Source organism: Platichthys flesus, chromosome 18, assembly GCF_949316205.1.
Source record: "Platichthys flesus chromosome 18, fPlaFle2.1, whole genome shotgun sequence".
Lineage (NCBI taxonomy): Eukaryota > Metazoa > Chordata > Actinopteri > Pleuronectiformes > Pleuronectidae > Platichthys > Platichthys flesus.
Window position 1 is genome coordinate 15,813,234 of NC_084962.1, and position 121,896 is coordinate 15,935,129.

General features: G+C 43.3%; 5 protein-coding genes across 11 annotated transcripts in view; 2 read left to right on the top strand and 3 right to left on the bottom strand.

Annotated features, from left to right (window-relative positions):
- The window catches only part of slc35f6 (solute carrier family 35 member F6), a 6,375-nt gene extending 5,652 nt beyond the window's left edge, over nt 1-723 (bottom strand). The window contains exon 1 of the mRNA XM_062411694.1: nt 482-723. Within this exon, the coding sequence (XP_062267678.1) occupies nt 482-558 (77 nt within the window). The 5' untranslated portion in view covers nt 559-723. The remainder of the gene's footprint in view (nt 1-481) is intronic.
- Nucleotides 724-14,849: 14,126 nt separating this feature from the next.
- Nucleotides 14,850-44,729, bottom strand: kcnk3a (potassium channel, subfamily K, member 3a). Its single transcript, XM_062411489.1, has 2 exons — nt 44,398-44,729; nt 14,850-17,225 (listed from the first exon to the last, which is right to left on the bottom strand). Exons 1-2 carry the CDS (start codon nt 44,678-44,680, stop codon nt 16,312-16,314), a joined length of 1,197 nt encoding a protein of 398 aa, XP_062267473.1. The 5' UTR covers nt 44,681-44,729; the 3' UTR covers nt 14,850-16,311.
- Nucleotides 44,730-55,766: 11,037 nt separating this feature from the next.
- enpp1 (ectonucleotide pyrophosphatase/phosphodiesterase 1) lies at nt 55,767-83,497 on the top strand. 3 transcript variants are annotated; one of them, XM_062412093.1, is made up of 23 exons: nt 55,767-56,082; nt 59,969-60,041; nt 64,089-64,152; nt 65,640-65,737; nt 65,822-65,901; nt 67,031-67,150; nt 67,997-68,106; nt 68,196-68,261; nt 68,354-68,426; nt 69,014-69,122; nt 71,172-71,303; nt 71,410-71,441; nt 71,582-71,709; nt 72,142-72,211; nt 76,441-76,528; nt 77,073-77,257; nt 78,313-78,352; nt 78,436-78,596; nt 79,512-79,647; nt 79,952-80,026; nt 80,971-81,103; nt 81,759-81,903; nt 82,037-83,497. In XM_062412093.1, the coding sequence occupies exons 1-23, from the start codon at nt 55,948-55,950 to the stop codon at nt 82,187-82,189; spliced, it is 2,406 nt and encodes an 801-aa protein (XP_062268077.1). In that variant the 5' UTR covers nt 55,767-55,947; the 3' UTR covers nt 82,190-83,497. The 3 variants fall into 3 exon arrangements, with proteins under 3 accessions (XP_062268077.1, XP_062268079.1, XP_062268078.1); XM_062412095.1 differs by having other exon boundaries at nt 78,445-78,596; XM_062412094.1 differs by having other exon boundaries at nt 64,092-64,152.
- Nucleotides 83,498-83,708: 211 nt separating this feature from the next.
- Nucleotides 83,709-92,588, top strand: sytl3 (synaptotagmin-like 3). 3 transcript variants are annotated; one of them, XM_062412097.1, is made up of 14 exons: nt 83,709-83,818; nt 86,599-86,837; nt 87,365-87,580; nt 88,227-88,294; nt 88,703-88,754; nt 88,834-88,900; nt 88,980-89,052; nt 89,365-89,492; nt 90,015-90,137; nt 90,315-90,484; nt 90,575-90,671; nt 90,761-90,931; nt 91,194-91,275; nt 91,834-92,588. In XM_062412097.1, exons 2-13 carry the CDS (start codon nt 86,740-86,742, stop codon nt 91,233-91,235), a joined length of 1,305 nt encoding a protein of 434 aa, XP_062268081.1. In that variant the 5' UTR covers nt 83,709-83,818; nt 86,599-86,739; the 3' UTR covers nt 91,236-91,275; nt 91,834-92,588. The 3 variants fall into 3 exon arrangements, with proteins under 3 accessions (XP_062268081.1, XP_062268082.1, XP_062268080.1); XM_062412098.1 differs by having other exon boundaries at nt 83,720-83,818; nt 86,602-86,837; XM_062412096.1 differs by lacking the exon at nt 83,709-83,818 and having other exon boundaries at nt 85,647-86,837; nt 91,834-92,587.
- Nucleotides 92,589-93,778: 1,190 nt separating this feature from the next.
- Nucleotides 93,779-120,634, bottom strand: ezrb (ezrin b). 3 transcript variants are annotated; one of them, XM_062411105.1, is made up of 14 exons: nt 120,545-120,634; nt 118,729-118,841; nt 112,153-112,236; nt 106,256-106,351; nt 104,434-104,708; nt 103,743-103,826; nt 103,320-103,466; nt 100,358-100,454; nt 99,773-99,936; nt 98,140-98,270; nt 97,366-97,526; nt 95,864-95,956; nt 95,469-95,708; nt 93,779-95,296 (listed from the first exon to the last, which is right to left on the bottom strand). In XM_062411105.1, exons 2-14 carry the CDS (start codon nt 118,738-118,740, stop codon nt 95,132-95,134), a joined length of 1,749 nt encoding a protein of 582 aa, XP_062267089.1. In that variant the 5' UTR covers nt 118,741-118,841; nt 120,545-120,634; the 3' UTR covers nt 93,779-95,131. The 3 variants fall into 3 exon arrangements, with proteins under 3 accessions (XP_062267089.1, XP_062267090.1, XP_062267088.1); XM_062411106.1 differs by having other exon boundaries at nt 118,729-118,837; nt 120,545-120,619; XM_062411104.1 differs by lacking the exon at nt 120,545-120,634 and having other exon boundaries at nt 118,729-118,922.
- Nucleotides 120,635-121,896: the final 1,262 nt, after the last annotated feature.

The window sequence follows — 121,896 nt, forward strand, 5'->3', positions numbered from 1 at the left end:
CAGGTTATAATGAAAGTGAAGCTGCAGCCCATTGTTATCTATGGTTACTCAACAGCACATGAAGATCTGAGTCACACCCCATTAAAAACCAGTTTGTTGATCACACAGCCACTGGACCAGGTTGACTCTGCTGGGACCTCACCAGTCTTTGAACAGCAGCTTCCTGGTCACAATCTCACGTAGCTTCCATTGATAGGATGTTGTTTACAGCAGCAGCAACTTCTTATTTACATGCTAATGTTGCATGCTAGCTGCTGTCGCTCAAATACACATGAATGAACAGCATGCGAACACAACAAAAGGCTAAAGAAACACACTCCTTGTGTTATTGAGCTAAAACAGGGAGCAGCCATTTAGCTTTTGTTTGCTAACATCCCCACCCACCCAAACTCTTCGTGTTGTTTAGCTCCCTGCTACAGTTGATTCACTTTAACTACAAACACATGACACCAGTTGGGATGATATGATTAAACACACTCACTTCGCAGATAATGTGTTGATCGATCCAGTTGTGAGCATCAGTCCCGCAAGGAGCAGCTGGTATTTAGTCCAGGCCATGGCGGGGACGAGTGAGAGTGGAGGGGGACAGACAGACAGACGACCACCGAGCTGTTCCTCTGCTTGTCCTGTTTGTTTGTCTCCTGGAGGTTGTTGTTGTCCTCTCTAGGTCTCTTCTCTCCGTGCGATCTGCGGTGTCTGTAAACGCCACATGACAAGACTCGCAGTCAGCTGACCGCGGCGCAGGAACCACGTGCTGCCTTCACGTTCCGTCGGAAATGACGCGACGCGACGCGGCCCAACCACAAACCAGGAACGAATAAGGAAATGAGATAAGAGCGCCAAGTGTTTGTTTAAAGATCTAAAAGATTCAGGTGAAAGGGATCTATGGCAGAAAATTGAAAAAAGCAAAAACCTGGTAATGTTTTTACTTGTGTGTTTCATCTAGATTGTATGATTTGTTGTTTTCTTTACCCTAGAATCAGCTCTTTATATATTTACATCGGGAGTGAATCCTCTCTACGGAGGCTGCCATGTTTTTTTACAGTAGCCCACAGTGGACAAACTAAACGCCTTTTGAGTTGTTATGACAACTGAAGGGGGCCACAGGTTCTTCTTCTTATTTGGAATGGGAAGTTGAGGTGAGGGGTATTCATCTGCTACATGCAAATTCACCACTAGATGTCACTAAAGTCTACATACCGAACCTTTAAAAGAAGACAATGGATGAATGCGGCTTTGATGAGAAAATGTATGTTAATATACGTAAATGTAATTCAATTCATTGAATCAACTCTTGCATCCCTGTTAATATACATGTAATTATATTACAAAGTAAAGGGTTAGGGTTAAGGGAAAGTTTATATGTGCAGCAAATTTCAACACCAAGGCAATTCAAAGTGCTTTACATAAAATGTAACAAGTCACCATGACACATTTTAAAAGCAACATAAGACAATACAAACAAGAAGCATTTAAAAACCCCATTGAAATGAGGGACATGACACAAGGCAGTGTCAAAGAGGAAAGTCTTCAGCATTGATTTAAAGTTCAAAGAGTTACATCACACCTGCAATTTTCTTATTGGAGTTTGTTCCACATAAAAATTGCTTCTCCATGTTTAGTTCCTTTAGTGTCAGCAATTTACGAGGGGCTGTGAGGGTAACACGGCAGGCCTCATGGATGAACAACAGGGGGCGACAAAGACCCGCTGTGAACCATCCTCATGTGAACGTGGGACCTCGGTGCATTTCCCTCCTCTGTGGCCTCACTTTGCTTAAAATGAGAACATGCTCCTCATCTCCCCTGAGGATGCTGCCCATTACATACTCTGCATGCTTGTGTGGCTTTAGAAGTAAGGAGGCAAGGAACCAATGTTTATGTTGCAAATTATTAGCTTTGGTACTGACTGGCCAAAGGTCAAGATCAAGGTCAAGAAAAACATGGTCAGAGAAACACATTCTAGGACATTTCCATAAACAAGGGTGCTACAGAGACCACCTCTGTATATTATATATTAACCAGAAATTGGTCCACATCACATGACGTCATTTGATAAGTGATGTCATGAAGTTGTCAGAAAATGAATTCATGCATTCAATGTAAAAATGCATTATTCCATGTATCTTGTGCATCAATAAACACGACCTGAAGCCAGATGGAAAACTATATAACGATCTGATTCGGATTTGGTTGGAATGACATCATCATGACGTCGCAATGGAGTAAGAAGAAAAGGCGACCTCATGATGACATCATCATGGAATAACATTATTAAGGTAAAAAGGAGTTAGCATTGTGTGATTGGAGAACATGCAGTGCACCTTACACCTGCAGGGTCTGTGTCGCCCCCTTTTGATGCTCTTCATTTTAATCAGGTTAATCTCTTTGGAAACGTAACTACATTATAAAAGTTGAATATCACATACAAATCACATTTCTAGCTAAATTGAGGATATTAGGTTATTCCAGGTTAAACCTTCTGTGCCATATAATCACAAGATATCTGTGATACCTGCGGTACAACCACCTTGATATCATATTATTTTTTTAACTCTCTGCAGTACTAAGCACATCAACATTAGGATACTACACACAGACTGTTTTTGCCGCAGTGTGAGCTATTCTCCTGCTTCCACTGGTGCTAAGTGGCATTTTGGTAACTTCCCAGACAGCTGATAGGAGCGAGGGGAAAGTCATCTGCTCGGCGACTCTTCTCGAAATGTCTCCTCTCCTCTGTCAGTGCAGACGGCAGTAAAAAAACCTTTTGGCTCCCACCACTTAACATTTAGCTACAGCTGCTCCAATGCTGTCATGAATGCAAGAGAAAAACCTTGGACTTGTTCTTGTGACGAGACTCATATGTGTCGGTCTTGTAGAATTAGGGCATATACCTGTGATGAATCTACATTGGAATTAGGCTGGTGTAATAATATCACTGCGGTGGGACAGAAGCCAGAGATGTTGAACTCTTTCATCAAACTTTTTTGAACTACTCTGGATGTTAGAGCAGAATCAAAGCATCTATCTTTCCATAAACATTAACAACACATTTCTGGCCAGTAATTGTCAAGATATCTGGATCCAGCATATAAACACATATATATTTCATACATGCATTGTGGGATATTTGAAAAAACATCATCTACAGTCAGCGTGGCCTTGATGAGTCATAACGTCTGTGGCAGCCGGGATGAAGAAGCTTCCAACACCCAGGGGCTTCATCACTTCACACTGACTGGCCTGGGAGCATATGATTAACAGCCAACCTCCACTGGTGTGAGGTTGAACCAGCTCGTCTGAGGCCGCTGACATGTCACAAGCACGGCAGCGTCCGAGGCTGAGGGGCTGATTGGAGAGCGCGATGTGTGAGGTGTCCACTGGGGGCAGAATAATACATGACCACCGTTGCACACTTAAGACAGATATCGCCTGTGATCCCGTGACTGAGCTGTTACATAACATCTGCACCGTGCAGCACGAGCACAGCACAGGTCGGATCAAAGATCACCTGCTGACAAATGTAATCAATAATACAACTGGCTCAGAGGCTTTAGATCGCCAATACAATCTGAGTACCTCTCATTAGATGGTTTGTTATGCCCAGATCTTTGCTCCGCCATGTTTTATCTTTATTTCATAAAATGTAATATTCCTAAAATGTAACAGAATAACTCTTTTATTGCTACAATATAAAAAATGCTTTGGATTTATATATATATATATGTTGAAAACAATTTAACTGTTAGTATAGCTAAATGAGATAAAAACTTTCAAAGAAAACTGGATTTACTTTAGATTACAAACTGAATTAAATCCAGTAATATATTAAGATTAAAGACTTTATTTTAATTTCCTCTAGCATGTAGAGTAGTAGTAGTGGTAGTAATAAACCCCTTAATCCATTGCTTGTAAGATACAACACTGTAGTTGTAAGGAGTTATGTTTGACATAAAATGTGTAAAATTTCACTTAAACACAGAAAATCATGGCCACACTCATATACGATGATATACATACAAACAAACCTTATCATCTTGATTGCCCCCTAGTGGCCCATTTCATTTACAATGGGAGGAGGAGGAGATGAATCAGCCATCTTTATTTTGAGTCTAGATCCATACATCACCTTTGTAATGGGTTGAAATCCATTTGTGTCCACAGAGTAACTGACCTAATCAGGTCATCACCCTCCTTATATTTACATACCTTACATGACAACCTGAATAACCACAGACATCCTGCTCCCCTGCTTCTTATGATCGACCTTCACAAAGAGTCTGTTGATGAATCTGCAGTGGCTCCGTGGGGAAGCACAGACCCGGTTGACTCTAATGGAGTTGACTGTGAGAGTGAAAGCATTTGAAAGAACAACATCTTAACCAGTTCTGTAAAATCATCTGTCCCACTGGTCGCCGGCCTGTGAGATGAACCATATTCAGTGGGTCTGCTGGGATCAGGGTTTTAAGGCAGGTGGCAGTTAGTGGCTTTAACCTAATCACCTCCGTTGCTTAGCTACTGTTCATCTTTCCAAGACCTGTTCGATGACTTTTTTTTTTTGACCTCCGCAATCAGTGTAATTGGTTTTCTGCTTCATATTTACTTTGAGCCCCGTGCCTTTGTGTTGACTGGTCGCCCGAACACACAAACACTTCCACGGCGATGACACGTGAATGTGACATCTGCTTTTCACCTCTCGTGAATCTGCACTAAATGTTTACGTGTCTGCTTTTGTGACCGCTCTTGCGTTTTATCCCACTCTGCTCCGTTAGCCGAGCAACAGCAGGCAAAACCCAGCAAAACCTATTGAATTCTATTTTTAAAAGACTCTGCTTGATAATGGCTGCATAGCTTCGGGGCTGGAGTTGAGGCAAAGCATTCAAATTTAAGACGTCTCTTCAGTTTTTATGAGATTTAGTGTAAACTGAATTATGACAATGACAGGGGCTGTGCGCAGTCGAGGATGCAGCAATAAACGTGGAATCCTGTGGGATGGAGAATCTCAACGACAGCGGCAATCAACTCCCGTAAAAAACAAAACAATTCAATGAATCATTTTCAATTATTTCCCGCCGACTCCCCTCCTGGCTATTTTGTGAATTTTAATAGACCATAACAGGAACAGTGAGAATTCTTTGTTATGCAGGGTCTGTTATCCGTTGTCACCAAACAATGGCACAAAAGCACATTGAGGCTTTGAGCAAATGCACACACTGTACATTCATCTGGCTCGAGTCTGCAGTGCTTATGTAATGTAAATGCTCATCTCACACGTGCCCCACGCTTTTCAAGAGATTACCCCTGAGGTCAGTGGAGATCTGCAGCCGTATTGATTAAGAGCAAATAAGTTAATTAGCCGTTAAGATCAGCAGGAGCAGTGGCTGTGCAACGAAGGCAAACAGGAGCAAAGCATTTTCATGTCAACAAAAACAGATATGAAATAGAATGATGACATAAAATTGCCTTATTTTTGACGATATTTAACTGATTAATTGTTGTTTTTATTTAGGGTTCTTAAACCAAAATGTACTTTGTTGCCAGATTTTCTCTCAATCTAAAGCCGTAACCCAGTGTCGAACAAATAGTTGAAATAGGTGATGATGATGAGGAGGGGGCAAAAGGGACCTGGGGGAGGAAGGCTAATGGCATTGAATTGTCTCGTGTAGTTGATTATAGAATTTAAGGGGATATTCATAAAAATATTCCTTGCTGTGGACCAGGTTGTTTCGGGGGCCCCTCTCAGCTTGGGACCCCAAACAAATGCCCTGCATGGTGATGATGATGGGTAGCAGTCACACTTGTACTTAGAGGAGTTATGGAAAAGTAAGACAACACAATGTATGCGATATTTATTTTCCAATTCCTGTCCCAGTAGATTAATGCTTCTGATCCTGGCATTCATTGTATAGCCTTTAAACAAAGCTGCAGCCACGAGAGTGAGATGTAAACACGAGCCGGCAAAAAAGTTCTTCGAGTGCAATAGTGACTGTCGGGCTGAGAATGTTCAGGATGTTATGACGTGGACAACTCTTAACCTTTAGAAAACACCTCAGCAGTCAATTTGAATTGAATCCTCGTAATAACTGTTATTTCCAATGCAATGACGCCTCTTCGCTGGGCGCAGGGTACGTTCACACGGAGCTGGAAAGAACACGAGTCGGAGAACGTCACAGCTAACGTGGGAGACACACAGTGAGGGGAGGAGGGAGTGCAGTGGGAGGAAACGTGTGGCGTAACTCATGGAAAGGTTACGGCACACTTCGTCTAAAGGTCAGACCTCTTCATCTCTGTAAATTAGGCACAATACTGTAGAGACTTAGCCACATACTGCTTTTATTACTAGCAGTGTTGGATGAAGGAGACGTCTTGAGTTGTTCGTTGTTGTTAGCTAATTATTAAAACCAATCGTCGATTATTAGTTAAGAAGAAAATGACCCTAAACGGGGAAAACAGTCCCGCTTTATTTTCAGGCGACCTCTAGTGGCCGTATTAATTGCGATTTAGGAATTTGTCATATGATATTGTTTCCATGATGAAAACTGCTCAGCTAGCGACTAATTACATGCAGGGTTGATAATCTATACTGCAGCCAGCCACCAGGGGGAGATTGAGCTGTTCTGGCTTCACTACTGGGATATGTCATCCATCTTTAAGTCGGGTAACAAGTTCATTCAGGTTGTTGCACTTCAACGAATACGAAATAACTCTTCTTTTATTCTTTTAACATTTTAACTGTTTATTCATGTAAAATATTTCAGCCGATTATCAAGTTAACAATTATCAACTTATCATCAATGTAAACACAGAATTTTAAAGTTTAAAGACAATTTCACGGTTAATATAAACATACTAAACATAAGCATCACAACAGTTTTTTTTTTTCTTTAAATCCTATTTGGCTGTTTATTTATCTCCTTAACACAAGTATGTGGCAGTTCTCCACATACCAGTCACTGAAGTATGTTGGGAATGTCTTCTCCCGGGTGTCGTTAGTTAAACATGTCATTTATATAAAAGTAACAACCCGAACAAGTCGGTTGTTTGGTTTGTGTGATCAGATGTTTACTGTCGTCCTGTGGCTGCAGCGAAACCTTCCCCCTTTAAAAGAGAACAGCTCAGAATTACTTGCACTGTTTGTATATATATAGATTTACTGCAGTGAAATGTATTGCACAAGCTTTTAATGCCAGAATATAACAAACAGAAGCTGAGAAGACACTGAGCAAGACTTCCAGTCGGAGCTGCTCCTTTGATTTTTGTTTTTCAAGTCTGTAAATCTCACGAGTCAGATTAAGACAGGAGTTGAGTTAAATCAGGATTTCACAATCTGACTCACTCACTGAGTCCGTTTTCAAAATCCAAATGATTATGATATTGTTCTACATTGTTCCATGACGGAGCAGGGGCTCGCTGCGGAACGACTGAGGCCAGTAACCCACGTCCATATTTGGCCACAGAGACATGCAGACACATCCTCTTTGTGTGAGGCTGAAACCAGTGCAGATTGTTGGACTGGAGATCTGCCTCAGCATGGAGCTGGAGGGTTCCACAGAAAATCAGAACTGGTTCTATCGTCTCATGGAATGGGAATCGGTTAAAAATGGAATTAAATGTAGAAATATCGAATGAAAATCTCTGCAGGAAAGTAAAAAGTCACAACATCTAAATTAACTGTGTGCTTGTTCATAGAACTGACAGCTGGGACCTTCTGTTTTGCAGAAACTTTATTGCTGACTTTGCAAAAATCGGAAAACAAAACGCTGCATTATGCTATGCATTAAAAAAAATATGACAAAACCTCTGACGCAGACGATGCTGACCTGTGACCCCCTGTCTCCCCCGTCCACTCGTCTCCTCTCTGACTATGGTCCACTGTATCAGCAACACACCAGGACAGTTTGTCGTGATTAGGCCTCGGCCGCTGAGGGCTGTCACCGCTTACGCAACCGCTCTCCAGTGGCGCTCAGTGTGCGAGCGGAGCAGGAAGCGGTGGTAAGTCCCCACGTGGCACAAAGAGGAGGCCGCCGAACACATGTGGCTTCGGGGGGGAATTAAGCATCTCGCCCCTCGGAGAGATTCCACAAGAGGAGGATTGAAATGTTAAGTACTCCCAAGACAGAAAAAGCGAATCCAGCTTCCAGATCAGCACCTGGGGCCGCACTCTCTTTGTTTGTCCTTCTCTCTCCTGAGTCCACGCAAGAATCCAGAAGAGTGGTATTAGTGAAGTTTGCATGAATTAAATAAAGACGTAAGAGCTTTTTAATGAGCCGCTTCTAAGAGACACCAGCAAATCACTGGAATCCTCCGCCTGCACGGAAATACAGCCTGATCCACTGTAGATCTTAAATGTTTGATTTACACATGTGCTTCTCCAGTTTAGACTTGTTCAAGTGCACTGTTTGCTCTCAATTGTTAGGAAGAAGTGCTGTGATAGACTTTCTACACTTAAAAAAAACTGTTAATAAGAACCACATTTTTGTGCTTTGTCTTTTTCTGAGGGGTTCAGGGTTTTTCGCAGAATTCAAATTGATTATCTTTGCAGTGTTGGGATGATGATCGTAGGTTTTGAGCGCAGGTACAACAACATCCCTCGACATCCGTCCTGAGCCCACGCCACCTCCTGAGCTGTTGATCTGGCACATGGGGCGTGGATGGATTTCATACCAATCCCTTCAGCTCATATATATCTGGGCAGATTATCTAACCATCGGAGGGCTTCACCGCATGGCTGGGGGTGTGCGGAGGGGGGACGGGTGGGGTGGGCCAGTACGGAGGGCCTGGCAATTTTTTTCCCGCGGATCTTCTTGGAGGACACCTAATCACAAGTGACACGGGAGCAGCACTGCCGACTTGACGCTAATCCATGCTGAAGTCAGAAACATTTCCAAGGGTCTCAGCAGTTCTTTCTGGATAAAAGGGCACAATTGAAATTATGCCACGGAGGCTGTGATGTGATACAGCACTTCTCTCAATTTACACTCACACACACACGTGCACACACACACACACACACACACACACACACACACAAGGAGTGAAGACGACTGTGGAGCTTTCAGACAGCAGCCAGCAGATTGTGTCTGAGGCCTCTCCCGGTTGTTCTGGCACGTGCTGCCCCACTTGGCTTTGTTGGGAATGTGTTTTCCCGTCCTTTTGCTCCACGAGTCCACACGCTGCTCTGATCAGAGTCTCCCGGACGCACATATCGTCCTTTTCCTCACCTCGGTCTATATTTAAAACATATAATAACAAGACCCGTGGTGAGGATGTTCAAAAAAAATATGATGATCTGATTTTTGGGGCTGTCAAAGCAGAGCTGAGGTTCCAAGGTTGACATGTGACTGAGCTCCCCCCCGAAGCTCTGTCTCCTCTTTTGAACGAGTGTGTTGCTGTCTCACGATTTGAACTCGACGCACAGTGACAAAGAAGAACGGAAAAAAAGTGTCTCAGATTGAAACGTTTAGACGGATGGGATTAAGATGGGAATGGAAATGGAGATATAATGGATCGTTTCCTTTAGGTGACAGTTGTGGGTTAAGCCCTGAGAGTCCGGACCAGGGTTCTTATGACAGTGTTTATAGGGATCTGGTTAGTTCTGGTGTCACATTGTAATACAAACAACACATTAGTCTTTTACGTTTGAGTGAAAGCCTCTATATTAACATTAAAGTGTTACAACCAGCAATATTAAGAAATCACTGGAGACGAAGAGTACGACTAATCCTGCAAGATTCTTCTGCTTCATGCTCTTCTTCTATTGTTCAATGCTGCTTGGGCTTCCTGCCATTATCCATAAAAAGGAGTTTTCACACTTCTAATGAACAAAACCATGCTTTAGTTTGATTCAGATTCAATTTGGGTCCATTTTAATTTGGTTCAGACTTAACTGAAAAGTCAGGAGGTTCGAGGAAAACAAGGAGAGAGAGTGACGTCAGGCCTCCTGCTGTTAACTCCTGCTCTGAGGCGGCTCTGCAGGAGCAGCTCGTGGCTTTTTGATGTCTGATGCCTGTAAATCTCTTTTGATTGCACCGCTGCAGAGCTGCTCTATCAAATCAACCTGGCAAAACCCCATTAGGCCTGTGTCCTGACCTCAGCCCCCAGACGCACCAGTGATCTAACACCAGATATGCCCCAACAGGTCTCACATGGGACTCCACATGAAGGCCTCTCCCTCTCTCTCTCTATCTATCTATATATATATATATATATATATATTATATACAGTATATAATTTTCCACTGTTTATTCAATTTTTCTTCGCCAGGTTCGGTGTTTAGACAAAGGACCTCTCACTTGGCCCAGACGGCAGCAGCACGTTCTCAGGGAGAGAAATAACACGGTTCAGTATAAATAAAAGATTATTGAACAAGGAGAAAAAAGAGAGCAGGGGATGGAGGGAGAGCGACAAGAGAGGAGCAGAGCACACACACACACACAGACACACGCACACACACATAGACAGACACACACGCACACCTGCACACACACACGCAGCTTCAACAGTTTATTTTCTTGGTCTCTGGAGTGTACACACATTTTCAGACTTTTGAGGGATTTAAATAATTTGCAGTTGCACAGATTTGCTGTTCTTCGGGAGTTTCCAGCACGACCACACTGACTCTGTGGGCTGATATGAAACCAGCCAGTGAGCTGCACAAACTCACATAACCCCAGAAGAACAACTTTGTCTCTATCAACATGTCTCGATGAGGCTGATTGGGACCAAGGTCTGTCATCGATTATTGTTGGAATTTATGGTGGTTGGCTTCATTGTGACAATTTTCCTAGTTCAGGTTGTGTATTAGTTGGATTTATTTGTGTTATTTCAGAGCTTTTATACAATTGGACAGTTTCTAGGCTAAGCTAACCTCTTCGATTTTCTAGTAGCTGAATTATATTCACATGTTTTAGCAAAAAGACAAGAGCGACTTACATAAAATGAACTTCTTATAGTCACAAAAAGATAAAATATAACTTGTGACATCTTGTGTGAACTTTGATTTATCAAACTCCTACAAAATAAATGTCACCTGTTCACCCTTGTTCATATTTTCACTGTAGCACATCAGTGTTTTGGCCCTGACAACCAGTAACACGGCTGTCGGCCTGATTCTGCATGTTTTCCATCTGGCTGGTGTTTCCGCTCGTTCTCTTCTCAGCCGATCAGAGGAACCTCTCGGCGAGTGCCCACAGCCTGTTTGGCCACAAAGCCGGGGCTTGTGTCTGAAGCCACGCATGTGGAATGATCACAGATGATACGGGAGATGGAGGGTGGTGGAGGAGGGGTACTGTACCAGAGTCAATGGCAGCAGAGCTGGAGGTCACAGTTATGCAACACCACTAATGTCAGACCGCCCCTGTTGCTAGATGACATTTTCCCTTTAGTTCAAATAATCACATTAGAGGCGCTCGGAACCGGATGTCCGCTTAATTCAGGTGTAAAACGGAGACGGAGAAAGGTCCATTTCCTCTGTATTCATGCAGGTCTTCTAAAATGATACGGACGCAAGAGACGAAAGAGGCAGTGCCGCCGGAAATCGAAATTTCAACAATGGCGGAACTTTCTGAGAACAGGGGCACGTGAACAAACTTTCTAAGAGCTACATTAGCCCGACATCCGCCACCGTCGCCATGTTGTCAGAAACCTACAGACTCTGCACTGCCCTCTAGTGGATGTTTGCTTAACAACAACAACAATGTGAAGAACACCTGCGTACGGAACGGCTACCTTGAAATCTCTTTCTTACATTAAGGCAACATAAATGAGACTTCACACCCTGTTTTATTTAATTACGTTTTTAAATCATATTTCGGTTACATAAATCCTCTTCTTGTTCTTCGTAATAAAACTTAAAATCGTATCACTGCCACCACCAGTCAAGTGGATGAGCAGGAAATGGAAATAAAAAAATGTCGGTGCTATTTGGACCAAGAAGAGATACATATGCACTTAAGGGGCCCGGAAGTGCTCTTGCGCTTGCGCCGGCCTTTACTCAGAGCTCAAGGCAACAAGGTATTCTGTAATCTGTATGTGGGCAGGAAGGATCATACTTGAAACTTGACAACAACGATGTGAAATAATGATCATAAACTGGTCCATTGCAATCTCTTGTAAATGTGTTTATGTGAGAAAAAAAACAACAAAAATAATAAAATATAAAAAACCACAACCCACCAGTCAAAGAGAAATTATGAAAACATAGAAAGACAAACAGAGAAAGTCCCATTTCAAAAGACGGGGATTGAGTCGTGCAGGTTTATTTGATGGCTGTCGTCTTGTTTATTTCTCTCCCTTGTGTGGGAACCATTAGTGTGTTTCTTTGCTGTCAATCCCACATGGAAGCAGAAGATAAAGTGGCTTAGTGCTCAAAAGATCAAATACCACACACTGACAGACGGCAAAGTGTGCAATATGTAATGCTTACGACACAATAATAGACAAAAATACACAACCTCCCGCTTCTTCCTTCAGGAGAGATGGTTTTCAGCGCCTAAAGAGACATTTCCCCTCTTATGTGATTAACAGCAGAGAGTCGAGCCGCCCGTTAATGGCGTAACCGCCTCGTGAGATAAAGGGCCGGACGTATTTTCAGTTTCCTGTTGCGCTGGGATCGAGATGTTAGTGGAACTGAATACTGGACGTTCAGAGGTGGAGGCTCTGAAAAGATTAGAAACCCATCAGCCGCTAAACAACCGGCGTCATCCTCTCCACTTATTCCCTGTGAATATGCTCCACTGCCTCTGAAAAGAAACTCATCCCAGAGATTATACTGGCATATAATGTGCGCGTGTTTGACAAGTCTCCATGTCTCAGGGGGAAAAAGAGCAACAGGAGAAAAGCGCACGAGGGAAACGCGGAGTTGTGTGTTTGTAAATGGTGATTGTGCATCATTTTCTCTAAGAGGGAAAAAACGATTCAAAGGAAAATACTGAGAAATCACACGTTTAAAAGCACAAACGCCTGAAAGGTTTTAAAAAAATGGCCTTTCGTTTATGAAGGGTGTCGTGTTTGTTTTGCTGCCAGATGCTTTTAGCCCTCTTGTTAACTCACAAACACTTACGTTGCCTCTTCCCCCCCCGAAATCGATGCCTTGATTTGACAGCTGATTCCTCAGTATCATATGGATTTTCCACTTTAATGAGACAAGGTGGGGATTAGTCTTTCCAGCTGGTTTCTACAGGAAAGTTTTTTGTTTTTTGTTTAATCTGTAATGACACTGTTACATCACCATATAATTGTTTCACTCATCTCTATACTCTAAGAATGTAGTTGCATGGGCCTTACTGGGACCTCATTTAAGAAAACGGCTAATATATATGTATGCTATATGTCTTTTTCTATTTTATCTGGTCATTAACATTTTCTGGTGGTGAAATAGGTTCAGAAAACCGAACGAATGTGTTAATACAAACATCCCTTCAAACTGTCCTCAGTTCAGTTTGTCCTGCTCGGCCGTTCAAGCATGAAGAACTGCAGCCTGTCAGATGTCGTTTGTGTCTCAAAACCCACGAGTCCTCACAGCTTTCACGTCATTTACTGTAGTTTGACCGGATTACACTCACAGTCCCAAAGAAGTGCTCGGCAGGAGTTTTTTATTTTTTTAATGACAGGGGCTGAGATTGACATTTCAGAAGCGTGTGAATGACATTCAGCTAAATGTAACCGAACTTATCACATCAGAGATTAAATTAACCGACAAAAACGTGTCTGATCGTGGCTGCAGCTGTCGAGGACTCAGAGGACAGGATGTTCTCAGCTACAGTTTCAGGGCATTCGGGGAGGGGTCAGTATTGGGAATGGAAAAACATCAAAAATACATAGAGTGAGTTTTCAGCCTGTTTCTGACATTTATGTTTGCACTAAAATATTTAGCCCGAGAACAAGTAGTCGTAGGATAACAAAAATTTAATGCAGAGGTTTGAGTAATCAAGCTGTTCAGTAGCTGTTCAGCAGTATTGATTATCAATCCTCCAATATGAGTAGTATCTATGCAGTGGCAATATACATTATTTGATTTTAATTGTAATTAACTGTTATAAAAAAAGTAATTTGTATGAAATAAGTTGATATGGGCTCAGATTTAGATCAGTGGCATCCTTGCTCATATGTTTACAATTAATCATATTTCCTCATTTTAAAATATTGCAATCAAGTAAAGTAGATAGTTAATAAATAAGGTTATTATTGACCATCTTGCCAACAGTTGTAAGTGAAAGTATGAGGTGTGAAATTGGTAATATGATGGAGAATGCACTTTATAAAGAAAAGAGCAAAGGGCCAAGAACGCCTCCATGAGGAACTCAATCATCAATATCATGCAATCGTAAAATAATGACCCAACCTAAAAATGTCTTTCTGTAAGACACAAACAAATCCACACAGCACTTCCCAGTCTCAGATCATTGATTAATATTTAATTTACACTCGTTCAGTAAACACCGCAGAGTACAAAGATGACATGTAACAAAGGACACCGAGATGTCGAGTGTTCGTCTGGGAACGTTTTTGTTCTTCTGAAGTGAAGCGGAAGACTTTGCAGTCTGCAGATTTAAGACTGTGACAGATTTTTTATAAATGTCATAACACTTAAAGTCAGACTCATCACAACTTTGGTTATGTAACGAGGCGTCGAGACCTGGCTGTGAAGTTCTCCCTGATGAAAGCAGTGCTGACAGTGTGATGTTATCTGAAAGAATTGATGTAAACAGGCCAGGTCACATTTTCAGTGGACGTTTTTACACTTAAAATTACTGTAATTAATTTACTGATTTATGCAGAACATTTTTTTTTATTATAGAGCAGGAGCTTGTGTTTCAGGGGAACATGAAACAAAAAGCGGGCACAAAAAAGAAAATTCATTAGTCAATACTTTTAAATCATACTTTATTATTGTCAAAGAAAAAAACAAAACATGCTTTGAATGTAGCCACACTGACTGAAGTCCCTCTGTTGATTAATGAGAGAGGCTGAACAATATTAACACGCGTATTGCAGTTAATCAGAATGTTCCAGTAGAAAAGAAAAGACGGAAATCCGATCTGAGACATCATCAAATAAAATAAACCAAAAAATGAAACAATGATTATGTAAGATTCGCAGTCAGAGGACTTAAACATGAAGAGAACACACACTGCATAAAGACCTCTGTTTGCTGAATCAAGTGTGTTATTTGGGGTTGGAGAAAACACACGCTCCCCCGTAAGTGCATGAGGTGCAAACTCTGTACTGCTACTCTGAAGCACTCACAGCAACACAGAGGAATATGTCGGGTATCAGAAGAATGAATTAATAAGGGCAGATCATTTCCATAACAAAACATAGAGTACTTACGTTAAAAAAATAGAATAAAATAGTGCACTGAGTTCCAGTGTCCTAAAGCCTTTACAACAGTCTTCTAAGGTGCCGCAGTGAGTGAGATATGATCTTCTACTATCTACAGAGTGAGCTTACACGCTCCAACAGATATAGTTCTATATGAAAATGTAAGACAAGCAACAGGTGAAGAAACTATGAAAAAGAAATTCATAGCGATTTGTACGAAATACAAAGAGGTGGGCTGTGACCCATTCTTGAGCTTTGAAACCATTCCTGCTCATTCTCAATCAAAACTGTCATTGGGATGCATGTAGTGTGAATCTTTTTCTAGTGGAAGGAAAATACATGAAGCGGATGAACAACATTTGGCTTGAATCTTTAGCTACAGACACACAGGAGAAGACACCGTGATTACTCTTGAAAAGTTTCACTGAAAAAATAGGCTTTCTACAAGTGAGGTGTCCAAATATATACACATTTTGAAGTGAGGATATTTCTTACAACCCTAAGATTCCCTCTAAGAAGACTTTTTTGAAAAAAGTGGACTTTGTGTGACTAAAGAAAATATTTCTTAGCGGGGCTTCACATACAGTTAACACCCAGTCCCTCTTAAAAACATTGTTTCACAGTGTATTTTGTCCCTTTGTCGAAATAGAGTATGTTAGAGTTCCGAGGTGGAGAAAGAACCCTTCTCCTTGTCCTCTAACAGAAAGAGTTCCAAAGTTTGAATGCTTCTCGATCGACCATTAGCATAATATCTCAGGAACAACGTTGTCCTAACTGGTTTGTGCTTTTGCTAATGGAAGTTGAAAACACGGCTGGAGCTTCAGTGCCAGAAAGAAGCAAACATGAGGAGCACTGCGTTTCCTCTGGGCCGGAGTTGTGCGCCCCGATGTCCACAGCTAATCTAATGCCACGTCAGGAGGGCCTCCCCCCCCCCCCTCTCCACATGGTAGACTCGAGTGGAGCTTGACCTTGGAGCATGAACTCCTCTGGGCTTAGATGGAGCTTCTACGTTTATTGAGTCTTCTGTAGGTATTGATGCTGTGCAGACCAGTGGAAACGGAGCTGATGCCCGAGTGACGCTGCAGGCTGCACACGCATCCATTCGAGTGGAGGGGGTTGGAAAAGTTCTCTCCCTGCTCCATGTAGGTGTCCGAGGTGGAGAGGTCCCGTGAGATGATCATGGGTATGGAGTATTGCAGTTTTTCCCTGCTCTTGTACCACAGGCAGGAGCACATGGACTGGAAGTGGAGCACCTCAGCGTACACGTTACGCAGGCCCCGGCTCGCTGGTCCGTTGCCCCCCGCCCCGCTCCCTCCACCGCATCCAGACGGCGTGGAGGAGGAGGAGGCCGGGTCGGCCGAGCAGTGGATGTGTCCGCCCGCCTGCCCGTTGTGAGCGAGGAGCGCCCTCTGCTCTGCGTCCCGCTTCTCGTCCTCGGCGTTCATGGTCATGAAGCGCAGCACTGCCAGGTTGAGGAAGGCTCCGATCACAGCCAGACCAGTCAGGATGTAGATGAAGCTGAAGGCCACGTACTCGGGCTTGTTCTGCAGAGCGTGCTCGTTCTGCAGCGCCACATAGTCCCCGAAGCCGATGGTGGTGAGCGTGATGAAGCAGTAGTAGAAGGCATGAAAGAAGCTCCAGCCCTCAAAGTGGGAGAAGGCCAGTGCCCCGGCGCACAATGTGCTCATGCAAGATATGAAACCGATGATCACCATGTTGACCATGGACACCTCCGTGTGCCTCATGCCCACGCACTTCTTCAGGCGGTGGAGCAGGTACCTGACAAAGGTGTTGATCCGCTCGCCCACGCTCTGGAACATGACCAGGGTGAGCGGGATGCCCAGGAGGGCGTAGAGCATGCAGAACACCTTCCCTCCATCTGTGCTGGGGGCTGCATGGCCGTATCCTGAGGGACAGAGGGAGAAAGGAGCAGGTTTACTAGGGCAGAACTAATTAAATCTACAGTGCAGGGGACAGGGGTCTGAGAGGAGGAGGCTGCAGGCTGGGGAGATTGTCAAACCTGGAGCAGACAGATATAAATGATTTGTATTCTTTGAGCAGCACTTCTGATAAATTCAAAGACTCTTCATTTCACGGCGCCAGAATGCAATTGGAATTGAGAATGCACAGTGGTGTGGCAGGAATAGCAAAGTACTGATGTCGTGTAAGGGAGAGGGAGTTTGAATTATTCATTGACAATTTGTCTCTGTGTGCAGTGGCTTCAGCTAATGAGTGCATTTGCACCTAATTAGCCCTCTACATTATTCCAGATCAAATAAACAGAGCACCATAGGGTGTCCTGCAGCCCTTTGGATCTTCAGATTATAAGACCCCCACAGCAGAATAGCACAAAGTCAGCGGGGCAGTTTGTGTGCGCTCCACTGAGTCTTTGGAAGAGTCCAAAAAAAACAAGAATAGAAAAAGATGAAACATTTTGCAGCAACAAATAAGTTCATTAAGAAACTTCACGTCAAAGGTTGGAGGATTAACTTTCCTTTTAATTAACTCTCCATTAAAAGATGTTGTGTGAGTGAAATTGGATAACACCAGCCGGTGTGAGATGAGGCATGACTCACAGAGGGATTCTGTATGCACGGTACACAGCTCATGAATTTCAGGACAGATTTGATTGTCCTTCCGGCACATTTCAGGGTACGCATCACCCTTTTTGTCTCATAATGTCCGTCTCTCGCTCCCATTGTCCCACAGGAGACGAGGCCGTCGCACGTGGCATCATTACTGCCTGACAGAAATTTAACCACAAGTGGACCTGTTGCACACGGGAGGGCGGGGAGATGATGTCCCCGCTAACAATGGGATCAGCAAATGGAAAAAGGTTGGACAATAGTGAGAATGTAATTACTCCCGGGGCTGATTTAATTCTTTGGGGTCGGGTTTTATTGTCACACTGATCTGTGCGGTTGAATCACATGTCGCTCAGCTGCCAAGTCTGTTTAAAGCTTAACCAGCTGTGCTGCTATTACTGTTTGTGTTGGTGGACGGAATAAATTGTGCTTTTGATTAGTACTTTGTTGTGATTAGGGGGCACAGTCAATACACAGTTAATCTTACCAGAGATCCTTGTTCCCTGGTCCAATGATGACCTTGAATTTGACCTTGGTATCGAGCATTCTTTTGTATAATATAATTTCCACAGTTTCCCAGTTAGGTTTCAAGTATTTTGTTATTTAAACAAATTCTAAACTGGATTATTTGAATATGTAATTTTTCAAGTCTGGGTTTAAGTTGGTTTTGTCGAATAAGCTTTTATACGATTAAAACCTGGAGCACATTAAACAATTAACTCCCTATATAAATAGTTGGGATAGCTACAACTATTTGCCTTCAGCTATTTCCACTACTGATCCATCATTTCAACATTAGCACAGTGTCCCTGCCTGTTTTGTTAATACTTGAGGTGAATGTAATGGCAAAAATAAACTGCTGACATATGGTTAAATGGTGGAATGTAAAATTGAAGCTATTAATTAGATCATTTAATTTCATAATTCAATTATTACTTTGATGATTTACTGTGTGTTTCTATCACATTTAGCTACTTTCAACTGTTTAACTAACAGTCATCCGTGTTTTCTTACTTTAGCTGATCTTTAGCGATGTGTCCGTTATGCTAGCTATTTCTTCGCACATTAAATATAATGCCTAATGTGATTTCATGCCTCTTGCAGCTTGTTGAAACTTTCTGCTGTGACAGTATGGTCAACTCTCACAACATGAGTCAGTTCCTGTTGACATTTATTATGACTGAACACCAGCTTGGTTTTTCCTCCAGTGGCTTCTGGTTATCAAAAATGCATAAGAGATGGCCAGTCTGTTGCAGCGCAGGTCTGTGAATAACAATGAGTTCTACTCAGCCACTGTGAGCATATTGAAATCAGAACTTTCTGAGGAAAAGTTCCATTATACGATCCATTTCCAGAGGTTGAGAATGAGAAGGTCAAATTTATTCTGCTTGCTATTGTTTAAATAATTTATTGGGTCTATGTTCCCCTCCAGCAGTGCTGCATTAGAAAAATACTGTGAGCATCTTGTTTTGTCACCTCTTAAAATATTCAGTGTCAATGAGAAAGTCAACGATATGTTCAGATTTACCCAAAGGTGCTTAGCTCTGCAGCTGTGGGTGCAAAAGAAAAGGTAGACGCTCTTATTAACCATTCAGTGCAGAGTGAGTGGGACAGTGTGTTCAGGTGAAAGCACAGGCCTGTCGGGAGCTGTCGGCACGGGGGGGGGGCAGCTTATCGGGACGCGGGGACGACCGGAGTGACAGCGGCGCTCGTCACCAGCAGACACGATGGCCCGAGGCGACAAGGCCGGCCGTCCTGCTGCTGTGCTAGGGAAGCGAAGTGGCCTACATGACATCACCCCCCCCCCCCCAAACGTCTCCCGCTCCTCCCCACCAACAGTGACAAAGTTATCATGAGAGACAGGACGACTCCGCGGCTCGTCCTGGCACGCGGTGGGGGGGAGACCACGAGGGCCACTTGCTCTGTTTACATGAATTACTGTCATTGTCACTGGCGGAGGGAAAGTGCAGCCTGAAAGGTGAAAGAACGATGGAGGTTTGATGGACATCTGAGGAGCCCCAGACTCTCCGGGGCTGAAGCTTCCGTATCGAACACATTTTGGTTTCAAAAGAGGGAATCTTATCATGAGGGAGTGGCTGCGACCATGTTGCACATATTTCATTGGGGAGACCGGGAAAATCTGAGAGGAGACATCTGGGAAATTACAGTCCTGGTTATTTTTTCTTCTCTCAGAGAAAACAGTAATTCCCTTAAAATTAGTGCAGATTGTCGACGCGTGTGAGGACGGTTGCAGCACATAAAAGCCAAATCAAAGACTTCTCCGCAGCCCGAGAATGATTGTCTCATAACCTAATTTCTGTAATTATCATGTAAAAGAAAATATGAAAATTGCATAACATTGAAAGGAGATAAGAGCCTTTAAAAGCCTAACAAGCAGGGGATGGCTTATAAATGTCAGCTGAACACAGGTGCACCGTTCTCCGAGCTCTCATTCCCTCCTCACTGCTGCCTCTCATTACCGAACCTTCATTTAGAGCCAATCATTTAGGCTAATGCCTCCAGCAACAGGCTGGTCCTAATTTAAATGCTTCAAAACAAATCATTTCATAGACAGGGCAAATATTCCTGTACGATATCTTCCCCATTCCTAAACATTTAGTCACTCAGAGAATTCATTTCCCTGGGTCTGTAACATGTTCTTCTTTTTTTTTTAACCCTCTAATTCATTTCTCATGTTTTAATCCTCCCATACTCATTTAAGCAGATGGGCTCGCCTGCAGCTTTATTCAGTGCCGTGCCATATGAACCCTCGCTCAGTTTGTCAAAGGAAACGTCAGATATCCTTTTACGCAGCTCGCCTGGAGCAACGCAAATCACCGGTGCTCGCTGTACCTTCTAGTCCTGAATGCTAGTTTATCTGAATGCAGGTCCTTGCCTTTGTGTGTGTGAGTGTGTGTGTGACTACAATATAACACCACCCGGCTAACAAAGTAGTCTTCATAAGCCTGATTAATTAGGTGCGGGTAAAAAAATAAATAAACACAGGCTTTGAAAGTACATCAAAGGAAGGCATAATGGGGTTAGCAGGGCTCCAGCTCCACGTCACTCAATTACATTTTCATTGATTACCGGGCACAATATGTTCTTGCCATCAAAATGAGAACCAGAACCCGTTCATCAAGCCCATCGCCTCACCTTAACGAGGAAAGGATTTTCTAGATTTTTATTTTTGTATCTTGAATTGTGTGTGTCATGTGCTGTCTGTCCATCTATCTATCTATCTATCTATCTATCTATCTATCTATCTATCTATCTATCTATCTATCTATCTATCTATCTATCTATCTATCTATCTATCTATCTATTTATCTATCTATCTATCTATCTATCTATCTATCTATCTTTCTATCTATCCATCTATCTATCAGGATTTTAGTTTGGAAAAAAAAGAAGAAGCTCCAAGCCAAACACGTGACACAAATGTCCACAATACATAGAACAAAACAAAACCACCAGAGGGGAAAATATATGTTTTCAGGAGCCGGGGATGAAATTAAATACAAATGACAGATGCGTACACAAGGGGGAATAAAATGGGGTTATGAAACCTGGCATGTTATGTACACATTACACGTCTGACAGGATGGAAAGTCGCCTCACGGTCTCTGGAGGAGACTTCAGGACGTGCAGGCTCAGTAACAGAGGTGCCGGTGACAGAGCTGCTCTCTCTCTCTATTTCTCTGGGCTTCACTGGAGACTGATGATGTCCTCAGACATCTGTGCTCCTGGAGACTAGTCAGTGCTGCGCTATTTAATACACTCGTCAGTGTGTGTGGTGCAGGGGTTTCACACACAATTTTGTATTATCTTTGCCAGCAGATGATGTATTTGTCTGCGTTTTTTAAGCAACATTACCCGAGAACTACTCAACCAATTTCCACAAAACTTGGCGGAAGGATACGCTGGGGGTCAGGGAGGGACCCATTAAATTTTGGTGCAGATCCCAACTTTTGCGAGATGGGACATATTCCAACATTTTTGAGAATTTCTAAAAATAATAATACTGAGATCTTGATGGAAAGCAAGGCACATTCAGAGGGCTGAAGTCTATGAGTGTGAAATTTGCTGCAGCTGGATTGAGTTTGAGGGACTGCTGGGCCTTGGCGGAGGTTCACACTCCCCTGAGAGCCGTTTGAGTTGAGATATTCTTTAACCCTCCTGTGTACATTCTTCTTCTTTGGCTTTCACTCCATTACAAACTGCTGCCCTCCACCAAAATGGCTTGATTTTAAACTTCAGTGGATTCTTAATCATGTCAAAAAGATCAGATACATCAGAACATTTTTAGTAAAGTGATTTACGTTCACATCAATCTAGCAAATGACAAATAAAAAAAGAAACCTAAACTGCATAAACTTGTTTTCTGTGCTCTTGGTTAAGTCGTCTGGATTACGGCCGTTATATAGTGTCTGGAGGTCAGAGAGATTTGAGTGAGTAAATCAAACTAAAAGCATGAAAGAAAGAGTAGGATTTTAAAAAGAGAGTGGGAACATCTTCCAAATCCCTAGAGTGAGCAACCCTGATGGTAAATAGATTAAAAATACCCACATAGATTAAACACCGGAGGATTTATGTAAAAGATAAGACACACGACTGAGAGGCTTAAGTTTCAATGTAAGTGGTATAGACACCAGAGTGTGATGGACGACGTGACGGCTTCCCGGAAGTGAAGTCAAAGTGTCTTGATTGTCCCCTAGTGGCTGGTTGCAGTATAAGTCATTCTGGGTTATTTAAAGTTTAAAAATGTTAAGATTGACAGCTTTCTCTGACTCGCGATTGGTCGAGTGCATGTCTCGTGGGTCTCTGGCTCGAAATGACGTCTTTGGCACAAGATGGCAGCATTCAAATCAGGGATTATTTGGCTTCATTTCTGAATAGTGGAAGGAATCAGAAGCACGTCATCCATTTTTTATACACAGTCTTTGAGTATACACTATACAGAAAACACAAACTTTTGAAAGTCCCCACATCAGCAGCAGAGAACTGGATGGGAGACTTGTGTGATGACTTACATCTCCCTGGTTGGACGTCACTGTCAGTGTGCATCACCGGAGTGGTCAGTAAACAAATTCCTTGAGCAGAGCCCCACTGAGCCCGGAGGTGTTGCCCTCCATCACAGCATCCAGCCCTATATGGCTGACCTAGTTCTTCAAAATACAGGTGGCCTGAGCAGCCAGCCCTCTGTGACATCACACACATCTCCGTTTACACCGTCAGTACCTCGGCCGCAGATTGGAGAATGTTCTGTTCAAATGTGCAAATAAACACTGGTCATGTCAACCGCTCGGTACAGACTGTCTTCGAACAAGCTGCTTCCCAGCATGCCTGCAGCTCGCTCTCCTCTCCAGCTGCGGCTGGCCAAGGATGTCATCACGCGACACGGATAACTGTGGATCTTATCTACACGTGAGCATCAAACGTTTCCACGAAGGACGCACAAAGATTTTGGAGTAGAAGTTAATCATTAAATCTGGTTTTCCCACGACTCGTGTCCTACCTCTGTGTTAAGCGGCCACCATCGACTCTCAATCACAGACACCTCAAACTCCAGACGACCCCGGGACTGTTTACTCAGGCTCTCAAACACAGCTCTGGCTCTCCCACCTCCCTCCATTACCCCGTCCAGCTTTTGACCCACAGGGCCTTGCTGACAGATGCTGGGTAATGTCCATGTAATGAGAGCGAAGGCAAAGAATTGGAGGAATACTTTTTATCAGGGGGGGGGGGGGGTAGAAATATCAATATTTAGAGTCAATGAGTTTAAAACTGAAGCAAAGCTATTTAATTTATTTTCAATGAGTGGGAGTTCAATGAGTTTTCATCGAGTTATGGATTAGAGAACGAGCTATTTCTGCTGTTTTAACGGCTTCCGTGCTTTATTATTCAGAAAGTCAGAGCTGATACAGAGGTGCACAGTGAGTAGTGAGACATTCTATATGTTAGTGCCACGGGTTAATTCAGTTCATCTGTCTCGAAATAATAAATACAACTCAACAAATCCCTTTTGTTGACCATTATCCCGCTAGACTGACTTCCCATAGTAAGGACAGAGAATATATAGTTTTTCAGAGTCTTCCAGAGTCATTAAAAAAGAATCATATATTATTGCCGCCTCTATGCTTAAGACTTTATTAAAGATGACAGTCATGGTTAAAAGAAACCGATGTTCCCTCCAGAGAGGATGCAAGTGTTGGTCAAATGTGTTTTGTTGACTTTACAATCCACCTCAATCATAAAAAACAACTATGCACTGCTCTGCGACTGGAGAGGCGTATGGCACGGATCTCTTTTGCTCATCCCTGACCATCAGGCCACCGCTGCTTCTGTATCTGACCCACATCAGATATTCAGTATTCAGCAGGACTCAGTCAATAGAACCCTGAAGCTGACCGGTTCACCTGTGTAGGCAAAGTTCAGTGAGGCTCCACCAAGCAGGCAGAACCCCTAGAATCGGAGGATCAGTTGTTGCTACTGCTACATTTATTATTCTCAGCTGCAGAGCGCTGGATCTCCATCTGTATATTCTATTCAATTATTGATATCGACCTATCGCATGTCCAAATGCACCAAGTTCAACTCTGCACCTGCAGCAACTGTCTTTTCACCAAGTACCAGATAAACTTATGATACTGATCATACTGATGAGTAATTGCGACACTACATATATGTCGTACTTTTAACTAAGATCCTTTATTTATCACATTATTGTATTTATACGTTGCATTCGATACCTGTAATAATGTCAGGTATGTCAGCGTCCACATTATACCGACCCTGCTGTCAGCAAAATGCAGCAGAGGAGAAAATATCTCTCTAATCAAACTTTCATTATATGCAGTGACAGTGAACACACAGCCTGCACAGCGGAGCGGGAAGGTGTCGGCGGGCACTGGATATATTCATCACAGGCAATCCCATGTAACGCTAGAGGAGACAGCGCATTGGCAAATCGTCTGTCTGGGTTCACTTTAACTTGGTTACCCCGGTGCGGGCTCCGAATTAGGGCCTGGGAGCATGTGCTCTCATCCAGCACACAGCTGAGGCCCAAACACTGAAGCATTACAAGCCTGAAGACCCGAAGAGACAAGAGGTTTCATCACGGGCTGTGACTTGGCTGCTGTGCACCCCGGCTTCACCTGTCTTGTAATAAAACCCCTCACCAGCATGCAACACAGTCACAACATTTACACACACACACTTAGCATCATGTGAAGCATTGAAACAACAACGTCTGCTTGCGTGTGTCCGACCGTCCTGGTTCTAATCTTTGGCTTTCACAGTGAGGAAAAAAAAATCCCTATCAGAGTTTTTTCCAAACGTACTCCGTAGGTTCCTTTTTAGGGGATATGAGCGGGAACCTTGGCAGGCCGCAATTTTCCATGAGGTCAGTACGCAAGGCATTCCATGTGGAGTGTGAGATCTGTGGGAGGGTTACCTAATTAAATAACTCACGTGATTTATGTACCTGATACACAGTTGATACGGGTTTCTTCTCAAATTCACTACACAGCTGGACCGCGGCACGAGTTTACATACACAGATAGTGCACACAAATGGGGGGGAGGAGGAGGAGGAAGAAGAGGAAATGAGAGATTAAATATAAAGGGGAAGAAAAGCAAAATACAGTTAAGAAAAGGGACAAACCGATTTTTAATATATAACAGAGAGAAAGTCTGTGCTGTGCCAAGTTTTCTTTTAAAAACATTGTACAGTTCTGAAACCAAGACACACATAGCTTTAAAACTTAATTTAGAACGTAGGAAGTCTTTAATTTGTAGTCACCGCTAATAGGAACAAGTTGGGATTTGGTTCCAGGCCTTTAAGAGGTCAACTCAAATAACAGAGGGATCTGTTTCCACTGCTCCATTTGGGTATCTGCTTTGAAAGTGGGCCTCTGTTGGCACAGGGAGATCATTTGATTTGAGACTGGAATTCATAATTGTTTGTGTTGGGGAGAGATGCTAATTCCCCGTGGTAAACAACTGGAAGGATTGCAATAACATACCTGGGGAACTGAGCAGAAAATGTTGCCTCAAAACATGAAGTCTGGAGAGAATCAAACAAACTAAACTTCAGTTCTGTTCCTGCACTACTGACCTCAGATCAGTGAACATGTAAAGAGAGCACAGGTCAGCGGGGGGGGTGAGGGGAGAGGACATAAATCAACGTGGTACAGGGTTCCCGGGCCAGCACTGCAAAATGAGAGAGGTGGAAACCCAACAGTTTGTAAATGCAAGCAGTGGGGAAAGAATATGTCCGTATGCATTTCACCGTAATTTAAATATCAGGAAGATCGGATATAAAAGCTATAACAAGTTGTTCCACTCCGGTCCAGCAGGTGGCACACGACTACACAACAATGTTGATACTATATAAATCGACAAAAATATAATCAAACAAAAAGTTGATGGTTAGCGAAAAGAATGACAACAGTTCCAATAGCTACTTGAAAATAATAGATTAACCGCTGAATGCCTTAGTTAAAAATAATGTAAAATGTCAATAAAACTAATGGAAAACCAGTTCATTTAAATATCTAAAGACAGTAATTGATATATGGTTCAATTAAATACCTTAAATTGTAGTCTGTTAAATTAAAAACTTAAATAGCTAACTGAAGTTGTAGTGGAGATAGCTACAAGTGGTGAACAAAGAGTCGGAAGTGTTAGCACTCAAGCTAACAGTGATGGTTAAACTATAACAGGGAGAGGCGGTGGTCTAGTGGCAGAACGTTGGACTATGGGCAGAGAAGGTCTCTGGTTCGACTCCACGGAGAGACAACAAGAAGACGAACCTGGATTGATCTGTCCAAAAATCCAAGAGGATTCTCCCTACCCTGTCTAGTGCCCCTGAGCAAGGCACCTTACCCCCCCAACATCTGCTCCCCGAGCGCCGTACATGGTCGCTCACTGCTCTGTGTGTCCTGCACCAGATGGGTTAAAAGCAGAGATTAAATTTCCCTACCTGCATGAGTGTGCCTTTGCATGTCTGTGCATGTGTTTGGGACTAATAAATGCATCTTAATCTTAATCGCATCTTAATAACAGTGGATAATTCAACCAAGCTAAAAGTTGAAAATGGCTAATGTGTTGCTAAAAGTAATGTTTTTTTTATGTAAGATTTGAATCGATAAATGGAGGATAAGTTTTTGGATATGACATGTGTGAAATCGTTAAATAAGTTAAATATTCAAATCATTTCAAGAGAATAATTGAGGAACAAAGCGGTCTGTCTTAAGAGGTTCATCTAATGAGGCCGCTCTGGTACATCAGACCAAAAAGTGTTGTGAAGCCCGGGCTAGACTTTAGGCTACAGTGCATAATTAGTCACAGATGCCACGGCTGATGATGGTGGTGAGGATGACGAGGGCCGTTTTCTGTGGAATACGTTCAGAGCCCAGACACACACTTACATCTCGACCAGGAACTGTGCCAAGAGTGAATCAGCGGATGACTGCTCATATTCACACACTATTAAACAGCTCTAGAGTCTAATGGTTTTGTCTCATGTGCTGGGCGGAGAGGCCGCGGATACTGTACCACATGAAACTACACGTATCGCTCGCTAGACCCGACTCACTGGAGGAGCCTCTCTGGTCCAGCATGTGAGAAACAGTCCAGCTCAGCGTCATTAAACGAAACATATGTGACAAGCCTGCTGTAATTTGACGTGGTCATTTCACGCCTGCCTTGTGATTTCTGCCGATTTGGACTGCGGCCGGGTGATGTTTTATTCAGCCGAATGCCTTTTTTAAAAATAGCTTGTCTTGCCTTCTTGTTCCTCTTCGCTCACTCAGCTCCTGACTCTCTCTCTGCCCTCCTCTCTCTGCCCTTCTCTCTCTGCCCTCCTCTCTGTGTTTCCCTGTCGTCCTCGCTCTCTAATTCAATGAGATGTGTTGCAGCCTGCGCAGCACAGTCACCTGCCTCCGTCACCTGATTCCACTGATATATTCGTACATGCTCTGGCCCCCGTTCCGCTCATTCAGCTGCTCTCAGGGAGCAGATGCTGTCCTGAACTGACGGGCTGGCAGAGGGGGGGGCACGCGTGTCTGGCACATAACACACATGCATCAGATTACACAGCAAAAAAGGACGACAACAAGGTAAAAAGCCAGGATTAAATGAGAGGACAAGGACACACAATGGCACAATGATAAGCTTACAGGCGGCACAGAGAATTTTGATGATATGCACAAGCCATCCTTATGTTTTTGAATTCTTCGAGGGCAGCATCAGCAAAACCAGGACACATCCGGCTGCGTTTCTATCCAGCTGCTTCATGAATTTTAAATTCATGCATCTCAGTGGCAAAGCTGGATAAACAATCAAAAGCAATGGTTTAACAGCTTCTTGCTGGATAATCAACACCACCAACGGTTTTTAATTCAATTAAAACTCCTGATATTTGCATATCGGTGGCTGGATCTGCATGTTGATTCACAGTAACTTAAAAAGTGTAGCCAACATTTTGTTAGAAGTCTCCATTGACAGAGGCTTGAGGCTTATATTTGGCTTTATACTGTTGTTCAACTTTTGTTTAGGTATTGTTTATGTTTTCCTATATAAATTATTATCTGCAGAAACGGCCAATATCAAATTGTCAATGAAATAGCCCAAACAACATTTCATCCTGTATCCAGAAGATTCAACGAAATGTTTTCTTTAAATGGGATTTGACCAAGATACAGTCAAACACACGGTGTGTGGTTCTGACAATGGCTTTCTAGAGACAGAAGTGCCCATCAACGTCCTGGCTGAGTTGCCCGACTGGGATTGTTTCCATTCCGAAAAACGATCATGTGTCATGTTATTTGATGCATGAGACTAATGCTGGTACCTGAATTAATGACCAGAGGCAATTAAATCAAGTAATGGATCTTATTAAGCTGTTACATGAACCCCGAACCACACGGCCTGATGCTCGTCAGCCTCTTCTGTACTGCAAAACTAGTCGTCATTTTATTTTTGGTGCTAAACTGAGAAATCTGAACAAATAAAAAGCAAAACACAGAACAAAAAACAAATGCTATTTGACTTAATGCTGTTTTTGTCCTGTCTGTCAGTCACAGAAGGCGCTACAATACAATGCCTTCATCTAAATGCGCTGGAAAAGCTACGTGGCTAAACATCACAAAATCGTGGAGACAAAAAGGTTTTTGACAGGAACAAATAGCTTTTCAAAAAAACATTCTTATTAGTTTTCCTGTGCTGCATTCTTTAGACTTGTACTTTTAAAGTGTTATCATGATAAGATAGAAAATCACTGGCAGTTGCAATTTTTGAGGTCAAACGTTAAAATAGTTATTCTGCTCATATTCAGATTTAAAATATGAGTTAAGGTTTTTACTTGAAAAGGTTTAAATGCTCTAATGTTCAGAAAAATCATCACTTTCCTCTGATGATTGCTGCAGCTCCTCTTTTCAGCTCCTGTCTGAAACACTTGCTTTTAGCTCCTGTCTCTTTAAGACCCCCCCCCCCATTCTGCTCTGATTGGCCAGCTTCCGACTTCTCTCGGAAACTTTACTGCGAACTTCGGGCTTTTTAGCTCTTACATAGGAAATAAAATTGGACAAAACATCATATGTCTCCACCACAACGAAGCTCTCGCTGCTTTTGCTTCTTTGTGACATGCTAACACGTCACGCTACATGTTGTGTGTGCGATGTCCGAATCAAATCACACAGTGTCGGAACTTTGTCCGAACTACGACTGAATGACCGTCCGCTTTTATCTGTGTGCCTGGTCTCCTTGACACCTTGGTGAGGTAGCCACCGCCTCGGGCCGCCCATATGGCGCGAGCCGACAGATCGGGAGCGGGACATCAGTTCCACCTCCACTCAGTCTGCGGGTTCACCTCAACAGACCTGAGTCACACGGTATCTGCAAAATCCCTCCGCAGCATTTGTTCTAACCTACTTGGAGGAGTAAACCTGCATCATGTCAGTTTAGACAAAACCGATTAGAATGAATCTTGTGGATACAGATGGTTTTGCGAGTTTTAAATCTGTTTTTGTTATTCAGCAATATTTCCTAAGTGGTGAATTCAGGGTAGACGTCCTGTCTGGTTTAACCATTTCACGTAAATTAACAGTGATTTATTTCCCCTCCTGCCACGTTTCCTGTCCTGTGTTTTTTTACACGTCTGTAAAACCAAACCTTCCCCTGAATCTAACAACAAAAGTGTCTTATTGTTAACGGCTGATGTTGAGCACAGTAACCGAAGACCATAAATGTCAGTGGCCATGATGCTTTTTATGTTGTAATGATAGCGAGTAGGTTTACTGGCAAGCGAGTGTAGATGTTTTTTTGGTGACGTCTTTTTGTTCCAGCACCAAAGAAGGAGTTCAAAAGCTTTCTGCTTTGTATTCGGACGATAAAAGTAGGAGGTACTGCCTCGTTAATGTAGTGTAGTAAAAAAAACAAAGGATTACTCACTAGCTTTACATGATCAATTTAATGTGTGCAAAATATCCTGTATCAGTTTTTCAATTTCCTAACTTTGTGTCCTTAAAATAAATCGTAATTTACAAGACAGGGTGACCCAACACCAGGCGGAGATGAGTCAACTGTTTATACACGAGAACACTTTCTGGAAATTACAACCAGTGTATCCATATTCACAGATAAGAGTGGTCTCGGATTGCTATGGCATCCGTCCTTTTACACAATTCTTGAGTGCACTCCAAAACAATCAACAGACAAGAACATTGCTACTGCACAATTCCACAAAACCACAGATTACATTCAAATGCAGCACTTATGTCAAATGCCATTTTCACCGCAATATCTAGCAAAGGCAACAACAGATGATCACTGAGCTGAGGGTCATGGTTATCTCAGTTTCACTTAACTAAATCACTTGGTTCATGTCAGGGAAAAGTCGTTGTGAACATCTTCACACAGTCTTGCACACTGGTGCCTGCAGTCCCCCGTGGGGGGGTCACAACAGGGAAGGCAAAACAGACGATTGCTTTGGGAACTGAGGTGAAAGGGGGGGGGGGGCCAGAGAGTGACTATTAATGTCAGAACACAGCAAAAAAATGTTTTAATTAAATGATCGGTTGTGTATGGGAGGCCACAACAACAACATGGTCAGGAATCACCAAATGAGGCTCAGTAATACAATTTGAGATTTTGGTTGTAGACTAGCTTGAGCAGTTCAATTCAAAACGTCCTTTTTGCAGGGGACCACTAAAAGTCAATTGAAACGCGCCTTGGCCCCTGATTGACTTTGAATTCAGATGTCCAGTAGGAGGCCTGAGCACAAACAAACCTGTCTCAAGTTAAGTTACTGCAGCACATGGGACAGCAACGGACCAGTAGGACACATGTCAGCAAACATAACTAATCGATTTATTTTTCAAAGTGAATGCAGTTGATAGTTTGCAATCATAGAAGTGAGCTTTTGGATCGGACTTTTGGCAAATTGATCCATTTCTCAAATCAACCTTTCTGGATTGTTTGCTATGATCAAACTGTTTCCTGAAGCAAAGCTACGGCAGTAACAACATTTTGAACATGGATCTGAGGTTCCCAATCATTTGAGATGAATATCAAAGCCAGGGAGGCTATGTTTTGACCCCTGTCAATTTGTATGATTACAAATTTCTACATATCTTGAGAGAATTATTTGGTACAGCTCAGGGAACAACCTATAACATCTTGGTGCGGATCAGGGGCCGGATCCAGGATTTTTTTCTACTGACTTCAACATTGCTCGAGAGAGAATTTTGCATAATTTCCCCAAGGAGTAAAACATGGATCATTTAGGAAAAATACCTCAATCAAGTGTGTGGAATGTGGTGCAGCTTGATAGATTCTAGGCGGCTGTCGGGCCCTGGTGGAGCTCTGCGCTCTTCTCTGTGCCACAGGATTTCTATATTGCTCTACATGTAAAACACAGAACAAAGAGCAACCCAGCCATCTCCCAGAGTCATCATGGAACCATCAGTTCAACTAAAAAAGCTTTAACTGCATCTTTGACACCTCAGATTGCTTTTGTTCCCATTTGTGCCAATTGCCATGAACAATAAACACCCTGGACCCGTTTCCCACCGCCACACATCAGCTTGTAGATCGGGAGCAGACGCTTCCTCTCTGACAGCAGTGGTATTGGGATTATTCCAAAGAAAAACAGGTTAGCAGACTGTTTCTTTAGCCCAAGGTTTTCACAGGGGACTTTTTTTCGTACAGATATTAAATGTGTACTCATAAGCTCGCGTTCAGATCGCGGCCCTCGGGGGTAAACACAACTCACCTATCACTGTTATTGTTATTATCATTACGCCCCAGTGTGTGACAGTCCACTTCATCCAGGTTGGCTTGTTGAGAGATTAAGCAGATGCTGGAAACAAATTGGAAAACAAATTCCCCGGGGAGACTCTGCATAAGCCGGGCGAGCAGCGGTCTCTTGGCGCTGTCGGACCGAATCATTCCAGCGCTCGGAGCCAGTTGGAGAAGCGTCCGGCTAATACAACACCGCGGTTACCAAAGCATTCAACACTGTCCCGCTCTCTGGACGGCTGGAGCCGTCAGGAGCCGGCGACTTGTGAGAGAAATCACTTCAGGTTGTTATGATGAGGCCGGCGATGAAAGCTCTCCCGTTTGTTCTGTGAGCAGTTATAGCTTCTCACCTCTCACCTCGGTGTTTGGATGCTTTCCACGCGGCTGAGGAGCCTCTACCCTGCCTGATGTGGAAAGATTTTCTTTATTGTGACACAGACTTATACCGAGGCAGAAAAGAGCTGAGGCTCCTAGAGCTCTCCAGGCACCGGGGAGACAGCTCAGTGCTTTGGGCAGATAATCAACACTCATCCAGCTGGTATAACACCCCCACCCGTCGGAGAGGAGTGTGTGCGAGAGCCACTTTTCGTGACATTGTGTGATCCTCGGGGAGAACTTCTCCGCCGTGGTCATGTGACAGGCTGCGTTTCGCCTTTTTATAGCAACAGAGTGTAATTTAGTTTTTTGGGCCTTGAGCTTCGAATGGTACTTTTTCAGATATCAGTTTTCTGACGCTGACTTTAGCACACCGAGCTCAGCTGTCTGGGTTTTGTGGGTTACGTATAAATCATCACACTTCTGGTTCTGTGCCGCTCCACTGCTTATTGAAAGGGTTAAATCCTAGTTCTGAATGCAAAACACGCACACACACATATACTAATGTACACATAATGAGCTCCAATAAACCAACGCAGACAATTTGCAGCTCAGTCTTGGCCATAATACTGTGTCTCTTAAGCATTATTGAGTAAAATGTATCTATGGCTTTGCATTAGTGTCTTTCCCCACAAATTTGCCGTAATTTCCGTTCAAGCATTTCCTGTATAGATTCTTTTTTTAGATTAATGCTCACATAGCCAATGAACTGCGGCAGACATTATCATTTTTTGTCTCTGAGCAGATTTAGTGTTTATTGGCACATGTGTGGGTTTATTTAGGAATCTGTTGAGTGTTGATGAAGAAGAGTTTGAAAATAACCCAGTTTGTGATGCATGAAGACCTCGGTAACATCACTGAATAATGTATTTCTGAAAAATGGCCATCATTGTGCTGGTCCTGTGAAACCGCGTGGTGGAAGTCGAGTGCAAGAAAAACAACTATGATCTTTAATTTATCAGCGAAAGCTCAAATCTGCACTTATTATAACATCACTTCTCAACCGAATGAGTTATATGATCAAAATCCTGTCAAGATATAAACTGTCATGGGAGCTGTGGATTCATCTGTTTAAAAAGCAATTGCTGGACGACAATTTGTCTTAAAATATGGAAAACAAAATGCAGGAACATGCTCAACAAGACTGAAGAAAGAAATACAGCAATGAGAGATTGTTATGAGTTACAGCAGCGAGAGGAATAGTAGCTTCCATGGATGTGACATCCTAACTGACTTTTAATTACAATCTTTTGAAAACAATTTCAACCAGATATGTCTAATTATAAATCACACAATCTGGCCACACTTTAACACCTTGTAAGAAATATTTCTACACATCCTCAATGTTCCTTGCAAAGCTTAATTTTCCATAACATCCTCCATGGCAAAACCCAAGAGGCACAATAGCCGTAAATCTTTTTTTTCCACTAGCATTGTTCCCCGACTCACATCTCAACTGTTCGCACCCCCGAACACATTTGCAATACCTTTCCTTTTCAGGTCACGAGGAGAGAACCAGTGTTGGAGCCTTATTTAAGAGGCAGCCTCATCTGTATACTCCGCACACATGGACACTTTACATATTTCATTTTCTTCTTTGCCTCGGTCACTTGCAACTTACGAACATGGTCTCTGATCGAGAGAAAAGGTTTTGATGACAGTTTGGATTTAGCTCACTGTTTACACAGATGTGGAAAATCTAAATATTCAATCTCATTTCAGCGTTCAGCATTTGCTCCCCTCATTGGTTTGTTTTCATTCATTTTCTCATCACCTTAGTTTGCCCACACAGGTTCGATTAATTTGCACTCAACCACCCTGGATATTTAGGTTTGAATCGAGTTGAATTTAACCTTTATCTTATCTTCTTCTTGTGTGTTATTTGCTTTAACCAAACCAGTATCTATGTTTAGGTATGTTGGTTCAGTTAGCACCTCACTGTTTGGTTGTTATATAGCAGGATTATGCAAAAACTACTGAAACAATATCCATTCAATTCTATGAGGGAGAGGGACAAGGTAGAACCCATTGAGTCCATAAGAACCCCAAAACTCATTAAGAACTTTGGCGATAGTTGGGGTGCACATGGTAAGAGTGAAAGAGAACTTGCTTGAGAGAGAGGTTATGTGCACAACTGCTGTAACTATGAGGTCTGACTGTCTGCATGGATGGTAACAACTTTATGGACGATGGTGCAAAACATCTAGTTAGAGATCTCTTATGCTGTCATGACAAATGTAAGAAAATTTGATTATTTATGAACCTGAGGAAGAAGAAATAAGAAGATGTTGTTAACTTATGGGTTTGTATTGTTGTTGTATTTTCTGGGCAATGAAAATGTGTTTTTTCTTCAACCAACCAACCTGTTTCCTCTTTGCCTCACTGACAGTCACAGCCGGATTTTCCATATTCATCAGTAGATTGTCATCCAAAGGTGGTGTCACCAGTGGAGTCCAAACATGACTCCACTGGTGACATATCATTTTGTTATGGTGAACACAAGGTTGAAATGTATTTTTAAGTCCCACCTACACCGTCATATAACCATAAATACTCATGAGAGCAGTATATGTGTATTAATGATCTGCAGAAAGTGGTCCTCAACAAATGCTTTATTTACTTCAGTTTTAGTGCCATGTTAAAAGCTACAATACGCAGTTGTTATAGTAAGTTATGTGCATCACACTGACATAAAGAATAATGTCACACTTGTCTTTTAAAATAAGCAATAACTTCAGCAATGTACTGCACCGCCAGGTGACATTTACAGCATTGATGGGGTTGTAACAGGTATTTATTGTCTGGAACACTATGACACATCTCAATTAATCTCAAATTTCCAGTGGAAGGATTATGACATTAACTCAGCGTCCGTATCCAGCCCGCACTAAAAGCTCTGGGTTGTAAAAGAGGCACATAATTCAATACAGAAGCAGGACATGAGATTATAGGAGTTTTTCCATTCAGAGGGGAAAAGATGGAGAAATGATTTCACACTTCTGATCAAATAAACCTCCCAGGAGTTGGTTCCGCTGAGTTTATCTGAAACTTTACACCCCAGCCTATATTTGTACTCTGGAACCCGAATCAGTAGGAAAGGATTCAGATCTCACTACTGTGTACTATTTTATTTGGTCTCACTCCAGCCCGCCCGCGCTGGACTAAGAAGTCTAACAAACACAAAGTCATGTTTTGTTTAGTGAGTCAGGCAGGCACTCAACTTTCCATCGAGGCTGCGGAGCATTAAGCAGACGCACGAAAAGGTAAACACTCGCTGGTCATGTGAACGGAGCAGGAGCAGCAGTGAGAGTCGCCTCTATCAACTTTCTCACATGTTGCTCCTTTAGATCCAGAGCAGCAACAAGCTTTCTCAACCAATAACAGCCGAGGTCTAATCTGCCTGTAGATTCAGTTTGTCCCAGTCACACCTTTAAAATAAATACAACCTCACGTTTACACACCGCCTTCGAAAGTGTCAATCATTAAAGTTTCTGGAACAGGTTTGATTTTTTAGTTGGTTGCGTTTTTCGCTTCCTTCAAAGTTGTTTTGAGCTTTTTCTCCAACTTCAAATTGTATAATAAAAGAAGCTGGTTTCAGTTTTCAGATTAAAAGAAAATGCATATGAAAGATAAAGACCTGACTGGGGATCTACAGAGGATTGATTCTGTGCAACTAATGCTAAAATGCTTCCAGGGCGGCACGGTGGTTCCCCGTTCGAATCCTGGTTGGAGTTTCCGTGTTCTCCCTGTGTTGCCTTCCTCCCTCTTCCCTACACAGTCTGTAGGTATGAATGTGAGTGTGAAGAGTCGCTTGTCTCTGTACCTTGGTTCTGTGATACACTTGCGTCCTGGAATAAGTGGTATAGATAACGTATGGATGAATGTTCCCAGTGCTGGAAGTGACTGATAAAACCCAGTGAACAACCTGAAGCACCATGTTTTTGTTTGTTTTGAGTCTATTGAGTTGTTGTTGGCGTTATGGAGGTGTATGTGCTTTGCTGTCCCTTCTGCCTCTATAATATTTAATCTATTCAATTCCTTTAATACAGTAACAATGATTACAAAACAAAGAATGTATTAAAATTCACTTTAGTGCAGCACTTTAGTGTTCATTAAAGTTTGCTGCTCATTTGGGTCCACTCCCTAAACCCAGAGACTTAAACAAATCAACAAAGTTTCCTTCATTAGAACCAAGGAGCTCCGTCTCGCCGACTCTCTTTCTCTCCTTCTTTTATAATTACGCTCTACATAACAACACGCGACAGCAGATAAGAGCCGCTCTCCTAATCGAGACCTCATTGCTTTTCGCCATTTGTGAGTAATTAAGTCAACGTTATCTCGGGGGAAGCCATCAAGAGCAGATTTACAAGGTGCTTCTTCTCAAGCACACACAGGATTTCCAGGGAACGTTCACTGGTACGAAAATACAATGAGAGAGCATCATCAATACAATACAAGCTTACTCCAGGCGGGTTCAGTCCAAAGGAAAGCTGATTTCAGTTCTAAATGTAGAAATGTAGAGAAAGTCTATGAGCTTAATAAATGCATGATGTGAGGGCAGTCATCACATTTATGTTTGTGTCAGTAACAGGTCACTTGCTGCACGAGGTAACTCCTCAGCAGGTACACTCGAATATAAGCTACAGACTCAGAGCTGCCCTTCTTTTGAAGTTTGCGGTCTTTCAACCACACCTCCCTCCTTGTGAGTGTTTTATCTTTATACGCAGAATGGGACACAACAATGTTTAAGATGAAGACGAGGGAGTTTTTGTCTTGAGGATGAGGTGAAACCATCACTTACATTAGTGATAGCACAGCTTTGCAGTCCCCGCTGGTATCGAGTCCCATCGGTAAGTCAGAGCAGAACGATTGAACCAAACCGAGCTCAGTCACTCTCGCAGCTCTGGACGTCTCCAGTGACAGCCCTGTGGCAGGACTGACTCAAAGACGCTGAGTCCACTGCTCTGTCTTAATTAACATTGTTAACATGGTTATACAGTATACGTCATCCAGTGTTTGTCCTCTCTGGACCCTCAGGACCTCAAACCTGTTAAGTTTGTTGTGTCATTTATATCTTAAAGAGAAAACTCATATTTCTTCTGTCAGCAAACAGCCCTAAGTCAAGTTCTATCTCTGTGATGAGTGAGGGGGACACTGCTTCGCTGCACCGCCCCACGCCGGCTTATATAAGGTTGTACACGCTGTGCTGGGGCCCTTTTATGCAGAGAGCAGGGAGAGTTACAGTTACTTTATCCCCCAATTCACTTGAAACTCAGAAGCAGCAGCTCCTCAGCAGAGCAGGGATCAGTTCACCCCCCAATTCGATTAGACTGTAAACTGAAACAAGCTCTTGTGGAATCTACACCTTCCACTGTCGACTGATTCATTGTAGATAGGCTCCATTTCTTTCAGTCAGTGAAAAAATAAAAATCGAGGTACAAAACTTCAAATTGGCCCCAACAGCTCATGTAGGAAAAGCAAGAAATAGAAATACACTCATGCTTTTGAATGTGTTCAAACAAGATGTCTTAGAGACGTCTCATCAAAGTCACTCAGATTCTTATGAAACCATCTTTGACGTGCACTTTTTACCTCCGTCCATGTCCCCTCCTTTAACATGGAGGAGGTGGGGTTTATGACTGATATTTCCACCAGGGGGGCGATTAAAAAGTGAAGCCACGTAATCCACGATGATTCATGCTATCCATCTTTATAAACAGTCATGTTATCATGTAAACATAGGTTGTAACTCCTTATATAACTTTAATGGTAAAGCAAAGTAGCAGTACATACTGTAAATACTAGATTGAGGCCCATTCGAGTTATATTATATGGTAAGTACATGTTGTAATAAAAGCTATTCTAGAGAAGCACTTACAGCACCCACACATCTCTATGCCCTTACTACCAGTGGGAATACATCACAGCCCGTTGTTGTTACGTCGCAACACATTCTAGTTTAGTTGTGTATTTATTTGTGTTCACTTGATTTATTGCCGACTGGGAAGTGACACGTCCTCCTCCGTCTGATGATGATCGGTGAGAGTTATATTCTCTGTGCACTCAACCACTTACCGCGCTCACCTCTTAAGCTGACTGAATAATAATGATGATACTAATGTAAGTAATTGCCATTAATAATTCAGGACGCGCCCTCTAATTGTGCAACTGCTGTAAATGGATTCAATCAAAGTCGGTGTCAGCGATGGAAACCCGCGAAAATGACGGGATAATTTATTCATTGTCAGGCCACATATAGAAACATCAGGTTCACTCACCCAGAGAGGATTTACTGAGCATGTCTGCTCTTTTTCAGCGGCGGCCTGCTTCGCATTAGAGCACTAATGTGCTTCCACACTTGGTAGCTGCCCAGTGCATCAACAACTAATGTGCTGGTGGTGACAGAGCAACTGAACCAGGCTTCAGCGCTCTGGTCCAAGCCTCCATTTTAATGGGTTGGAGGAGTTTTGCGAAGCATCCAGCAGGTTTCCCTCTCAAGTCCAAGGCTCTAGCCCTGACTGGATGCTATCTTTTGGGATTATAGTGACGCACACAGATGCATTTGTATTCATTTCTCCTCCTCTCCCTAAAAATCACACATTCAGAGGCTGCAGACGATGAAACGCTGAGCTCACGTCTGCGCCGACGAGAGGCAAACAGCCAAATGATCTCTGAGCAAAAACTGTTTAACAAGAGGTGATTCACAAGGATACAAAATCCAAGCAGAGGATGTGATTTTGAAGGAATGTTTTTCTAACTACAACCACATGGTGACCTTTATGAGTCCTATTCTGATGAAAAGTTGTGTTTATGAGTTTGAGAGAAGGTTAATGACTCTGGAGATTAGATATATGCGCAAGATTAATTAACTTGAAAGGTCAGATCACGCAGATTACGCAGATCTTTCTTTCTTTCTTTCCGTCTTTCCGTCTTTCCGTGGGGGGTCACAGAACTAAGGAGCATACTGGGAATGTCACTTCCGCCGAGGCTAACACCTCATCTTGTCATGTTAGAGAAGGTGAATTATACATCCATTTATAAAGCTCAGGTTTAAAGAAACTCCCCCAGCGCCTCCACAGAGTTTCATGAAAACCAGATCAGTAGTTTTGGACAATGATGACAGACAAACAAACGGAAAAGTGCCAATCAAAACATAACAAGAACTGGCCGAAGTAAAAATAATAACAAGTGTTCCCATTTGACATTAATCTGGATGACCCACATACACACAGAGCACTCGTAGTTCCAATAAAAACTTGATGGCGAGGTCTGTGGATTATCCAGACATGCTGCTGTTGTAATTTCCTTCTCATAACATAATTTGTTATTTTAAAGATGTTGGAGTGGATGTGTGGCCGCGTCAGAGACAGATTAAACCGAAACGCTTGCTGGAAATGAACGCTTGCTCAGGAACGTTATGTTTACGAAGCCTACAACCTACTGGAGGAGCTCGACTTCTGCCTGCACTGCAAATTCTCCTCCTCAAAATTTGACCTTGAACAAGTAAGTCAATGACATAATTGACTTTAATTCACATATATTGTGTAATACCACGTAACTATTCATAGAGTCAGTCTAACCTCATGATCACGTGCTCACGTATAGCTGACTCGTGTATGTAAACTTGCCACAGCAGGGACGGTGGTTACATAACCTCTGAAGTACATGTGTCACACGTGTCCTCTGGCACCAATAAAAAAAAAACCTGCATCGTTTTTTGAGTGGGTGAACCAGGTTCTTACAGAGCGACTGTGACAACAACCCTCATCAGACATTAGTGTCAATGCTGAACCTTCTGTAAAACCTGAGGTCGAGTTGCTATGGAAAAGGCAGGTATTGCTGTATGACATGGGTATGGTTAAAATTGTGGTTATAGTTTCTGACAGGATGCAAACTTGAATCTCCAGCATTAAACCAGATCCACAACCCCCCCCCCCCCCCCTCCTGGTTCTCAATCTGCCTCCTGCAGTGGACCTGAACCTCGACTGCGAGCTGGGGAATCCTCCAATATGAACATAACTCTCTGCATGACTGGGCTTCACTAAGAGGTCATTGTTCCTATCAATAATTTATAAATAATAATTATTTGGATTATGATATTTTACATAAATTGCTAAGAGAATATTATATCAGTGTATGTTAAAGAATAGTCTGATTATGACTCAATTCAATATTTTACGAGCTGCTACGGGTTGACCCTAAATATTAAACCCAGAGCCTGTATCATCAACAAGACAAGAAATATCAGGAAATAATTTCTCTAAATCTTACCAAATCAAATTGGATCTATTAGTGTTAAATGGCAAAGAACGTGTGTGAGCTACTCCTTTAATTCAGCTTGTGTAACCACAGTGCTGTATCAAAGATTACTGTACATATGTCAACATGTGTTAAAGATATACGCAAGCCCTCTGCTTCACACGTGCTATAGAATCACACAATGTGTCCTTATCGGACCACACACAGCACATCAGATAACACACAGAGGATGAGGGACATGTCTTAAGACGGCTCTTTCATGTCCAGTGGAGATGCTCAACATGTCGGGGATGAACTTGAACTGCAGCATGGACACTGGTCATTCACCCCTGGAGTGGGTGAGGGCAGATGAGGGAGGCCATGTTTGCACCCTGTGTGAAGGGTCTCCCCCAGTATCTCCCCCAGTATCCCCCCCCCCCCCCCTCTCTCTCTCTCTCCAGAGCCCTCTTTCTGCTCAAAGCTCTTTTTTCTCCTCTTCCCCTCGCGGTGTTTGTCACATCGCTTCAATCTCTCCCAGAGCAGTGGGTGAGTAAATGGACACCCTGCCCTCCTACGCCCCCCCACCCTTTCCTTTCCTGTGGAAAGTGATGACTGATTACTGATTGCGACTTCTCCTCCCTTCTTCACTTATGTTAAATTATTAGTAGAGCATGCCAGAGCCAGATCTTGTCGTGTGTTCGCTGCTCTCCCACTGGCAGCCGAGCAGTAGGGAGACGCGAATTGAAGTGTATATTTATTCATAGCTTTCCAGGATATTGTTTGTTTTCATGGAATCAACAGCCCATCTCTAGTATATAATCTGAATTTCAAAGTAGCCATGTTGAGATTGACTCGTTTGCTTTTTTACTCATTTTTCCAAATCAGACGAAATAACAGTTATCACCTCAACTCGGGCACCGTGGTCCCTGGGGGTGTCTCAGTTGGATGTGAATTTCCAGAGGCCTCATTTCTTGATTGAATTCAATTATAACTTTAAAAAAAAATATGACAGAAAAAAAAAGAGGTTCATGACTATTTTTATACATCCGTTAATGACAGAAATAGTTTCAATCTGTTTTATAGCAAAATAACAATCTGATTAAATCACAGGCCTCATCGAGGGTTTCTGCTGCTCAGCATGTGGACGATATACTGTAAGTCATGAGGTCGTGATATTGAGTGTACAGTACAGTATCTACAGTGTTAATGTTGAGTGCCAGAAGGCCAATGGAACAGCGAGGGTCTGGTGTTGTCATTAATACTTAATGGCAGGCTGGAGCGCCAATCACTGTGTTTGTAGCTGCCTCTGGGCTCACAATTACAGAATGCGGTTACAGACACCCGGGGTTGGGTTAGTGTGCAATTAGTCGGCTGCATCTGATAGGGTTACAAGTCACAGGTCACTATGCTGACAACAGGCCCCGTCACTAAATACAGTGAGGGAGGGAGGTTTGGATAGAGGCTGCGGATAAGGACGGCTTCTAAAGAGATGAAGAGCAGACATTAAAGTCAGCCCATGTGACATCTGTAACAGGAAATGTCACAATCTCCTACTAATACATCAAAAAATTGCAATAAAAAGCACAATTCCTCAATTCAATAGCTTCAGGTCAGGCTAATGTTAGCGAGGACCCATCGGTACACGTGCTTGACCAATCGTGAGTCAGTCTCGGCTGTCAATCACGACGTTTCACCCCCTTTTCATGAGTAACAAATTAAAACCAACAGAAGAAATGAAAACGACATCTCTGAGAAGAATGTACTGTGATCCATGTCCTATTGACTAACATGGAGGAGGCGGGTTTATGGCCCTGGCTGCAGCCAGTTTATAGTGAGCTGTCATGTCGTCCATCTCTAAATTCCAGCAGCAGCAGTTGTATGACAGAGGTAAATTATGCATCCTCCTCTTTTTCAATATTTAAAATGTCTGACTAAGTTCAACTTGAACTCGAACTTGTAGTCGTTATGCAAAGAGCTGAGTGAAGCCGAGCTGCTAAACCGATGAGGCTGATTTTTGAAGGTTGTGTAATAAAGCGAGTGCAGAGCTAGCAGCCATGTGGCGCTGAGGGGCCTCTAGGAGCAAGAGTAATGAGTAAGAGCACAAGAAGACGAAGAGAAAGAGGCAATCGACTGTCTCATAACTTAATTTTCCTGGAGCGTCTCCTCTAATGACAACCTTTAGTTATATGAGCAGCAGATTTTCATATTTGGACAGACGCTTGTCCTGAAGAGTCATCAGCTTGGCTGCTGAAAATATGACTTTCAGCCGACCCCTTTCAAGACGGCCATTAAATAAAAAGGCTGCAGGACAAATTTCTGCCAGTGTTCAGTTTATGATGGTAATGATGCATCTCAAAGAACTGAAGGACACCTTGCCAGACACAGAACACAATAACAACGCATTGACACAAAGCAGTGATACAGTAGAACACCAGACCAGAACACTCTGTCGCCCTTTCAGCACTAAGGCAGATATTTTTCAAAACAAACAATATTTTACGAAGAACTTCCAAATCACAGTGGACTTCACTCTTCCCCACTGTTGCTTTGTGCAATGCACCAGAAACATCAACGACTGTTTACCACATCTCTACGTCTGCTTGGCACTGCTAGGTCTGAGTTCTCCAGGTTACCTGTATTCAAACAGATCTGCCTCGACCCAGGATTACACAAACACCACTGCTGTCCTCTCTGGTATTTGACAGATAGTTGATCGTTGACTTTATCGCCACCTGCTGGCCTGGCATGCTCGTTTTTGAGTATTCGTAGTCATTTTTGTGTGTCTGTTCAGACAAATAGCAGTGGAAGTAAGTAGTGTAGACAAAGCCACAATGCTGCAATTGTTTATACCACCATTATCGAGTATCGACCACCTCTAGCTGCCATGTACAACACATGGGAATTTAGCTTTTCGGCGTCATTATAGTGCTGCGCTAGAAAATGTACGAATTTTAAGAATGCGTTAAAAAGCTATTTAAGTGAGTTCTTGAGTACTTCTGAGATACTTCCTCCACTACTGCATATTCCTCATGGTTATCTCCTGTTTGTGTATTCTGTCCCCAGGTCCCTGTCTGTTCTCATGTAAAAACTGAAGGAGGCTTTCTGCTGCTGCCACACATCTAAATCTTTAAATCTAGTTTTAAGTGCTTCATTTGAATCTGGCCCTGAACTCAGTTGGAGTCTCTGTTATGATTCTGTAATATTATTTTTACTTTACATATGTTCTGTTAACTTATATTCTATACATGTCACTGTGTTTTTCTTGTGTACATCTTACCTCAAACCCACTGTGCTTGTGTTGTTTTTCTCACTTGACTTGAACAATTTCGTGTGATATTCTGCTGCAGCTGTGTTATCACTGTATAGTTTCCATATTACAGGTCGGTTACGTGACTTTAAATTCTCTGAGTCATGCTCTCGTCTGTGTTGCCTCCTGCAGTATTGTGTTATATATACAGCAAAGCAAACACCGGCCACCCTTTTCATGGAAGTTCACTGGGTTCACGTGAAGCAGGAACACGATCCATCAGGTCAACTTTTTCAAAATAAAAGTTTCCAGGCACGATCTCTCTCTTACCTATGGTGGTGATGACAGTGATGGCGAAGTAAAAGGAGCCGGCGAATTTCCACTGCACGCCGGCTTTGTGCGGCTTCAGCTGCAGCACCACCTTCTCCAGCCCGTCGAAGTCCACCGAGGACAAGTTGAAGGTCCGGAGCAGCGCCGCTTTCCTCAGGTCCAGCTTCCGCCGCTGGCTCGTCTCCTTCTGGGACTCCAACGCGTCGAAAATCGCGGCGCCCACGATCAGGTAGGTGAAGGTGCAGATGATGAGGGCGAGGGTCCGCACGTTCTGCCTCTTCATGGTGGTGGGTGGTTTGTGTGTGTATGTGTGTATGTGTGTGTGTGTGTGTGTGTGTCAGGGGGCCGGGCGGAGTGTGAGCGAGGGTCTGGAGGACGGGGAGCTCGGCTGCCTCATGGCTGTGAGCGGCTCTGACGGAGCGGAGGAGCTCTGAGTACTTTATGAGGAGCGGAGGAGCTGTTCATTCAGCACCACCCCTCCCTCCTTCTCCTCCCTCACTCCCTCCCTCCGTCACCTCCCACCCTCCCCCTACAGGCTACCATCCATCCACCCCTCCCTCCTTCTCCTCCCTCACTCCCTCTCCCCTTCACCTCACTCACTCACTCCCTCCCTCAACAGGCTTCCTTCCATCCTCCATCCATCCATTCATCCATCCATCCATCCAAACATCCAACCATCCAACCATCCAACCATCCAACCATCTATCCATCTATCCATCTATCCATTTATCCATCTATCTATCCATCCATCCCTCTTTCTCCTTCTCCTTCTCCTCACTTCCTCCCTTATTCACCTCACTCATTCACCTCACTCACTCCCTCCCTCTACAGGCATCCATTTATCCGTTAATTCATCCATCCATCCATCTATCCATCCCTTCTTCTCCTTCTCCTTCTCATTCTCCTTCTTCTCCTTCTCCTCACTTCCTCCCTTATTCACCTCACTCATTCACCTCACTCACTCCCTCCCTCTACAGGCATCCATTCATCCGTTAATTCATCCATCCATCCATCTATCCATCCCTTCTTCTCCTTCTCCTTCTCTTTCTCCTCACTCCCTCCCCATTCACCTCTCTCACTCCCTCCCTCTACAGGCATCCATCCATCCATCGATCCATCTATCCATTCCTCCTTCTCCTTCTCCTTCTCCTTCTCCTTCTTCTTCTTCTTCTCCTTCTCCTCACTTCCTCCCTTGTTCACCTCCTCCATTCACCTCACTCACTCCCTCCCTCTACAGGCATCCACCTATTCTCCCCATCAACTCTTAGAGAACATTTTTGCAGATTAACTGTTTTGAGTGAGTCCTGTTTAACCCTAATTGCAAAACCTTGTGTGGATTCTACATTTGACTTCGTGGCATGTGACATGTTTTATCTGCAGAAGAGGAGAACATGTTCTCAGCTTTTGATGACACAGCAGTAAGTCATGCATGCAAAGCTGAGTTTATCTGCCGGGCTAAGGCTGGTATTCCCTTTTCCCTATTATGTCAAAATCATTGAGTCATTTCGTTTGTTTATTTCAACCAATAATATTAAATGTTTTGAATGTTTTGTTTGGTTTTATTACAAGTTACATATATCTAGTGTAAACAGATTCAAAAAGTAAAAAAAACGGGAGGTTAACTCAACAGTGCCAACTAGTGGACAGGTGAGGTTAAAAATAAATAATTAAAATCTACTTCTAATCATAGAGGAGGGTTTGTTGGGGCTTGAATTTAAACATTTTTATTTACAACATGTTGTATCCTTTACATTTCACATCATCACACTTTTCTTAAATATTGTAATTCACAAATAAAGAATAAAATGACTAAAACACAACCCTAACCCTATCCCTGCGAGACTTCATGTGGACGACAGGAGCCCGGGTTCTCTGACCACGGAGCAGCGGGGGGTAGAAATTCCCATCATCCATTACTCCATTACTTATTCTCTGAAAAGAAAACTTCTGCATTTGTGAGTCATCCACATTAAAAAAAAAAATCCAGTTGTTGTTTAGGCTGCGAGCGAGGAAAACCCCAGCGTCCAGTCTTTGACCTTCAAAGCAAAGAAATCAACAATTTGTTTCCCACATTTGAGAGAAAACAGACGTCACGTCGCAGCTTCCAACCTTGTTTACACAGATTCTTATAATTTAGCTGCAAGAACAGTGAGGAGAGTGTTTTTAAGCTGAAAGACAGAATAAAAATGATGATGATGATTTGACGCAAAGAGACTAAATGTCAAGTGAAAGTCGAACTGGGGCCAAATTTGTGGTGACCCTCGGTGTCACTGGTTTCCAGTGAGTGGTTCCCCGACGTGTTGTGCGTCAGCGGGAAATGTAGTTGCAGTCTGGGGAGGATACTGTGAAGAGGTCAAGGCGATCCCGAAAACATTTCACATCCATATTCTTTCTTTTCCACAAACACACACACATTTTATAGTTTGTTTGTGCTAGCTGTAGAATATAACACCTTTATTTTCTAGTTTTTCTGATTAAAAAGTATATTTGCATAAGCTCAGGTATAAATTCTCATATTTTGAGAAGAGGAGTTACACACAGCGTTTCTTCCACTGTTTCAATAACCGCTCTTCTGCAGACCTGTGACAGGCGACGACTTCGACACTGCACCTCGCTGCCTCTGCTATTGACTGATAGATCCCGGTCAATCCTGAGTTCCACACGGTGAGCCACGACATAAATAGCCCTGGCTTCGATAACCAGGTCAGTCAAGTCAACCGTGACTGAGCCTGCATAAATCCTACCCCCATGAACTGAAGTGCTGCCGGCCCCGGCCCGATCAATACGTCGAGGAATCCATCACACTTTGATCCAAAATGTGGCCTTTCAAGAAAAAAAGAAATATGGCTTTTGGAAGATAAGGAATAAAGACATGGTCCCTCTCACTGCTACAAAGACTCTATTGAAGATTTCTATTTATATAGCAGAGTTAAAATGTATAATTTATGACAGAGAATAACACAAAATTAAAAAACATTTACTTTCCCCATGCCAAAAGGGTATTTATTGTATTAATACTAAATCAAATAACTGTAAATAATGCAGATGAGTGATGTGTCTCCACTTCCTGTGAAGTCCCACTTATATTTGCTTAGCCAATCAGGAGTCGGTCAAATCAAATAACTATTAAAACCAAACTTACCAGAAACATGATGCACATGTTTTCACGATATATTTTGACACTAGTTGTATTTGTGGTAAATGTAGTATCATCTTATTTATTGTTTAAATTGTTAAAATTACAAAAGCTAACATCAGTAAAAAAAACAAACAGGGTATTAATGTTGGGAGAATCAAGCTTTCTGCACCAGATGTGCTGAATATTTCAATATGGTGATCTGTGTGTGTGTGTGTGTGTGTGTCTGTGCGATCTCATTTCTCAGGTTGGTCCCTGGCTCCGAGCGTCAGCTGCAGAGTCCTGCAGGGTTTCAGCTGCAGGTCCGTCGGCTCCGCTCTGAGCGTCCTCCACTGCGTAAGCAACGAACACATCCTCATGAGCCCGGCCACTTCCTGCAGCCTCTGATCCATCACACTGATTTTTTTCCGGTGGCAGGTTCTGACCCAGGGCTCTTTGAGCAGGCGATCCAGCCTGGATTCTCATTACTGAAATTTTTGGAGAGGCTGCACAGTCCACACTGAAGACAGGGCTGTGATTAAACCTCGTCCAGGGTGCTCGGGATGGAAACCTCCCCCAAAAAGAGTTCACTGCTGCATCACTAAAGGCCCCGACAGCAGAGTGCCTATTGAGGAAAAGTTATAAAAAGAGTAGAATTGATTTTATCGCTGTATTATTTATGTTCTGGTATTTCAAATTAGGCGTCTGAGTTTGAATGACTAAGCTGCAGAGGGAATCTCCACTCGAGCACCGGATGACGTCCTCGAAATGCACGTGGCCAGGAGAGATGCAGAGAATCCACAGAACCGTGATGTTTTTTATTTATGTTTATTTGTGTACATGCAAATCGTTCAGGGGGAACTCCCCCCCGGCTGCAGGCTGCGTTGCGTACACACATCATTGTCATGTTGTCATATCAATGGTAAGCATTGCATTAGCAATCCAAATTCAGTCAGTGAAGCAAACAGGTGTTGCCCACGTCAAGCACTGATGCTGCACGTCTCACCTTCTTGTGGCCCGAGCAAAATGGATGTGAGCCTAAAGTTGCACCACTTGTAACTTAGAAAATGTGGCTCAAATATCCCAAAACAAATACAAGGCTTTTTTTGGCTTATTGTCCAAATGTGATACTCTCTGCAACGTGTAACCTGGATGTGAACCTGAAGTGGCCCGTGTGGTAAATTGTGGATGTGGGCCAAAACCGGGCCAAAACAATTTAACTTACATGGGATGATTTGGGGGGGAGGGGGCCCTGGTGGCTGCAGGGCCCTAAAAGCTGCTTAGCTGTTTTTTTTTTGTGTGTAAATAAGACACATTGATTCAGGGTAAAAATATCTCCAACCTCTTTCCCCGACATATGTGCACATCCACACAGATGCACATGTAAACACGCTCGCTGGCAGGGCTCAGAGTGCACAAGGCTGACTAAACATTACTGGAGAGCACGTTACATAACGCCGTGATTTGAGCACATCATTAGGGCGATGCCAGGGAGACAGGAGCAACCACCCCGCCCGCCCCCATCCCTACCAGCAAAGCATCCTGGGAGGGGTGCCCTTCAGCTGCCCACATCTCATTACACGTGGTTCCACGTGGCCTGCAGCTTCCCGCTGACATTCAATTAAAGCCTTTCATTTCCCCATCATTTGCTCCGCCTCCGTGACTCCGCGGCCGCCGCTGCTCCCGCTGTCATTTGATAATTATTCCAAACATCTCTCCGGTTTAGAGGTGAAGCTGTTTTTTTGGCCTTCTCGCACCTGTGCGTGCGATACACCTGCCCCTCCACGGGATGACAGGAAGCCACGTGACCCAAAACAATGTGGAATTCTGGGTGGATTTTTAAACCTGGAGGAAAGTCAGGGAAGTGAGCTTGATTTTTTTATTGATTGATGACACAACACTGATAAAAAACTCCTCTGACAATCTCCCAGAGGTCCAGATCACATCTTCTGATTACTTACTTTGACATTTGAGCATTCTAAAACCAAAAGATTGTTAGTTTACGATCACAAATCCAAAACTATTGATCAATTATCCAAGTAGTTGCTGATTACTTTTCTGTAAACACCCAGAACTCCCCTGCAGCTCCGAGGATTAATTTCTTTCGCACAGAATCATACGAGTAAATCCACTTTTCCCTGAACACAGACCTGTCATCCCTCCGCCTGTCAACCCGCTGCCTGTGTGGCCACCATCCGCTCTAATGAACCCTGTCACTCGTCTGTTGTCGTCTGATTACACAACGCTTGTCTCCCTGTATATGAATATTTCAGCGGCGATTACCCACGCTGTCGCCAGCTTCTCTCCGCATAGATCCTCAATAAACATTGACAGCACGACTCTCATTAGACCTAAAGTGTGGAAAGGTCACGTGTCAAAGCGGAGTTATTGATTCGGGTCAAACCTGATCGATGGCTCGCAAAATACCAGGGATTATAAATAATGAGCGAGTGAGGAGTGGAGCAGGAGTGATGAGACCGAGGAAGAAAAAATTGACGTGGGTGATTGGAAAGTACTGTAGTAGCTGCTTATCATGCAATCAGATACAGTTGATGGCAGTCCTAATTACAGCGAGTGATAGTTTTATTTTCCAGTTCCACTTTGGATGTCATGGGAAGTATAAGATTTTAACAGGCCTTAAATAATATGAAAAATAAAACCAATAGCTGACATTTCATATATTGCCATTATTTAAAAATGTCCCCCCTTATTCAATCCTTTAATTCTTGACGTCTGGATCTCAAATATCCCAGAACCATAATATATTTAGTTCAGAATTGTTAGTTTTTTAAGTTCGTGCATATTGATCTGGGTAACAGGCCAAATGTATTACCTATATATATATATTTGTAAATACATAAGATTGGGAAAAAAAAAAGAACAGCGACGGAGGCCCTCCAGTGCAAAACACAACGGCAAATCACAAAGCACAATGTAAACAAACAAAACCCAATCAACGTAAAGAAATCTGAATTGGGATCTGACCTTCAGGGTCACACTGCCCCTCATATATTCCCCTTGAAGTCAATCAAGCTGACCAGATATCAGCGTCGTGTCCCTTCCCTCCGCCAAGTGTCCTGAAATCCACTCAGTAGTAATTGGGGGAATCTTGCTGACAAACAAAACCCCGATGGAGGTGATAAACCTTTCCACCACCTCGGAGCGTCACAGTGGTGGATCGACTGGCTCCTCCTGTAATATTGATGACACCAATGATTACCAGCTAAACTCTGACGGTTGCTGCTGCAGCTCGACGTCCTACAGGAGGACACATGGTAATGAGACACTTAACGGCTCCTTAGGTTTCCAGCTCGTCCTCCCATGGACCAGACAAAAGATCTGTCTCTCCTCCTAAGCGTTAACATTTGGATGAAGATAATCACACTTAATATTTCCCTTCCTATGTTGTTTTTACATAATTATAAATATAAATTCAGTTAAAGCGAATGAGGAAATCCGTGTTGTTATTACAGTGAATGTTCCGTTTGTCACTGCCTCCAACATTGTGCTGATTTACAGTGTTTAGTCAGCTCTGTCACATCCAGTTATCATTTCCCCATTTTATTAAGCTGATCTTTGCGTAATGGCGAAAACCTCCAGTCAGAAAATTCTGCGTCACAACCAGAGTCTCAGTGAAAAATGATTCATTCATTTTACCAGCAGCAGCAAAACCTGATTATCAATCTTTCTAAATAAAAGATGATCTGGTGATGTCTGCTAACAAAGTGCTTTTACTCTGAAGAGCTAAAGTGAAATCAAGCTAATTGACTCTGATTCCAACATCTGGTTTTCAGTTGCTGATAATGACCCAAGAGAAAAGTCCTTCTGATCTGGTTCTGAAGGTTTAGAAACATAATTTCTATTCTTCACAACACATTTTCTTATTCAACACATTACTGAATTTCTATTAAACTCATTTACACATATTTTAAAACGTATGAACATTAAATAAACAACTATATTCTTTATTCCAATGCCAAATCATCCACGATTCATAAATTATTCTTCGGAAACTTTTGCAATGTTGAAGCAATAAATAAGTAATATCAAATCTGGATCCTGCAGCTTTGGAGGTCAATGATGTGCCTGCAGAATCACGACTGAGAGAGGAGGAGAAAGAGAACCGACATCAGGACGGAGACGACCCAGTGAACAACCTTTTCACAAAGTTAAAAAAATAATCATGATCGTTCAATCCCCTGTAATGCACCTAATCACAAACTCCTCTGTGTGAGTCACAGTCAACAAATCCTGATGTTCGATGGCAGGCTGACCTGACCTGTGTTTTCTCAGTGTGGCTCAGTCACTGTGCATGTTCGGCATTTCATGAATTCTCACACACACGCACACACAAACACAAACACACATACACATAAATATATACATGTATATCTGCAGGGACTGTGAGAGTGAGTCAAACTTGTTGGTTTGATTGCAGTCTGAAATTGATTGCACCGATGTCCTGTTTTCCCTCGTGGCACAAAGTCCAACACATCACTTATTTTTCAATGGTACCACTAAATGTTCAGTGTTCATAGAAAAACAGCTCCCTCTCTCTCCCTCTCTCTCCCTCTCTCTCCTTCTCTCTCCCTCTCTCTCCCTCTCTCTCCCTCTTTCTCCCTCTCTCTCCTTCTCTCTCTCGCTCTCTCCCTCTCTCTTACATAAAACCAAAGGAATACTGTGGAGGCCACACTTCACTGATGATCACTGGTGGGATGGAAGAAATGGCCGTGAGGTTCAGAGGAGCTTTACGGAGAAACCGAACATCGAGGGTGACTGGTGTAAAAACAGAAGACACGCTCCTCCTGAGCAGGGCCGACCCACCGTGTGACAGAATCTCATCCTGAGCTGGAAAATGTTTACAGCTGCAGACACTGACCACAAGTCCTGCCTAGATACATGTGAGGGGAGGTCTGCACCACTCCCACACTGACCCTTTGCCCAGTGTGGGACTGGTGTCCTCCACTTTCCTCTGCACTGAGGCACAGTGGTTTTCAGAGATATATCTGGTGCAGTGTCAGAAAAAACCACACTCTTTTTTTCCAGCTCTGACAAAGAGCAGCTTTTGACAGCATTTCCACACTTTGTCTGTTTTTAGCATCGCGCCACGTCAGCATATTCACATCACCATTAGTGAGAAAGAATGACACCCCAGAGCTGTAAACTGTGAGCACCAGTCACTCCCCTACTAGAGGCTGTTGAACAGGCTGATGGAGGCGTGAGTAGAACATGTGTTTTTGGGGACTTTTTCCTCTTAGTTATTTTATAAATTTATGAATTATTAAGAGCTCATTTCATAGAGGTCCATGAATTATTCCCTTTGAATAAAAGTGAACATGTTGAAATATGTCCAGAAATGATCTACATCTGTGCAGTTGTGTCACATCTGGATGTTGCAGCTCCGGAGTCGAAGAAACACCTGCAGCGTGAAAACAGAGAGAGAAAGAGGCAAAGCCCAAACATGCAGGAGAGAAACGAACCAGAGTCAAGGACAAACCGAAAAGTCGGGACCTCTTCTCATCTCTCAACGTGAAAGAAAGGGAATCCTGGATCGGAACCAAAATCGAATGGTTCGCTTCTCTGATCCAAACCACATCCTTCCACCGAGTTTCATGGACATCTGTTGCTTGTGACGAAACCTTGCATGAAAAGGGTTAGTGAAAACACAACCTCTTTGGGAAAGGTAAATCAAATCGACTTGCATAAATACAAAGTCAGTGGGCTGCAGCGGCATTTACGTCCCAGTTGTGCAGGTGCTGTGAATGTCGTTCATTACTTCAGGGGACCAACAGACTCTGGGCTCCACACCGTGACTCTGACAGGTCGCCACTGACAGACACTGACTGTATGAGGAGACACGAGCTTTAAATATAATGTACTAAGGATAATTCATGGCAGCTTTACCAGCGCCTACAGTAAATCTCAAGGGAGGGGGGGGGACTTGCTCACAACTGTCAGCTGAATGAATTCTTCAAGCGCGCCTCACCGCTGCTCTCTCTCCCCCTGATGTTTTATACATAAGTCTGGGTTCAAGCCACTCCACTTCAAGTGTCGCCCGGGGGGGCTTTGAATTGTTCCAACGGTGGCGTCTAATTGATTTTTTAAAGCCCAAGATTCAGACCGAGAAACTGGAAATAACCGCAGCACTTGTTGCCCTTCACCACTTGTTGCAGTTGAGGTAGAAAACGTTAATTTGTTCGAGATAATAATATCATCAACAACGGTTTTATTCTTGATGGACGCAGGAACTAAATAATGCACGTCACTATAGGAGAGCAGCTACAAACACAATCTGTGAAAACATGCTTTCTGGAATATTCAACCTCAGCTTCGATGTGCTGAATTATTCCTACAAATGTTTCTCTTATCTTTTCAACCCAGAGAGATTCACCAGCAACTGTAAAAACTGCAGCTGTCAGTATTTTTTTGCATTATACATTATTTAAAGTGAAGCGTTAAGCAGAAGCTGAATGCACAGCATAATATAAGTGTGTGTGTGTGTGTGGGGGGGGGGGGATGAGGTAGAGGAAAGTGCACAGGGAGTTCTAGAGATTATTACTTTAAAAACAGAAGCTTGATTTGTTACGATTGGACTTTATTTTCCCATATTTAATTATAGAATCATTTTATTCCTGGATAATTTGATCAATTTTTTTTCAAATCACATTAAATAAATAAATAAATACATAAAATAAATCATTATTATGATAATTGTAATTTAGTTAGAATTATTATATATTATTTCAGAGCAAAAATTCCCCAAATATAAAATAAATACAATATATATTCAATACTCAATATGTATTGGGGATTGGGGATTACATTTTTTTTATTCAGATTATAGTGTCATATTTTTTGTCATTTTATGTAACAACAAGCTGCAGTTGGCAGATTTAGCTGTTGTGAGCGTTCGGAGAATCGTGTTCCTTAAAGGGACCAAAACCAAAGAGGCAGGAACATGAGGACAGTAAGTGCTACATGTGCAGGTCAACACGAAAGGTCATATTGTGATGTCCAGCTGGGACGGGGACAGCTGTAGGGGGACACTCTGCCGGGAGACATGCAATTCACTGAGGAGGCCACACACACACGTACACACACACACACACACACACACACACACTCACACACACACACATACACACATACACATTTTTCTGTCACTCCCTCACTGCAGCCACAAACACAAAAGACACACACAGACATGGAAGGACAACTTGCATCCTTATTATGAAAACACAAATCCAGGGTTATCTTCATTCTCTGGTGTGCACACATACACTTTATACAGTACACAGATCTGTACACGGAAACACACACTTTCTTTTTTACACAAGCAGCGAGAGGCGTAAACCCCGGGATGTTTGTTTTCTCAGGGCAGAGGTCAAAGGTCATGCGTTCCAGCCACATGTGATCTCCATTATCACACTGTGGGACGACCCCGGATCCTGAGGAGGCCTGGACCTCAGTCAGCTGAAATATGTCCGTGTTCAAACTGTCAGGGAAGAGAAACAACGTCGTTCTATTATATTTATATAGACACGAATAACTCTTCTTTTTGTGACATGAACACAGCTCGCAACGTGTCGCAACATTACCACCCTGTGGACGGTTTGATAACAGCACCTTGATGAACTGGAATCCTGCAGCATTTGAAAGAGGATGCAGCCACAATATGTATTGAAATAAACTTTACACAGTGTATAGAGAGAGAGAGAGAGAGAGAGAGAGAGAGAGAGAGAGAGAGAGAGAGAGAGAGAGAGAGAGACAGAGAGAGAGAGATAGACAGAGACAGAGACAGATAGATAGACAGATATAGAGAGAGAGAGACAGATGAATTAGTTGTTTTAAAATTATGTTGAATTGTGTTGAAAAAACAAAAGACAAAAAATAAATCTTTAATTGAACTCATTTTAAATTGTGATAAAATTGGCCCTTCTGCACTAACGCAGTCTGCCCACAGGGTGGCAGCAGTCTTCTCATTCTAAATGTATTGAAGTCTCTGAACAGCTGTTTGCTCTTATGTTACATGTGAGACTTTAAACAAAACTCGTCTGAGACTCAAACATAAACATCCAGAGTGACTTTGTGTCTTTTTAACTAAAAGAACACCTCGTCTCAGATCTGGCCTCACACTGAAACTCACTCACCCACTCTGCTCAACACATGGAAACCGGGGGGGGGGGTTTCCATGTTCAAAGTTGTGTTTCTTGTCTCCTCCTCCTTGTGTCCAGGATCAGCTTCATTCTGCAGCAGCTCAGTGAAGCTGCGGGACGAGAGGAGACCAGGCGGTGCTTCCCTTCTGCTCTGATCCACTCACACTGCACACACACACACACACACACACACACCCACACACACACACACAGACACACGCACACACACACATCCCTCATTTCCTCAAACTGTGGCTGGACTCGGTCCTGTCCAGCAGCATGGAAGTATCCAAAGGAGAAGAGAGTGGGAATGAAGCTCGATCCACTTTATTCGGGCCGACAGAGGTGGAGAGTCAGAGCAGGAGCCCTGGAGGATGCAGGGGCTTGAGCAAGCGGACTAAAATCCTCATCGGGGTACGTTCAATGGCTCTGGAAGTCTCATATCTTTGTCTCTGACCCTCTGTAAAACCCACATACTAACAAACCACGTGTTGTTTACTTTAATTCTCCTGTTCTACAACTGCTTGATGTGTGAATGTGGCTTTTTTTATCAATTAGAACTGAAAGAGAGTTGATTTCCCTGCACTTTTAAAAGCATTTAAAAGTCTCCACAGAAGTTGGTGTGTTCCTCATTTGACTTTCAAATCACTTTCACAACATTTGTGTCTACTGGATCTTAATGAGGCAACATAATGTTCATGCAGGACTTATTAAACATGAAATATGTCCTAACTGTGCCGTACATAACAATCTGCAATGTGTTTCATGAGGAATAGAATAGTTTCAGATAGTTTTCATGTAAAACCAGTGAAAAATTGCTACTTTTCTTTGTCACATATGACTGAAAATGCTAAATTTTGAGTTTTGGACTCTTACTCGAACTAAATAAGACATTTGAAAGTTTCATCTTGTTCTCTAGAAGGATTAGTTGACCACATTTTCACACTGATCCATGGAGTAATCTGGAGAACAATCAGAAGACGAATCAATAAGGAAAGTAATGATAATATTTAAATAGAATGATGATTGGGTGCAGGCCCAGTGAATGAGTCTGCACTTCACCAGCACAGCCTCAGGCCTGGATTTCTCCACTCAGCTGTCTGTCACTCAGCCCACACTGACTGTGTGAACCTGGAAACTTCATGTTTTCACTCCGGTGCAAAGACTCAGAGGCCAGATGAGTGTCTGCAGATGGAGGAGGTGAAGCTCAGATTGAACCTCCACCACCACCGTGCAAATCTAATCATATTCCACTGACTCAAATGTAAAAGTAAGAAAATCTGCAAATTGTTACTTTCGCGGAAACCTGAAACCCGGAAATCTTTGGCGTGTTTTTCTTGAAAATAACAAAAATTATAATCGACAAGAATAAACTATATAATTCCAGATTCATTTTCTTCCATTCAGTTTGTTTTTTTCTGTCCATCTTGGCACAGTGTTTATTGTTGACAGTTTTTCTGAAGTGAATTAAGACTAACCGCATATCTTCTGCATGCAGGCCTTTCCTGCAAAATCTGAATTTCCATTACTTGCATCAGACTACACCCCTCAAACTATCTACCCACAAGTTCCTGCTCAAACCCCAGGAAGTCACTTTTTGCACTTGCTGTGCTCTCTATGCTCTCTCCTGTCTCCTGTCCATCTCTCTGGCAGACGGCCCAGCATTACACTGTAGTGTCATGCAAAGGCCTCGCAGACGGATGAGTATAGGAGAACAGAGCGAAACTCAGGGGCTATTTTATTTTTACTCTCATACGAGGTCTACTCATTAGTTTGTGAGACATTTTATGACGTCTTTTTTATGTTCGTGTCTGTCTTGCTTCTCCCAAAACTCGAATCAGACATTTACTGTGCAGACAGTAGTAATCGAGTGTGTTTCAGACGAGTAGGTTTTCCACCAGACAGACTGTTTGCCTTCTCTGCCCACGAAGACCACGGCTAAAGGGTTTTCCCAACAAGGACTGGTCTCTTGCTCTCTTTCTGTCTTTCTCTCTCTCTCTCTCTCTCTCTCTCTCTCTCTGTCTCTCTCTCTCTCTCTCTCTCTTTCATTCTGTCTCCCTCCACCTATAACTGAAGAGAAATAAGTGCAAATATCCAGACACACACACAGCAGCATATTTTCATACCTGTCTAGGACTCCCCAGTCTTGTCTGTGTGAATCACACTAAATGGATTACTGGATGGTGGATGATTCCCACATTCCTCCATGTTTTTCTACACAAACGATACCACCACACTCTAGTTTGCAGTAATTAGAGGGCATGGATGACTGCAGCGTGAATAGGTCTGATCTAGTGTTGAGTCTGCAAACAAATATCACCCACAACTTAATTTGACACACGTGTGTGTGTTAACATACTATCATGAGTTTTTGTTGGATTTAAGTCTTGAAAACTAACACAGGAAAAAGTTGAGTCCCCACCGGAGAGAAAAGGTGGTTTCTTTTTCCACACAAACCAATTAAGTTCAACTGTGATAGAATCAAGATTCAAATCAATAGAAAGATTCATATCTTAGGACTTGTTTTAGTCTAATGAGATTTTCCGGCAGCAGCTACACATGGATAAAAGTTATTATAATGCAAAATCTTTAGTAGAGTGACTTTAGTCTTGTTTACCTAGACTGCTGCTTACGAATTATACAGTTTATTGCCTCGAAATGATCTGTGATCAAATGTGATAAGTGAAGGTGTCGCAGGCTACAAAACAGGATGTTTACACTTTAGCAGCCCACTTTAAATCAAGGTCTCAAACTCCATGATAATTAAACGACCATCAAAACCACTGCAGGCCGGCTGTGGGCTTTTGTGGAGGCTTCAAAATAAGCAGCAATGACAGGAGGCTGTGTAACCCCCCCCCATCTCTAACGCCCTGGTGATTACAAACCTTTAGCCTCCAGTCTGCAGCAGATAGCAGATTAGTGCTTCTGTCCTTGATTAACTCTTCACGCTGCCCATGGTGTATGAGCGAAGGTGGAAAGGATTGCAGGAGAGTTTAAAACTTATATATAAGTTTATGAATTAAGTTGTAAGAGAATATAAACGAAGCAAAGAGAATGACAAGACTAAGTTAGCAGCTCTGACATGTTTTACTAGCACAGCAGAGCTTTCAGCCAAACGCTGACGGGAATAGCATTTGTTTTTAATTCGGTCATAAACCCAAAGTGTTAGATGAGGCACAATTTTAACCTGATGGTTAAAAGTCGGGGCTTCGACAAAGTTACTGCAAAATCATCCTCAGGGAATGTGTGTACGAAAATGTCCTGATAATGAATTAAAGTTTTCAAGAGATTTTATCCGACGTGCCAATGTTTGAATGAGAAAACTCAGGGATCATCATCTGAGGACAATAACTTTCAAAAGAGAAGCAGTCGATATTGTAAATTAAAATCCTTTAAAAGGATCTTTTATTGTTGCGGATCAACTTCACTTTGCAAATTCCTCTCACAGTTGATGAGAGTTTTGACTTTGTTTGAGGAAAGCTCAGCGAACATCCTCTCGGGACAATGAATCTCAAAAAAGAGAAGATCTGTGTAAACCTCTGTAAAGGATTTTATTGCCACACTGGCATTTGTCATCGTACGGAAGAGCCCTCTGCTTAAAATGTCAAAATGTGAGTTTCATCCTTTAACGGGAGCTTCTCTTTTCAAACTTGATCCAGAATCCATTAAGTTTTCCTAAGTGCTTGTTATTCACGATTGTATGTTCAGCCGTGTGGAGCCAGTCCATCCAATAAACCAAATATCATGACACTCCATAGTTGATAGTTGTCAAGACATTTTACTAGAACACCAATAAGGTCAATGTCATGGTGTCGCAAGAGGGAAATCCCAGAGGAGTCACTGGTGTCATTTGGATTCTGGACCAAAGTGGTGGACCGACCAAACCACTCTGCCATCAAAATGGTTTGTGTTTACAGCTCACAATCGTTTGTGTTGGTGTCAGCAGGTCTGGGCACTTCTGCAGAATCTGTCTTGATTTATGCTTCTCTCTCTGGAGCCAGGAGTCTGGTGCAGTTCACATCTTGGTTTGAAAGGCATGTAGCTGACACCGCCAGAGTGTCGCTGTGGTGCCAGAAGAATACACATCAATTAGAGACTTTGTCACCACAATCGTGTTTGTGATGTTTTTTTTAACGTGATGATTATAGATTTGTGGAGGCTTGTGGAGTTTTCTCACTTCTTGCTGTGTTTACCTTCCACTCACCAGAGCCAGTTGTTTGTTGATAACTGGATGTGATTTTTCTTTACTAACCTAAAACCTTCTATATATATATCTTGACAATTGTTCTCTGGACTTCAGGTTCTGCTGCTCGGTCTCCTGGTGCTCATCCTGGCTTTGGCCCTTTCTCGGAAAGGCTCCAATAATGAGACAGGTGAGCGTCGCTGTTTCTTTACACACTTATTCACTATTTATTTTTTTTTGCAGGGCTTTTAGTTACTGGGATTCTATTTGAGTTGGGCTGCCATTTGGAGTTTCAAAGAAACTAGAATGAGAATCTCCTCATGAAACCACTTTTAAATTCACTAGATCCAGATTTTTACTTGAATCTAAACCACATTTCACACACTAGCATACATATTGTGATGGAAATTCATCTTGAGATTTGAAATAATGAAATTCTCAGACTGGAGTTGCTTTTGAGTCTTTATAATAATAAACTCTTCAGAGTTTATACAACAAGCACGGGTGCTCAGAATGGAACAACTGGCCGCAAGTTCACAAAAGCCAGAACTTATACAAGAGAGGTGACACAAAACACATAATATGAAAAGAATAAGACATGATAGACATGAGATCATCATCCGTGTCTTATCTGCTGTGTCCTTCTGTCCGCGGTACCAGTTAGAAGAAAAACATCACCAAATAAGGCAGCTCTGTGAGATAGTGCGTTAGGACTGTGGATCATGCCGACAGCTCGCTCCCGTGTCCTTGTTGACGTGCTCGAAATACTCAAACTACTCGGGGACCCGCTCCTCAGAACGCTGCTCCTCTGCACCCCTAGTTGTGGAAAACTGTACATCCAGCTTTTCTGCAGTAGATCTTAGAATCCTCACACATCCTTAGAGTCTTTTAAATCTCTTCCTAAAACTTTGTTTACAGCAAAGCATCACTGAATGTTTGACATGTGTGCTCTGACTATCTCCCTCTTTAATTGGTGCTCTTTTAATTTAACTGCTATTTAAATCAGTTTATTATTATATTTTGGTGCCTTCTTCAATAGAGATGTTGACGGAAAATGAAGGGACACTGCAGCCAACCAACAAATACCCTATAAGTAGGTTTTTTACTGCTATTTTTCTACACAAAAAAATGGTTAAAATTGAAAAACAAATAAAAATAAACATAAAAACATCACTTTAAGTTACAGAAGCTGTTACAGCAAAACAAACACCAGCTTTGCCCATACACAAAGATCACAATATCATATTTCATTTTTGCTTTATTGTGATAAAACAGCCAATACACAGATGTAAAAATAACTGCTCATCCATTCCCTCGTGTAAATATCAGAGATTCCACATTTGATTTATTGTCCAGTGAGATTTGGTTTTTGACTCCTCGACTCACTCATGTGTGAAAATACCTCGGCTGCAGCGGCGAGACAGACCGAAATAACCTCCCTCCGATTAGGGTTCAGGAGAGGCTCGTGAAAAGGCACACTCTACATGTTCAGCTGGTTTAAGGTACAAACAAGCCCCACGTGTTGCTGCTGTGAGGCCACAAACCTGCTGTCTGGGCAAATCCACCTCCGTGCAGCCTGTTGACGTCCCTCAGAAAACTCTGAACGTGGGAGTAAAGAGCAGCAGTGAGGGGGGATCTAAAGACCGAGAGGTCAATGTGAGAGTGAATAGGATTTGTTCACATGTTTCTCTCTCAGGGTGGTGGTTTCTCTTTTCCTCTTTTTTTTTTGCAAAATACGTCATGAGTGCAGATTTGGAGAGAGGCAGGAATGTTCACCCCGGGGTTGGCGTGTTCTCTGCAGCTATACATTCCCTCTGGTTAGATGTGGGCAGTGGCATCTCAGTGTGCTCTTTGTTGCAAACCGCGGTGCCATGACATCCCTCCGGAGCAGCCGTGGTGACTGTGGGCAGCTGTCCCCCCGACTGGGTGGGGCGCTCTCTCTCTCTGCTGCGGTGGCATATCCCCCCTTTAACTTATATTTCCTTGCAGGCTGACATGAAAGCCATATGGGGAGAAGACATTTTTAAAGCTCACGTAGGCTCGTCGTTTATCACATCTATGGAGCCTTGGAACCTCCCCATCTTTTATAATCTTTCTCTGTATCGTCTTTGGAGGCAGATTAAAGATATAAAAATAAACCCAGAAGAACTCGACTTCTCCCCGGAGGCTGAGAGCGAGTAGTGCAAAAATGCTGAGAGCGGGTTTTCCTCTGGATTACACACCACGACTTGTCTCCTGAGACGGAGCATCCCCCTGCCTGGTCCAAACCACACCGCTGGCCCGGAGGGGCGGCAAGGGGGGGGAGCTTTCTCAGCCACATGCTAAGACTCCCTCTGTCATGTGTCCAGTCAGCAGTGGACTAGACGGATGTGCTACTGGGAGTAGAAAGAGGAGGCCCGGAGCTGCCCTGGTGGAGTCACCTTGTCTGTGGGAAGAGTTTTTAAAAGAGCAATCCCATTTTTCAATGCCAAGAGCTTCACAAAAATAGAAGAACACCAGGAAGTAGTAATGCAGAATAAATATATGCACAATAAACAGGTTTTCAGTTGTTCTTGAATGACTTCAACAGATAATGCAGAACGTTAAAGAGCAGTCGATAATGTTGGGGCCAAAGCTTATACACTCCTAAAGCACAATCCCCTGTGTGTTTTAAACAGGCACATTGAAGTAAGCTCTGGTCAGAGGACCCATATAATCTGGGCTGTTGGACCGAGGGGCTAATTTCGTTTTTTTATTCAGTTAATCTCACCACTTTCATCACCATCATTTGCTGTAGCAGGGGGAGCGGTTTTCCGGGAGACTATCTGACCTGTTTTAACCCAGATAAGTAAATTAGTGGGGCAACATGTTTGTTTGTTTTGGCCTGATGGGACCTAGTGCACAGATTCTTGCTGAGATAATATTATTTACTGTACACGTGTCCCTCAGGAGTTGTTGAAGATGATATCGGAGCTAAATGCAAAGTAAATATTGATCTTGAATTTGTCAGGTTTTCAGAAACACGATTCCGATTATAACAAACCTGTAAATCAACTGAAAAACTAATTTTTGTGAAATACGTGGTCAATCACTCTCCTTTTCAGGGATAACAACTATAGTGTTTTTATCCCTGTTTTGTTTCCCTGACAACAAAGTCCAGATGTTTTCTATGGTGCGCCAACACATGTTGTCCAGCACCAAACCTTATTCAGTAATTTCTGTTTATCCGTTGAGGTTTTTTCTTTCTGAGCCGTATGAAGTGATATATTCATGTGGTCCACAGAGTTTTTGTGCTCGCGGAAACCCCTGGAAAACATTCATCCTCTCTCTTTAGTCATCTCATGAATATGCGGAAATACTTTCACATCCTGCTCCAGGCCACTCAAATATTTCAACAATCCCGTTTAATTCAACACCAGTCACCCAGATGTGGACCAAAGTCCTGGTGAAGAATGCTGAAGGTGTTTTCGGCATCTTATTGGTAGATTAAATGTTATAGAGGCCGAGTTGTCAAGAATTTTAAACCTGAAATACTGTTACTCAGTTGTTTGGCTGTGACCTTTGACCTTTTTAGTTGTTATACCTACTTAAACTAGTTTGTAGGCTTTGTAAAGGACAGATAACACATATCCTATTCATTGTGCAGAAATTAAGACTATCCCAGATATAGGCACTGTCATCTTGCACTTTCCAGGGCTCTGCTGATAGATCCAATTGTTTTTATGGCATCAAAATTAGCAGTTGGATGAAAATCAGTGGGGAAAAAAACTACCTAAAATGACAGAAATTAGAAAATCTATTTGATGCAAATTTTTTGGTTTAAACTAACATGAAGGAGGCTGGGCTCTTTTTTCTCTGTTTTGGTCTCAACCATCTCCTGAAGGAAATTGGTCTCTAAATGTTCAACTATGTTCACCAGCCGGTTGCTCACTGTGTCTTCCTGCCGTTTGTAGCTCAGTAGGTAGCGTCTGGTGGGATTTGGAGGCTTTTGTGCTGAAACTGAAAATCTACAAGCAGACATTAAAAGAATGAGCTGAAACTAACAATAAAACACTAAAAGGCGGCAGAGAGCTCTGAGTTCCAATCTATCATGTTTCATTGCAAGTGGTTTTCCTAACACAATCTTTACAAGTCATCGTCTACAACAAAGCTGGGTCGTTTCCTTTTCTTACGTCATTGTGTGTTTGTTGGCATCATGACTGTGCAGAGAAACATATTGTTCGTACTGAATGCCACTGACAACACTCTTCCTCTCCAGCAGACGGGACCATGTGGCTGCATGCATTCTCCGATGAAACTACGCAGCAACAGTGTCCACCTGGGTAATACAACACTCTTGTTTAAAAGTTGTAATCTGGGATCTGGTCCTTTTTTGGATCCCAGCAGCTCCCATCCTCCTCTTTGTGTGATGTCATGTTTTTCCACTCAAACTGAAACTATTCATCCCACGGTTATCCTCAATTGAGCCTTTGTTGCAGTTGTGGAAAATAAACTGTGACAACACCGGAAAATAAAAAATAGCTAGAAGTGCTTAAATAACTCTGGAATGGGTCTAACCAAGTTTTGAACCTGGGGCTTGGAGGGGTCGTGAGATGATTATCAACCGGGTAGGAAAGAAGAAAACTAAAGTTCTGTGAATTAATTTGTTATTCTAATAATATCCTTTACTTCTCCGATCTAACCTTAAAAGGGATAGTTACTAAATCTGTAAAGAAAAAGTACAAAGTACTGTAATTATAGGACTAGGGTTATGAAATATTGATTAAATACCTCAAATCTGATGTGGCTTTCAAAAGGACAACCCCCCCTTAAATCTCAGCAGGTTGTGTTTGGATCCCAGCAGCTCCCGTCTTCCTCTTTGTGTGATATCATGTTTTACTAGTCAAAATGAAACTAGTCATCCCACGGTTATTCTCAATTGAGCCTTTGTTGCAGTTGTGGAGAATTAACCTCGACCTTGATTAACACCGAAACAAAAAATAGCTAGAAGTGCTTAAATAACCCGAACACATGACTCTTGTTTTATTTGTTTTTTTTTAACAATGGTGTTGGTTCAGTGGAAAAAAGTAAGTGTCTCTATGGAAACTGAGCTAATGACTGTGAGTAATCAGACATGTGTTGCTGAATGTGGTCTTGTGTGTGTTTCTGCTTTTGGGAAGGGAGGAACCCAAACACACACATCACTCTATGGAAAAGAGAACCTGTGGCTCCAGATGAAGCTATTCTTACAAAAGTCTCTCATTTTCATTACCGGCTTCATTATTTAGTTTTTTTGTTGTGTTAATTCCTCTTTCTATAATGTAACTAAAGTAATTCTTTTTATGGCACTTGTTCTCCTTATTCCTCTTGATGAGAGTAATATTAATAAACTTTTCTATTTAAAAAAAGAACGATCGAGTATACAGTTAGTATTTAACTGCTAGAGTTTGATGTTATTCTCTGAAGAGGGTTGAAGCCCAAAAATAAACATTTGCTAGAGAGTTGAATAAAGTGAACATTTCTCTGTGTTGGCTGACTAGACTATTTGCTAACAACTTACTCTCACTGTATGTAAGTGCTGGTGTTTATTGCTTTTTCCTTTACTCTCTAAGGACTAAAACATTCTGTTATGCAAATGCAAATTGAACAAAATAAATATTAGCATCAGGGTTGATATGATACCGTTGTTTTGGCGTGGATAGCAAAAGCCGTTGAGCTGATGTTACAATCTTGTAACATCAGCTCAAGATTGTAACATCAGCAGCCCATGTTACAATCTCTCTCTCTCTCTCTCTCTCTCTCTCTCTCTCTCTCGTATCCTCCCTCACAGCTTCTCCAAGCCCCCCCTTATCCTCGTGTCCTTGGACGGTTTCCGAGCCGAGTATCTGACAAAGCAGAGCAGCCACCTCCCCGTTATCAACAAGTTACGTAAGTCGCAGGCACCATTGACTCCACAGCTCCGCTATGGTTTACCACTGCGTCCCAGTTTGACTCAATCTTATTGTGTTGCAGGAGAGCTTGGAGCCACAACACCGTACATGAGGCCCGTTTATCCCACTAAGACTTTTCCAAACCACTACAGCATTGTGACTGTAAGTCCTCTTGTTTCTGAGCCCGAGGTTTCACACAAATTGGAAACAAATGGCAAAACTGTTAAACCTGTTTTGTCAGTGGTGAAAGAACAACACTCATTGTAGAGGAACCACAGACCAAGATGTTCAGAATCTTACTAAGGTAAAAGTACAGGAGTGTTTTCAACAATATAGAGTAAAAAAAAGTATGACTTCTGCAGACACATGGCCCCCATGAATGATATACTGCACTACAGAGTATAGGTACTATAACTCTGTTGTTTGTCTCTATATGTGGATAGATAGATATTTGTACTTTGAGAATCAATGATTCTCCAGCCATGGCTGAGGTGATCTGATCTTTACTGAGTTGGAGCTGGTTATAGTGATTATTGACAGTGCCCTGGGGTCGGATCACAAGATGAATCTGAGTGGTCATGAGATGATTAGTGGGAGAAGAAAGAGAAGAATTCCTTTTCTGACCTGATATGTTGCTTGTGAAATATTGGATTATTTTAGCCGTTTGACTTTTAATAGAACGAAGTAGCCTGAAAACCTTGGATAGAAAAAACTGCTAAATATTAAAATACGTCTGGAACGAGTCTAACCAAGTTTTGAACCTGGGGCTGGGAGAGGTCGTGAGATGATTATTAACCGGGTTCTGTGGAACTAATTTTATTCTAATAATATCCTTTGCTTTTCCGATCTAACCTTAAAAGGGATAGTTACTAAAGCTCCAAAAGAAAAAGTCAAAAGTACTGTAATTATAGGACTAGAGTTATTAAATATTGTTTAAATACCTCAAATTGTACTTGAATAAACTCACTTCTTACTTCCCAAACTTGCTGTTTGTAGCCTACAGTTTCTATGTGGAGGCTTTTCCACGTGGTTGTAGTCTTTCCTCATGATGGCCCAGAAAGATGAGGCCTAATGGCTCACATGTGCTTGTGAAGTGAACCACAGCAAAACTAAAGGGCTTAGAGAGCGGAGTTCACCTCTGTCGGTGGAGCACGGAGCCTGCAATTAAAATAAACTGCTGCGGCTCCCAGTGATATTTAGTTGGATTCGGATCGGAGAGGAGGAGGTAATCACAGTATCAAAGCAGCTCGCCCTGACTGTGTGTTTGTTTTTCCCGACTCGATTCCTGCAGGGCCTTTATCCCGAGTCTCACGGGATCGTGGACAACAAGATGTACGACGTGACCCACAACGCTTTCTTCAGCTTGAAAAGTGAGGAGAAATCCGACCCTAAGTGGTACCAAGGGGAGCCGGTAAGTGAATCTGTGGAAATATGTAAAAAATTAATTCGTCGGCACGAGACTCTTGTTTTGTTTTGGCAATCGAGTTTCACAGCTTAGAATCATCTCTCCCCGTAACGAGCTGCTAGATGTAATGAGGGACGGCGCGGTGTTGAATGACGGCTTCTGAGGGCTGCGAGTGGTGCTTGTTGAGATGCTGCATGGTTTCCATTGGACCGGGAGGCTTATCTTAAATCTCATTCCTTCACAGTGTGACAGGCTTCTCCTCTTGAAAACCCACCGTGCGTTCGTTTAATCTCACTTTCCAGGAGGAAGGAGAAATAAATGATTCCAGCTGATTGATTTGATTCTGCAGGAATCTATTCTTTCATAATGACTGTTGATCCAATGCAACTAAGTGCATCTGCCACAATGTGCATTTAAACCTGCTGCATGAATAAGTCACATCTGATCAGTCGACTAGTTATTGATATTTGTTACTTATAATAGAATTATACAGTTGGATTTCCATTAGACGTGCCCGGGCTGTGAGGGATTACATATACCTAATGGACCAATCACTTAGACTTTGATGAATGAATGAGTACAGTTTATGTCTCTGAGTTAATCATGAGACTATATATTCTTTTATTTTCTTCCTCCTCTCCCTTCCTCTCCTTTACTTTCCTTTCCTTGTCTCTCCATTCCTTTCCTTTCCTTTCCTTTCCTTTCCTTTCCTTTCCTTTCCTTTCCTTTCCATCTCCTTTCCTCTCCTCTCCTCTCCTCTCCTCTCCTCTCCTCTCCTCTCCTCTCCTCTCCTCTCCTCTCCTGTTCCTGTTCCTGTTCCTCTCCTCTTCTTCTCCCTCTTTCTCCCCTCAGATCTGGATCACTGCCATGCATCAGAAACTGAAAACAGGAACTTTTTTCTGGCCGGGCTCAGATGTTAAAATCAACGGCAGCTATCCAAATTTCTACAAGCTGTATGACAGGTAAGTCACGTTCTGTTACATACATTTAAATGATGGTGTGTAATGTCATGGTATTGATTTGTTTATAAATCTCATGGTTTGCTGCACAGGACCATTTCTTTTGAGGACAGAGTGGGGACGCTGATTGAATGGCTCAGTTTACCTGAAGGAAAAAGGTATAACTTGATTACTGTTTCCATTACAAAGGGTCAATATTGAAAAACACTGTTCACTGCACTTAACTCTTAAATCCTTCTTTGATTTTTAGACCCGACCTCTACACTTTGTACCTGGAAGAACCTGACGCGTCAGGACATAGGTATGGGCCAGGAAGCAAAGAGGTCAGTCAGTCAACCTGCAACCATCAGCTGATTGTTCATTATCTGAAGGAATAGCAAACCCAGTCAGAAGCAAAATATGAGTCCAAGCGGAAACTTAATTCATTAGTGTCTGACCTTTAGCATTGTAGTTTGAGATAGTCGTCAAATTGCTTGTCGGTTCAACAACTCAAAAGATATTCCCTAAAGGCAAAGACGGGAAGCAAATCTTCACATCTGAGATTTTAATAAGGATTTGATTATTAAAAAGAATTCCCAATTACCTTTCTCTTGATCCACTAATAAATAAGTGGACCATTAGTTCCAGCTCTGAATATCTAATTAACAATGTAATGACACATCTATGAAAAGCTAACTGAATCATTTTCATCTCACCATTTCTGCATGTTGCGTCTCCAAGTTATAAACCAAACCCCATTTATTAACGGTCTGTATTATAATCAGTGCTGCCAGATCATAGTTAATAATAGTTTCCAAGTGTTTATTTGTTGAAACAAGATGTTCTTACATGGAAGACGAACAGCACGTCTGCACATTGTTCTGCTGCCACAGTGAAACATTAACTCTGTTAACGCTGTCCTGCTGTTCAGGTCACTTTGGCCTTGGAGCATGTGGACAGGATATTGGGAATAATGATGGACGCCCTGACGGAGAAGAACCTGCACCACTGTGTCAACCTGATGATCATGTCTGACCACGGTGAGATCAACACCTCAGCCTCCACACAGATATCACATACATCTTCAAAAGGAGAGAAAGACGAATCAATGAATGAGTGAATATAGTTTTTAAATAGTAGATTCAAAAAGAAAAGGAACACTTTTAAAGCAAGAATGATTAATAATTTCCTCTCCTTTGTTTGGATTCTGTTTATATTACAATCAGTGGAGATTTCAGTTGAGAAATGCATAATAAGAGGAAGTGGCGCTGAGGGCCCTTGTGATGTCATCAAGGTTGAAAGGGGGTGCGGCTGCACAGTAAAGGAATCTAGAGAGAGTTGAGGATCTGAATGAGATGAGATGATTAGACTCTAGATAAGGACATTGACAGTGTTACAGCATCAAAGAGGAAATAGTGAAATTCACACTCAGTATAAGTAATAAATAAGTAGAAATACAATGTGTAAACTTTGACAGCAACGACATTATTGGCAAAAATCTCATTTAATTACTGTTAACACCCGACAGTCACCTGATTAGATGAGAGGGAGAGAGAGTGATTGAAAGGGACCTAGAGAAAGTGTCCCTGGTTTAACTTAAAGGTTCAGTGTCTAGAATATAGTGACATCTAGTGGTAAAGTTGCATGTTGCAGCTGAATACCCCACACCCCACTGTCCCCCTTACAAGCATGAAAGAGAACCAGTGGCATCCTTAAGTTGTCATAAAAACTCAAAAGTAGTTTGTCCAGTCTGGGCTACTGTAAAAAAAACATGGCGGCCTCCGTAGAGAGGATCTACTCCTGATGTAAATATAAAGTATTTATATATAAAGGGCTCATTCGAGGCTAGAGGAAACAACAATAGATCCCTTTCACCTAAATCGTATACACATACATTGAACCTTTAAGCTAAGCCTAATTCTTTCAAACAACCTTCCTCAGTCTGTGGTTTCACAGTAGTTAGGCACGGGGGGGGGGGGGGGGGGGTAGAGGTTTACTGTCATCTTCAAATGTTTAACTTGGTGGAGTCAAACACCTGCAGCAGGGAGAACTTCAGGAGACAGAGCCAGTGAGAAATCTAGTGAAAAAAACATTTGTGATCCATTAGTAAACTGTTGTCAGTGCTGTGTTAGGGAGGATTTCTGTCAGGAGGCATCTGGAGACCAGATGTTTCAGCTTGTAATTTACTTTAATAAAGACCAGTGCTGGGGGAGAGAATGGGAGGAGCCAGTTTCTCCTCATCAAAGACCTGATTTCCAGGAGAAGATGTTGCTTTGGACGAGCTGTGGTTGTTATTGTCCTGAATGACAGAAGGATTCATCAGGGTTCACGTCACAAACCCAAAGAAAAATGCTGACAAATCTTAAACTAAATATAAATGCACTCGCTCTGTTGTGGGCGGCAGAAAAGACTAAATAACTGCTTACGTCTCCAAATTTCCGGGAAGAGAGACCTCAGCATAAAAGCATAAAATCATGAAAAATCATTAAAGCATAATCATGGATTTAAAAAAAGGATGCTAGAAGACAAATTGTTCATGCCACTACGACCACATTGGTAGAGTGGATACCCCAGAATCAAGCTGCACCCAGTTTCCCACACTCATAGATATCAGTCCCCAAAATTCCCTAGTTTTGTCTCATCAAGATCCATGAATTATTCTCAATCTCCAACCTCGCAATGTCACAGAAAGTGACCATGAGTTGAATGGGTCTTGCTAAAATACAAACAAACAAACAAATAGACAAACACACAAACACACAAACCAACTTAGAAATAGACAGAGATGTAAACATGGCCTATTATTCCCCTTGTAACTGTTTTTAATGTCTTTTTAAAATTGTTTCATGTTGCTTTTACAGCTCCTCCTGACGCCTCTAAAATTCAATGTAAAGCACTTTTAATGGCCTTGTTGTTGAAATGTGCTACACAAATAAACTTGGCTCATGAAACCACATTTTAAAGTTTCCTGTCGAGAAACAAAGATAAAAAAACCTCACTTCCTTTGGGCGGATGTGAAAATACGATTGCAAACGATCACGGCGTATCAAAAATCTGAAGAACACTCGATTGTTCTGTTTTCTGAACAGGCATGGAGGAGGCTTCCTGTGACAAGGCAGAGTTTGTATCAACCTACCAGGAAAACATAGACGACTTCAATGTCATCCAAGGCCCGGCAGCTCGCATCAGACCCGCTCGCCTCCCCGACGATTACTTCTCCTGTGAGTTCCTGTGGATAACATTGGTTTCCCAGCTCTGCAGCATCACTCAGTGTCGACTTGTTTGTGTGCAGCGTGTCTAACTGTGGCCTGTGTCTCTTTCCCCCAGTCGACTACGCCGGCCTGGTGAAGAACCTGTCGGTATGCAAACTATTTCCAAATGTCCCCTGTGTATTGATAGGGAGAATGAAGAATTATCTGCCTGCTTAGCTTCAGGTCCAAACAAAGGCCGACCCGGTGGTGCAGCGTGTTGATTCTCCCGCTCTGTGTGTGATCTGAAGTGCAGGGCCGCTAACCAGTCCATGAGGCCGTACCTCAAAGAGAACCTCCCGAAGAGGATGCACTTCGCCAACAACAAGCGCATAGAGAGAGGACATCTGTACATGAAGGAGGGCTGGCAGGCAGCTCGGTGAGTGACCGACTACTTTACCCTCTTTAAACAGTTGTGTGTGTTGCAGTATTGTTTTTCCATAGCTTTGCCTTCACTCCTGTCAGTGTTAATATATATTTTTCCCAGAATAAAGAAGAGATAGAAACTTGTTATAGCAGCAGAACACAGAATGAGGCAGTATTACAGTAAGTGGTCAGGATTTGGAAAGTCTGGAATGATTATATATGAAAGCGTCCCTGAAATGAATACAAATGTCAGGGTTTTAAAAAACTTTCTGCAGCCACACACAAGTAGAAACACCCATAGTGGGGAAAATAAATAACTTTATTCAGTGACTGACCCTGATATTGAGATGGAAACACACGTCAGTAACTATCACCATGTGTTTTATTGACCGTAATCTTTATGTCTGTGTTTTATTAAAAGATACATTTATTTTTTCCTCCTCAGTTATATGAAGGAACTCAAGTACTGCACCGGAGGATTCCACGGCTCAGATAATCTCTTCACCAACATGCAGGTCAGAGGGAGGAAGGATGCACGTGTTGCAATTAATAAATGTTTTTCACAATAATATATCTATAGTCTGACAGCTCAATAGACCTTAACGTTAGATGTCAAGGTTTGTCAGTCCCATTTTTCAAGTCTACTTTTACACAGAGCCCCTGAAGTCCTTTTTTATCTTAATGGCAAATTTAATTTTCTCGTGGGAACAGGAAATGTATCCTATCTTAACAAAATAATAACTTCTGTGCGCAAAAGAGGATAACTTGGGCCCACGAGATATTGATCTTGTACACACAGGATCATTTTCCTTTGCAAAAAAGTAATTCCATTCACCAGTGCTGCTGCTAAATTTAGCAAACTCACTAATTACACTTACCTCTCCTTGAACCGTCACCTTATCGTGGTGGAGAGGTTTGCGTGTCCCCGTGAACCTGAGGGCTGTGTTGTCTGGAGCCTTGTGCTCCTGGTAGGGTCTCCCATGGCAGAGTGGTCTCAGGTGAGGGGCCAGACTAAGAATGGTTCAAAACCCTCAATGAATATCGACGAAAGAGGAGATGGGACCCAGCCCGGAGGAAGCCCGGGGCCCCCGTCTGGAGCCAGGCCCAGACGGAGGGCTCGATGGCGAGCGTCTGGTGGCCGGGTTTGCCACGGAGCCCGGTCGGGCATAGCCCGAACAAACTACGTGGCACCCCCCCTCTTTTCATCTCATGGGCCCACCACCTGTGGGAAGACCCGTTGGGGTCGGGTGCGCAGCCACATGGGTGGCAGCGAAGGTAGGGGGTCTCGACGGACCAGACCCGGGCGGCAGAAGCTGGCTCTGGGGACGTGGAACGTCACCTCGCTGTGGGGAAAGGAACCGGAGCTTGTGAGGGAGGTGGAGCGCTATCAGTTAGATCTGGTGGGGCTTACCTCCACGCACAGTCTCAGCTCTGGTACCATACTCCTGGATAAGGGTTGGACTTTATTCTTCTCCGGAGTTGCCAAGGGCGTGAGGCGTCGGGCGGGTGTGGGGATACTCATAAATCCCCGGCTGAGCGCCGCGGTGTTGGAGTTTACCCCGGTAGACGAGAGGGTCGCCTCCCTGCGCCTAAGGGTTGTAGGGGGGAAAACTCTGACTGTTGTTTGTGCGTATGCACCAAACAGCAGTTCAGAGTACTCGGCCTTCTTGGAGACCCTGAATGGAGTCCTGTATGGGGCTCCAGTAGGGGACTCCGTAGTTCTGCTGGGTGACTTCAACGCCCACGTGGGCAACGATGGAGACACCTGGAGAGGCGTGGTGGGGAGGAACGGCCTCCCTGATCTGAACCCGAGCGGTCGTTTGTTATTGGACTTCTGTGCTAGCCATGGATTGTCCATAACAAACACCATGTTCGAACATAAGAGTGCTCATAAGTGTACCTGGTACCAGAGTACCCTAGGCCGAAGATCAATGATCGATTTTGTGATCGTGTCATCTGATCTGAGGCCGCATGTTTTGGACACTCGGGTAAAGAGAGGGGCGGAACTGTCAACCGACCACCATCTGGTTGTGAGTTGGATCAGGGAGTGGGGGAAATTTCCGGATAGACCTGGTAAGCCCAAACGAGTAGTGCGGGTGAACTGGGAACGTCTGGAGGAGGCCCCCGTCCTAGGTATCTTCAACTCACACCTCCGGCGGAGTTTTTCTGGCATTCCTGTGGAGGTTGGGGGCATTGAGCCGGAGTGGGCGGTGTTCAAAGCCTCCATTGCTGAAGCTGCGGCGGCTAGCTGTGGCCTCAGGGTCTTAGGCTCCTCAAGGGGCGGTAACCCTCGGACACCGTGGTGGACACCGGTGGTCAGGGAAGCCGTCCGATTGAAGAAGGAGGCCTTCCGGGATATGATATCCTGGAGGACTCCTGACTCGGTTGCAGGGTACCGACAGGCCCGAAGGGCTGCAGCTGCTGCCGTGTCGGAGGCTAAGCAGCGGGTGTGGGAGAAGTTCGGAGAGGTCATGGAGAAGGACTTTCGGTCGGCACCAAAGTGTTTCTGGAAGACTATCCGGCACCTCAGGAGGGGGAAACGGGGAACCATCCAAGCTGTGTACAGTAAGGATGGGACTCTGTTGACCTCAACTGAGGAGGTTGTCGGACGTTGGAAGGAACACTTTGAGGAACTCCTGAATCCGAATAACACGCCCTCTATGTTGGAGGCAGAGCTCGAGGTTGATGGTGTTTCATCGTCAATTTCCCTGGTGGAGGTCACTGAGGTGGTCAAACATCTCCGCAGTGGCAAGGCCCCAGGGATTGATGAGATCCGGCCAGAAATGCTAAAGGCTCTGGGTGTTGAGGGGCTGTCATGGTTGACACGCCTATTCAACATCGCGTGGGAGTCGGGTACAGTGCCAAAGGAGTGGCAAACTGGGGTGGTGGTTCCCCTGTTCAAAAAGGGGGACCAGAGAGTGTGTGCCAATTACCGGGGCATCACACTTCTCAGCCTCCCTGGTAAGGTCTACTCCAAGGTGCTGGAAAGGAGGGTTCGGCCGATCGTCGAACCTCAGATTGAAGAGGAACAATGCGGTTTTCGCCCCGGACGTGGAACTACAGACCAGCTCTTCACTCTCGCAAGGATCCTGGAGGGGGCCTGGGAGTATGCCCATCCGGTCTACATGTGTTTTGTGGATCTGGAGAAGGCGTATGACCGGGTCCCCCGGGAGAAACTGTGGGAGGTGCTGCGGGAGTATGGGGTAAGGGGGTCTATCCTCAGGGCCATCCAATCCCTGTACTCCCAAAGCGAGAGCTGTGTTCGCGTCCTCGGCAGCCAGTCAGTTTCGTTCTCAGTGGATGCTGGTCTCCGCCAGGGCTGCGCCTTGTCACCAATCCTGTTTGTGATATACATGGACAGGATATCGAGGCATAGTCGGGGTGGGGAGGGGTTGCAGTTCGGTGGTCTGAGGATCTCGTCACTGCTTTTTGCAGATGACGTGGTCCTCATTGGATCATCGGCCTGTGACCTTCAGCACTCACTGGATCGGCTGGTGGCCGAGTGTGAAGCGGCTGGGATGAGGATCAGCACCTCTAAATCTGAGGCCATGACTCTTAGCAGGAAACCGATGGATTGCTTACTCCGGGTAGGAAATGAGTCCTTAGCCCAAGTGAAGGAGTTCAAGTACCTTGGGGTCTTGTTCGCGAGTGAGGGTACTATGGAGCGTGAGATTGGCCGGAGAATCGGAGCAGCGGGGGCGGTATTGCGTTCGCTTTACCGCACCGTTGTAACGAAAAGAGAGCTGAGCCGCAAGGCAAAGCTCTCGATCTACCGGTCGATCTTCGTTCCTATCCTCACCTATGGTCATGAGGGCTGGGTGATGACCGAAAGGACGAGATCACGGGTACAAGCGGCCGAGATGAGTTTTCTCAGAAGGGTGGCTGGCGTCTCCCTTAGGGATAGGGTGAGAAGCTCAGCCATCCGTGAGGAACTCGGATTAGAGCCGCTGCTCCTTCACTTAGAAAGGAGTCAGCTGAGGTGGTTCGGGCATCTGGTAAGGATGCCCACTGGGCGCCTTCCTTGGGAGGTGTTTCAGGCACGTCCAGTGGGGAGGAGACCTCGGGGAAGACCCAGGACTAGGTGGAGAGATTATATCTCAACACTGGCCTGGGAACGCCTCGGGATCCCCCCGTCAGAGTTGGTCAATGTGGCCCGGGAAAGGGAAGTCTGGGGCCCCCTGCTTGAGCTGCTCCCCCCGCGACCCGACCCCGGATAAGCGGATGAAAATGAGATGAGAGACTAATTACACTTGTTGCTCTCCACCTACACTGTCTCAGCTTTGGATTCAGTTTCTCTGTGCCACCTTCATACCAGTCGTCACAAACACGTCTCTGTACATTTGTGGATGTGGTTCTTGTTGCATTTTGCTTGACTCTGTGTAATTATAGGCTGCGGCCATCTTTACAAAAATATATTTTTGAGTTTGGCAAAAGTCAGCCTGAGGAAGAAAAGGCAAAGTGTTCTTTAAATAGAGCATTTGCTCACCTCCAAATATCTCAGCAGCCAACCAACACGCGTCCTCGAATTTAAATCCGTAACTCACAAGGTCGTGTGAGGTCATTCTACTGCTGTAGCTCGTAAATATTTACCCTCGGTCTCATCGTGGCGCTGACTGTCTGACGTCTTGTTAATCACAGAAGGATTTTTTAACTTCACAAGCTGGAGCAGCGTTGTTTAGATACTTCACTCTGTTACGTGAATGTACGTCAGTGTGTTAAAATCTGCTTCATGGTGTTTTTCCAGGCGATCTTCATCGGCTTTGGTCCCGGATTCAACAGCAACACAGTCGTGCCACCTTTTGAAAACATCGAATTATACAACGTCATGTGTGGTAAGTTGTTGTGTTACAGCACAGACACAGTTTTTGTTGTTTATCTTGGCAACATAAACTGTGTTTAAAAAGAGGTGAAGTCCATGACTGGTGCACAAACATGTCTATTTATACGACCACCGTGTTTGACCACCCAAAGCTCATCATCCAATAAAGTTCACTCCCATTTAATCTGCTCATATATTCTGGTGAAATAGTGTAAGATCACATGGAGGGTGTCCCCACTGAGACGTGTGGAAGCAAACAGATTCACACAGACACGCACACTCTGAGCCGGGCCGACCCGGAAACATCTGTGTGTGCAGTGGACTGTTACCAATGATTTAATGACAGGTCAAACCCAGGGAGGAAATGAGTGAGTGCTGAATTCAATGGTTTCAAATGACCCCAAATGATTTTAGAGACCTGGTACAACGGCAGCCGGTGGAGCTTGTTCTTATCTTCTTGTTCTTGAATAGTTAAAACCCTTTGTCTAAAATTTTTTTTTAAATAATTTTCTTCACACATTTCTCCACCATGTTGATGTCTCTATTCTTTCCTCCAGATCTCCTCGGTATTCGTCCCTCTCCAAACAACGGGACTCACGGCAGTCTAAACCACCTCCTGTCACGTCCATCGCACCTTCCAGTTCACCCAGCGCAGCTCTCCCATGAAACCCCCTGCGAGGCCAGTGACCCCGTCCCCACTGACGACCTGCGGTGCACATGCACATCTCAAACAGAGACACAGGTAATGTGCTAACGAGACACTGTGGCTGTGCATGAAACGTAGGTCTGGGGATGAAAATACTGGTCGGTCAGTGTAGACCATATTGACTGAATGTAAAGATAAAGAAATGGCGGCTCCCAAAAGTGAAGCCAAAGTGTCTTTAACGACCTGTTGCCATGTTTTACAACGGGAGCCAAAGTCTACACAGTGGTATGGAGGTGCAGTGTCGGGGTCCTATATACAATCGACCAATCACAAGTCAATCAGGATGTTCCACCCCGTTTTAATAGCATCAAATTACGAATTGAAATCAAACTCAAGTAAACTACCTAAAATGACAGAAAACCTTTTACAGCTAAATTTCCTAGATGTGACTCTGACTTTTGATTTTGGTCCCATTTCCCATCCACTAACATGGAGGAGGCGGGTCTCTGAACTTTATACTATAGCCAGCCAGCAGGGGGCGATCAGGATGCTTTGACTTCAGTTTCGGCGAGCGGTCGAGATGTCGTCCATCTTTATTTACTGACTATGGAAAGAAGTCGTCACACACTGCTGAGGCGTGGGGCTGTTCGGCAGCTGATGGTGCAGAACGAATGGATTTCATTAGATATCAGGAAGTTCTGCAGTCGGTTAAGAATGTGAAACTGGTCAGAGGCTGGACCAGTAGACCTTCAAATCCACCATGAACCACTTCAAAGAAACACATTGGGAACGGACCTTGAACATTATTGAAAATCTGCGATTGGATCATGTTGTGCGTGTGTGTGTGTTTGTGCGTGAGATGAAAATATGTCAGAACTGGAAGTAATCTGCAAAGTTGTATTTCAAAATCAGGACTAGAAGACTCTTAACAGCTGAGACATCAGGAAGGAGAAGAGTTTCTGATGTACAACCCAATCACAGCTCAACTTTTTAAACTTTAAAAATCTTTTCTGTTCATAAAACAAGAAGAAACATTTTGTATATGTTGGTTACAGGAGTTGTGTACACTTTCTTTTCCCAAATCTACACAATAAGGACTTTTCGCAAACGTTTGCATTATGCTGCATTAACAAGAAGTGTTTCTTTTTAAGGAGACGGATATGAACAGGCTTCTCATGACAACTAATTCCAGTGAGTAGCATTTTATCTCTCGTTGTTTTACTTAGCGTTTATTTTGTGAAAATATGTGACGTTTCCCACATTTTGACTTTCAGGCACTAAAGTCCTGCTGCGTCGCCTCCACCATCCTTTCGGGACGCCCCGGGTCGTCCAACCAGACGCCGCCTTCTGCCTCCTGCACCAATCGGACTACCTCAGCGGATACAGCAGGGACCGCCTCATGCCCCTCTGGGTGTCCTACACCCTCCAGCCTCTGGTGAGTCCCGCTGCTCTGAGCTTTTAAACACGGCCTGAGAAGTTGAGTCTTCCCAACCGGCTCCATCTCTTCTCTGCTTTGGGTTTGGCAGCAGATCAGATGAGGTTTCTCTCGCTCTCGGCAGCTGTTACTTTCCTTCTGAGCTCATCTCGGCTCAGACGGCTCTTGTCTTGTGTCATTACGCGGTTGACCTTTTAGTGTAAATCATTACCTCAGGCGGAGAGTCAACGCTGTTTACTTTACTGTCTGAATGATGGAGCACGTGAGGATGAAGATCTGCTCTCGCTCCAGCTTTGTTTAAATACTCTCCACGCTGAACTAGGCCTTCGACTGTATATGTTCTAATCTGTGTCATGGTATAACTTACAGTATCACACTCGACCCGCTCGTACACCCGGAGAAAAGTTCAATTTCACAGTTTGTCAAATTCAAAAAGCCCCACATAGAGTCCGCTTCGAACTACTTTGCTTTCTACAAACTCAGTTAATCATTGAACAGCGTGAGGGCGTGCAGAGGAAGCTTCTCTTCTCGTGCATACAGGCTGTTTGAGGTTTGCATAAGGCGTTAAATGCCACATTTTATTCCATGACACATTTTAATGCCGAGGGCCGACGTCTGTTCCTAGAGCTTCTGTAACTTTTTCTCACTCCGCTCCTCTTTCCTCTGCCTTTCTAAAGACATGAACAGGTCCTACTTTTAGAAACTGAAACCTTCACGGCTTTAATCTGTAATCTGGAAAGAATACACATTTCACCATAAGTAGTGCCGTACTACATTATCCCAGGAGTGCCCTCACTGACCCACACACACACATGGCGAGGCTAAAATCAAGCCAAGTGATCTCAAACCACACCCAGAGCGCTGGCCCTGAATCCTGCTCCTCACTGACCACCACTGACTGCTCCTCTCTCTCAGACCACAGTGCGACCGCTGAGCCCGGAGCTGGAGGCGTGTGTCCGAGCTGACGTGCGAGTCCCAGCGGCCGACAGCCAGCTGTGTTTCCCCGACAGAGAAGACCCGAGTCTGTCCTACGGCCTGCTGCATCCCCCCAGTGAGTGTGTGTGTGTGTGTGTTAGTGTGTGTGTGTGGAGTCACAGTTCTGTGTCCCCCGCTGGGTGTTGAATTGAAGTTGACGTGTTCCAGAGCCACATTCTCATGTAAAAATCCCACCGTGCTCTGGGGTTGCCCCCCCCCCCCCCTCCTCTAATGAGACGCTGTAGATTTATGGGGCTGAAAATGGAATTCTGGTTTCAGGTAGCTCCACAAAGGGAAGTGATGCAGGATGATTGAGTTTAAGGGATTGAGTTGTTGGGCCTGGTTCCATTTAACCCCCCCCCCCATCTCTCCCTCTGTAGATCTGAGCTCCCGTGGACCTGAGTCGGACTCTCTCCTCACGACCAACATGGCTCCGATGTTCCCCGCGTTTAAAGGTGAGTCACACATTTGTCGGCTTCTGCACCTTAAGAAGGAAAAGTGATTCACGTTGATGCACGAGTTAAACATTTAATTAGAGGGGAGAGAGAGGCGAGTTCGCCACATGAGTGCCAGAGCTTCTGAGCTGAACAATTTAATTAAGCAGCAGACTGAAGAGCTACTCCCGACCACAACTACACATGCTGTGCTGGGTGACGTGGTTGAGAGAGAGCAGGTATTCAGGTTTCACCAGCCAGCTGAACCCAGATTGTTCTATAATACATAACAGGAGTTCAAACGCTGTGATTACATGGGACTACTGTGCTCGGGTTTGCTTTCTGTAAAGTGCAAAGGCTTAGTCTTGTTTTATAATCCTGACATCCTGCTTTATGTTTTTAAAGTAGCAAGTTAACACACATGAATCTGAATGTTGCTTCACTCCCTTCATTTTTGTTCTTTTGCTCATACATCCACGTTGCTTAATTATGGCCTATCCCACGAGGATTGAGTCCATACCTGCTCTATTAAAACAACATCATCACGGTGTCATATGTGAAAGGTTTGTGAAATGGCTGATCATGCTTTTTGTTGGGACTTGTTGCTTTTGTTGGAGGATTGGTTCACGGAGAATTCTCTGCAAAGCTCTCGTCACTTTTCTGCTGCTGCCACAAACGCTCTTCATGGAAACTCTTTCTCACTCGAAGAAAAAAAACCACCTCCTCCTCGTTCTGTAGTTTGTGTCTGATGCCAAGTTGCATCTGCTAAATGCTGCTGCCCCCTGCTGGCAAACACTGTGCATGACCCCAGCTGGAGGGAATGTGTTTTCCTCATATTTCTAATCATAAACCCCTCAAGCTTCTCTCTTGCACACAGACCACATCATCCTCTTCATCGGTTGTGGTGGATTGTTGCAGTAATAAAAGGTTATGTGGGTGTTTGTGTGTTTTCTCTTTTACCGCAGATGTTTGGAGACATTTCCACGACGTCCTGCTTCCAGTGTTTTCACAGCAGCTGAACGGAGTGAACGTTGTGAGCGGGCCCATATTTGATGATGACTTTGACGGAAACGTTGACGCGTTCATAAGACGCTCGAGGTGAGGCAGTGGCGCACGCTTCAGGCAATTCATTTCATTTATTAGTAGAACTGAGAGATATTTTCTCAATTGAATAATAATTATTGTTCAAGAACTGAAGGAAAAAGTAAGAAATTACATTAATATCCTTCCAAGACTTAACTTAACTAAAAAGTTAGTTTCCTCTATGAAAAAGAAAAGTTTCTAACATTTATATACTTTAGTTTTAAATGAGTTTTTACTTAGTTTCGAGACTTGAGTGCAGTAAAATTGATGATTATAAAGATTGAAGTTAATCTGCTCCATGGTATTTGTATTTACGCGACATCAACACACCTTTTTTCAGTCAGTGTCATCATTGGAAAAGTGAGTTCCCCACATGAACACACACATTTCTGCCAAAGCTGAAATGTTTTTTGTTACTTCACTTGAGAACAAGGTTGTAATTTTCATTTTGTCTGAACTGAAGTTTTGATTGTTGCTCAATACTTCCTGTTCAAATACCTCGGAATTGAAACCACAATTTCCAGCGAGTTCACACAAGCAGTGGATGATCGTGTGAGTCCTGACCAATTCTCCATCAGCTGAGATTTCATAATTGCTACAAGTTTCTGCAGGAATTAAACATCAAAGATACCAGAGCAGTGTGTTAATCCCTGTGATCCCATCTCTCCAGGAATGAGACTCTCACCCCGACCCATTTCTTCGTGATCCTGACGAGCTGCGTGAACTCGGCCCTCAGCCCTTCTCAGTGCGAGGGCCCTCTGCAGACCCAGTCCTTCATCCTGCCCCACCGACCCGACCACACCGAGAGCTGCGCGGTGAGTAACACCTTCACCACCGCGTCACCTCTGCGGAAAAACCTGCTGCTGACAAGTCCCACAGTGGAAACGCATCATCGCTTCTTCTTTTAATACACGGCGCATTCATAGGTTTTTCTCTGCTCTTCCTCAGAATGGGTCGGACATGTCGTGGGTGGAGGAGTGGCTACGCTTCCACACCGCGCGGGTCCGAGACATCGAGCTCCTGACGGGGCTGAGCTTCTACCACGACAGGCTTTCAGTGGAGGAGACGCTACAGCTCAAGACGTTTCTACATAGCGCTTAAAACCAGAGACGTTTTTTTTTATTGAAATAAAGTTTTAATCTCAGAGGGAAGCACAACAGGCCTCTGTCCACGGGGTCTCGCAGTAAACCTGCTCTCAGGGGCCATGAATCCCAACAATGAGTTCCATCCGTCTATTTTTTATTGTAATGTCTGATTCCAAAACAAATTTTACAGTTATTCAATGTGTGAGAGTCACGTGTTTCATTTTTTAGAGATGATTGTACAGAGAGTTTAAATGAGCTTTGAACCAAAGACGCCATCTGCCGCACTTCTTCAGTTGGGACTGAAACAAAAAAAAAAAAGGGAAACGTTTATCCACGGAAGACGTATTCATACCACAGATGATTTCAGAGTCAGGTCTTTTTTTCTTTTTTTAGAAACACCGTGACGCTCTGGAGACTTTCCGGAATCCTGCCACACATCTGGAGAAGTGGAAAAACACCCAAATGCTCTCGTAATTGTTTTTGTATTTTCTTTATACTGTGCCAATGTCGTTTTTTTGGTTTTGTAAATTGTTTTTCTTGGTCGGTGACATCCTTGAAGAGATAATTGTTCAGTCCAGTGTGTGAATGTGTGCGTCCACATGTGCAGTTTGTGTGTTTATGGACGGATAACGAGGCACAGACGTGTGAAAGGCTTCTGACGTCAGGACACCCAGACTGAAACAGACACAAAACGGCTTCATACAACGTGGCTTCTCTGTGTCGGCTGTTGTGCGTCTCTTTGTGAGTTTGTGTGTCGTTTAAAACCTTTTTTTATTGATGTTAAACGCCGCCAAGGATGATGTGTTTTCACTCCTGTGCTTTTGTGTTTTTGTTCTCAGCTGATTTCCTTGAAATTTGTGGAATTTCCCTTTTCTTTCTCTTATTTCTTTCTTACTTTTCCTTTATTCCTCTTTTTTTTCTTTTCAACATTTTCACAGATCTCCTAGGGGAATCATTCATCGACTGATATGAACCCTTCTGATGTTTGCATCTCTTTCTCAAGGTTTTGTGTCTCTTTGTCGTCTTTTGTCTCTGTGGCTGTTTGCATCTCTTTGTGGTCCTTCGTTCATTCAGCATCTCTTCTTTGGTCGTTATACATCTGTCAGTGGTCCCTTTGCATGTCTGTGGTTGTGTCTTCATACACCAACCTTATTGTGTTCTGTGCCTCTGTGCAGTTTCTCTTGTGAGCACTGTGCAGGAGAAGCAAAGCTCTCAGGTGCTGCAGCTGAACTCCAGCATCTGTACATGACTATGTGTTGTGTGCAAACGTGTATTATTTTTTATTTGGAGTCGGAACATAATAAAGTTCATATGATTTAGCGTTTTCCTTTATGTGTTTTTTCAATATTGTCAGAATTGCCTTTGGACAAAAACCCAATTTTATATAAAAACCCTTCTATTCCAACCTTTGTGGCTTGAATCCTTTGTCTCCAGCTGCAGAGAAACACTTTCCTCACACATTATTGCACATCGAGGGGAAATCTTCAACACAGCAAAGCAGCCGTTGCTCTGCTGGCCTCCACCAGATTGCAGCAGTGCCTGTGTGTGAACGTGACGAGGAAGGAAGCTCTGCGTCTTTCCTTCAGTCTATATAAATCTGCCACTTCCTCACGCTGACCAAAGCAGCCGTGCACTGAGCCCGGAGGTAAGATCTTTTGCAGCTTTCTCTCTCTCTCTGCGTCTCCTCACTTTACTGTGACCTGATTCTCGTGCCTCAAACCCTGAGCTCACTTTGTTTCTGTTGCTGCTCTCCGGGCTCGATCCCTCGTTATTCTCAGGTCGAGCCGGTTGAGATGGAGCAACAGAGGAAGGTGTTGAGTAAAGGTTTGGTAATCAGAGATAGTTTTTTTGGTCGTGGTGAAGGAAAGGAAGAGTTTTTGTTAAAGTGAAAATCTCCTTTTGTCTTTGCACTTTGGCATTGTTTACATCCTGGCAGACATTGTGCTTTAGCTGCAGAGGGTGAATTGATATCTGCTTTAATGTCTCACATGTTGACAAGTATATTTATCAAGAGAAAAGCAGAAATGTTGATAATTTAAATCATAGTTTATTGAGTTGATTTTCATTTGTTTTAAGATGTCCATGCAGAGAAAAACCTAAAGTGATTGATTTCTGATTTATTTGTTTTTAATTGAATATTGTATATAAGTGTATGTGTCCTTCTCCCTTTGCGGCGTCATTTACATTGTGCAGGCTGCAGAATGTAAATTCACAGTCCGCATCATTTATCAGATTTGGAAAAGCATATTTATAAAGAAGAACATTTAGATTTATTTTTTCACAGAGACAAAAAGGAGAGAAAAAGGTTAGATTCATAACTTCAATGTTCGTCCATTCATTTCATGTAAAACACTTGAGTCATTACATCCTTCTGCACTTCTGTGTGTATGGAGATTGCGTGTGTGGGTTTGGTGAGTGAGTTGTGGTCGAGAGTTTTTATTTTGAACTTGCCTGTGGTGACCAGACTTGGCCGCGAGCTGACAGGTGGAATGCAGCCGCTCACACGGGTCTTTTCCAGGAAACCCTGTCCTGAGTGGGAAACCCGTAAAAGGCCCTTTGACCATCGTTGGTCTTTTGCACGAGGCTCAGACTCCGTGTTCTCGACAGCCCTTTACTGTCACTGCTGCTGATGATGGGCTTGTCTTCTCGGATGTGACCTCCCACGTCAGCGTTCAACCACACACAGCCTGAATCATTCTGGTCCCATGCGTAGTACAGGCGGAGTGTGAAATGACTGTGTCTGCATTGAGGAAAATGAGCATCACCAGCTTCTTCCTGCTGCATTTTTCATCTCTCGCCTCATTTGATATTTGCAACTTGAGAGAATCCCCGTCAGGCATGTGGCACGTCAGCAGAGGACAGATAACAGCCGTGGCCCCTCTGGGAGACGGGAGGCCCTAATCTCTGATTGTTTTCTCCGGCCCTCCTGCAGCTCTGGGTAGCAACTGGGACACGTTCTTATCTCCCAACACAGACTGGTATTCAGCTGCTCAACCAGGCCGGCTCCTCTCGACTCCCTCATGTCTCATTTGGCTGCTACTGAGGAGAAAAATGCTTCGTACACAATTAGGAGGAAAATGAACCCATTTGTGAGATGAATGAGAAGTTAAAGGAATAGTTTCACATCAAGCCGTCCTCTTAACCTGCGAGTTCAAAGGCTGGAGCCAATCAGGTCCCTGGATACAACCCTACACACTCAAAGTCAATCATCCACTCAGTCGGTCAGACACACCTGCAACACACACAAGCGCAACAGCAGAGAGAGAGACATCCACAACACAGGCAGATTCAAGCGTCGTAACACACTTGAGTCTGACAATTCACCTTTAAGAGACAACGTGAACTGATGCAACTTCTAAATTTAGTACAGGAGCCTGAAATGACACCATGATGGGAAAACCCCCAGCGAGGCCCTTGGCTTTCTTCTAAAAAGCTTCAAAGGACACGTATGATGTGTCTAGGATGGTGGTGGGGTTTTTAAAATAATGATAGTAAAAGAATAACCTGAAGATGCGTCCTCCTTCGGTATTTAGCAGCTGACGTCTGAGCAGTTGGCTCATCAACACAGAATCGGTCCAAGAGGTGCAAATGACACAAGATGAAAATGTGCTTCCCATTCTGTCTAAACACGACCTCTACCTCGGATGTGAAATCTGTGACCGAGAAACACTCCAAAAAAGAGAAGATCAGTTATTGTGCAGATTCAACAAATGAGATCTAACGAGCTGCAGCTTCATATTTACTCTTGTCCAGAAAGCAATTGAGCTAATTAACCAAAGATGATGAACTGCTCCTTTAATGTAAATAATTTATGTCTGTGTTGCATTTTTATTAAAACAAACCTACTCCCTCTTAACCCAGAGGATTCGCCTCCAAGGCTCACAACTTTCTTCTGGAGTTTCAGCTGTTGAAATAAGATTTTTTAAATAAAATAAGTCAATTCATTTATATAGAAGAGTCAGGGGAAAAAAAGAAAAAGAAAGAAACTAGAACACAGACGCACATCTGACATCAATAATGCAACGGTTGGCATTTGTGTTTTGCAGTCCTGTCATCAGTGAAGCATCGCTGCTCCTCCTGCAGCTGAGGAGGTAAAAGAGACCCTGTGACACTGATACAGGAGATGAAGGATGAGAACACGTTTTATTTCTGTCTTTGGTTCAAATGTCACCGGCTCCTCTGCCACAGTTACTCCTCTATTGATTTACTGTCTGCGTCATCGGGTCACAGATTTGTAAGAGACTGAGAAAAAGGGAAAACGTCTGCTGGGCCAATGTGAGGCTTCATCATCCAGGTGGAAACACTACAACTCTCTGCTCAGGAGGTCCACTTCCTGCTCTGACGTGGACGGAGGCTCCCGGGGCATCACAACCGGGGGAGCACTTTGGATAACCTGTTTTTATCTTTGACCCTTTTCTGCTCCAGCAGCCTGAAGAGGAGGAGGTCTGAGCCTGAGTTCAGTGAAGAGGAGGAGACAGGCGGTAATAAAAAGAAGAAGCAGAGAGGGGAGGACCGACAGTGAGAAGAGAAGAGAAGCAGAGACGGACCAGAGGCTGTCGCTCAAAGATGGATCTAGATTTTCTTCACGCCCTGGAGAGAGAGAGAGTCCTGGATGTCCTGCGGAGAGACAAACAGCTGCGTATCATAGAGGAGGACAGGATCAGGTGAGGATCAGGTTCCATTAGGTTGTGTGATTCACTTACTGCAGGGGAATCCTTCTTTATGATGCTGAAAGGAGACTGAACTCTACAAAGAGGAACAAGGTTGAAAACATATGTCTTTTTCTTCCCATAATCAGAACCTGTGATAATTTGGATTCCCACAAACCAGATCTAATGTTTAAAGATTCAAAACCTTATCGTCCCATAATACCAAGTAAACAAAATATAATAAGGCCAAATTTTATTTATATTTTTCTATAATTAAAACCTGTTAGTTTGAATTTCAACAAACAAAATATATTTTTTGAATTAGTGTGATTTAAAGGTTTCGTTAAGGATCAAGATTCAAGAGTCAAAAGTTTCTACTCTTTTGAAACAGGCTAGCAGTTCCCCCCTGCTTCCAGTCTTTATGCTAAGCTAAGCTAAACCAGATTTGTGTCCTTTAAAGCCCGTCAGGATTTTGGGAAAACGCACCGATATGTGAAGGTTTTCTTTTCTGACACTTAAAGATGTCTCCTCTCTCATCTCAGGAGAATGAAACACGAGCTCCAGGAGCTTCGCAGACGAGGCGCCAAGAGTTTCACGCGGCAGTACGGCGAGCGGACCTGCGCCCGCTGCCAGAGGCCTCTGGGAAAGTTCTGGAACTCGGGCGACGTCTGCCACGGCTGCAGCCACCGCATCTGCAGCCGGTGTCGTGTGGGCGTGGGAGCGTCGGGCTGGACGTGCACAGTGTGTTACGCCTACAGGTACAGTGGAGAGTCAAGACACCTGCACCTACGTGACTGGAAATATTTGAGTCAGTGGTCGTCACTTAATGACTGTAGAGTTCAGGAGACAGGTCACAGGAACGACTGTAGCTGCTGCTTTGAAATTTATGACTTCTGAAACTCCCTTTCTTTTTTATCTGCTCTTGTTTTGTACCTTTAAACTACTAAATGTCTTCAAAGCAGCTTTAAACTCTTTAAATAAAAGATTAAAAAACAATGTGAAACAGGTAAAATTATCGTCAGCTGCAGCTCAACTTTATGGAGATCTAGAGATTTACGAGTTCCAGCTCAGTGTTTAATGGTCCAGTCCACAACTTCACTGTTTTACCTCCAGTTCCAGTCAGTGTTTAATGGTCCAGTCCACAACGTCACTGTTTCACCTTGAGCTGAAACAAACAAATCCTGAGTTCCAGCTACAGAATAGTAATATCTACTGCTTTCCTAATCCAATTATTATGATTTTTATGCATTTCAGTCTGTTGGTCAACCAAACTGACATTTTAGAGACTATACAATTTATTGACAGATTAATCAATGATAAAATAATCATCATCTTTTTTCCAGTATGACTACAGCGTGCTCATATATTGACTATAACTACTAATCCCGGTGGTTGTCTCCCCAGCGAGGTGAAGATCAGGTCTGGAGATTGGTTCGTGGAGGAAAAGTTAAAGAAGTTTCCCGTCTCCCAAGGTTTGTTTATAATACTTGACCTTCATTGACTCTTATTTATTATTCATCCTCCCTCTGTAACATCCACTTAGGAAACACCGAATAATAAAATATGGATGTTCCAAGTTATGTTTGTTTATGTTACTGAATTATTCAGTATAAATCTATTTACAGAGAGACAGAGTTATAATACCAATAAGGATAATCTTAAATACTTATTTGTGTCTTTTAATCCTTTCATACAACATAAATGGACACAATCACTTTCACTTTGTTTGAACATTACATGAAAGTCTTGTTGGGTTTAACCACTAACTTAACACAGAGGACATTAATTCCCTTCACACTGGACTCCACCCTGATCGAGGTGTTGTCACACACGTAGAGCCAAATGTCATCTGATTTTTTTTTTATATATCTTCTTTACAGACAAATATGAAACAGTCGGGGAGAAGCTGTTGCAAACCTACAATGTCCTGAGGTAAGATGTGATGATCATACGTGTGTGCATACGTGTGAGTCATCAAATCCTTAAACGCATGTGTTCCCTTTCATTTCAGTCATATATCTGTGGTGCCGCCCACTCCTCCACCACATCTGGATCAGCACTTTCTGAGCAGATCGGGGGTAAAGCAGATTCCCCCGCAAAATTATTATACGGCAAAACGTGTCAAACTGGCATTAATTGAGTTTTTTCCACCTGCAGAGTTTGAACAACTCAAAACCTTTCACCAAATCGGTGGAGGATCTCATGGTTTCCTTCACGAGTCACATGAAGAGTAAGTTGTCACGAACATCGTTGTCATATCAGTCTTTTGCAAGAGCACAACGTTTAGTGCACAAGTGTATGAGAGCAAGCACAGGATAACCACAAAGGAAGCTTGCCTCAAAGAAAAGATCTCACCTCCGGAAACCCCGATGTTGCGTAAGAAAGCAGAGACACACATTAGGTAGAAAAAAACACATCTGATAACACAACTCCAGGAAGTGGACAAACATTCAGCTCAAAGTGATTTCTGTCCGTTTCTATAGACTTTCATCCAAGTTCCTCCTTTTCCTCTGAGATTCCAATTCTCTTTTTCTGGATGCAGATATTTCCACTTCTCAAAACGACGTGCAGGCCGACCTGCTGTTCGTCGGCAACGGGCGCAAAGGGTCCTGCTTCACCTTCACCCACCAGAAGAGCCTGTCTGACACCGAGATCAACAAATCCTCTCGTGTGAGTCAGCGACAACCAATCAAAATAAGAATCATATAATTAAACAACTGTCCCTGGTCTCTCTCTCTCTCTCTTCTCTCTTCCCCGTGTTTGACCGCCTACCCCAACCAGTTTAGGCAAATGGAGTCTGGTTCTATGAGGAGTCTTCCAGTTAATGAGGGAAAGGTTTTTGCTCGTTTCCGGAACTGTTGGGTTTCTCTATAACTGTAGTGCCCCAAGATAATGGATGTTATGATTCGGTACTATTCAAAATGAAATCGAAACGGGTCTTCTTATAGAGTAATTTCTGTCAAGCACCGATTTAAAAAGTGCAGTTTCAGATTCAAAATAGTACACAAAACTAATCTAAGTCCAAAAGATTTGCACCAGACACACATACGGTAAGTTTCCATTTTGAAGTTGCTAAAAAGAAAAGAATAAAAGAAGAATTAAAACTTCAAAGCTTCGAAGCTACTACTGGGCTCTATGAAACCAGAGAGTATAATCCCAGCAAAGTGAATGTTCCTTTGTGTTTCCTTGCAGCTTTTTAAAGTCCCAAGTCTCCCAAACCTGTTCAAGAAAACCAAAGACAGCGACCAGGAGGGGTCGTCCACCGGAGCCGAGGAAGAAACCTCCTTCGGCTCTGAGCACTCCGGAGGAAAGAGAGTGAGTAGCAACGTCCTGTGGTTGAAATATCAGATTATAGATAGTGATCGCTTCACTCTTCATGGCTCACGTATATGAAATCTGTTTCCTGTGCGTTCTGTGCTTCCTTTAATCAAATTCAAGTCCTCGCCGTTGTGTCTTTCTTTCCCTCTCAACGTCTTCTGTCTGCTCCCTCAGGGCAGCAGCAGCAGCGTCGGCACAGACTCCGGCCTCTTCGAGAGCGTCAGCGTGGCCGGAGAGCTGGAGCTGTCTCTGACCTACGACCCCGACGCCTCCTGTCTGGAGATCACGGTTTGCGCCTGCAGGAATCTCTCATATGGGAACACGAAGAAGAGGAGATGTCACCCGTAAGGATTATTAATAATACAGCACTGTGTGTGTGACACACCACGTGACATCATTGTTTAACCTCCTGTGCCGGTTTTCTCTGCGTGTAGATTCGTCAAAGTCTTCGTGCTCCCGGAAAAGAGCGGCAAAATGAAGACGGCGGTGAAGAAGAACACAACTGATCCTGTTTTTAACGAGGTTTTAAAGGTATAACACAAAATTGAAATAAAAACACAAATGCCTTTACTTTGTTTTGTTCTGTGTTTTTACTTCTCCATGTTTTATTTATATTATAGTATCATATAGAGCGCCACCTGCTGTTTGGAAAGAGACTGCAGGCCACGGTGTGGCATTCAGGAACCCTGAGAAGGAAGGTGTTTCTGGGTGAAGTCCTCATCCCACTGGACGGCCTGACGTGCAAGGATCAATCCTCCCAGAGCTTCAACTGGTACCCACTGTGTCCCAAGGTAAAACAGAGCTGTGGTTTATATACAAGACCAGAAAAGTTTAATGTTTTTATCTTAAACTGAATCATATCATATCATCAACTTCTGTTCAAAAAATTATTATCCCTAAATAATTTGTCATTATGATCCGTGACCTTGAGTTTAATTGGTCCAATACCTCGATTTTTTGACCGATGTCATCAGACATTGATTTTTCTTATATATTCTGTGCATATGAATTATTTCATGCTTCAGGGTTTCTTATCTTGTATTGGTTACGCAGGCTGAGAGACCAGATGGTGGCGCTATGGAGCAGGACGGATGAGAACTGCTGGTCAGAGTCATGTTCACCTCCAACAACAAGGGTGAGTGATATATATTCTCCTGTTTCTATCATGTAGTTGAATGTATTACAGATGTGTTACATGGGATATCTGAATAATTTAAACATCAGTGTTCAAATCAAATCCTTCAAAACTAAATAATCAGCTTTACAGTCTAAATAAACACAATAAATACATAATGTTTTTTATGGGACGTAACTTGAATAAATTCCACCTTGTTACGTTGGTTCTTCAGTTACAGCACTAGAGGTCAGGAGAGCATCTCTTATAGACGCTTCTGCTGTGCAGCAGTGGGGGTGCAGCCACATGGCTATGATCAACTAAGTGTCCTTATCAAAGGCCTCGAACCCCGGCCCATTAATGCAAACAGCGGTCGGAGCAGCTGTGTCACAGAGTAAACACACCTCATTGTGTCCCAGTGTGTTTGTGTGTGTGTGTGTGTGTGTTTGTGTGCAGGCCTGAGAGGTGTGTCGTGTGTGTTTTGGTGTGTGCTTGAGAATGCATGAAAGAGTGTAAGTGTTTAAAAGGCACAAGGGCGTATTAATGACAATATTTGTGTGTGTGTGTGTGTGTGTTTAGGTGTCTAACTCTGGGACTGTAGGCAGAGATCGAACCCGGATGACGCTCGTTTCCGAAGGTGAGACCAGGCCTCGCACCGACTGCTGGTTGGCAGTCTCCTGGTCTCTCTCTCTCTCTCTCTCTCTCTCTCTCTGAACCTGGACCTGTGGGACCAGCCTCTGAGGGATCCCTGGCAGGGGCCCGAAGAGACCCCTGGTACCACGAGACATTTCCATCTCCTCATCCTCAATAGCTAATCCTCTGATATCTCATCTATCTCACATTAATAAGCAGCATATACAATTAATGTATGTTTATAACTCACTATAAACCATTTGTAAGCAGTTATAAGGATCGTTTAAGTGATTGACATTTGTAAAAGTTCATGAATGATATAATGTGAATTAAGAATAATTCCTGTATTTGTAATTTTTAGGACCATGAAATGTGATGTATTTATTGAAATCATTTTTTAATGTTATTTTTGTCAACCATGCTCATATTTATTGATGAAGTATTTATTTATAGTTTCTCTATCGATGATAATAAAGATAATAATGAATAAATAATTATAAAGCTCTGCAACAAATCACATAAGTCATCGATGGTGATTTCTTTACCTATTTTGCCGCCCGCCAGCCACCAGGGGGCGATCAAGACCCTTTGGCTTCACTACTGTCATCCATCTTTTTATAAAGTCTATTGAATCTGCTGGGTATTATGAGTGTAAAGTGGTTTAAAACGTTTCAACTTTAATTTCCCTTTCTTCTTTAATGTGATGTTTTTATAAGAGTTGAGCAGCTAAACACTCGACTATTTAAAACAGATAAAACTTGGAGCCACGCCCGTCAAGCACAGGAAGTGCTCTGACTTCTCCGAGTGGAGGACTCCTGCAGCACAATGAGTTCTTTCTTGTCTCGGTCCGAGCAGCGTGTGAAAGACATTCAGTTCAGTCTCTGGTTTCACACAGCGAGAGAATACAACAACAAAAAAAAAAAAAACTGTTCCTGTTGAAGGAGCGATGATGTCACCGACCTGGAATCCACTGTTAGACCACACGTCTCCATGGCAACCGGCTGTTTCAATCAAGTGGCGTGACGTCATCGTCCGGCGGCGAGTTACCGTCAGCACAACGTGACGTCACCGGACGCTCAGACTCCAACCTGCTGCTTGCACAACAGCGGTTTGTTCATTACACGACTGATTCACTCTGAGCTTGACACCGGATGTAATTTTTTATAAACTGAATCATTGCTCCACTTTCTTATGAGACATTAAAGCATGAGCTGTTATTAATATGTAATAGATGAGTCGTAGATAGATTAGTGGGAAAAGGCCCAAAGATATCAGAGTTTAATAAGGCATAAAAGATACTTTTCACATTTTGTAGGAAGCCATCAACAAACATTGGTCAATAACTTGTTAATGTTAATAAATCATTACTTAATGGTTCAACAGCTGTCAAGTTTACAGGTATAAATATGAATAAGATATATCGTTTAAAGGGATTTACCAAATTAAATAAAGTGCAAAGACTAAAAAGTGTCCTCCTGGAGAAAGGACTTTCCACAACCTGGCAACCCCAACGTTTTTCTTATTAATGACTTAAAATAGAAGAGCCATAATTTAAAGCCCTTTAAACAGAAAGTTGTACCAATTGTTTAATATCACAAACACACACCCTCACAGTGTCAATGCTATCATCTTTTCAACATGTCTATCCTCATCCTCTTGTTGAAGCACATTAGCATTTGCTGATTATTTATAGCAAGATTATAAGAATTGGAAAATTTTACGTTTTCATCCCTCTGAGGACATGAGTGCGTTTTCCAATTTTCCAGTTCAACCATTTGATTGAAACCAGTAAGTTCTACTTGTTATTTTAGCAGAACCGAGGAGCCAGCAGTCTTAAAAGTTGGACAGAGGTACTTCTCGTTAAATATCCCACAAAATAAACACACACAGATGATGAATCATAGATTTCTTTTATTGCCAATATGTTGAACACCTCATTATAAAATCCTGTTCATATACAAAGACCAGCAGAGCCGTGTGTTTCCATTACAGTGTAAGTAGATGCTACTCTAGTCCATGTCCAGAGAGAAGAGGGTGAGATGCTGCTGTGGAACCGCCCGGGTCTTTGTAAATGTTCACCTCGGGCCTCGTTTGTCCTCGGAGGTCAAACACAACAGAAATAAAAAAGGTATTCAATTCAAAGTTACATCCATGTTTTCTGGTGACTCGGACCAGCTGTCTGGGAGTGGACCCTGCACAGAGAGAGAAAGGCCACTTTTGGAGGGTTAAAATAAAAAGCACAGAACATGTGCTTGCTCTCACTCGACAGGACAGACGGAAATAAAAATGACAGTAAACCTAAGTGTCCCGGTGGACGCGGCCCTCCGATGGGACAGACGTGTCTTAGCGTGCTGTGGACGCCAACTAATCAAAAAGTACCTAGATCGATCGCTAGCTCCTCAGCAGATTTCATGGCATGCAGCTGGACACTTCCTACAGTAAAAAATAATAATTTACAATTAAATCTCTTTAATTTAGTGATCTAAAAGGAAAAACATATGGAACATAGGACTGCTATTATTTTGGTCAATATATATAAAACCTTTTGAAACATATACGTTTCCTTTATCATTAGTAGATAACAAAAATATACAAACCAAGATGAAATACCCTTTTTAATGTCCCATATACAGTATAAATATCAAACTAGGCATGATTTAAACTACTGTATAGCAATATTCAACATAAATGGAAGTGTTCAAATATAATGGAAAACGAAAAACAAACTTGTACTGTTTTCCCCTTTCTGAGTGGTCGCTGTAAATGTCCTTTTTTCTTCCAACACAACAGATGACAGACATCGACAAAAGAAGCCAGGCTTTGATTTCATATATTCTATGTGCACATCATGAAATAATAATAACAATAATAATAATAATAATAATAATAAAATTTGGCTAATCCCACAACTAGTCTGCTTAAAAACAATAATGATTTGGTCAGAACGGATCAAATTAAAAATCGAATAACACAAATCAGATGTTAAACACTAAGACGAGAGGAGGTTTTGGCACTAAGGTTTCGTCAAAGCCCTGCATACCACCCGACAAAGTTACAACAGGAGGTCATCTCTCTGCAAGCGATGCTTCTGTTGTGCTTATACTGCTCCATGTAAGTCTGAGTATGAGTGTGTGTGCGTGTGTGTGTGTGTGTGTGTGTGTGTGTGTGGATTTGCGTCAGCCGAGGAGCGGGGATCGTGGTGACCATTCAGAAAGGGGGCGTGGCCGAGGGGCCTGAAGGCTTCTTATAAGGCCTCGAACTCGTCGATCCTCTGTTTGGTGTTGCCCGATCGGATCTGCCGCAGGGTTTTGTATTTGTCTCGGCCGGCCCGGACGTTCTCGCTGTGGAGCAGGTCGTTCTGGGTGTTCTTGGAATCGTCACGCGCCTGAGCCAGCTCTGAGGTCAGGGCCTGAGGGGAGGAGAGGGAGACGCAGAATGAAATGAGAGGAGCAAACCAACCACACTGCTGCTTCTACCACCTCAGCAGGAAAGCAGACGTCAACAGAGACATCACGACACTGAAAGGTTCCTACACGTGGATGGTTTTGTTTTTTGCACCACTCTCTGGTTCGAGTCCTCACCTTCAGCTGGCTCTGCACGCGCTCGTTCTTCTCGGCCTCGGTCAGGCGGTCCTCCTCGTGGCGGTGGTCGTTGATGCCCTCCATCTGCAGCTCGGCGCTGTTCGTGCTGGCGTTCTCCTCGCTGTCGCTGTAGTCGTCCATGTCGCTGTACATGGGGGGAGGGGGAGGTGGCGGGGGCGCCGTCATCACCATGTGCAGCTCCTCTTTGGTCTTCACCAGGTCGTTCTGAGCCTCCTGGGCCTGGGGAGGACAAGCAGGACGAGGGACAGAGGACGTCAGTGGAAAAACTCATTTGTTTCATTTACGAGTCACAGTTACACTGGCTCCTCTTCTGGCTAGAACATATGAGAGCAGAGGAAGAGTGGTCACATAATTCTGATTTCTAAAGCTCTCACCCTGAGCTGCCATGAGTCGGCCTCCTCCTCCTTGCGTTTCTTGGCCTCCTCCAGCAAGGAGATCTTGGCTGAGTGCTCTGCCAGCTCCGCAGCCTGGTACAAAACAACAGGACACACAATTATTCAAGAGCTCAGATTTTTAAAACACATAGTTTGATAAAGACGTTGATGTGATTCACTAACAGCACGACATGACGTGAACTGGGAATCTAATTATTGCCTCCACTTTGTATTTCCTTTTACTGGGATTTTCTTATACATTTCTCATGGCTAAAAATGTTTCTTGGTCGATTAAAAAAAAATAAGAAAGAAAACCAGTTAACTCCTTTTTCCAGTGGACAGATGAAACCATTTTAAACTGGGGTACTTTTCTCAAATGGTGTCATTGTTACAATGAAATTAGAAATTTCAGCGATCTCAGCTTGAAAAGCATTCTTGACCTTCACCAGCTCCGTTAAGGAGGTTATCTTTTGACCCCTGTTTGTTTGTTTGTCAGCAGGATTACAAAAAAAACACTAAACAGATTAATGCCACAAATCCCAGAAGAATGAGCCGTGGGCCAAGAAAGAATCCGATAAACGATGAGGTGATTCTTGACAAAGGGGGGAGATCCAGTTTGTTTTGTCTTTAACATCGAGAGATAAGATGTGTGTGTGTGTGTGTGTGTGTGTGTGTGTGGGCTTGTGTTTTGGAGTGGGCCTTGGCAGTTACAGTTACTAAGGAAATAAAGGAAGCCGCTGCTTCGAGAAGTCTCCGGATGAAACCTAACCAGACTCTGTGGGTGCTGTGGTACGTTCCTCCTGACCGCCACAACAATGGAACCAGCTTCTCTTTCACCCGACTGAACAAACCACCAGCTCAGTATTATAGTCGTTGCTATAATCAGTGTGTGTTGAAGTCACTGAATGAGGGACTGGTCACTTGGTGTAAACACATCCTCGTTAATGAGTTACCGGTCGATCTTCTAAACATTTTTAAAACGTGTTGAAAACTTGGAACGAGGCCAAAGTCTCATTCGATCACGGTCGGTGGACGTTAATCCACCGCACAAGCGCCTTAATGGGATTTAAGTATAAAAGGCGAAGCAGCAGGTGTCTCTCCAGTAAACAGACAGTACTGGTTTTTGACTGGTGGCGTCTGAACTCCTGTGGCTGGTCCGCTGGGTTAGTGTGAAGTAACTGGGCGTGGTCCAGCTAGATGCTCCTAAGTGGGTTTGTCTGGAGCTACAGTAGCCAGGCACGGCTGAATGCTCCGCCCTGTAACGTGCCTTGTGTACAGACTCTAACAAAGCTGAAAGGTGAGAACTAGGAAAGTGAGACGGGTTTACTTCATCAAATCTGGCAAATAAGATGTCGTTGATAAATCTGCAAATTACCCCCCCCCCCCCCCCCCCCCATCGTTCTATTTGGAGATTCTTGTGTTCGTCACAGCAGATGGAAAACTTGGCGCCACAGTCAGTGCAGAAGTCGAAAACAGCCTCTCAGTGTTGTTAAAATACTGACCAGCTGCTCCTGGTCCTTCTTCTGGTACTCAGCCTGGCGGGCGAGCTCCTCTTTAGCCAGCAGGGCAGCCTGCCGCTCGGACTCCAGGCGAGCCGCCTCGTCCTCGGCTCTCCTCCGCTCCTGCTCCAGCATCATGGCTCTCTGCATCTGGTCCTGCAGGTCTAGAGCCCAGACGGCAGGAGAAGGAAAAGAGGGGATGCATCAGAAACTCACAAAGACAAACTGTACAACAACAATACTTTCTACTCATTCTAACAGCTGCCTAATTAGATCAAGGTTTATCTCTACTGATTTATAACATCTCAGAATAATCGTCAAAATTGAGGTGATAACCTTGAGGCATAACTTGAGATATCGTGATCAAGAGGCCAAAATTTTTTTTTAACTTGACAACCAAAATCAAATGAGTTCTTAGGTGAATTTAAAGAAACATTTGTGCCAAATTTTAAAGAATAACCTTGAGTTGTTCAAGTTGCTAATGCTAATGGTTATTTGCTATTGTAAGTCCAAACAAAAATTAAGAAAAATACTGGACAAAAACTCTAAACATACAGATCATGTTGCAGCTGCAGTAACTTGACAGTTGTGGGAATATTTAATCTCACATTTCAGCTCCAGATAGTTTACAAAACAAGACGCCAGCATAAATAACCTGTTCATCTACCTGCATAAAGACACAGTCTAATCATTGGCACACACACTTTCTAAAGTGATGGATCAGCCGCTGCACGTCTCCTTTGTGCAGCGCCCACCTCGCCCACCTCCCCCCCTCACCTCTCTCCGCCTTCTTGGTCTTCTCCTCGAACTGGTAGAGCCTCATCATCAGATCCTTCTTCTCTCGCTCCATCTGCTCCTTCTCTCTCTCGATGGCCTCCCTCTTCTTCTTCTCGTTGTCCAGCTGGGCCCTGCAGATAAGACACAGCCGCCGTGAGCCGACAAAGAGACATGACACTCGGCCGGTGATGTACGATGACTCCGACGGACAATGGTCGGTGTCACACGAGCGGAGGTTCAGGTCTGGTTTGCACACAGATGCTCTGGTAGCACTCCACCACTGACTTTGTATCCATCACGTACAGGACACTCAACAGTCACGAAAGTATCATGGAAATCATCAGATTTACAGTTGAGTGTTATTTGATGTATTTGGCATCACAGTCACCTTTAAGTAAACCCTGAGAATTTGACCGAAAGTACAATTATAATTATCATTTAATCTGCAAATCAAGAAACTTTGCATAAAGGATCAGTCAATGATTATTAAAAGTTGGCTCTGAATTAATGAATCAACCAACAAATCTGTGGTTTATTAAATTCAATTTTGTACAATGAATTCACATTTCACACTCCACTGTACCTAACTTTAATCTTTTGTCTTAATCCCCTTTTCTTTTTTTTATAAGTGATGCATTCATTGCTTCCTTAAACACAGTTTTATTTCATATATATTCTTTTACATATTTTAGACTCAACGTTTGTATTCTAGCTTTCTACCTTTTTTCAAATTCATTACTGTTTTCTCTAGCAACAGCCTGAAATCTCCCCAAGTGCTGAATTCTGTTTGAATGAGGAAGAGTTCCTGTGTTGGACGCCGGCCCAGTGTCCACTGAGAGCTTCTGTGTGTGAACCCTCCGGTGATCTAATGGCTCTCTCTCTGGTATTTACTGTGGCGTCTGCTCGCCCGTTACATCACCGTGTTTGAACAGCTGTACGGGACAGACAGTCGGCCGACAGCTGGAGCTGAGACCAGGGTCAACATCCATTCACTTTCAGTTCAGGCTATTCAGGAAGTGCGTTTCCCATACTTGAAGAGGAATGCTGTGTTACAACCCGGAGATCGGAGGTTTCACTTTACACGCTCCACTGATTCAAGTGGAGAATGAAAACTACAATAGGTTAGAGTATTTATCTGGAGCCGGAGTCCAGATAATAAATGTCAAACTTCATATCGGGCTTTGGAATAGCTTGAAAAGAAGTTTTCTATATTTTCAAGATCAACTTCTATCAATATATCAATAAAACAATCTGCAAATTAATAAATAATGAACATAATCTTGAGTTCAGCCTTAAACTGGTGTTTATGGAAATAATGCACATTCTTATAACCGTTTGCAAATTTGTTATTCAGATATATAATGTCAAATTAATTCTTGATGACAGTTATCATCACTATATTCATCTATTCTATTAATTATCTTTTGACATTTACTCAGTATTTTGAGAAATTTCTAGTTTATTTTGAGTTTATTTTGACCTATCTAAAAAGATGTGAACAATTTAACAAATTTTTCATAGTGTCCCAAGTAAAAAACTTGAAAAGCAAACGACTTAAACCATATTTCCTTCAGTAATGGTTTTGTGATAGTGTAGTAGAAAACCAATGTGTCCTCTCCAGGTGTGTGCTCACCTCTCCTGCTGCTTCTGCTGCTTCTCCTCTCGGGCCTGCGCCTTCATCTGCTGCACCTCGATCGTGTCTGGCTTGCGGCGCCGCATGTAAAGCTCGTGGTTCCCCATGCACAGCTGCAGGATGCGCTTGTTTATGCGCAGTCGCGGGGCTAAAAACACAAAGTCCTGAAATTGGAGAAGAGTGAAGGAGAATGAGAGAGAGAATGGACCAGACCAGGTGAACTCCTGAGAGAAGAAGCAGCCACGGGTACAGAGATAAGGTTTTGTATTCATAATTTACTTGAGCGTGTGCGTTTGATCGCAAACAGAATGACCTGAAAACTAACCCTTGACTATTCTGTATTCAAATTAAGACTGAGGACATGTTTAATGGTTCTTGTCTCCACCACAGAGAAACGTGATGCCAACAGTAAAAAGGAAGCAGAGAGGCCTCATACAGAAACTCATGGAAACTTAAAAGGCTTTAAAAAGAGGAACAGGAACTGCTTAAGTAGAAAATAGTGTTAAGGAAAAGAAAAGGGGTGTTTTCAGATTTTGAAATGAAAGCAGAAGTCAAATCAGTGACGACCGATGCTTTGTTACTCACCGGGGATTTTTTGTCGATGGGTTTGATGATGAATTTCTTATCGTTGAAGGAGATGTTTCTGATCTCACTCCAGGGGAAGCCAATCTTCGGGGACAATCTGATAAAGTGATCACATGAACATGAAGGTTAGACGGTGACACGCTGTGGGAGTAATACTCTACCAAGGAAAAAGAGATCCTGGGAAAACAGGTTCCTTAATTTCCACTTGTGAATTGCATGAGTTGACCCATATCTTGCACTTAAGTTTATTATTATAACTTATTATTAGATCTACAATAAGTCGATTAATCAACAGACTGAAAGGGCATCAGCAACTTATTGGAGTTATTTGTCTCAAATTAAAGATCTAGTTGGGTTTCTCTGTTGTACATATCAGAAAATGGAATTATTCATTTAAAATAATAACACTCAGGACATCACTGTTGGCTCCAATGAGTTATAAATGGCATTTTATCAACACCAAACACTACTAGATCAATTCATTTCAATCCCATCAGGTCTTGTCCTAACCAGCAGAGAATAAACGTGGCTCAGGCTGTGAACCTGGATTTCTGTAGCTCCAGTGTTCCAGTGCGAGGGATGAATCCGGGGTGTGGCTCCCTCCTCTATTGTACCAGACGCACTGAACGGATGCCAATCTCCCTCAACACAATGCAAACTAGTACTGCAAACACTGACGAGCCGATAGTGTTGTAATCTGGAGAGGCAGCCGAGCAGCGAAACTCGACTGTGAAACTGAACCGTCAAACTGGAATTTCACTCAATTGCTGATCCTGACACACGTCTCTGGAATTGAGAAAGCAATGTGGATGTTATTCTAAGGATTGAATCCAGTCTTGTGGTTTATTTGGCTGCACAAAGTAACATGGGTTATTTTCCGGTTCAAGTACTCTTAGAGTCTGGCTAAATACTAAAGAATAAATCAGGGGATTTTAATCATTATAGCTGAAATTGACTGTTATTTTCAAATGGAATGCATCTGCTGATTATATTCTCGTTTGCTTTGGTCTATAAGATGTAAAAATATGGAAAATGTTGCTCGTTTCAGTCAAAACTCAAAGTTGAAGCAGAAACCAGACAATGTTTAGTGTTTTTGTTGTGAAATGCTGTAAAAATGATCTCAGGCCTGAAAGTAATTATTATTCTCTTATTATATCATCTTTTCAATTATCAGGTATTTTTTTTGTCAATCCACATTAAAATATCACTCAAATAAATGTTTCTCAAAAACAGTACCAACTGAAGAACTAAAACCAACATATCTACAATCCCATTGTGGATACATTTATTTGTAATGGCTAAGTTTAGTGTTGATTTTCAACCAGTTTGAATCTCTGCGTTGTGTGTGTGTCGACGGTTACTAAGAAGAAAACCTCTGGAAACTCTGTCCCATAAAAAAAGAAAAGAGCAGCACTGCGGTTTGTGGAGCGGTGGCGTGGAAGGAGTTAAACCAGAACCAGACTGTGCCTTGGCGAGGTCTCGGCTGCCCTGCTGCATTGTGGGCCGGCTGCCCTCATTGGAGAGACGGGGCTGTAGGTTAGCCTCGCATTCTTAAGTGCTGCGCAGCTTGAAAAACCAGTTGGCGTAGTCATGGCTACAGCAGAGGGCACCGCGGAGGAGAGGCATTTTCTTTGCTGATCCCAGGGAGCTCATAAAGAGACAGAGTCACACAAGGACACACACAAGGACACACACACACACACACACAAGGACACACACACAGGAACCTTCTACACAAGGTGATTTCCTGGGAGGTTTGTCATGTTACACTCGGAATAAATGAGAGATCAGATGAACTTTAACACAATTAAAGTTAAGAGCAATTAGTTTATTTCCAGCCTGAAAAAGAACCTGGCTCTCCTGGAGGACGATAAGAGGCTTCAACTGATTCGCTCAACTTTGTCATTGCCCTGCCAGCAGCGAGTTGTGCTCATTTCTTCCACACAAAGTTCGACCGATCCACAGGAGGAGCTACAATCTGGTTGTGAACGAGCGTTTTTCCAGCACAGGGTCAATGACTGAGAGGCCGATGTCCCTTTAACACAGAGTACTTCACTCCAGTAACCCCGGCAGAGCAGGGCCGCGCCACCAGCGGCCGCAGGAGATTGGAAAAAAACTCATTTCACCAAATAAGAGGGCGATTACCTCCCAACCTGTCGTGTCCTATAAACAAACGTGGCAATCATAGCCCAGACTGGGCTGGACGCTGGTGTAACAGCCTGCTTGGTCTGGAAAAGTAGGTTTCACTTTGACCACAAGGCCCAAACACACAAACATCACAAATACACAACAGGGCTTTTAATTTGATTCTGCCCAATTGTCTGTTGGAGTGATGAAACAGAAATGGACCCAGTTTAGCAAAAATGTAAATGTATAGCATATATGTAAAGGAAACAATCTGGAGTAGAACTGTTATGCAAATATAGTATGAGCTTTATGAATTATTTTTCCCCAGTGGGGAGTAGTAATTGTAAAAATAGTCAGAGGTGGGAACAATAAACACCCCAAGAAACCACAACTCTCTCCTGGAGCAGCCACAGCAATCACAAACAATATTTTATCGTTATTATTAACATGGTTTGCCACCAAATTCCAAAAACCTAAAGAAAAACAAATTACTTCAGGAAATCGGCTTAAAATCCAGCTTGGATTTTGGCATTTATTTTCATTTGATAATAACGAGGTGTGAGGGATTCAAACTGCTGAGTGTGACGTTTTAATTCCGTCTCCGGAGCTACTCCTCCCAAAACTAGTCTCCACTTATCCGTCTTGTCACTCCTGTGCTAGTGTCTGTCTGCTGAGAAACAGGAACAGTGATCAAGTGCCGACAAGGACCTGCCCCAGCCAGTTTACCTCTGTGTCACAGCTGCAGCCTGCGACACGCACACAACAAGAGCCCGAGCAGACGCCAACAAAAAAAGGCCTGAATCACTTCAAGCCTAGGTCGTGAACCAGCGCTTACTTGTCGTCTTTCTCATAAATGTTGAGTCCCAGGGCGTCCACCCCCAGCCACAGCTCTGTCCCCTTCTTGTTCTTGATTTGGAAGTAGTTGACACCATACATTTCCAGGTCCTGGGCGATCTTGAGGTACTCCAGCATGGCGTCCTCCCTGCAGGAATACACACGGCCAATCTATACAAGTTCTACTCACACAGCAAAATTAAGTATTTATTGTCGCCTTTGCCAGGGATGTTATATTTTCAAGTGTTTGTGGGTAAATTGTAAATTTCCGTGCAGATCCGGATCAGGGGACAGATCCAGGAATTTGTTTAGTGCAATGGAGGTGCAGATCCAATTAAATCCAAACCAGTTGCTGGGCTTCGGTGGAGACACGTGCTCGACTGGTGTGAGTCATGTGGTTTAAAATGACGAGAGCCACACTTACTTCAACATCCCACCGTGCTCCTCGTGCCACACCTGAATCCTCTCCTCCCACTGTTCTCTGGATAACTTGTGCTGATCCAGGACTCTAAAACAACACAGAGAGGAAACAACAACCAAGATCAGCTCAGAGGTCACACAGAAACCAGAAACACAACAGATGCTCTGATAACTGTGGCTTTGCTATGTAAGGTAGCGTGACGGAATCTGTTCTTGTGCAAAGCGGAAAACTTGTTCTTAGCAAAATGGTGATTTCCCCGAGGTGCAGTGTTTTCCTCGTCTGTACTCCTCAAAGGATATAAAGTAAATACATATAAAGTTTAAACAAGGGTGTGCCACCAGCCGTGCACCAAGGCAGAGAGACAATTACGTGTGTGCAACAGCTAACATAATAGTGTATAAAGGTCGTCAGGGTTGATGTACTCGTTACACAGCTATTGTAATGCTTGAGGGAGTCCTGAGATAACCACACACAATTAGTCGTCCCCTTCTGTACATTTGATTAATAACAATTTACACAATGGCAAAGGGAGATAATCCAAATTGACGGCAGATACAAACAAATTATTTTGTTTATGGAGGGTGGAGATGATGGTTTCTCCTGTTCAATGAACACCTTACAGAACTGAAGCACACTAGTACACAACACTTTGTCTGATGATCAAGACGTGAGACAACAGTGTGTCCTCCCGTACCTGTTTGGCAGCAGACGCTCAGACACCAGGTATCCGGACCGATGGACTTCTTTGTTGTAGTCTCCAAACTTGGCCTGGACGGAGTAGGAGGCGAGCAGCACGGCCGTCTCCGGCGGGCAGTAGACCTCGTCGCTCAGGATGCCCTCCTTCACCTGCAGGAAGAACAGCTTCTGCGTGATGTCCTGGATCAGCTCCTCGGAAACGTCCTCGGGGAAGAATTTGGCCCGAAATTTAAACTGGAGCGGGTTCTCTTTCTTCACGTCCTGAGACGACACCTGGAGAGGAAGGCAAACAAAGTTCAGCTCAGTGAAGTTGTGGCAGTAAATTAGTATTTGGGGGGGAAATGCACTTATTTACTTTCTTGCTTTATTTTCAAACAATATATTTGGTTTATCAAATCCTAATCGCCCTGTGGCTGCAGTGTAGATCCTAAATCTCCTCCAGGTTAGTGGATGGGACATGAACCTAACTAAACTATAATTTAAATACTTTTTGAGTCAGCGATATAAACACTGTGCACTGTCAGTGCTTCAAACGTGGGAAAACACCTGCTCTGCAGTTTACAGGGGACCCTGCCCTCTCCAAAAAGGGGATCCACTGTTTTCATTTTGTGGAAATAACTCCCTGCTACTGTAAGTGTTTACACAATGAGCCTCTTCCTCTCGTTTCAAAACAGGAACCGAGCGGTCTTGATGGAGAGAATGGGACCGAAAGCGACCGGGAAACTTCCAGTTTGAGTTTTGTGCTGATGAGCAGCGTCAGTTTTTTATTATAATAAAATGTAAAGAGTCCATTTGGAACAATAATTAAAAATCTTAATGGATTGATGTGTTTTTCCCCTCTATCGAGTTAGATAAAAACATTCTACTCCACTCATGTAGCACTTTTATTTGCCATATCATCGGTCTTAATCCACACATTCATCTTCCTTGTCCAAAAAGGACGCCTACATTACCCACAATGCAACCCCACCACTGACAGTACGGTTAAAGATTCAGGCGTGTTATGATAGTAGCTGTTATGCTGGAGACATAATGTTCAGAGGTGTTGCTCTCAGGCGTGACTCCACTTCCTCGTCACAGTTTTGACCGGTGAGGTTTATGAATAACTCCGGAGCAGCGGTTAATGAAAAGCAGGAAACCCTGTTTACTCAGGGACCACAGAAGAAGAACCGGAGCAGCTACAGTTCACAGAGAGGTCGCGCTCCCGTCAAATCCCGTCAAATCAATCAAGCTGAATATATATCGGGTTCTTGCCCCTCGTCACGGACAGTAACCAGAGCATGGATTCAACATGAGCTGCTGTGTGAAGTTGAACTGCAACAGAGCATGTGAATATACACACCCTGCAATATGGTGGCTACTGATTGACCTGAAAGGCAAACACCAGAGCCCTGATTGCATCGTCCATTCAAAGGAATGCATTCTTTCTGCGTTATGACGCTCCTCAGGGAGAGGTGATGCAAAAGATGAAGAGTTGGGACATATTTGAAGGGACAGAAGAAAATGGCGTGCCAAAGAAAAGGGCTTGTGACATATTGTGTACACTAAATATCAGATCAATGGTAATTGAGTTGGAGAAAATTATGAAATGAAATCATGAGATTGAAAATAGATTTCGACTGTTGAGAATAACCAGCTTCAAAGTGCATACAACATTGTAATTTTTTACAGTATTACACTTATACTCATTCAAGATTAATTCATTACACGAGTAAAATGTTTCCTCCAGACACAATGACTCATTTGGCCTTTAAAAGATAAAGTCTCCAATATTATAATGAGGCCAAATCAAAAAGAAAACAGTTTCAGCACATTCTTACCTTTTTGTCCAGTTTCAGCCAGGTGTAGTAACCTTTTCCGTCCATGTACTGAAGTCCGAAGTACCAGACCTCACGTAAGCCGATGGTTTTGACCACCTGCACAGAAAAAGTGAAAGTTTTTAAACACAGGGCGGAGATATGACGAAGACAGGCAGCGAGTAAATCCTCACATTTGGGACGAATTTATCAAACTCTTTGTTTGATAAATGATAAAAGTTGCCAAATGTTTCAGTTTCAGCTTAAAAAACATTTACAGGGTAAAGGATTTGTTTCAGTCTCCTACATCACCTGGATACAAATGAGACTTTTGTAAAAAGGACTTCTTTCTAAAGTAGGAGCAGGAAAAGACTTAACGTTGGCATTGATATAATCTGACTTTAAGAAAGACGCTGAATGCATTTAGAATTAACCACTTTGTTCTAAGACGTCACACCTTCTTCTTCCAGGGAAACAGATCATGAGATGACAACTTTCACACCTCAAAAGGGGAATTTATAAAAGCTTAAATAATCACAGGAAGGTTTCCTCCAGCAGAAGTTGCATAAACAAGGCCTTTGGAAGTTTAACAGATGTTGGCAGAAGCTGTTGAATCTGACCTTTAGGTGACATACTCAGGTATCAGGCTAATCCGGTGGGAGAGTCTCATCGTATCACACTTTCCCAGGCCTGAGTACGGACTTGGCAAGATAATGATATGAACACCAGTCTCCTTCTGCCTCGATAAGTGGACTTTAAAAAACGCTTCAATATTCAGCTAAAGATCTCTCTGACTACAGGGTTATGTTTTTGTTTGTCTGTTGTCGGGATTCCAAAAAAGATATAGGACCGCAAAGTGTACCGAAAGGATGCGGTATGGGTCGGGGGAGAACCCATTCAATTTTGTCTAAGATCCAAATCAGTGGGCGGGGCCAGGATTTCTTTCTTTGGGACATTCTTCATTTTCCAAGGAATAAATCTGGAGCAGTGACATTTTGGCTAAATTACTTTAACAACAACACATCTCATTGTCTTAGAGGAATCAGGCAAAGTGCTCATTCAAGGTTTGACCCGTGAGGAGTGACACGGTACAGGGAGGGTGAGATGAATGACTCCTCTCCAGTCTGGGACCAGCATCAGCCTGAGAAGACTGTGGAGAGGAACAGGGAGTCTGGTGCAGTTTACTGGTTCGTCTCCGGCTCAACTGGCTCATCTTCATTGTCATAAACACACATCTAAAAAAGGCCGATGACGAACACAGATTTCATTTCAACCGCAGTGGAAACACTTGAGGGCCTGGTCGTAGAAGTCTGTCTTCAGATCAGCAGTTTTCAGATCTTCTGACTGTGTAGCGGAGGCAGAGAAGGAAAAACCCAGGGAAAGATCTGGAATAATCACTTTGCACTGCAGGAGGAGGAGGAGGAGGAGCTGCCATTTTCCACTGGCTGCCGAGAGAAACCTCAGACAACCAGAGGCTCTTTATGGCTTTCAGAGAAGCAGAGCGATTTTCCTACAGCACCGTTTAGGAATTCATGTTCTTTTTGGTTGCGCGCTCTGTGTGCCGGACCCTCTTCGAATGCATCCCTGCCAAATTCCCCACCCAGTCACCTGGTGAGGGAGGCGCCAAGTCACCGGGGGAGACGCTGAACATTGAGCTCCTGCCAAGGTTAAAGTTTAAATCAAACCCTCCCCCCTTCTCCTTTCTCTGGCTTGGTGGACGGTACAACATATAGGGCAGGCTGACCTTTGGGAGGACAGACTAAATGTGTTTGTATTTAGAGCAACAACAACAACAACAACAACAGGCATAAGAACGGTGGCCCTTGAAATGAGAGAGCAGTTCAGGCCGCAGCATCTCACAGGTAACGAAACTGCCTCTGAAAACAATCGGCCCTTTCATGGTGCTCTGGCTCCGGGGTCGAGAGGCCGAGAGTCACCGCACAGATACCGACATAGTTTTTTCTCAGGGGGATAAGCTTCTGTATCTGGAGAGGCTGGCTAATACGCTGCTGGGGAAGCAACCATAAAATCAATAAAATCCTGTATATGTTATAAAGGCTTCATTAGAAGAGGATTCAATCTGAATCTGGGAACACGGGTTCAGGCTGGGTTGGCAGGCTGCCTCCACTGTAATGGGTCGCTGGTACGTCAGGAGCCATCAACACCTCAGATATTACTGAAAACAGAATGCTCCGGAGCAGGTTTGCGGTCAGATCAGTCTGAGACGTCAAGACATTTTAAAAACCTCATCAAATGTAATTTAATCTGTTGAAGGGTCACATTCTTTATACATTCTGATGATTTCTATCCTTCAAAAAAGGATTATTACTCGTGGCGAGATAGTGTCTCTCACAGCACAGTTCTACTTCTACCACAACTAAATCCCTACATCTTGAGAGTGCAGCTTTTTATGAGCTGTTTTATGAGCTGTTGTTAGCAGAGGTACACTACTTGATCCTTGAAAGAGACTTCACAGATCCTGTGTCTCCGGACGAAGGGGCAGAAGCCGGTGAGCGTGGCTGAAGGCTGCAGCCTCGTGTTACTGTCGTCTGTCAGAGAGCGAGAGTTTCTGGTCGTGGTTCGGGGGGGGGGGGGACATGTGGTGAGCCAGAGGAATGCCACTGGCCTGAAACTGCATTACTCACTGAATCCTCTGGGCTGCGTAGCGCAAGTCAACCGGCGGCTCCGGAGGAGAAGGGAGGGGTTCAGCCACTCGGGCCCCGAATAGGAGGTTGAAAGAGTGAGGTGGGGCAGGGCCCCAGAGGAAACTGGTCTGTTACTGTTAGACCACAGGTTCATTGTGACCAGAGAGCGAAGGGAGTGTAGCAGAGCCAGTGCTCTATGGTTTAATATCTAAGAATAGTTCTGCTCAAATATTATGAAAAAGGGAGAAAAACCATCGTTCAGCGCGTTTCGCACTCTTCACCAGGAGCAGATTTGCAGCAAACTGGTAATTCAGACTGGGATTCAGACCAAAACCCAGTTGAACTCTTTAAAACATCATGTTTTCAGCTGTTCTTGACTGGGAGCAGCTTTGAGGCTTTGACATGTGGGTTGGGTGTCTATGAGAACTAGTTTTCATGTTTTGCTCCCGGGCAGCTGTCAACCAGATTCTTTGGACTTGGATTAAGTTAAAAAAAGACAAAGCGTTGAGATTTTTTAAATGTTGCCACGTTTTCAGCTGTTCTACCTCAATCCTCCTGCAGCTTATTAACCAATCCAAATGTTTCCAGAGGGCAGACGCTGAAACCGCAGAAGCCCCATCACAGAAGACGTGCTAACGGGGTAAGAAAAAGACAAACGGCGCTAACGGCGGAAACATAAGTCGATACATCTATTGTGAGTTATGACGGCTGTGATTGGTCTAATTGCAGCTGGAGGCGAACATTTAATGAGCAGCAGCGGAGCAACAGTCATATGGAGGTGAAACAGTTTGAGGGTGTGTAGGGGAGTGGCAGGCGTTTCTCCTTCACAGCGGCATGACGGGGACTAAGGCTATGATCAGCGCTGACCACACGGCCCACACCACAGCTCCCGCTCGCCCTGAGCTCACTGCTGTTAGTCAGCATTTCCACAAAACCTGTCTGGCACACTGTGACTGCGTGTCGGGGGAACCCGTTTAAAACCGAGTCAGGCTGCCGGCAGACTTCACGGACGCTCGGCTGCTCGGACCCAAGACGGGCTGCGACCTCTCTTGGACGGATTCCTGCCCTTAAAATGTGTAAAATGCTCCTTTGCACTAAAATAGAGCAGCACATTGTCTGACACTACCGGAGGAAGTGAGTGATCGTCTGGGGAACACCTCCTCGAGAGCCATTCTAACAAGTAGGTCGGAGAATTCAGCAGCTCCTATAAATAGAGAGATGTCAAAAGGTGAACGGCTCCCTTCCTTTAACGAAACCGCAGGTTAAAAGCTTCAGATCCAGGTGCCAGGGTTATTGTGTTCATTGTATTCAAATCTTTTTGGGGGATAAATTGTTCCTGTCATGCTCATGTCAACATGATTCCACTGACATGTCGCCGCAACACACAGTTGGCTACACTTACTGAAGAAACGAGTTATACAGGAAGTGGCTAAAACAATGCCTTTTCTCCCTCAGTGGCGTCATGCAGCCTCAAGGGAGCTGTCAACTACATTTGGATTTTTGGTGCTGAGTTTCACATTAGCACAAGAGGAACAGTGACAATTTTAATTCTGATGATCACATCCGCTGGACAAACTCTAAAATTTGCTTATTAAAATTCAAGAGTGAAGAGCAAACAATCTCTGTCTACACTCGACAGAAAGCCAAGGCCCAACAGTTCCCTTAACTTCAAGGAAGCTGCACCAAATTGCACACACTCAAATTTCAGTTCCCTTAATAAGATCTATGAATTATTTTCTGGTGAGAAAATCACAAAGAAATGCCCCATTTGATAATGCTGAAGGAAATAATCATTTCTGGATCCGGCCCTTGATTTTAACAGGTTCTTTCTTTGCCCAGATTTGATCTTTCCACAAGCTTTCATGGAAATTCGTTCAGTTTTTGCGTAATCAGTGACGAAGACATTTCCTAAAATGGTGCCAGACACCATAAAGACGAGTGACTCACCAGCGAATAAACATGTCTGTACTCATCATATCTCCTGAAGATAAATGGTGAATCTTTTTCAATACTAGAGAAACAATTATTAAAAGGTCAAACTCCAGTTCACTCTGTAACTTCCTCACAGACTTCATTCAGGAATTCCTCCCTAGTGTCATTAATCACACGATCAATAAATGCCTCAACTGCTCTTTGTTCAATTCAGTTATGAAGAAAAAATTTCACCAAGAGAAACGATGAACATATCTCACAGAGACGCTGTGTCGTGTTTATATAATATAATTTAATAATATGTGTTAGTTATGGCAACGTGTGGTGCACTATGAGTACATGGTGCACGCAACACAGCTGAAAAGTGTGAAACGTGGGACACTTCTCACCCTCAACAGTCGGCATCTACACTGTGTACCTGAAGGGGAGGGACCGGCACTGTATTCTGAAACTTTGAGGAAATGTCGGCCAAGGGAGAAGGAATCAATCATCAATTCCTATAAGGTTAGATGGTTTGAAACAACACTGTCCGAATTGTTCTTCATGAAGCTACTATACATTATAGTCTAATAAATGTATCTTTACCAACTGTAGTATCCGATATGAGACGCAGCGAGAGGCTGATTAGGACCCTAACCCTCCTGAGACCTAAAGCTCCCGTGTCTGCAGGAGAGAACTCTTGAGACCTGGGTGTGATGGATGCAAAGAGCTTTGAAAGTGACGATAATGAGGGCAGCCACTTTCTTCAGACACGTCAATCCAGTTAACATGACGACCGAGGCAGAGGCAGCTTAGTGGGGAGCAGATGGTGGACAGTGAAATCAGAGTGTGGCTGAGGTTTCAACACAGATGTGTTTGTCTGCGTTTGTTTGTCGGTTGGTTAGCAGGATTCCCCAAAAGCTACTGACTTTACCACCGAACTGGGAAAGATGCATTATGAGTCAGGAAAGAACCCACTAAAATGCTGGTGTGGATGAAGATCAGGGTGTGGATGCAGGGTTTTTTTTGGGGGGGGCACCTAAGTTGATTTGTCAGAATAATTCATGGATCGTGATGAGCAGGAACAGCTCATCGGCTGTGATGTAAAGTCTATGTGGCTGGAACCAGCAGCTGCTTAGCTTAACTTAATTTGATTTAGCATAAAGACTGAGAGCGGGATGACGTCCAACCCAGTTCTAACAGAAAGTAACAATCTATGAGCAGATTTTAAACCAACTGCTTAACACATCACATCTCATTTGTTTAATTGGGATGAAAATCAAATCCTTTTAAGTCATATTTAAAAACGTATTTATAAATCAGCACAGGTATTTAACAGAACAGAATTGCAGATTCTCCCAGTACCTGGTCAAACAGCTGCTTGCCGGTGGTGCTGGGCTGGATGGCGAACTCCAGCTCAGCGTCCATGGTGGTGACGCGAACATTGACCTGTGGAAAGAAAACAGGAGTTCAAACACTGATCCAGAGAAACAAGCAGGACCCATACGTGGTACTGCAGTGTGTGTGTGTGTGTGTGTGTGTGTGTGTGCGCGCATTGTGTATTTGCAGAGTAAATACACAGGACTCTGTGTTTATCTCTGGACAGGCTGAATGAAGGGAACTCAAACTCTTTGGTGTCTGGATACAATATGAAGCAGAGGTTCTCAAAATCTGAATGTGATAGACTGAATTAGACCCGGAGGCACTATGCTTGTCACTGTGGGTGGAGGAGGTATGAATAAAGCAGCCACTTCACTCGTTCACAAAACAAAACACACAACTTATAGTGTTTAATGATTGATCAGAGTTTCCTGTGTGTACAATAAGAGGCCAGGACTTTAATGTCCACTTACAGGGATCCACCCAAGGTGATTAATGTACAATTTCAAAACCAGTACAAACAGTATGACTGGTGCACGGCACGGAATAATGACGACTGACGTCAACCGTGTCCCACAATGGAGAGAAACAATATTCAGTATTGTAGGTTTGGTCTTTAATCAGCATACAGTATCTGAAGTTCACACAAAGGCCTCCTAACAATGCACAAATATTTACAATAACTGCTTTGAGGAAAGGCTCACACTGACTCTTCTCTGTGCGCCTATTGTCAAATGTCTCTGGTATTTGCGGGGGGGGGGGGGGGGGGGGGGGGGGGGGTTATGAAAAGACAAAGATGCCCCAGAGTATTGACCGAGTCTATTACCGCTCGGTGAAAGTGACACAAAGAGGTTAGTGGACACAGTGAGGAGAGAGGAAGGCCGCCAACACAACCCTCCAGTGACATCTTTCAACTCAAGCCCATTGTGAGCGCTGGGGAAAACTCTTTTTCAATGACGCCCACTGCGAAACGGGGGGGGGGGGGGGGCGTCTGGGTCAGTGACTCGTCCGGTGAGTCAGAGCTCCATCGTCTCCAGTGAACCTACACTGGCTGATTGACAGACCTAAATCCTGCAGCGAAGGCAAATCCTATCAGAGCTTTGGAAGGAAAGCGCCTGGACGCTGCTCTGTGGAGGAACACAGTGGAGTCTCGACAGTGGATCTTCAAGGATGCTGCCATAGAGCCGGCAGGTCAGCAGGGTTCACTCACTGGGGATTAGAGCGAGCAAACTTTTACTTTCCCCAACAAAATTGCTCGGCAAACTGAGAGCAGAGCGACTTACACCAGCTTCAGGACCAAGCCAAGGAACCGGGGAAAGGGGGTGTTTTGGGGGGGGGGGGGCTGCATTTACTTTACACGGCAAAACAAAGCTCCCCTTTCAGCTGCAGCGCCCCAGCAGACCCCCGCTATCATCATCTACATCCTGGAGGAGCCAGACTCCCACAAACAGCCCAAAGAGAAATCGCAGCAGCAGCGATCACATACGTGTCCAACTACCCCCCCCCCCCCCCCCCCCCCCTGTTTAAACTTGATTTAGTGATTCAACAGCAGCAACAGCAGCTCGGAGGGTTTGAGTTTCCTTTCTCTCATCGTCACGGTCTATATTTGTGGCAGTTACAGACGAATTACCTCGAAAGAATAAATAAACACACACACCGACACACACCGACACACACACCCCTAACGGTCAGAGGATGGAACATGTGGCGCAGAGGAGCCAACAGGAAACCAGTGAGCGAGCGATATCTGATCTCGAAGTGAAGTCCTCCAACGGTTACTCACAATAAACTGAGGCCATTCACAGAGGTAAAAGAAAAACATGACACATGTGCTAAAAATACACCGGGCGAAGACCCAGAGTTCCACAATGAGCAGCTTCAGTGGGAGGAAAGAGCAGACGCTCATATGGAGGCACATGAATCCCAGCTCCACAAGCCAGTACTGTGGAAACCGACCCACTGACTTCAACGCCAGGAGCTTTGGAACACAACTCTGACCTTTTGAAACGACACACTAAGACGTTTCCACACACACACACTTACACACTCGGTGGAGAGTACGACAATTTGGTGACTAAGAAACGACAACAACACAGGTGGTTACCCAGGCAATGCAGGAGAAAAACCAGAACAATGTAATGAAACCTCGGTTCTCTCTTGGTGAAACGCTCTGAAACACACGTCTGCACCATAGACGCTAAATAAAGATGGACGACACGTCTTCACTTCCTCCCATTGTACAAAATTGAAGCCAAAGCATCCCTGATCCGCGGGCATCCATCTTGGAAGACTGTCATTTGAAGCCAGAGCCTGTGATGTGGGGATATATCGTGATGGTGGATCATACTGGTGGACAGTGCTGGTGGTGGTGGTGGCAGCTGATCATGGACCATGATTACAGCTTCTTCTAATTTTCATCCTTCAAGTAACACAAATAGTAACTTTGCATCCACCCCATTCAATTTCCAATCTTAACAAATCAACTTCTAACTGTTATTGCAAATGGCAATTATTTTCATTCATGATTTAATACGACTTATTTACTGTGTCATATCTCTAACAAGTCTTTTCATATCTCTAACAAGATAATACACAGACAGAGATTTGAATTTATAGCTACATGGTGGAGACGATTCCCTGACTCATTAACAGAAAAAGGGTAGTGCTACATGAATCAGTCAAGGAATTCTCCAAGAATGTCAAACATCTATAATATGATCATAAACCAAATATCTCCCATTCATTCTTTTCAAAGGTGAGGTCAAAGAGCTGCTCCAAGAGGAGCTGGTCATCGCCTCTGCAGTTAAACTGTGAATGGGCTGCGCCGCATTCTTCAGCGAGGACCACTCGATATTTAACCCTCCGCATAGTTTGCATGGCTTTTAAAGTGTTTAGCGAAGGCTGTTGCTGTGGGGACTCGACTGAAAACGGGCAGGAGAGCAATAGAGCAATAAAGGACTTCTGCAGTCGAGTGTGGAGCAGCAGCACAACAAGGACGGAGAGAAAAGGCCCAGTGTGTGGTTCATTGACGCTTCAGGAAGTGACATGGTGTGTGTTGACTGGAGCGCTTGTGCCAATAAAAAGCGGCTGATATGAGACTTTCAGGGCCGCGTCAGGGCCGTGTTTACGTTTGCAGATATAAAAACATTTATTTTACAGAGCAAACAAAGTAGAAATGAAATTCTACGTAAAACAAGATATTTTTCTTTATTAATATTCTATATTTTTTATGGTATTCGGGTTCTTTTTATTAAACGATATTCTTAATCAAGTTTGAGGTTTAACTATAAAATATCAAGCCTCAATAAAATGAACTATATTTATAACATCCATTTATTTATTTTTCAATCGGAGGATTTATCATTATTAGAATCGTTTCTGTCACGAATATCAGAAAAAGATCCAAATCCATATCTGCCAGGTTCTATAATTGTATCTGATTTTCCAAAGGTTCTTTCAATATTAAAAACAAGGAGAGACTTTGTGGAATCATCAATCAGGCCGGGAGGGTGTTCCAAACATGACTGAGTTATCAATTATTAAAAGAAACAAATACCAACAATAGAACTGGACAAGAAAAGGAAAACACCCAGCCATGTTGGTGGTGACCGCACCTTGTATGGTTTGTGTCACGGGGCAGCGACCGCAGGGGAACAGGATTCTGGGAGAGCCGAGGATCACAATCTTTTCCTCCTGACAATGTGTCATTCAGATGATTGAAACATGAGTCAGCGGCTCAGGAGGCTCCACTGCTCCTCCGGTCTGACCCCACCTCCTGCCACCAGGCACCTTGCTCCTCCGTGAAAATGATAATCATAAAAGAAAACGAGTTTCTTCTTTCCAAACCCTCCGCGGTGGAATGTCTGGTATCGTGCCAAGTATCTGGACTGTAAGAATTCCAGCTGCACGTAGGTTTCTGTGCCAGTCACAATCCAAAACCTCAGGCAGGTTCACACTTTGATCTTTGATTCTGAGACTTGACTTTACAAATACTCCAAAACTCACAAGTGAGCTGCAGCAGTCTGATGTAATTCAACCCTTAAAGAGGGGACTAAAGAGGAGGAGAAAAGGTCGGGGTGAAGAGGAAACGATCGAATTTAAAACCCTGAACATCATGTACACGACATCTATCTCACACCCAGAAATGTTTGACTCACATCAACTCCTCTGTAGATTGCACAGTCATCATTTACGTGTCTTCATGATATTCACCTGTGATTTAAGACTGTCCAACAGGTTTAATGATCACAATTCTTTTCTTTAACACTGCACATTTGCAGGGTTTCTCTGATTCTGTGGGAACTCAGTTTTCCGCTTGGTTTCCATTATCGTGATTATAATTTTTTTATTTGTGCACAACAATGAGACGATTATCATCAACTAACTGGAAACTATTTGATGATAAATACATTCTATTGGAAAGAAAAAACACCAGTTAGTTTATCTGTATTCAGCTTCTCAAATGTGAGAACTTGTGTTTTTTACTTCTCTTGTATCCAAATAAGTTGAAAATCAGACTGAAGGCCTCAATGTGGGTTTAGAGCAACGGCAAAATGTCAAATGAAATTAATATGAATCTGGACATTCCACCACCCACTGCCTTCAACTTCCATTTGTGAAACCTTTCTGGCTACCTGCCCTGAACCACTGGGACTCATCAAAAACAGAAGTCTAAATTTCACCCGTTCGTCTGAAGTCAAAACATGAGCCCTTATTTACACGTCTCTCCACTGCTGAGAGGGAAACTTCAACTTCAGAGTCATCAGAAGATCCAATTCATTAAGGCGGGGTCAGACACAGAACAGTCTGTGAACTGAATAATGAAAATAAAAAAACTCCAGTTCATGATGTCATGGAAAAGTAAACGGTTTGATATTATTGTCTTTTAGAAAAGAAGGCCGTTTTGTGGCAGCTGCTATCAGGACAGTGATGATGTCACTTCCACAGCGACGCTCATGACAACCCTGAGGCTACTCCAAACAAACCCACAACACGCTGTATGACGCCGGCCGGAGGCTTTAGTCATTGTCATCACAACACGTCTGCTCTGCTCAGCGGCAACACGTCTGCATCATGATCTGATAAAAGACTCACTGAGAGATTTCTGCCTTTTGTCAGTTTTTAATCTAAAGGTGTATTACTATCGATTGTAGATCCGGTCACGTCTGGACTTTATATCTCACTTTTTGGAATTTAAAAAAAAAACAACATAGGATGGGGTGGGGGGGGGGGGACTTATGGAAATATGTTTCTCATTTCCACCACATTTTCCTACATACTGTAAAATACACAGGCTGCATGTCATTCAGCTACTAGAAGTTTCCAAACAGAGTGAGCACAGGGAGAGACGAGGTCCATGTGCGACTGTATGTGATCGGTGGGGTGGGGCAACGTGCGTCAGGAGCTGCTCAAACATAAAGAAGCACTTCATCCAATAGCTTTTCTTTTAGGTCTTTACATCAATGAAAAGTCACTGATGTTAAAACTACTGTGGGTCACTGTTTAATAATATTAAAACATCTCTAAGATGATGACAGGAAGCTGAGATGAAGTGGAGAGGAATCCCAGATTGACAAACACAGAGACACACAACCCTGTATTCACAATCTACACTATAAGAAACATTAATAAAACCCAATCTGTGTGTTCCATTGAGTGTCACAGTTCTTGTTCGTTGCTCCATGATGTCCTTATACATATGACACACCCCCAGCACATGATATGAGCATGTGATATGTGGCATTCCCCCTTAACAGAGACCCCACTGATACTGAAAGTTTCTATGACATAATAAAAGAAGTGGTCTTTTTTTTTTCTAGCCCCAGCATTAATTTTTCCGTGATCATTCATGGAAAGTTTGACAGAGGCAACCGGTTATAGAAAAACACACGCAATTAAGTGGATATGCAAAGTGTTTCATGATGACTCAACTTCAAAGTTAAGGAACTCGTAGCAATGCTGGCAATCTGCCAATGCCAAGAAACTATATAAATATTTAAATAATTTACTTCCAAGGCAACAAAGAAACCACAAACAGTATCAACAACTATCGCAATTGAACTATGACAAAAGTTCCATATTTATTGATATATTGCTTATAAATTGTGTAAGTACAAAGAGGAGGTATAACACCTAACATAATAAAGCCCTTGACATAACCCTTTAAGTCTTAACTTAAAATAACTAATGTGCCATTTATCTTGATGATTATCAATTTATATGGAAAATAAATTGTCTTTATAAGGTTTTCCACCCTAATTTCATAGCCAATACAAATATCACCTCTTGTATTCTCACTAATCCATTAAAATTCAAGTTTTCACTTATTTTTACACAGAATAAAATATTCTAACATCACTCAAAATGAGAGTAAACTGAACATATAGAGCCCTATAACAAGCCATGTGATCTAAACTCCATCTACATTTGATCAATACTATATCAATATAGATTATATTATTATTTACTTTAATGTCATGTGTCCTTTGATCTACGGAGCCTATAAGGTGTGACACAACAAGCAGTCACTGAAAATGTCAATAAATCAAAAAGGCTTCTTACCGCTTTGGGCATGTTTCTGTTCTTTTCCTGGCTCCGTGCGAGGAGCTGCTCGTTGTAGAAGAAGAAGAAGAGTTCGAGGCCTGCGCTCCGTGGGACTCTCTAATGCGTCCTTCCTGAAGAGAGAGAAAGAGGAGAAACGAGTTTGAGAGACTTGAGCGCTACTTAAAGCCGGCGGCGCGCGGCTGGACACTCCTGCATGCGACAGTCATCACGATGAATCACCGCGAGAATCAAGCTCACAGCAGGAAACTGGCTCAGCGCCGGAACTGCATCCTGAGCCGCCCTTCAAAGCAAGAGCACGCGAGTCTGGTCAATTCTGGGAACTCTTCTCACTTCATCGCAATGTCACAGAGCCTGTTATTATCAACATGTCTGTGCTGATGACTTACAAATATATATATATATGTGGGGAAAACTTTCTGAAAACGTTGTAAAAAAGTTGTTTAGCTTTTCTTTTTCTATACTTTTATCACTTTAAATGTGGGTTTTTTTAAATAGAATTTGTGTTACATACACTTTGCTCTCATAACAGCATCAGTTCCTTATGGCCTGGTTTCCTTGAGATGTTGGAAGGGTTACTTTGAGGATAGATCTCGGCTGCCACGTTCATGCAGGGAATCTATTGGGGGTGGTGGGGGGGGTGCACTGAACGCATTGTCATGTACATTAACGCATCTATTTTAGAGACTGGATGAGTTGGGTGTTAGTTTCCTTAATAAATCGTTTATTTTTTCAATAAAGACAAAAAAATGATCATGGTCTAAAACGTCACAGCCAACATTTCCAAGGTGGTGACAAAGATCTATACAAAGTGACGCCAGGGGCTGGGTTTTGTTTCATACACGTCAACTATCGTATATATGTCAACTATCAATAAGGGTTAGGGTTGTCTGAACATACAATTATTGATCGTTTTGATATGGTGTTAAAACCATAAAAACTATAACAATAAACAATGTAACTGTGATTTGTTTTACTTTCCAATATAGATTAATCTGTATAATGTCCAAATCCTGTTTGTTTAATGTCAGTGATGCATATTGTGTGGTCCTGTCAATAGTTTTATTGTGAAATCAGACACAGGAAACATAAGACTTCTAATCCACCTTGATGAATTTGACTCATGCAGGCAGCAGCAGGTTTAATATGGTCCTCAGCCTCACCCAGTAGCTGTGATAAACTCTCAGTCTCCACCCTGCTCTTGTTTAAATCATTATTCTGAACATTAACGAACAAACCCACATTGATGTCCACCCAGGTTTATCTTAGTGGACAGATCAAGTGGATTCTACCATCACAGAAACAAGGTTGCATTAAAACCACAATCAAAAGTCCAAATACGTTGTAACATTAAGCTGTAAACTAAACAAATGTAGCGAAGATGAGTATCAGTGATTTCTGTTCTGTGAAAGGTTTCGTGTGCGTGTGTGACACAGGTTCACACCCACAGGGAAACTAACGAGCCAAGCAAACGAGAAAATCCACCTTGAGTTTCCCTGAACGACACAAACAGACGGCACAGATTTTGTAAGTGGAACAAGCGCTGGAGTAGTTGAAAGAGGCGAAAGAAAGGATGTGAGTGTTGAACCGAGGCTGTGATCGTGTTGAGCTGCGGACACACACACACACACACACACACACAAACACAAACACACATCCTCAGTGTAATCCCACTGACACCTGTTGAGAGATTTGTCTCCTTTGTACACAGCAGAGGCGGAAAGTGCGCGGAAAAACAATGTGCGTAAAGTGGGTAGCTTTTACGCAGCAGGAGCGCAGCGGTTAAATGTCTGTTTGGTTGTAGTTGAAGTCTTACCGGAGTTGATGTGGTTTGGAGACGAGGTGCCACTGAGTGAAGCCCGGTGCCGACGCTTCGCAGCCGCAGATTTCCCCTCCCTCTGTTCAGCCAGGCGCAATATGGCGCTCCTCCATCCAACCAGCCAACCACGGAGGAGCACCGGCCCTGGCAGTACCTGCTGCTGCCGGTAGGTTGCTGCAGGTTACTGCTGCTGGAGGAGGAGGAGGGGGGTCAAAACCAGGGTCCCGAGAACCTATTAAGGGGGGTGCACCTTAAAACTAGTTTCATTATTGTGTGTCAAGGACCTTTTAACTCGAGATGGATCTTCCCCACCCACAGCAGGACCCTCGACAGCCCAGTCACCATTAGAGGATTTAGGGGGAACAAAACTTGAAGAAACATAACGAGACAAAGATTTCCACCTTGTGAATTGTGAAGTATAATGTATTTAAAAAATATAACATACTGTGGCTATTTAAAGCCAGTAAAGGACCAATATGAAACATTTAAAAGCAATCTCAAGATCACACAGCAATAGAGAAGAGATAGAGAAAAATAAAATAAAACATTATAAAATGAATAAGAAAGCACAGCTATAAAGCAATTCTTTATTCTTTGTGTCAGAGACATTTTACACTTGAGAAGAAATTAAAAAATCAACGTTAACTGTGAACTTTACTGTATAGTTGCTGTATAACAGCCAGTGAAGGCCGTGGGCTAAATTTTGGTACATGAAATTGCCATGCAAAAAACACAGTGTGATTTGGTAAATGATCATTTAAAAACATATCCAAGTGTCTGCATCCAAAAACAAACAAACACATTAATAATAGAATAAATAAATATGATGTTAGTATAATGGCGAATGTTTTTGTTAGGTTTATTGTGAAATTCATCTGAGGATTGTATTATAGAGTTTAAAACACATTCAGAAATTTCCCCAGACAATAAATGGCATAACGTCAATGTAATTAATATAATATAATTCAACAGTGTCGCACAGTAAAAAGTACTTTTCAAAAGGGTTTTGAAGATGAATTGATATATATTTGATTGATTGTGTTTAGGCCACTTTCCCTGGGAAAACGTCAGGTGGATTGTTTGAGCAACACCAGTTAAAACCATTAAAGTTTATAAATAAATACATTAAACCCTCATTTGTCTTCTGTGCAAAGCTTCACCTCCTGAGCACTGTTTCATCACAGCGCAAACTCTTTTTTTTTTTTTTCTGTTGCACAATATTTCACCAGTGGAGGAAGTGACACTAAACCAAGGAAGTGCCTGGCAGGAGCGCGGGGGGGAGGTGTCATAGGTGAGCCGACCAATGAGGTGGCAGGATTAAAAATAGAGCCGTATATATCGGAGGTTAG

Excerpts from the sequence above, each read along its gene's own strand:
- enpp1 (XM_062412093.1), top strand. The coding sequence starts at position 55,948 with ATGGAAGTATCCAAAGGAGAAGAGAGTGGGAATGAAGCTCGATCCACT. Across the intron at positions 67,151-67,996 it reads AGTGGTACCAAGGGGAGCCG|ATCTGGATCACTGCCATGCA; the intron begins GTAAGTGAATCT and ends TTCTCCCCTCAG. Across the intron at positions 71,442-71,581 it reads GCCTGGTGAAGAACCTGTCG|TGCAGGGCCGCTAACCAGTC; the intron begins GTATGCAAACTA and ends TGTGATCTGAAG.
- sytl3 (XM_062412097.1), top strand. The coding sequence starts at position 86,740 with ATGGATCTAGATTTTCTTCACGCCCTGGAGAGAGAGAGAGTCCTGGAT. Across the intron at positions 87,581-88,226 it reads ACAGTGTGTTACGCCTACAG|CGAGGTGAAGATCAGGTCTG; the intron begins GTACAGTGGAGA and ends TTGTCTCCCCAG. Across the intron at positions 88,755-88,833 it reads CAAACCTACAATGTCCTGAG|TCATATATCTGTGGTGCCGC; the intron begins GTAAGATGTGAT and ends CTTTCATTTCAG.
- ezrb (XM_062411105.1), bottom strand. Across the intron at positions 106,352-112,152 it reads GCAAGCAGCTGTTTGACCAG|GTGGTCAAAACCATCGGCTT; the intron begins GTACTGGGAGAA and ends TTTTCTGTGCAG. Across the intron at positions 95,297-95,468 it reads GCGTGCAGAGCCAGCTGAAG|GCCCTGACCTCAGAGCTGGC; the intron begins GTGAGGACTCGA and ends TCCTCCCCTCAG.
- kcnk3a (XM_062411489.1), bottom strand. The coding sequence starts at position 44,680 with ATGAAGAGGCAGAACGTGCGGACCCTCGCCCTCATCATCTGCACCTTC. Across the intron at positions 17,226-44,397 it reads CACTGTCATCACCACCATAG|GATACGGCCATGCAGCCCCC; the intron begins GTAAGAGAGAGA and ends TCTGTCCCTCAG.